Source organism: Cyprinodon tularosa, unplaced genomic scaffold, assembly GCF_016077235.1.
Source record: "Cyprinodon tularosa strain WSP-4 unplaced genomic scaffold, ASM1607723v1 ctg237, whole genome shotgun sequence".
Classification (NCBI taxonomy): domain Eukaryota; kingdom Metazoa; phylum Chordata; class Actinopteri; order Cyprinodontiformes; family Cyprinodontidae; genus Cyprinodon; species Cyprinodon tularosa.
In genome coordinates this window covers 289,314-433,492 of record NW_024038885.1, presented here as the reverse complement: position 1 = coordinate 433,492, position 144,179 = coordinate 289,314, and the positions used below count along the sequence as shown (strand labels likewise).

The window sequence follows — 144,179 nt, the reverse complement described above, 5'->3', positions numbered from 1 at the left end:
CAAAAACTTCTTTTTTACAGACTTAAAAACTTCTAAAGACGAGGGAAAAAATATTGATACATTAAAATATCCCAATATCTTCATATGCTGATATATTGCCATTTAAAAACACCATATCAATCTCTTTTACTAATGAAATATTGATATATGTCATCGTTATGCTACGAAATCCCCAGAAAATTCACAAAATTTCACCATATTTTTATGTTGATATATTGACGTGGTATCGATCTATTGTACTAACAAAATCTCACAAGAATTTGCAAAATATCACGAGAGTTTGTAACAGAACGATGAAATTTCATGAGATTTTGAAAGTAAAATAGATCGATACCGCGTTTTTAAAAATCAATTTGATATCAGCATATGAAAATATATTTGAGTATATTATTTTTCAAAGTGTCAGAAATGGATAACAAAACTGCTATTTTCAATGACTACTTATTTTTGTCCAGCTTTAACATCGGTATCGATATCGGTTATCGGCTACAGTTTTAAAATATTGGCATATCGGATATCGGCCAAAATCCCAATATCGTGCATCCCTACCATTAAACAGTATATAGTGATTAATGAGGTGTGCCAGACTGCAGTTGTTCAGTTGCATATTTCATATATTTTGCCTCAGGTCTCCCAGAAAGATCAAGCCGAGCAGGAGCTGGAGAGGACCATCATGGCAGTCTTCGTCTTCAGAGAGAATTCAAGCCTTCTACAGCAGCCCGAAGACGTTGGGATTGTCATTGATGGTGTGGAAGTCCTCAATGAGCTGCCTTCTGTTGCAGCTGGAGTGGCAATGCTCTTTGGACTTTGCTATGCTCTTAACATGAAGTATCCACAGGGTTTCAGGTTCACCTTTGAGGCCCTTCAGAAGATCCTGATGGAGCTTGGTTCCAACAAGATGACTTCCAAGATTCGCAAACTCAGCGGTGAACTCAAAACTGCACAGTAGTGTATATTTGTGTGTGCTCAATGTGTGCATGTAGTTGCCACTTGCATCTATTTAAGAGGTAGACCACCTCACAGCACTTTGTTATACAGGCTCACGGGGTCACTTTCATGGAGTGCTTTTGTTGAAATTTTAGTTCTTTCATTATGTTTAGAGATGCAACATTCCTTCAAGTTCAGATGTGTTTGAACAGTTCAACAGTGGATGCTTTCTGTCCATTTAATTTTGCTTGATAAGCCATATTGTCTTTATTTCATTGCTCTGATGTAGAGCAACAATGACATGTTTATATTTGTTTGTCTGAACATGCAACTTTTTTTTGGTCCTTTTTTACTTGAGGAATAAATGGCTTAGAAAAAAACTGTTGCTGGAATTAAGTGTGATGTGAGTGATGCAAATTGTTTATGAAACCAAGTTTATGAAATATGAAAAAAAAAAGACTTTCATGGTGCCAATGAATTAACTGGTGTTAATGCCTGAATATTAGTTTGGTGCAAGGTATATATATTTGATGGGTTCAATTTCAATATATTAGTTTGGTTCCAAAACTAAAATGTAAATAATTTAACTTGGATAAAGGTGAAGAATTAATATTGGGTCACGTAAAGTAATATGGTTGGAGTCAATATTAAATAGTCATGTTGTACCAAACCACTTTATTTAGATTCTGTGAAGTCAAATATATTAGATGCAACAAATGGACATCAATTTTTTTAATTTAAGCTGGGCCACACTTTTTCCAGTGTATAGTCGGTCTTGAAGCAAAACAGAAAAAAGCTGAAAAAAGTGGCCCTTAGCATTGAAGGTGGGTACTTTCCCTTCTTTCTATAACCTTCCTCGGAAACCATAGATTATACATATTGAATATACTCATTTTCAAAACTGACTTTTACAGTGTCTATATGTCTAAGTGATGCTGACGTTGGATTTTTACACATTTAGTAGATGATTCTGATGAATTGCTGATGATATTGAGCCTTTCGTTGTTGTAATATTGGACAAATATTAGCTATTTAACCTGGTGTTGCATGCTCCATGATTAGCTCCACTCCTCTGTTCTCTTCTTCTCTCCTCTCGTTTCCCTCAATCTGTCTCTGTGTTCAGTATGCAGTGCTGAGAGGGCATCATTACGGAGCCCGTATTTGAGTCATTTTGATTTAAGCAGCCAGACAATGGCCTGTTGATTGAAGCAACCAGAAGGCAGACAATAGGGTTCTATGCCACATAATGCGGCACCATTTTTTCTGAGCTCCCCGCTTTCAGAAAAGGGCCCCGGCTCTCCATTGTGCTCCTCCTGGAGGGAAAAGAACGGTGCTTGGGGAGGAGGAATATTTTCCCGTGGTATGTCATTATTTTGCAAATTTCTATTATCTCATCATGTTGTCTTCATTGTAATTGCAGCTAATTAGGAGGCTAGTTAGGAGCCTGGGCTTTGAGGCTGGCTCGGCTGCTGAAAGGAGCCCACCGATTATGGCCCCGACAAGAGAGGAAGCAGGAGAAAAGAGGAGATTAATGCTGTTACCCAGGAGACACTGGCTTCCATCTGCGGGGAACAATGCAGTTTTGTTTTCTCCGGGATCCTGCTCAGATCAACAGAATGGGGCAGCTCGGCTTCACTCCGTTTGGCGACAATGCCCAATCCTGTCTTACGGGGCCAAAGCAAACCCCCTCCCTACGTCCTCTGCCCCGCTCACCTACTCCACCCCCACCACTCGTCTCCACCGTCCTCCCTTTACCTTCACTCAGTCCCTCCTCATCACCATCCTTGCCACCTTCCCTCCGTTCAGCGGGCCCCGACTAAAAAGCTTAGCCTTCTCAGCACCAGTGACTGAGAGCTCTCACACACCCCTTGTATCAGATGAAAGCGACGCGATGTGTGGGTAGAGTTCCCAGGTTGTGGGGGGTCGTGCCCTTGTCACACACAGACCTGCAAGGTTTTACTCCCCAATCGCCGCCGAGCTCCAAAGCACTTAATGAAATAATATACTCTGTCGCTTTTACTCTTTCTTCCTCCCCTCGTTCGCTCGCTCACAACACAGACCATTCCCACCCCTGCCAGCTACCTCACAGAGAGAGAGAGACTCCAAGCGGGGGCCCCACGGCCCCTAGACACCTTCTTTGGAAACACACGGGGGGAATACAATGAGAGAGGGAGCCTAGTTCAGTACAGTACAAACATACGGAGAACAAGCAGGCATGGAGAAATGAAAGGCCTTTGTCTGGCTTTGTCAGAGGGGGAAAGGACACTGGGAAAGAGGTAGAACGAGCGCTCAGATCCAGAAAGACACAGAGAAGGAGGGAGGAAAATCGCATGCTGGATCACATAACTGAGAAGCATTGTGATCCTGAATGAGAGAAAGGTTTCGAAGCAGAGCATCTCTCCATCTGGTCAGCACAAAAAAGCGCAGACAGATAGACAAACAGACCGAGAGATGGAAAGATACGGAGAGACGCAGCAAGGGAGCAAACAGACAGAATGAGAGAAAGTATTGAGCAAGTGCCAGTGACATCTGCTCCCGTGGGCACAACAATAAGAATCCCTCTCCATCAGCCTCGCACTATAGACGCTTACACAATGCATCGGCCGCAGAGACACAAATAAATGTATGCGAGCGAGGAAGGATCTGCTAAACATTCACCTACACAAAATTTTAATTAGCACAAAGCCACCTTTGAGCTAAAGCAGTTAGAGCTTCTCCTGCAGAGGAACAGGATGCATTCATTACTCTCATGGTTTTGGTATTAGCTGCACATTTAATGGCCTTAAACTGTTTAAAAAATATAAATAAATAAATAAGGATCCATTTTTTATTTTTACTAATTACTATCAGTGTTGTGTTTCTCTGACTCTAGTGAAATTCATTCTAATAGCAACTTCTCCTCTGGGAATCAGGCATGAAAAACAATAGGACTAAAAATTGAATTCAGTTAAATATTTTGTTTCTTCTTTTTTTTTCATTTAGTTTCTTATCAGCCTAAGAAATTAAATATTGAAGGAAAAAGTTATTCTTTAAAAGTTGGAACTGAATAGTTGGCGAAGTTGCACCTGTTAATCAAACGGCCTGAAAACAAGCCGACAAGGTAATCTGTGTTTTTTGGAGGGACCACTTTATCTTTACCAGGGGAGAAAAATTCTCCTTGCTGCATTTAATGTGTAGTCAAGTGGAGAGGGCGAAACGCTACTCTCTAATTTCGCATGTCATCTCCCTCCAAATGACTTCAAACACAAGACTGCTGCCAAAGGTTTTCTTCCCTTTTTCTTCCTTTTTTTCCCTTCTTTTCTTGTATTCCTTTGCTAGTTTCCCCCACGTTTCTGTTGTCGCCGTCGATCTACGCCAGGAAATCGCAGGCATCTGAACAGCAGCGCTCAATGTTGCAAAAAAAGAAAAAAAAAAAAAACACAGAGCAGAGTTTTACTTTCAGATGTCTCTCCAATAGCACACATCTGCTACGTGCCGTGCATCTGCTAGGCTCTCCCTGTCTCCGAGTGCTGGGTGCTCTGATTGAACTGAAGATAGAAAACATCCTCATTATCGGCGGCAATGAGCGAGCCGGGCTCCCCAGCAGCCCCTTTAATGCTCTCACTCACTTAAATGCAGCCCAGTGACGGGGATATGCACATGCAGAAGCATAAACGCTCACATGTTGAGATCAGTGAACTCTGCACACACGCAGCAACACAAACACACATGGTGCCAAACATCAGTGTCATCGACAATAGTCAGAGGCGATTCTAGAGTCTGTGGGGGCCCCAAGCAAAAAATCCTAGGGGGCCCTACTGACCAGTGTTCATCACCGTTATGTTAGGTTATAAATAATCTGACACCAATGAAAAATGTATTAAATAAAACCTTTTTTTATTCCAAATGTTCTAAACATAAACAACCTTGTTATTTTGGAAAATATAAAAGAATAAAAGTAAAAAATAAACTAATAAATTAAAATAAATGTATAGTAAAATAAAAAAAAACAGTAAATTACTTTAAAAACCCAATATAAACTTTGTACAAAATATAAAGTATAGTAAGTGTAGTGAAATTATTGGGGTCCTATACTGCTTCCAGAATTGCTGCTTACGGGCCTTGGCTTGTGCAAATTCAGACACTGAGGCCGCATCCACACGAAGTCAAACCCTGGCCTAAACGCACAAATTTTTCACCAAACCAGCCTCTCATCCATACGAAGCCGGCGTTTCGGGGGTCTGTAAACGATCTTTTTTTTTATTAAGCCTTCAGAGTAGAAAGATTTTGAAACGCCATTTTCGCGTTTCCATCTTTAAGCTCTAACCGCTTTTTTTTTTTACACGCATGCGTCATAGCATCGCCTCTAAACACGCATGCGCGACACAGTATCACAAGCACAATGGCGCCGTACTGTGTTGAATGGTTGCTGCTAATGCTCACCCTGCTGTCGGGCTTACAACAGAATCTTCTTCTTCTGGAATATCTCCAGGAAGAACAGAGCAATATCGACGACATAGTTCAGCACCTGAATTTGACTGAACCACGAAAATGGACCCGCAGGGCAACCATGTGTAAATATTAGTGCGCATGCCCAACATTTCGTCGCCTATTTTTGCTTTGGAAACACAGCGCCACTTACAGGCCTGGCATACATTTTGCAGCGTTTTCATGCATCCGTGTGGACGATCACATTTATTTTACGTCTCCGTCTTTACGACAAACGTTCTGGAAAATATTAGCGTTTCGTGTTCGTTTTGACTTCGTGTGGACGGGGCCTAAGTCCTCCAGATCCAAAGACCTTCGCACGCTATACTCTATAGAAATAAACGCCAGTCCTGAAAGTCTCTCTTGAGACATGGAAAATTAATAATTTTCCTTCAGCTTAGTTACATAATTGCTTTCCAATTTACTGAACGATAGGCCTACAACGTCACCCATTCGCTAGGCTACGTTCATTTTCATTAAAGGCACACTATGCAACATTTTTCAGTTAATTAATGTGTTCCATAACGTTATGGATGATTAAATGATTCATTTCAGGTTGAACAAAGGTATTCTCGGCCGCCCTGGTGGTCTGTGGGGGAAATACCGCACTTGCAACTGCAGGAGCACCGACCCGCACCCACAGGCTCAGAAGTCTCGTGAGAGTCAGTCTTGCTTTACGGCGAGAACTGCTACATGCCCCCAGTTAAAAGCATTCTCGTTGCTAGCACAGTGAAAATCTTTGTGCAGTTATGCTACGTTCACATCGGACGCAGCAAAATCGGGTCTGCTGCTTCATTTTTGCTGCTTGTACCAGTTAGTTCTGACGCGCGGCTGAAGCAGCTTTGCTGCTCTGGCTGCGCGGTGCAAAAGTGTGTCTGACGCTCGTTGGGCGGAGCTTCACTATCCTTTCTCTGCCTTGCAGCTATATTTGCTGTGATCAGTGGGAATAAAGTAGTTTTAATATGTGTTTAAGTGAGAAAATACACCTGAAAACGTAATCAGTGCCGTCAGTTCATTCAGATTATTATCCTGCCTTTAATATTTTTTCTGTCGGAGCCGCTCAGACCCCCACATACCAGCGGTGCGCCGACAGTAGGGATCCCTTCATCAGCAGCCTCTGGCCTGGTCGCCTCCTCGCGGTTCACCAAGACAGCTGGTAGGTGTTTTTCATCTAAATAATCCAAACTGCATATTCTGCCGGCAGATTTCTGCATTTTAAGTTAATTTAGGCGTCAATAAACTGTTTAAGAGGAGTGATCATCAGCGCTGTGTCTCTCTCCCTGCGTCAGATGCTTAAACGCGCCCGATGCGCTGCTTCAGCTGCTCAGACGTGCTGCGCCTGCTGCTCAAAATGCGCCGCGGGACCTTTTGCTGCGCCTTGACGTTACATTGCATGTAAAGTCGCTGCTTCTGTCGCGCCAGCTGCGGTGTGAACGCAGCATTAGTCATTCGTTGCGTTCGCCTGTCTGCTAAGCTCAAAACAACCGCGCCTGGCTTGACGGAGAAACCAGGAGAACAGCTGTGCATATTTACGACAGTGCACTTTTACTTTCGCCCTCTGGGGGGAGCCTCGCTGGAAAATCAACACCAGTTGCATAGTGTACCTTCAAGGGAAGTCATCCACCTGGGCTGGGCAAGGCTGGATTTTGACTGGGCAAAGCCAACGTCAATCAACGTTCCATCCAATCAGAATTTTTAAATGCAGTTGTGCATCTCCTCAGTCACTATAGCGTTGCCACTTCATGCTCGCCTGTTGCTGTTTATCTACCGGGTGTACAGTAGCTGGCTCTCGGGGGCCCCCCAGCGGCTCGGGGCTCCAAGCAGTTGCTTGGTTTGCCTGTTGACAAGGTGCGCCTCTGACAATAGTGTTAACCCGCTTTTGTGTCTTGTTTTCTGCAGCCAGCGGCATGGATAAGTTATTCTCTCTCCACCAGAAGATTCCCTTTGTTAATATAGATTATATATGACAATCTAATCATTGCATCACATTGTGTGTTTCAACTCAAACTCTTTAGGTATTTGAAAAAGAAAACATGCTCCCTATTGCATAAATCTAGACTGAGCTTTTATGAGGCATTAATTTTTTAAGTAATGCCGAATAAATATATCATTGTTTAAATACAAAAGTTTGCCAAACCTACCATAGATATGAATGTCATTTATTTTAGGACTTTATAAATAAATAGTTCAGAGTGATGCATCTTTAAGAAACAAGAGAAATAGACTTTTTATTAAAGCCCTTAGAATGAATTTGGTGGAAAAGTCTGAATTTATTATATTAGATTAGATCAAAATTACTTATACAGCATTAAAGATTTATCAATTAAATCATACATTATGGAAAAGTTTTTTTTTGTTTTTTTTTACATCAAATTGAATTTTTTATTTTTTTTGCAGTTGTTCACAGTTTTCGTCATTTTATCAAGTGTACAAATTATCCTGTGTTTGGACCTCTTCCACCAATTTTTCGCATTCCTATTTAATTGTAGGAAGGACCAGAATGTGGCTGCTATAAGATAAAATCACTATTTCTGCACATTTTCAACATATTCAAAAATATGTTTAAACTAATGCAATACATTTGAAGAATTTTTTTTTTACGTAAAAAAAAACTACTTTTAGCATTTGAACTGTCGTGAAGTTTTTTTTTTTTATCAACCAAACAAACTTTTTTCACACTCTTACAATAAAACAAACATTAATTTCAATTTTCATTCTCCTCATTCTGCTTCAAAGGAGCGTTTATCGATTACTCAACCTCGATACCTCATCTTTTCCTTCTGTCAAACTTAAAGAGTTTTTTTGTTTTTTTTACAACACATGCAATTCCTAAATGTTGGTAAACATTTGTCCTAATAATAAAGTTTCCTGTCAGGAAAATCAGATAACTCAACTGATAAAGAAAAATGAAACCATCAATAGATCAGTGACTTAATTATTTAACAGCCCATACAAAAGTACCAAGCTTAACGGCTAATTCAATTCAACTCAATTTCATGAGATTTTGTCCTTTTTTGTAAGTTCCTCTGAGGCCACATTTAATTCTTGAACCTCATGACCATAAACAAGTTAGTCCACATTTTCCTTGTCTTGCTTTCATGATTTATACCTCTGATTTTCATTCAATTTGTGTCATACTTGTTGCCATCTATACTTTTTGCCACTTTTTTTAGCCTCTTTTTAATGTGTTTGATCTGTTGTTTAAGAAACTAGGAAAGAAGCAACTCAGATGCCAGTTGAAATGTTTTAACCCCCTTTTTCTCACACTGTCATACACTAAATTGTCAAAAGTATCTCCTCACCCAACCAATTTATTATAATCAAATGTTCCGATCATTCCCATGGCCACAGGTGTATAAAATCTAACATCTGTGCATGCAGACTGTAGTTAGAAACATTTGTTAGAGAACGGGTTGTTCTTAGAGCTCAGTGAATTGCAGTGTGGCCCTGTGATGGGATGCTACCAATTCCAGTGGCTTTCATCCTAAGAACATTGAGGTGTTTAGGAATTACAGCAACTCTGCCATAAAGCTGTAGGCCACGTAAACTGAGGGGGTACAGTAGGGTCAGCTAATTCTGAAGAGCATAGTGTGACTAGGTCACCAGTTTTCTGTTGATTAAATCCCTAAAACTCCAAGCTTTATATGATCTTCAGAGTAGCTCAAGAACAGAGAGCTCCATGGAATTGGTTTCCATGGTCGACTAGCTGCATCAAAGCCAAAGTTTGGTGGAGGGAGGATTATGGTGTGGGGTTGTTTTTCAGGAGCATTTGGACTCTTAGGTCCAAATGCTTCAGCTCACCAAGACATTTTGGACAATTCTTGCTCCCAACTTGAGCACAAGGTCCATAAAGACATGGATGGCCAAGTCAGGTGTGGATGAAATTGACTAGCCTGCACAGAGTCCTGAACTAAACCCAATAGAACCCCTTTAGAGTGAATTAGAGCAGACACTGAGAGCCAGGCATACCTCCAACATCTTTGTGTGACCTCACAAAGGCTCTTCTGGAAGAATGGTGAAACAGTCCCATAAACATACTTCTGACCTGTTGGACAGTCTTCTAAGAAGAGTTGAAGCCGCTCTACCTGCAAAGGGTGGACCAACATCATATTGAACACAATGGATTAGGAATGGGATGACATTTAAAGATAAGATGCAAAGTTAGTTCATAAGAAGAATGCTTTCATTTTTTTCACAGCAAAGACCGGATGGTTAAATTTTACTCAAAATAAAATGCAGATGGGCAATCTGCCCATCTGCATTTTATGTGAAGAAAATTGTATTCTAGCGTGAATAGTAGGATTAGTAGGCCACAGCATATCGCTTTGAATCTGGAAAAGCATACTTTATGGACTATTTCAATTGAAAATGTCCACATAACAAAGTTGCTAAGCACTCATCATCGTTAGCAAGTAAAAGTTAAATTGGCCCAGAGTCCTTTCAAATTCCACCAACTTTTAGGCCCCGTCCACACGAAGTCAAAACGAACACGAAACGCTAATATTTTCCAGAAGGTTTGTCGTAAAGACGGAGACGTAAAATAAATGTGATCGTCCACACGAATGCATGAAAACGCTGCAAAATGTATACAAGGCCTGTAAGTGGCGCTGTCGTGCCAAAGCAAAAATAGGCGACGAAATGTTGGGCATGCGCACTAATATTTATACATGGTTGCCCTGCGGGTCCATTTTCGTGGTTCAGTCAAATTAAGGTGCTGAACTATGTCGTCTATATTGCTCTGTTCTTCCTGGAGATATTCCAGAAGAAGAAGATTCTGTTGTAAGCCCAACAGCAGGGTGAGTAGCATTAGCAGCAACCATTCAACACAGTACGGCACCATTGTTGTTGTGATACTGTGTCGCGCATGTGTGTTTAGAGGCGACGCTATGACGCATGCGTGTAAAAAAAAATGCGGTTAGAGCTTAAAGATGGAAACGCGAAAACGGCGTTTCAAAATCTTCCCACTCTGAAGGCTGAATAAAAAAAAGATTGTTTACAGACCCCCGAAACGCCGGCTTCGTGTTGATGAGAGGATGGTTTGGTGAAAAATTTGTGCGTTTAGGCCAGGGTTCGGCTTCGTGTGGACGGGGCCTTAGTTTCACCTTAGATCCTGCAATGATGATTCACTTCAAATTTGATGGTTAATTTCTCATTTCTTTTAATCTTTGAGCTAATTTGAAAGTGGGATTCAGAATACATGTACATTTGTGTAAAAAATAAGAAAAATCCAACAACATATAATTGGTTTTGAAAGCTTTGATCCAGTTGGCAGTTGGATATGGCCGAACGTAGTCGGCTCTGTATTAAATAGGCATTTTTAAGAGTTTAAAGGCTCCCGTTCTACCCCAGGTCAGCAGGTTGGAAGTTGTCCAGCAGTTTTATAGCTACAGAATGAACTGATGACAAACTAATAGAGTGATGGTGTATAAATGGGCAGGAATTTAACAGAAGAGAAGGGAAAAAGAAAGGACTCTTTGGAAGATGAGAGTAAATGAAACATGAGGCAGAATGGAGAGAACGTAGAGCTGGGTAATGGTTATAGCAGAGTAGAGTAGAGAGTGGTGATGCTAATATTGCAGAGTAAATTGTTTGTTTTTGATGTTTTGTTGGAATTAAAACCAATCAATTAGACAGTGATTTTTGTTGAAAATGTCTCATTGAATCATTAAAAAAAGCCAAACAAAGACACTTTAAAAACTTAAATAACGTCATCACTGCATTTACCTTACCTTTACCATATAGTCTGCTGGGATTCATAGAATTAGGTCATTATTAACAATCAACTCCTACCAAGCATGAAAATCATTTATATCTCCATTGCTGCATCCGTTTTAACTACTTTTTTCATTAGTGTAACCCTGAACTTTATTACAACCATTGTTGGCATAAGGGAGTGTGAAATTAACAGCTAAGAATGTCCATATATATATATATATATATACAGTGATGGGACTAACGGCGTTGAAACTAACGGCGTTACTAACGCCGTTACCTTGTTTTAGTAACGAGTAATCTAACTAATTACCTTGACTGTAACTATAACGCAGTTACCATTGCAGACACCCCGTTACTGCGCGTTACTCAGGTCGCACAATGAACCTTTTTTCATGATAGGACTCGTGCGCAGCTGCGTGAAGCTGACACCCCACCCACGTCAAAAAACTCTGCAAATAGACTGAATGGTAAGTGCAACGTTAGTGCAGATTTGTGCAGAAAAAAATATTGTTTGTGCTACTTTTGTTTAAGAGATATTAAGGATTATTTTTTTAGGTCATCCAGAGGTGCGCGCCTTGTCATGAGAGAGGGGAGGATGAGATTCCGTCTGTCAGTTGAATAGGTGGGTGTTTCTGCTGGTGGGTGTTAATGTACAGCACACACAGAGAGATGGAGAGTGAGGATGACTCCAGCAGCAAAACAGCGTTTTCCACATGGAAATACCGGTGTTACGTAGAGCTGCGTTTCCCCATCACATACCGGTTTCCTCTGCATCTCCACACAGCGCAGGCGGCAAGAGTCACCGCGCAAGCGACAGGAAACGCGCATGCTCGCTAAAGGCGCGCAACAGTCGCTCTGTGCTCGCGCCACAGGAGAACTATGGAGAGCGTGAACGATCAAATGAACCTGACAACAGCCAGAAATGATAGCCTATATGGAGAAAGGGAGAAATCTGGATGGATGGATGGATGGATGGATGGACGGACGGACGGACGGACGGACGGACGGACGGACGGACGGATGGATGGATGGATGGAAGGATGGATACTCTGCCTTCTCAACCTACTGTATTTTTTATTTTAAACATTATTTGATGGCCTTTGTGGCAGGGATGGAGATCCATATTTTATGTCACACACAGAGTATAGATAGATAGATGGATAGATAGATGTTGCAGTATCTATAACAACCCAAACACACAGGATTTCAGAATTAGACATCCCCAGTTATTAATTTCATATACTCACCGGATCTGAATGTCCTGTTATAAAACTTCACATCGCGTTCCCCCTGATGTCATTTACGTTGAGTTGCAATAAATGCTAAACTGTCTGCAGGTTCTTGTCTTTGTCGTCCGCTCTATTCAGCTGGCTTTGGAAACACAGGCGAGAAGGTGGGGGCTGGGTGGTGAGGGTTACCGGGGCGGGAAACGCAAAAGTAACGCAATAGTTACTTTTACTAGTAACTAGTTACTTTTATTGTGGAGTAACTCAGTTAGTAACTCAGTTACTTTTTGGGAGAAGTAACTAGTAACTATAACTAATTACTTTTTCAAAGTAACGTGCCCAACACTGTATATATATATATATATATATATATAAAAGACACTGAATTAACTGCATTTCTAAAAGTCTTTAAGAAAGAAGCCAGCTGAGACTCTTAAAGTTGAGAGGCTTGTTGTAAACAGCAAAATGAAATTGTATTACTATGAAGGACTAGTGGAATTTAAAACTTGGACTAAAGTGTGAATTCTATTGCCATAGAAATATAAAACCTATTGCAGGTCAAGTACTTCAGGCATGACTTAATTACTTTCATTAGTTGGTCATTTTATTGCAGTATAGGAAGCAATTTCAGCATTTGTGGTTGAAATCATTTTCTTTTTGTATCATTAAGGGATTCAATAAAAAGCAATTAAGTAATGTAGTTAATTGTTGTCATAATAATAGATGAACATAGTTTCCTACCTAACATATTACTATAATTATTGATTTTTCAGAATAAGCAACCGTGTCCCTTCATTCAGGAAATTCGATCTATCTTTATGCGATCATTGAGCATCTATAGATGGACAGGATTTTTCTAACCAAAGCAAAACAATGTGCATTTCATTCCATAAATGTTTATTTCAAATAATAGAAGAATAAGATTTCACTTCAAGTAAGAAAAAACTTTATTAATGTATTAAACATCCATCAACCTTTCTATATCAGTGTCTGCAGGATACACCCTGAAAAAGTTTGCCCCTTTAACATTCTCACAGGAGATACAAACACCAAAACTTAAAGGTGGTTTGGATTCAACAAACTGAACTAATTAATGTTTTTAAGCTTTATTTTGGGGGCTAAGGCATGCATGAATAAAGCTGTCTGACAAAGAGAACAATGAGAGGTACGCTTTACTGTAAAGAGACACAAGCTAAGAGAAAATAAGATGTAAAGAGTCCAAGTCAGAGGCGGGAACATGCAGGTTTATTTCTGATTTTTGGTCTTTGTTTTAGTTTCCCTTTGGGTATTAGGAAATAAGAAAAGATGTCCTGAGCTATTTTCAGCAGATTTAGTCACAAATGTTGCATCATCCTCAAGGTTTTTGTACTTGGACTTCTCCATGTGACCTTGTGGTTTCTTTCTGTTTTCTCTGACGTTGCTCATGCAAAAAATTAATCCCGCAATCTAAATGGGTTGTATTTAAGATTAAATGTTAATGAATTGTAGAAGGTGCTAAATAGTGTCATATGTTGTGCAATTGCTTCACCAACTTATGATTGCAAAATTACCAAATGCTAAATTTTACAAAAAAAAAATCTAAAAAACATGTGCATATGTATTCAGACCCCTATTTCTCTTATACCCCATGCTAAAGTTGGGTTAGGCTGGAACAAATGGGTGCTTTCAGAGGTCTCCTAATTACTAAACAGAGTCCATCTATGTGTAATTAGGTGTAAAATGCAGCTGTTCTATGAACATCTAAGTGGTTTAATAGAGAGCATAAAGGAACAAAGGGTTTCTGAACATACCGAGGATACATTATGAGGCAATAATGCAGGCATTAAAGTATACGCAGAGCACTTGATCAGTCTATCATCTAAACATGGAAGGCGTCAAAGTCTTGACAACAATTGAAAACTGCTAAACGCAAATTATCTACGACCAATCCAGATTAGCTGTTTTTAGTATAACCTTCCATTTGTTGATGGTATAGATATCACCAAAAGATTGAAAAATATGCAGCACAGGTTTTAGAGCATCAAGTTTAGACGGAATAGAAACCATTGATAGTTTTACAGTCAAGGAGTTGCAAGTATTTATGTTACAGAATATTTTATGTTAGTTTTACTTTACATGCTTCTCTGTCACTTTTAAAATGTTACTGCATTTAAATGCAGTAAAACTTAAAACTTTTATGTTTGGTAAAGCTCATAGAGTAGCTCAGGTTATCCTGAGCTATCTCTATAGTTATGCTGCTATAGGCTTAGACTACTGGATGACATAGGGACCCCATTTCATCATTCTGCTTCATTCTATCCCTATCTCTCATTCTGTAAAATTTGTTAGTTCAATCTCTAACATTATGTTCTCTCTGCTTTTTCTCTAGTAGCTTTATCCGGTCTGTTCCTGTTTGGCTGTGACGCCATCCCGGAGAAGGGTGTTGGTTGTGGTGCTACCATCAACACCTTTGTTTGTGGATGTTGGAGCTTGGCATGTTTTTCAGTGTAGTCCTGTTTCTCTGACTGTGACTGTGACAATCTATGTTCTTTCTCTCATCCTCTGACATGGGAGCTGGCTCGGAGCTCGTCTGCCTGACTGCATGTTTCCTGGATGGGGCAGCCTGTGGAGCTGGTTGACAGTTGCCTTTTGTATCTCTGCTTCTTTTTCTATGTCTGCTTCTGTCTCCTTGAACCCCAGTCGGCCTCGGCAGATGGCTGCTCACACTGAGCCTGGTTCTGCTGGAGGTTTTCTTCCTGTTAAAAGAGAGTTTTTCCACTCCACTCTCGCTACAAGCCTGCTCGATGTGAGGGATTGCCTTGAAGTCAAGGAGTCGATGCAATCAGCTGGTTTTCCTTAGATAGAAAACATTGAACTGTATGATCTGGTTTGTAAAGTGCCTTGAGATGACATGTGAATTGGCGCTATAAAAATAGACTGAAAAATGTTTGTATGTTTCTCCCTCATTACAGAGTGAGATTGATGTCACAAAAACGTATGCATACAAGACCAACGTGCAACAAGAAATTAGGCTTCACCTTATTGCTTTAAAGAGCAAAGCAGATGTATTATACACCAAGAGAAACTGTTTTAATGATACATTCAAATATTTTATGTAAATATTGTTCTATTTACATCACAAGTGAGAAAGGTCTGTCCCTTGGTAGTCAGTTCATAACGTAAGGTGAAGACGAATGAAATTCTGAACCTCTGGATGGGTTAAATGATGAGACTCCTGCTCAAACACAAACGTGCGTGTATCTGTGTGTGTCCGTGTCCGCGGTCTAATGACTGTGCTGTCTGCAGAGAATGGAACACAGGAGGGAATTAGTCGTCATTGCATATCAAAGGCTCAGCCATTAGAGATACAGGGTTGGGTATTTCTAATGAGAGGGGTACTGGTTGTGCTTACTGATGTGTGTGTGTTATTTCGTTGGGTCACGCACCATAGACTTTGGTAGATATGCACCTTAAAAGCAGCACGCTATATGCATGTATTATTCTTGTAATGCATATATAAGTTGAAGGTACCTGGCACCAATCAGCCAGTAAATGACACTGGCTAATTCATGTTAGGACATGCTTTACAAAATTCATAGAAACACATTATTTTTGTGTATACCTCGAAGACATGTTCAGATGTAGATGAAGTCAAAGGCACATAGAGCCTTGCCAACCCCTCTGGCAGGCCTTGCTGTGCCTCTCAGTGTGGCACGGCGTGGGCAGAGGTGCCAGCGAGATGCCAAGGCTTTGTGTGCCACACGAGATCAACACCAGCCATCGCACGTACATAGCACACATCGCATGAGGGCACGCAAGACCCACACACCCACCCACACCTTCTTCTATCCTTATATATCCATATCCTACCAACCCTTTGTGTTTATCTTTCCCCCTTTATTCCTCCATGTTGATGTGTGCGGGAGTGCTTGTTGGCTTATTGGCGATGCCCTCTGTGCCATCTGCAGCAACCCCCCCACCACCACCACCACACGCACCCTTCCCACTCATCACAAGGGTGGGCTTAACCATCTGTGTGCCAGTGTGTTCCCACAGTGACAAAAGGATGACTCGGGGGGGTTGGGGGTGATTATAGTGGTGAGGTTCCCTCAACAAAAGCAAGTGTAAAGATTTAAAGACAGCACAGTGCCCTCTATGTTGAGATTAGAAGAACCACTGACATATGAGCTCACAGCAACACAAGTTGGTCATGTTGGTAATTTAGTCTGGGAGAAAAGCTGTTGTTGAAAGTTTTGTGCTGACTTAGTAAGCAGGCCAAGACTAACTGACTGTGACAGTCTGCTTCTCGGCAGAGTTTTTGGACTTGATTTAATGGTAAAACCAAACTTTCTTTACAGGGACATGTCAAGTTTTTCTTTTAGACTCACCTTTTTAATGCAAAGCTCTTTTACAAATGTGTCACACTTAGATACAACATAGTGAAGTTTTTTTGCAGAAAATGCATGCCAAATACTCCTATTTTGTGATTTGATTAAATTGATTATTTCAGCTTTTTTGTTGCAAAGGAACATGTCAAGGGCCTATTTTATGCAAGATCGACTTTCTTAAATTCTTAACTATTATAATATTCCATCATCAAAAAATGGACACAAAGTGGCATTTAACCCCCTAGATAGTCCTAATAAATTCTGGTGTTTGTCTATTATTGAGTCTCCACAATGAAACAACAAATGAGATGAAGAAGCAATATAGAAGAAAGCAGTAGAAGATGCAATCTCTGTCAACTAGACTTTATTTGGTGAAACTCCGATTTTTAAATGTAACCCTCTCAATGGATCTTTGATTAATCCCTGATTGAATATTGCCATCAGGTCCCCTGACCAAATATGACATACATGAGCATTAATAGGAGGCATTCCAGAGGCTTATAGTAACTGATGGAGTTGCAGGGATCAAGTGTTTGGGTGGAAGAGTCAATTTATAGTTTTGCTCTTAACAAATTTGGTGTTTTCATCGCAAACGATGGAGACAACACTTGGAATGATGTGTTCTAGTCAGATGAGACCAAAGACCAAACCTTGGGTCATGGATGATGCTCGAAATGCATTGCAATGATTCTTGGAAGAAAACAGATTAGATTTTACAAACGACTTTTGACGTGAAGAGAAAAACCACTACTTTCCATCCAATAAAAAGGCACTGCACACTTTTCAGATTTTATTTGTTTAAAAAAACAAAAAAAAATATGCATAATCTTTTTTCAGCCTCACATTTACAAATTAATTTGAGCTGGCCTCTCACTGTGGTCTACTGTCTCCATTACTGCCATTTTTGGACCCTCCCTGTTCCAACAAACCTTAACAGTTAGCTGAAGTACCTCTTGTCAATATTTTGGGTAGAGATCATGATAAACATATAGTTAAAGTTTAGGTAATGTACATATCTAATGGCGTGCTAATTGGCCGTGTACTTGCACGTTCCTATGGTACATCACTTCTTAACTTAACAGCTGGCCTGTGCTCAGAACCCAATAAATCATTGATAGTGTAACTGATTAAAAGATGAGGAAAAGATCAAAATTCATTTGTGTTTTTCGCATCCTCAACTTTCAAATAAAATTGTAGGTGATGTTATTTATTAAAATCAAACACAGAAAAGCAACAAAGAATTTATAATGCTGTGATTAAAATTTTGTTATGGAACAGAATGCCGCAGTGCAAAAAAAAAAATCACAATTTAATAAGTCATTTTTTGCCTAAAATAAGTGCATTTTATCTCCAATTGAGGAGGTTAGAGAGACTTTTTGCCAATAGAACAAGAAAATGTACATTTAAAATAAGAAAAAAACTATTGCATTGTCTTATTTCAAGTGCATATTATCTAATTATCTTATTTTACCTATTTAAATGAGGGTTAATACATTTAATTTAAGGATTTTCCCCTTATTTCTATATTTTTTTTGCAGTGCATCATTGAAATCTGTTTCTAGATTTAAAAGTTGATTAGATGTGGAATGATAATGATGCTTTTTGGAGAATAAGCTCACAACTGCAGCAGTAATGTCCCAGCTGGTTTAGAAAGTGGCTTTTTTTTGCTTTGTTTTCTCATTTCATATGATTTTGTTCATTTTTGCTATATTTGTTTTTCTGTTTCTATCCAAGTTTAACATATTTGTGCAGCTACTGTCTTATCTAAATCCACTCTACTCCCACCTTTAGATAAACCATCCCTTCAAAAGCACAAATGGTCACCCATTCAACAGTAATACCAGGAAAAAAACAAAACACAGCCTTGCTGTAGAAGCTGTGGTGTATGTTCCCGCACCCTTTCCCTAACTCCCCTTATATAAACCTTGCACACTTTCAAATGTTTGTCTCGTTTCTTACTGTTTTTGTTTCTTTGCATATTGCCTTATCCTGGAAAAAGAGAAACTTATGGAAAGCACCGAGGCTCACGCCCAGTCTGCAATACGATAAGATTAGATTTAGTCCTTCAGATGCGACATATAAATGCAAATGGATTATTTAGTAAGAAAATGACAGAATTAAGTTAAAACTTGTAGGCGTTATTGTTAAGGAAAGAACATTGCAGGGCTTAAAAATATAGGCTCAGCATCACCCTTAGGCAGTGAATACCACAATATCCTCTTCTTTTGTTTTCACCAATGGACTCAAAGAACACACTCTCACATAGAAATAAAGAGCCTTCCAGGACCACAAAGCCTTATGCAGAAAATCATCTCCACTTTAGATTTTTCTCTGCTCTCTCTCCCAGTTCTTCTGTTTTTCTCCGTTGTCCCTCTTCTTCCTTTAAGCAAGTACAGCCTGCCAGGCTGCATCAATCCAGGGTTGAGCTTGTGCCTTGACGTGGAGAAATACAAAGTGCAGAGATTTGGTGCATAAACATGTACTTAAGTAAAAAAAAAAAATGGCTAAAGCGAGTAAAGGGAACAGTGCCAAATCCCCTCATTCAGCCTCAGACCCAAGGAGGCAACATCCTGACAGCTTTGAGGTGGGGGTGGAGGGGTGGCGCTAGATGGGAGATGAAGAGGTAGGGAGTGAACAGCAGCTTCTGGGGATAAAAGCAATGCTCTGGGAGTTAAAAAGTGATAATCTTCAGTATTTTAATATTTAAAAATGTGTTGCCTTTCCACATCTCGAGTGACATAATGAGACCAGGTTTAATCTCTTAGTTTGACCAGTTACATCTGTCGTCCCCTTGAGCAGAGAGATCAAAAGCCTTGTATTTCTCCAACGTCACATTCTACTCTATTCCATAGTGTGAATACCTAATACAATAGTTCAGCTGAAGGTTTTTCTGAAACAAGTTGCCGCGCATATGACCTTCATCTGTAGATGAAGTTGAAACAGAATAGCGGTGGTGCAGATTTTAATTTTGCTTGAGCACTTAAAGCTTATTTTATGAAAGATTTGAGGATCAAAGTCCATTATTAAGATCTGAAATGGACCACAGTCCATGGAGCTCTTATATTTGACTAAATTCAGAGCAATTCAAGTTTAGTTATCCAACTAGATACAATATTCATTTCAGTCTTGTTTGTTTTAGTGAGGGCATATGTTCTGGCCAGATAAAATTGTTTTAAAATTATAAAAAAAAAAACACTTGAGTGGAATGTAAATACCCTGACACCTCCTGAATGCTTTAAATATGCGAGTGCAGTTATGATGGAAGGCTTTTCTTATGGCAAGTGGTTAGAATTGATGGGAGGAGGGGAAGCAAACCTCTTATAGGCTGCAAATAACTTAAAGCTGAGGCAGAGATTCACCTTATATCAGCAACTGTAAACATACAGTCATGGTAGATTAGAATGGCACAGGCCTATAACCCTAAATCCAAAAGAAAATCCCCGGCTAGACTGGAATATTTAGTTCAAAGATGCTTCAACATTTAATCATGCACTGCTTTATTGCAACAAAATGGGAAAAGTTGGACATATTGCAAAAACTCTATTTGAACTGACTGACTGCATTTCTCTGAAATTATGAAAACCATGTATTATATTCCTCTAACTTCACACCTATGCGTTACTTTTTTGCATGTAGATCCCTAATATACTGTATTCACAAAACGTTCAAATAATCAGTTGGTCAATATTCATAACAATACCATTTTACAGTTGTTATTGCAGTAATGCTTTTCATTACACTATTTAAAGCTATAGTCTACATTCTCACTCTCTACTTACAAACAAAATGATTTTTTTAACAACTTTTGTATCATCTGGTCAAAAAAAAATTTCTTTAATCATGATTGAAGGTGAAGTTATTTTAAATAACAGTTCGTTTTGACCATTTTGCTGTCAGGTGGCGGGATAACTGGAGTGTAAAGTCTGCAAGCGTATCCAACCATGTATTTACGCCTTTTTGTGCACTTGTTTGTCTCTTTATGTGTGCATACTTTGAGTGTGTTTCCAAAATGTCTGACTTTTTCTTTCTTCTTTTTTTTTGTAAATCATTCACTTCTTATTTATCTTCCCAGGTTAGTTTTTCATTAACCCCGTTGTGACACGGACTCCCTTTCATTCACCCACTTGCATTGTTTGCTCCAGCCATTCGCTCTCACACGGCACTGAGGATTACTAATAAATAAGTGACACCCGAAGCAGCCTGTTTCCCTCACTCATAATTAACCGACTTGATGTTTTCAAGGAGAGGAGCTAATTAGGAATGAGTTAAGATTCGCACAAAGAGTACAGATGATTAATTAATTTTCCGCACAGCCATTGTTGGTGAGGAAAAATAGCATGTTTACAATACAGCTCTTGCTGTAGTGGTTACAGCTCACTTCTGGGGCACGGCAGGGAAAGGTCTGTCAATATTATATGTGCATTCCACGGCCATGTCAGGAAAGGTGGAGCAAGAAACTGCAATGAAGACTCTTAGAGTCAGACAAAAGAGTGAGTCATTTTTTTGTCCTGTTTTACTCTTTGTAAAGGAAGATATCCAATAGGTTGTTGAGGATACTGATCCATACACATGTTAAAAACACAGAATTATTTATATTTACTCCAAACTTTTAATTTCATAGTTAACCTAAAATTAATTACCTGGAGTACCTGGAACAATTCTGGAAACTGCAACTCAGCCCCTTTTTTTTCATCAGCACTCTATGAAAGTCTTTGGCTTCCAGTTACCCATTAAATGGGTACGTTTCTGCATGTTTGTCTAACCATTGTGTCACTTATTGTTGCTCCTTTCAAAACCTCTTGGATTCTTCTAACAGTTGGAATTCCAGTTTCATCAGGAATCTATTAATCCAACAACACCAAGTAAACATTTCTCAATTAAATGCTGCCTAGGGGGTCCGGCGAGACAAGTAAAAGAAAAAGCATTCAATAACTGCATTATTTGAAGCAGTTAGAAGTTGTCTAATCCATACTCAGAAATTGAGATTTCTTGGTTATGATTTGGTGACTTAAGTGCAACGCTCTCTATAGTCAGATTCCAACTTGAAAAGTAAGGAGAACACTCAAGGTTCAGTATAACTGCTTCCCAGAGAAAGTTTCTGTGAATACTTGTGTGTTTGTTTCATCTGACTGGTTTTCTACCATAAAGCAAGTGGCACGTACAGTACAGTGCTGTCCAGTCTGTTTGGGAACATGTCCCCTATTGGTGTGAAATAGGGCTGCCACTAAGGAGAATTTAGATTAATCAATTAGCAATCGAGTAGCAAAAGGTTCCTTAAAGAAGAACTTTTACAGAATTTAAACCAGGTGAGACAAAAAAATTTCCATTCGAGGGGTTCTGGGGTTTTCATCCTCAACACAAAATGTTCTTATATTTTTTTACAATTTTGGTATAATTGCTGCTCTAAGTGAGTTGCTCTGTCAGCTAAAAAGGCATGTTTTAGAGTCTATACTCCAGTTAATGTATAATCGATTACTAAATTAGCTGAAGATTATTTCTATAGTTGATTCATCACGATGAATCCAAATACTTGTTTCCATGCAATGGGTTTGGGTTTTTACTTTGACTTACACTTAGACAACTTTCCATGACATTTCCATTTCTTAAAGTGCAGCAATGATCAAATGTAAACAGTGTGGGAGGAAAAAAACATGGTGCAAAAAAAACGCATCAATATGCAAGTTCAGAGCATTAAATATATATGCTGCAATTCTGCAGCGTTTTGGTTTGGTGTTTTCAATTTGATGCAGAGTCTGGGACATGATTTAGAGTTTTTTCAACATTCAGCTTTTGGATGGCTGTGGGGAAGAAGCTGTTTCGGAATTTGCTGGACCTGCATCGGATGCTTCCAAGCCTCTTTTCAGAGGGCAGCAGAATAGTCCGTGATGGGGGTTTGAGGGGTCATTGATAATTTTACGGGCTTGGGACATGCATGCTGGGATGAAATGTCTTTTATGGAGGGAAGAGGAGTCCCGATGATCTTCTCTGCTGTTCTCACAACTTAAGAACAGAACCAGCCTGGTCAATGAACTTACCAATCATTATATCCTTCTGGGTTTCTGTAACGGCACACTTAGTTCGTCTGATATCATTGATACCGTCTCCTCTTCAGACACATATTAAACTGACAATATGTAAGTTTTTATTGCAAAATGTTTTTAAAATAGCCATTTTATTTGATCCTTTACCACTAAAGCATTGTTTGATGAGCAGGCTAAAAGCTGATTTATACTCAAAAACTAGGTTGTCTGCATGTCGCAGTTAACGCAGATATGCCCCCGCCCCTTCCGCAGACTCTCTGGTGGACCTCTCTGAAATTGTAGGGGACCGCAGACAGTGCTGCAGAGAGGAGGCCTCTGGTTGGTCAAATCTACATCCGCTCTACAGTATGCGTATTTCCTGTTTGGAACCTTATCGGCGGTCATACACTTTTGTTTGTATGACCGCCATTGTGGAAAACGACTCATGAAGATTGACCAACTGGTTATACTGTGGGAGTATAACCAGCCCTTAATGCCTCAGTAGTTTAGCACTGATGTATCTACAGGTGCTGGTCATAAAATTAGAATATCATGAAAAAGTAGATTGATTTCAGTAATTCCATTTAAAAAGTGAAACTTGTATATTATATTCATACATTACATACAAACTCATATATTTCAGATGTTTATTTTGTTTAATTTTGATGATTACAAATGACAACAAATGAAAATCTCAAATTCATCATATCAGAAAATTAGAATATTACTGAAGACCAATAAAAACAAAGGATTTATAGAAATGTTGGCCAACTGAAAAGTATGAACATGAAAAGTATGAGCATGTACAGCACTCAGTATTTAGTTGGGCCTCCTTTGGCCTGTATTACTGCAGCAATGCGGCGTGGCATGGAGTCGATCAGTCTGTGGCACTGCTCAGGTGTTATGATAGCCCAGGTTGCTCTAATAGTGGCTTTTAGCTCTTCTGAATTGTTGGGTCTGGTGTATTGCATCTTCTTCTTCACAATACCCCATAGATTTTCTATGGGGTTAAGGTCAGGAGAGTTTGCTGGCCAATTAAGAACAGGGATACCATGGTCCTTCAACCAGGTACTGGTAGCTTTGGCACTGTGTGCAGGTGCCAAGTCCTGTTGGAAAATGAAATCTGCATCTCCAAAAAGTTGGTCAGCTGCAGGAAGCATGAAGTGCTCTAAAACTTCCTGGTATGTGGCTGCGTTGACCCTGGACCTCAGAAAACACAATGGACCAACACCAGCAGATGACATGGCACCCCAAACCATCACTGACTGTGGAAACTTTACACTGGACTTCAAGCAACGTGGATGAAGTGCCTCTCTTCTTTTCCTCCAGACTCTGGGACCTTGATTTCCAAAGGAAATGCAAAATTTACTTTCATCAGAGAACATGACTTTGGACCACTCACCAGCAGTCCAGTCCTGTTTCTCTTTAGCCCAGGCAAGACGCTTCTGACGCTGTCTGTGGTTCAAGAGTGGCTTGACACAAGGAATGCGACAGCAGAAACCCATGTCTTTCATACGTCTGTGTGTGGTGGTTCTTGAAGCACTCACTCCAGCTGCAGTCCACTCTTTGTGAATCTCCCCCACATTTTTGAATGGGTTTTGTTTCACAATCCTCTCCAGGGTGCGGTTATCTCTCTTGCTTGTACACTTTTTTCGACCACATCTTTTCCTTCCCTTCGCCTCTCTATTAATGTGCTTGGACACTGAGCTCTGTGAACAGCCAGCCTCTTTAGCGATGACCTTTTGTGTCTTGCCCTCCTTGTGCAAGGTGTCGATGGTCGTCTTTTGGACAACTGTCAAGTCAGCAGTCTTCCCCATGATTGTGTAGCCTATAGAACTAGACTGAAAGACCATTTAAAGGCTTTTGCAGGTGGTTTGAGTTAATTAGCTGATTAGAGTGTGGCACCAGGGGCCATCAATTTTGAACCTTTTCACAATATTCTAATTTTCTGATATGATGAATTTGAGATTTTCATTTGTTGTCATTTGTAATCATCAAAATTAAACAAAATAAACATCTGAAATATATGAGTTTGTATGTAATGTATGAATATAATATATAAGTTTCACTTTTTAAATGGAATTACTGAAATCAATCTACTTTTTCATGATATTCTAATTTTATGACCAGCACCTGTATAAGCCTGTAGTTTTTTTAGCTGATTTGACATTGAGTGCGTCCATGTTAAATGGGTCTGACCTTGCAAACAATCGGAGCCTTATACTCAGACAATGGCAACTCCACACAAGGTGGAAAAAGTACAAATACGACTTTTTAAGTATGAGCACCAGCTACGTTAATGAGCAGAAGTTCTGCAGTTCTGTTATGGCCACAGGTGGCAGTATCATTATCTCTTTATGCCCAAAGCTTGACCTCGAGGTCCACTGTCCTGCAGGTTTTAGATTTTTCACTGCTTCATTACAGCTGATTTCCACTGATAGCTGACAGGCCTTTGCTTAACTGCATCAAAATCAGCTGTGCTGAAGCCAAGAAACATTGGCTGTGTTTAATTTCAAAGGCTTTGTTCACCTAGGACCTCTGAGGTCTGTGAAAATAAGGAGGCCGGAAGAGTTTGGCTATGGATTCTCTGGCTTTCACAGTCCTTTACGCTCTGTTGCCTAACAACTGTTGCAGTTGATACACAAAGCAGGGAAAGAATAGATACCGAACTTCTCTCTAGTGTTCTGTATGCTAATTACATTTTCAAGGAGTTTCAGTGGCATTACCGTCAATGCTAATTTCACGTTTACAGTCACCACTCTGCAGAGATATTAGAATCTGTGCTTAAACCCATTTGCACAGAGACTGATAAAAACCTTTCAGTAAACCAAACATTATCCGCCACGTATATGACTTAATAACCATTTAAGACAACTTTTTTCATTCATTTCAGACGGAACTATTAACATACTTGTATTATAATAAACTGCCCTTACAATATTCACCACTGTTCTGCGCAAAGTACCTTAATCCTCTGAGCACGGAGCAGCCGGCTTGGTTGGACTCGCAATGAATGATGGGATAACCAAGGCTATGTAGGTTACACCAGACCTGTCCTTCAAAACGGGCAAAAAGAAGGCTGCATTTGTTGACCATATAACGAGAAACAGGTTTTGACGCGCCACGCTATGACGTGATTTGGCTGATGAATCTGGCCTTCAAATTACGGAGCTGCTGCATTCAAACTCCGCAATTGAAAACCTGTAAGACAGCAGCCCTCGAGGAGTGAGGGCCGCTGTTATTGTCATAAATGTCATAAATAAGGCTTTGTTGGGCATGGCTGTGACAGTCTGTTTTTCACTACTGTCTTTTTTTGATTATTTAGCAAGAGGACAAATTAAAACCAAAATCCTCAGTTTTATCCCCTGGTATTTTAATTTGTTGAAAGCAACATTTAATCTAAAGTTGTTTTTGACGTGCAGCTAATGGATAATATTTTAATTAAAAGAAATCTATATTTTTTTTCTTTTAATGTAAAGTTACGAGCCTACAACTGATGTAGAGATTGGTAAAGTTACCAAAAATTCAACAGTAACCTTTGACTTTATTTTTACAAAACTGAGGGGTCTGTCCATCTATTACACCATGGCAGTGAGATGTACAATAGAAATTAAGAATAACTTGAATTTAATATTTGTATTTCTCACTTGTAGTCACTGTTACATATAATTCAGCATATTATCATGCATTATGACTGATATTATAATCAATTTAATATAGTAAGCATTAGGATACTAATAACTAGTTTTATGTGGCGTGTCAGCAGAAATGGCTCACCAATTCAAACTGACAATACTTTTCACAGCAGCTCTTTGTGAAACTGAATTAAGGGCAAAGCGTTATCTAATATATTCCTAGAAAATAAAACCTAAAAGTACGATGGTAGAAGATAAGGCTTCTGCTCCTCCCTAAATAATAAATATACTAGGTAAGTTATCATGTTACTAACCTCATATACCTTTCTAAAAGTGGCATAAAGCTATTTGTTTTTCTTGTCTCCACTTATCCACTTCCCTATTTACTTGCTCCGTTTTCAGCCCATGCCGAGATTGATAGGTTATGGGGAATTGCAAAAATAGACATAGAGATAAAGAGACAGGCTTGGTTGTAAGTGTAAATGAACGCACACATGTCCACATCCATGTTGCTTCGTGTCACTTGAAGCACCAAAGAAGAGAAGGTGTGCAAGTGTCTGTGTGTGTGGATGGCATTGGCCTGAGCCCCTGCTTGTATTAAGAGGGCCCTGGCAGCAAGAGATAGCAGCTCTATCTTAATGGTTTCCACCGCCTGCCACTCAGCCTTCAGACGGACTCCTCTGCCTGCACACTTCTCCCCACGATAAAACCACTTCACAGGGGCTTGTGCCTCTCCTCGCTGGCCTCTCCTCTTCTCCTTGGAGAGACGAGACTGAAAGAAAGGAGAAGAAAAGGTTCCCGAAGGTATTGATACATGTGCACAGCCTCAGACTGAGGCAGGCTGCGATAGAGACACGGTGGAGGGGTACAGTTCACACACACCGCATGGCTCATGTCAAGGAAACTGTCCTGTGATGTTTTTTCTTAAAGCATAAAATGAGATGTAGCGGCAGAAAATGCAAAAAGCATTCAGACATGTTAAACCTTTTTAAAATAGAGCCACAAACTTTAATGTATCTAATTTAGATTTAATGTTAATGGATAAAATTGATTAGCACCATTGTAAAGTGGATTACAAATGATTCATGTAATTCACCACTTTTAATGTAAAGAATAAAATGCAGTACACCCAGTTACCGTCAGAAGTCAAATAATGAATAAACAGAGTCCATCTGGGTGTCATTTAATCACAGTATAAATCCAGCTGTTCGGTGAAGGCCTCATTGTAGAGCACATTAGAAAACCAACATCATGACATATGGAAACAGCCGACGGGTCAGGGAGAAAGTTGTAGAGAGGTTGCAAGCAGGTTATCACAGAATCTCCAAAGCACTGAACACCTCGGAGAGGATTATACAATCCACCACTGTAAAACAGAAATAGCCTGGTATGGCAACAGACTCATAGCTATCAGAAAAACGAGAGGCTGAACAGGGGAAGACTTATTAAGAGAAGCAGCCGATAGGACCATGGCAACTAGAGGAGCTACAAAAATCAGGAAGATATGACGGGCCAACACTTCTTTATGCATTCTTCACATTTAGCCACAAGAAGCACAAGAAAAAGTGATTACTGAAAGAATTAAAATGTTTTCAATTTCAAGTTTTTTCATAAGATTTATAAGACACACTTAAAAAATTTGAAAGAAGGTGTTGTGGTCAGACCGGATGTCAAACCCTTTTGTTATGTCCAATTCTGTGTGGTGAAAAACCTTGCACATCCCCATAAACACAACATCCCCACAATGAAACATGGTAGTGGCAGCGTTATGCTGTGGGAATGCTTTACTTCATTAAGAGCTGGTTAAATTTGAATTTAATAGATAATTGATAGAACTACAATATGGGGTTATTCCAATCAATTTTCTTTTCCTGTAAGACGTTAAAATCTCACAGTAAAATAAAGTATTGACATTGGTCTGAAACTTCACCATACACCTAAAAACAAATTTCTTTTCTCACCAAGAACTAAAAAAAACCCTAAAAACATCCATCTGTTGCTGGGTGTTTTTGGTTATATTTTTTTATCATTTTTTTTATTAAAGGTGAAAATGAGTAAAATGAGTGTGTGAATATAACACTAAAAGAGTCAATTTTACGACTGAGCCAGGTTACATATGGTCCTACCCTGTACAGTGTAAAAATTACACTGTCAGAATTTCATGTTTCAGAGTTTCAGAGAATTTCAGGGTTCATTTTACTCTAGTTGGATTCAATATTATCCATCCATCCATTTTCTATCACGCATATCCCAAGTGAGGTCTCGAGGGGTGCTGTCTACCAGCTGTCTACGGGTGAGAGGAGGGGTACATCCTGGACAGGTCGCCAGTCCATCGCAGTGCAACACAGCGACAAACAGGATGAACAACCATTCATGCACACACTCACACCTAAGGACAATTTATAGAAACAAATTAACCTAACAGTCATGTCTTTGGACTGTGGGAGGAAGCCGGAGTACTCGGATGCTCAACATGCAAACTCCATGCAGAAAGAGCCGGGCCGGGAATCAAACCCAACTTCTTGCTGCAAGGCAACAGTGCTACCCACTGCGCCACTCCCAAATCAATATTAGTAATAGAGTAAAATAAAAATTACTCTGACAATTGTTAACTTATTTTAACACCTATTAATTCTGAAATTCTGACACTGAGATCAGTGTAAGTTTTACACTGTACAGTACATGGCAGGATCAAATGTAACCTAGCTCAGCGTTGAAATTGATTCTTGGTGTAAACACTGTGTTGTGTGGGATAATGTAACCAACTAAACATTTAATCAGGAGCTCTAAATGAAAGTGTTTGTCAATTATTTTTTCAGGGTTAACTTAATTATTTCTTTCTACAGTATCTGCGTCCAGTTAGGAATTCATTGAAGTTATAAATTTATCATCTCTCTCCGACAAAGATACTGTGTTTGGGCCCTTAAATATGCTTCTTCTACAGTGTTATTGAACTTTATTATTGTTATAACAATGATACCATGATCAATGTACTGGAATACAAATCTTAATAAACAGTGATGAAGAAGAAAATATTAGATTTTTGAGCTGCTGTGTCTTGGTACAGGAAACCATTGTTTAACTAATTATTGCATCCTCATTTCTCGGCTTTTTCAAATACCAATAACCAATGTTTTGTTTTTTGAGAAGTAATCTTGCACTTTCACAGACAACTGTTCTCATGACTTCATAATCATTTGTCTTTATTTCCAAATATGCATGATGTCTAAATTTGGGTGAAAATGTTCAGGAGTATCTATATTTGAGTATCTTCCAGCTTTAGGACTGTTTACTTCTGTTATATGTTTGTTCTCTCTTAAGGTCAAAACCTAATACAGTACAGCTGTGAGGATCTTGACATAGGATCAATTGATCCTTTGTCAAAAAAGGTTTTGATTGAACCTGCTGTTCTTTCTGTTCTATTCCTTTTTATATTTTACTACTCACATGGTTTATAATATTCTGTTAGTCAACACCTTAAACAAGTAAACTGTGTAAAACCTTTCATCCACCCATCTATTATCTGACAAGCTTCTCCCAATGGGGGTCGCTAGGGGTGCTGGTGCCTATCTCCAGCTGTCAATGGGTGAGAGGCGGGGTACACCCTGGACAGGTCGCCAGTCAATCGCAGTAAAACCTTTCATAATTAGTTAAAGGTGTATTTTCTCAATGTTTATTCTTAATTTGACTTGCTTAGGATCTTGAATATGTGGCATTTTGCCACTTTTAGGATTAAAACAATCTTTTATTTGAACACATTGAGCTATATTGATTTTTGTACATTTGCATTATAGTCTGCATGGTTTTCTGTGTGCCTTAACATCTACTGTCAAGTCAAAATTAATCTTCACTAAGTTCTTGGCAGGTATAATGTTGGAGACGCTATTAGCTTTTTCTATTGTGTGAATGGTAATCTCATAAAGAGCTATTCAAAATATGAACACGAGCCTTGTGCCCATTCTTCCAGCTGTCTTTATATAAGAAGGGAGGGAGCAGGGCGAGGGGTGTGCCCAGGTCAGGCCTGCTCCGTTATGTTGACCGATCGCGGCCGTCTCAGCCGCATAATGGAGAAATTAAGTTTCTGTAATGCACAAATGAGGTTATCATTGGTTTTGCAGCTGTTTACAGGGTCAAGGAGAGATGCTGTGTTCAATCGGGGCTCAATTTAGTCGGGAATGCGATTAGATTTAGTCCTTCCAGTGTATTCTCTCCATTTGGCCATGAATTAGATTAGGTAAATAGAAAACTAATGCCACTGATTGTGGTTGACGCTGTTATGTTCATATTACAGAAAGCATGAGCGTGGAGTTGGTATGGATTTGTCCCTTTCCCATGGGTATGTGAGATTTCTATAGAATCTGTCTGACTATTCTACAAACCAAGTTGTACCTTTATCCTGTTATTAGTGTGACAATAAAGTGCATTCAGACAAAGACATGTTCATTAAGCTCACACTGGTGGAAATTGTCCTTTGATAGAACTTTGGATTGCTCTCTGCTTCTCAGCAATTCTTCACATTTTGTCCAAGTATTTAAACATTTATGACAATAACTTAACTGTGCAATACCAATTTGTTCAATGATTTAACAGGTCAACTAACGTGTTATCCATTAAATGTACTGTAATTTCATTAAGCTGCTATGAAATGTTTTAATTCAAGAAGAGCTGACACAGGAAGCAGCTGGAATATGCATTTGTTTTTTGGTTCTCCTGATATTCCCGTCTTGTCAACAAAGAATGGCTTGATAGGGTTTCATTGAATCTGGCATAAACATTGACTTAGACTCATGGTTGACATGATTAGATTTTGTAGATATGCTATTGTGCCAATACAAGTCAAGAACTTGGGCTTTAATTGGAAAATGGTGATTGAAAAATTATAAAATTAAGACGGTGGATTTGATGATGGATTTCATGCTTTGCTGAGGTTTTGCATAAAGTATCCAAACATAAAGCATAAGAGGAAAAACTTTCTTTTCTGTCAACATGCAATAGCATGTTTTCTTATTATATAGTTTAAAAGCTAATTGTTTTATTGGAGGCAGATTTCAAGGTTTCAACATTAACTGTGAGTCTTTTGGTTTGTGAAGCAGCAGAGCACCCTTTTGGTACCACCACAATGTTTTTCTTTAGGTATGATCACTTTCTAAAATGCTTTTGTTTTGTTTTGCTTTTAACTGTGGATGTGACAAAATATGCATAATTTCAAATGTTTTGCTTAATCTTCATCAGGACAAACAATATTTTCCAAAAATTTTTGGCAGTAATCTTGATGGTTCAGATGTTTACTCATCAGTGCACCTTATGGTTAGCGGTAGTTTTTGCCTTGGAATCCTCCGTTTTATATTAAATTGCTGGGTCACGATAACTGACTCAGCAATTTCATATTTCCGAAGATAAGAAAGGTCTGCAGTGCTTTAGTAGTTTTTGCTGATTATATGTTGATGCATTCTTGGAGGTTTCCTGGCCTCAAAAACCCTATGCGTTTGTAACCCTTACTATATTGCCAGTTATCACCACTTTGTCAATTGTTTTTCAATTTCTTTAGACTGAAATTATGTGTTTGAATCTTTTAAAATTTCACACATAATTCTTTGAAAGCATTTGTAAATCTTATTGAATAATTGGCTAATTCCCGTTATGAATTAAGTAACATTTAATTGCAGGTATATTTACTCCTTAGAGAAGGATATATGATTGTGAGGCTCTGTTTTCTGTATTTTAGAAATGCATAGCTTAAAACAATTACCTCTATAAAGTATCTCGAGATGACATGTGTTGTGAACTGACTCTATATAATAAACTGAATAGAACTGAATTAATAACATTTTCTGAATAAATTAATCATTACTTTTGTTGCAATATACAAGTAAATAGCAAAACTTCTGTTGAAGATGAATTTAAAATCTTTATTTTCAAGTTGCAGCAGATCAGACAATAGTCTACAGTGATATAACTTTGTCGTATTTATTTGATTTCAACACCTGATGAGTTTTATGAATGTCTTCATTTGGGGAAAATAGATAGTAATAGTTTAAATGAACATTTCTATTCTATTTTATTCTATTCTATGAAAGGACTTGGAATTTAATAGTTTATATCTCATACTCAACTCATTGTTTTCCGCTTATCCTGGACCGGGGGCAGCAGTCTCACCCGGGGGGCCCACACTTTCCTCTCTGCAGACACCCTCTCCAGCTCCTCCCAGGGAAGCCTCACCGTTCCAGTGCCGGCCCAGAGACATAGTCCCTCCAGCATATAATTTGCCGGGTCGTCCCCTGGGCCTTCCCCCAGGGATATCTGCCTGGAACACCTCCCCTGAGGGGCATCCAGAGGGCATCCAGAACAATTGTCAAAGCCACCTCAATTGACCCCTCTCAATGTGGTGTAGAAGTAGCTACTCAGAGCTCCTCAGCCAATCTCTAGGGGAACGCCCAGTCACCATGTGCAGAAAGCTCTTTTCAGCCACTTGTGCCCGGGATCTTGTCTTTTAATTCATCATCCAGATTTCATGACCATAGGTGAGGGTAGGAATATAGACTGAGCAGTAAACTGGGAGCTTTGCTTTTGGCTTATTTCTGTGTTCAACAGACTAGTGCAGCGTTTGCATTATGGCGGCAACCTCAGCAATCTATGTATCAATTTCCGGTTCAATTCTCCCCTTACTTGTCAACAAAACCCAAAGAATTTTAATTCCTCCAGTGGAGGCAAGACCACCCCTCCAACCTGAAGAGAACCATATTCTCGGACTTGGAGGAGATGACTCTCAACATGGCCCCCTTTGCATTCAGCTGCAAACCGCTCCACTGCAGGCTGTAGGTCTTTGCAGGAAGGAGCCAGCAGAACCATGTCCATCCATTTTCTTCCGCTTTATCCAAGGTCGGGTTGCAGATGCAGCAGTCTAAGCGGAGATGCCCAGACTTTCCGATTCACACACACCTCCTCCAGCTCCTCTGGGGGGACCTCAAGCTGACACCAGGCCAGCTCAGAGAAGTCCTTTCAGCTTGTCCTGGGCCTTCCGGAAAAGGCCTCTTCTCAATAGGACATACCTGGAACACCACCTGATGGAGGCGACTAGGAGGGATCTTGAATAGATGCCCGAGCCACCTCAGCTGGCTCCTTTGACGCAGAACCATGTGATCCAGAAAAAAAAACCATCCCCCCTCTGTCCCTTGGCTGTGTCTAGAAGTCCTGTCCATAAAAATACAGTATGAACAGGAACGCTGACAGTGGGCAGCCCAACTGAACCCAACATGCCCCAAGAACAGGTCCCACTAAATATAGGCAATGCGGACCAAACTCCTGCTCTGTTTGTACAGAGACCAGATGGCCCCAGCTCTGTACTCCTGGAACACCTCCTACAGTGCACCATGCAGGGTGTAGTCCAAATTCATTCTCCCGGTCCTCTGATTATCGTGGTCAGTAACCTGTTACGGTATGATAGCCTTTTAGTCACATTTTGTTGGATTTTAAAGCTGTCAGAAATCTGATTTCTTCCGTACTGGTGTTGTACCTCAAGTAAAACCTGACAGACTGTATGAGGTTTGAAAGTGGCTCTTTGTTCAAACCAGAAAAGCTCACAAAGGCTTGATCTCCCCAGACCTTCATTTTGGTGTCCCTCCTTGATTTGCTTTATTTGTACTAACATCAGTCCAACTTGCTTTCACTACCATTCCAACGATTGCTGGGCCGCTGCCTGGACCGCACCAGACCCGGTGACGGTATGCTTCCCTCCACCTGACTTACGCAGGGGCCGCCGGTGTCAGGTTGGGTTCGGTCACTCTGTTCCCAGTCCAGCCCCGGTGCTCACAGCTCGGTTCTGCTGCACTGTAGTCGACCAAAATCCCAGACGATTTTGAAATTCCCCCCAGACAATTTTTTAGGTATGAAAAGTAGGACATGTCTGGGTAAAAGAGGACGTCTGGTCATCCTACTGTACGTTATCCAAACTATGTTAAACTGCTAATGGTGCTAAAGCTACATCCACATGAACGCGCACAAGTCAAATTCTGATGCATACACTTGCAATTAAAAACAATCTCAAAGGGACTGCATGAGTAAAATAATCAAAATAGAAATTCTTCAGAAACGGCACGCTCCACATTCAGTGTTATACCTGAAATTTACAAATACGTTTCAGATATCATGAATGTGTAGAGCATCTAGTTCATGCAAACGCATGTTAGGAACAAGACTGATTATCTTCGCTTCATTTGTGTGTGGTACTTTCTGAGTGTGTGTGTCTGTGTTAAAGAACGGCAGAAGTGGCAGCCCGTCAGCTCCGCTTTTCTCTGAGCTCTCCAGAACAATAGCTGGATCGGCCATATGTGTGACACCCAGACCGCACACCCTTAATAGTGACTGACAGCTCTAAGGGCTAGAAGCAGCATGCACTGCTAAGGCAAACACATGCACGTAGCACCCACACCTGAGGACATGAAGGGCGTGGCGGATTGGTCAAGGTTTCAGTCAGGTTGCATATGTGTGCTGTCTGTGTGAGTTTATAGATATCTTCAGCTTAATCCCTGCTGGGAGAGTTCAGCTGAGTCCTGGTAGGTTATACCCTGCAAGTCACAGTGTTCAATTCAAAGGGTTATAAAAAGGAAGATATTGATAAGATATATCTTTTTTAATGAATAGAAGAATCCCCCCCCCCTTCTGTTTGAAAAGACGGTAACAAATATTATAGCTATGCTTAAACACAGCAGTGCAGAAGTGACTGCATAAAGAGATGGAGATTGATTGCTCAAATATGTTGACATTAATGCTGGTGCAGTAATAAAATGACATTTATCTCAAGACTGCCTCAAGAGAACATGAATTCAGGTTCATTACATTTGGTATTTGGCAAGTAGCCATGGTATAAGAGGGGCTTCCCCCCTTCACGTTCACATCAGTGTTAAATCGTAATGACAGGAACCTAATAACACGCAGAGGTCCATTATTAATTCTCTTAAATGCATTAGAAATGCCATTTAGGAGCATCTAAGCATGCACAGTACCGTACAACTAAAACATATAAGGTTGGAGGCAGAGATAAAGCAAACTGTGATCAACATCTTTCATCCCCCCTCTTTTATTTTACAGCTACCATATCCTCTTTTCTTTATTATAACCAACCCTTCAAGCTTAAACTGAAAGAAAATAAAGAAATTATTTTAACAAAGCAACATGACCTTTTTTATATGGCATTGTTAGGAATTCAGCAGCCATTAAAGGTATTCAAAGGCCTCAACCTCAGGATACCTTATATTAATCTTGTTTCAAGGTTTGTTTCACAACCACTGTTCTGCTGCTCTATTCTGTTAGCATAGCCAATCATATGAAAAGCATGATGTGTATCAAAGTTGAGCACAAAACGGCTTTGGTTTGCTAACACTCCGGAACCAAAGGGACAGTGAAAGAGAAAGGAACAACACAAGTTAACCAATTAAGCATGGGTTAGTCTAAGGCATTACATGAGATAACATATACCTTTGAAATGATCCATCCATCCAATTTATGTTTTCATAATGAGATTGTTCTTTTATACATTTTATTCATGAACTACTTTAAGATAATTTTTCACCTGACTGAGGACACTTTCCAACAGCCAGCTAAGAGGCAGTGATGTAAAATAAAAGAAAACAGACTAAAAGGGTTTAAACAGTTCACTCCAGTTGTCTGAGATGTTCAGCCTCATTTGCTATGCTCACTTCATCAACGGTCCGATGTCACACGTGCTGCTGCTCTTTCATCTCTGCTTTGGGCGTATCTGATTTAAGGCACGAGGAACCAAAATGTGAAGAGCTCACTGTCTGAAGCACAATATTGTCAGCATGATAGATTGATGGCGGCATAAAAATGTAAAATATAGCAAAAGCATTCCAAATGATCAACATTATTGCGTTTTTTATGTTCTATATAGAACTTTGCTCAGTGCAAAAAAAATTTCACAGTTTTTGGGTGAAAACATTCAGAGAAATATCTCTATTTTGCATCAGTAGGTGTAAAACGGTTCACAAATGTAAGTTTAATATGTACTGTGCATGTTGGGGAGGCTCTGTTTAGGAGAATAATTTTTCTTACTTCAAATCAACAGTGAAACACGAATTTGTTTTTATTGTTGAACAATAAAACTACTTAAGAATGTTTGAACCATGATGGCACACATATTCAAGAAAACAAAATGTTTCCATCCCTTTTAAAGCTCCTTAAAGGTTGCCGGGATATTCTCCCCTCCTCAAAGGGAAATTGCTGCTGTGAAGCAATTTAGGCTCAATAAATACTACAACACACTGGAAAAAAAATCTAAGTCTACATAAGTAATTTTTCTTAAAATAAATGTATTTGTTCTTGAATTGAGAAGATAAATGAGACACTTTTCCAATCAAACAAGATAATTCACATTTAAAATAAGAAAAAGCAACTGCATTGTCTTATTACAAGTGCATATTATCTTATTTTAAGAGTAAAAATACTCATTCCATTGGAAAATCATCTTATTTACCTACTCGAATTAAGGGGAAATGCACTTAATTAAAGAAATTTTGACTTACTTTTAGATTGTTTTTGCAGTGTAGGCAGCAGGATTTGTACCTAAGGTGATTCTTTTTTTTACTATACCAGTGGTATTACTGAAGTAAAGTTAAAAAAAGATGTTGAAAAAATTATGCTGACAAACCTTTGCTTTAGTTCTTTCTTTCTCTGTTGTCACTGTCACTGGTTAAACCCTAACTTTCCATGAATTGCAGACTGTAAAGCTGTGCAACAGAGCGTACCTCTATACACTTAGTGCTGTACAGAGGTATTCTCAGTGTGTTCAGAACTAAAACAAAGCTGTATTCATTTGGTACACGTGCGTTCCAAAAGGAGAGAGCTGTATGGAACATTTCCAGTAAATATTCCTTTACCATTTCACTCCTACGAGCTACTGATGCCCTTTTCACAATTTATTGAAACGTTTTTGTTTTTTTGCCGGGGTTGATTTGCTTTCCTCGAACAATAAATAAAACTTTCAATCTTTCATTTTTTTATTTTTTTTTTTTTAGCTTTGCTCTCATCTATTAGAAGCAATCGGAGGTTCTGATTCAGCTTTTGCAGAATTCAAGGAAACGCCCTGCACCCGACTATAACTCTTTAAAGTATGTCAATTTATGTCATCTTTAGGATGTGTCTCTAGCAGCATAGGACATAAAAATCATCAGAGTTAATTCAAACACGTTTGGACTGTGAACACAGTTGTGATCCTCATCTTTACCCATGTTACCACTCAACATAGCACATGTTTCATCACAGTCGGATTGTGACTCTAATGCAGAGGTCACGGATTAGCGGACTGGGGACCCAACCTGATTTAAAACATTTATAAAATACCGCATGTTGTCCGGCGGCAGTGTCTAAATTCATTTGCGCCGCTTCTCCTGTTTGTACGGTAAAGCCCTCTATACAGAGGCGTAGCCAGAAAAATTTTATAAGGGTGGCCAGGCAATAACCAATGTACACTGAGGGGTGGCCATTCCTGTTTTGATGGTCGTCTCGTTGTTGCCCCTCTAGTGCACCTGTTGTTAATTTCATTAATACCAAAGCAGCTGAAACTGATTAACAACCCCTTCTGCTACTTACCTGACCAAATCATTATCCCACAAGTTTAATTAACTTGATGCTATACTCTGATTACAAAGTGTTCCTTTAATTTTTTTGAGTAGTGTATACAAAAAATGGTAGGGTGGCCACAGGGGTGGCCAATGATTGGCTAAGGGTGGCCATGGCCACCCCTGGTCCCCCATCTAGCTCCGCCCCTTCCTACATAGCGGCCGGCACCAGGCTACACGTCATACAAATTACTCAATGGGCTGTGTCAGTCGGGGTCGCTGCTGCTGCTGCTTTTAGACACAGCAGGCAAACCTGTGGCAAGCCGGGCGATGGGAAAGACGGAGAAGATGATGAGAAAAATTGAAAGAAAGTGTGGACTGCTGGAAGAACTGCTGTGAATTGGTAACAGACAAGCCAAATGGTGTGCTCTACAATGACCCTGCACATTTTGAATATGTTTGGCTCAACCTGCTGCTGTGAGGCAGGATTCCCCACCATGAACATTATCAAAAATAAACATGGATCCAGGCTCACGAATGAGCACCTTGGTATGCGCTTTGGAATGGCTTTTAAACCCAGGTTTATTAGTCTTGCAGGGCAGCCTAAAACCCACAGCTCTCATTAAGCCATAAAACAAGAAAGCAAAAAAAGAAATAACAATAACAAACAACGGTCAGTTCAGGTGTTTTATAAAAATGTGAATCAGGAAATTGTCATTATACCAAACTGAAAGATTGTTATTCTCTGCTTAAAAAAAAACACTTTAGATTTTAAAATGGAATTTTATATATATATATATATATATATATATATATATATATATATATATATATATATATATATATATATATATATATATATATATATATATATATATATATATATATATATCTTAAAAGTTAATTTATAACATGGATGCATAAACACCTCATTTTATTTCAGTGTTAAGTTTGGTTTAAAGTAACAGATTATAATTAAAAATGTCTCCGGACCTTTACTGGTTGATGATTTTCTTTATTCGGACCCCATTGATTTTTAATTGGTTAACCCTGCTCTAATGTAAAAATGCGTCCCCTTATAAAGATGTACTGCCTCAGAATCCATATTTAAAAAGTGCTAAGTGTTGGTAACCAAACTTGGATTGCTGAGAATATTCCAGCCTTCAGCTCTCTAGCTTTGTAACCTTAAATGGCTTGGGAATAACTTTAGTGACAGAAACACTATTTTTGTTTTCTTGGAATATATTTTTAAGCGTGTTTCCATGGCAAATTCATATTTTTTAGTTTTGTTTCTAAAACAAAAAAGTACGGGTATTGGAAAGAAAACACTCCTCTGGCAAATGTACATCAAAGTGTGAAAAAAAAAAATGTTAGGGAAGAAAAGGGGAATGAAGGATGGAGCTGAGGAAGGGGGCAGCACTGCTGTGCATTTACACTGATGGACCAACAGAACCTCTGGTCAAGTAGACCCTCCCTTCTGCTTTCTCTCTCTCTCTCTCTTTCCTCTGAGCGAGGGAGACTCTGCCTCTGTCGCTTTAAGAGCTGAGCCCAGATCTCACAGCTTACAGCGAGGGAGGGAGAAGAGGAGGGACAGAGGCTGAGAGAGAGACAGAGAGGGAGGGTGTGAGGCTGGAAGTGTGTGAGAAGGGAGAGAGAGAGAGAGAGAGAGAGAGAGAGAGAGAGAGAGAGAGAGAGAGAGAGAAACAGCAGTGTGTGTGAGAGGTTGAAGGATCACTTCAATCCCGTCTTGTTTTGGGGGAGACTAACCTTGTTCATCTGAAGCATTGTCGGACTGTTTTATGTTGTTGTTGTCGAGAGAGACGGACCCTTACTCCAGCATGCTCACTGAGCCTGAGCTACCTCAGGAGTGTAACAGGTACGTGACGCGCCGCGGTGCGCTGCGCTGCGCCTTGCGCTCTATACGCGCGCATGGAGATGACAGGGGAAGCAAAGTGGACACAAGTGGGAGATCGGAGGATAAAAAGAAGCAAATGTGTAAAAGTGTGTGAAGAAAAGACTTGAGTTAGTGTTTTTGTCGTGTGTTTGTGTTGAGTAACTGAGCGGAGTTTGACTCCAACTGTGGCTGAGATGAAATGTTAAGATAGAGTTGATGATTCACTCCTCTCCTTTTAGTTCTGATAACATATGCAAATCTGGGGCAAATCCAGCTCTAAACGTTTTGAGGATGTGTTTGTTGAAGCTATAATAACAGATGGCACCCCCCTGTCCTGACTAAAACTTCCTTCAGATCAATTCTTCCATAGACTAACTACAAACAGCGCGCGCGCACCAGTCTGGAAAGGAGAGGCGAAATGTGTCGGTCAGAATGTGTGATCATCTCCTCTGATCATCTCATCTCCGCTTTTCACCGCAACTTTATTTACTTCTGCTTCCCCGTCAGCTCTTTCTCTAACAGCCTGGTAAATTTAGATGCTCTGTGACGCTTTAGAAGAAAATCCATCTTTATTTTTCTCCAATCAGTATTTATAAAACCTCTTCCAATACATTTCTTTTTTTTCTTCATAATCCAAATTAAACGCATGAAAAAAAATATTAATCCCTATTTCAATCTCTACACTCCTCTTGTTGTTATTCCTTATGCTAATACTAATCTCACTGTGCTCCTCTGTTGTTTGTGCAGGCCTGCCTTCATTTAGAGGTGTGAACCCTCTAACCCTGCACTGTCAACACAAGTGGCTTTCACCCCCTGAAATAATGCCTGTTTGATCCTCATGCCGCATGAGGCAGATTATACTCTAATACATTTAAATTCTAACTCACACATATCATAACGTGGGTTAACACTCCTCTCTCCTCTTACCCACTTGACTTTTATTGCATCAAAGTATCTGTCTTTGCACCAGTGAAACTAATGTTTTGTTCTGAGATAAACTTGGGTCTCCTGAGTTGGATTGTGGGGCCCTTCGTTTTAATGTGTTTTTAATAAACCGTTCAATCCATGCAAAGGGGGTGAGAAAAGAGAGGGGGAGAGAAGGGGGGTGATAACAACAGCTAGAAGGAATTAAACATTTAAGGGATTACATAAAAAAAGCAGAATGTATGGAGATAAATGCAGGGATTACAATGACTTAGGAGGAGAGCGCTTAAAACTCTTGCTTTCCAGTAATGCACTCCATCACCGAGGCTCCGGCCGGGTTTCAGACTTTCTGCATGTTCATATTTGGATGTGTTCACACAAGATTGAAAGAGGGGGGGTATCTTGCACTGTACTCCTGTATGTGTGTGTATGAGTGTGTTTTTCAGCTCCAAAGGTTTGCAATGATGCTCTATAGTAAGTGTCCGCTTGCCTCCTTCACCCATGCCGCCTCTTCATTATACTTCCTCTTCAGACTTTTGGTTCTCTTATTGTTAATTTTCCTGTTAAATCCACAAAATTTTAACTCACCTTGGAAATTATTTTTGGCTTAAAATGAGGAAAAAAATCTAAATAATTTGACTTCATTTTAAGGATTTGCCTTTAAATTATTTTATTTGTTATTTTATTGAGCATTTACTTTTCTTATGGTTCTGCTTTGTTGCAGAACTTTAATGCACGTTTCAATTTAGTCAAATCTGTAAATATGGCCCCGCGTTTTTCCACGTGCGGAAAGAAAAGGAGGAAAAACCAAAGAAACGTGGAGATGATAAATAAAAAAAAAAGTCATTTTTTTAGACTAGCTGAATGAAATGAAATAAAGGAACAATGTGGTCAAACTGATACATTCCTCACCTGCAGACAGAAGCAGGTTTTTACAGAAAAGTGAGAGTCCCAGAGATGAAGCGAAAAGAAGGCGTGGGGGTTTATGAGGAGGAGAGGAAGAGGTCTCTGTCAGGGTGGTGTTAAGGCGGCGGCGGATTTTCACACCCCTCCATTTGTCCCCTCGCTTTATGAGTGTGAGTGTGTGTGTCAGTAGTTGACATGTCAACACTTTGAACAGTTTAAGCAGGAAGCTGTAGGATGCAATCTGACATCAGAGCGCAGTTAGGAGGAATAGTCTGGGTTGCACTGAAACAAAAAACACATTAGTAATTAAAATGTGGATGTGCTCCACAGCTGCAGCTTTATTTGCTTTAAGATTGGGATCCTAACTCAAACGGACAATTAGCACTTCATAAAATGAGGCGCGTTGATGCATATGACTAAATAGCATTAGTTTGATATCGTAGATGATTTAAAAAGGGAAATAAAAAGTTGAAATTCTCACTGATTGCTGTAGAGCCTGAATGTTTTTGTGTAAAACTCCTCATCATTTGACTTTTTTCCGTATCTGAAAGCCGTTTTTGCAGCTGTTGATCAATTGTTTCTAATTTGCACGAGCGCTTCTGCTTCCAGCTTAAGTGTTGCTGTACTTCATGTAAAAGTGTGTGTGTGGGGGTGTGAGATTAAAGCGGTTTGGGGGGAAGACAGAGAATTTGTGAGAGTGGAGTAATTGAGCCGAATGTCCGTGCTCTTCAAACTAATGCGCCGTTCTTCTCTTGTCTTCCCCTGTGGCCCTATTCTCCCCCTCCTCCCCATCCACCCACCACCGCTACCACCACCTTGGGTTGGAGTCCATTGTCTGGGCCATAATGTCTGTCCCCAGAGAGCCTTGATAACCGTGTCTCCATCCGCAGAGCAGTTTTCAGGGGGGCAGAGAGAAGGAAAAAGCAATGGAGAGACAGACAGAAAAATACCAAAGGAGAATGCTAAAGTGCCCCAACTCAGTTTGATCAGCTGACCCTCTGAGGGGGCAGAGGGGGGATTCTGCATAGGCGGCATTTGTTCTTCTCGTTGTGGTTAGATCTGGATGAGAGAGGACAGGATGAAAGAAAGCGAGAGTGATGACAAGAGCTTCAGAGTGTCAGAAGTGACCGCGTAGGAGAAGGAAAGTGTGTGAGCAGACAAAGGTGTCCCCCCCCAACCCTTCCTGGCTAACTAGTGTCGGGTCATATGACACAGGGTCATTGGGTGGAGGTCAGATGTCAGCTGGGTGAATTCCAGTGTCAGCAGAGCAGGGGAAACACCAACAGCTCCCGCTTACCGCCTTCGAGAGATACCCGGTCTGCGAGAGGGATCCTGTATCCAGAGTATCTCTAGCTGTGTAGATCAGCAGGTAATTTATCACTGCCCCTCCCACACCTGTTGCTAAGCCGACTGAAAGTAAGTTACACTTTCATCGCAAATTCAAAGAGGGACAGTTTTTATCTGTTTTTGGAGGTGCGTCTCCTAACAAAAAAACAGATGCGTGCATAAAAAGGTGTATCGCTCCTCGACACGACAGTCAGGTCAAGACTTTTTGCTTTAGTTTGCTAAAGAAAGGATCTATTGAAATCATATTAACAAGCAAAAAATTACATTTTAACAGTCATATTTTATATCCAAATATTTAAACAGCAGATTGTGATATTGTTTGCACTCTGCTTTAGATACATAGGGTTTATAAGTTTTTGTATGAATACCATGAAACTATGGTATTCTTTTTCAAGGCTACCAAATGTTGATAATATTATAAAAGGCCGTTCCTGTTGTGTGCACCTGGATGTGAAAGTAGTGTATTTTAATCTCTGCTCCTCCTTCATCCATCCTCCTTTTAACTCTTGATCCCAGTCATTCCATTCCCTGTCCTTCCACAAACAATAGGAGACGGTGTCCAGGTCTTCAAGCGTTATAAGGGTACTGCTGTCTCCCAAGGTAGTGAGGGAGAAAAGTGCCAGGACGGTTTAGGGTGAGGTGGGACACTTTCAAAGTGTGGGACAATAGGAAGGAGCCAGCTGGGACACTGTGGATGTGTGTGTGTTGTGAGAGCAGGCCAAGTCGCTGACACTGAGACAAATGCTGCGACTCCTTTATGGATTGCTTAACAAACGCGGTAAAAACAGAGGCCCCGCCCGACAATAGTAAAAACTCCATACTCTTGCTCAATGAACATTATCCTTCTGGGGAAAACACCAGGGGCACCCGGTGGTCAGCATCCGCCGGATGCACTTCTCCTCCCCCCCCTTTTCTCCCCCATCATTGTCTTTCTGCTTCTTATTTCTCTTTTTTTTTCTAAAGCAACACTCAAGTTTTTTTTCCCACGAGCTGTTTGGGCTTCAAGAGCCAGACAAGCAGAGTGCAGCAGACTTTTCTTTCCCCCCTCCGCCCCCCATGCTTTCTTTGCCAGAATGCCAGCGACAGTCGTGATGTCCACTGACTCAGTGTTAAAGCATAAATATAAAGAGGAAAGTATGAGGAGCGATGACTAAATCTTTGGGTGGATGAGGAGAGCAGAGAAGGAGAGGATGGTTCTCCCAGAGGCCGCATGAGTTAGCCTCCGACTTGACTTTTTTTTTTTTTTTTCCCTCCATGCATTTGCGTGTGTGTGTGATTAACAGCGGTGACATTAGGGTTGTGTGTTATTGCCTTTTGTGGTTAAGCTGGACAGGAAACACGGTTTGGGCTGCCGGCCGGCGATTTAGGGCACCACACAGAGGCCGCTTTGTGTTTGTTAGGCTGAGTGTGTGTCTGCGCCTCTGTGGGCGTGTCTGTGTTCAACCCGTGAGTGTTCTACTGGCATTTCTTAGCTTTTACTTCATCTCTGGCTAGCAGAAAACCTACACTCAGTGACATAATGTTAGTTTTCTTTACGATTCAGAAAGTCTTGATGTTCAAAAGTGTTAGAAACAAATACGTGCATGTTTTAAAAGTTTGAAATGACTAATTCAAAATTTTTTTCCCTCCACTCTTCCCATTTTTCAATAGGATTACCTATAAATAGATATTAGGCAATATCCTTAAGAGTCTGGAGAGACATTCTTACAACCGGCTGATTGCTTGAAGAGAGATCATTGAGTATGATGGCACCAGAGAGGATGAAGAGGAAAAGACATGATAGCAGAAGTTCAACAAGGTAACGGAGGGATGCAGGATTGAAAGAGATAGGGATTTATGTTTTGGTTTTAAAGCTTAAAGAGAAGCGGAAGTTGAAGAGGAAAAATGACAGCAATAAAGGGAGCGGTATCGCGACACGCGTGGGGGAAACATTTGTTTAAATTCCTGCCTGAGGTGTCATATGGATGTAAATGCTGCGGTTGGCTCCTCGAAGGCAAAAAAGGCACCCAGGGCGCCTTATCTAAAAAGGCACATTCTGCTCAAATATTTTTGATATCCCCTTTCCAATTTCCCTCAGAGAGCAATTTCAAAAGATGGCTCACATTTCCTCGGAGATAGACCCACACCTGACTGACAGTTCTCAGCACACAAAAGATTTTTTCTTTTAAGCCTCCTTGCATCTTTTTTTTTTTATGATTTTTAAGGGCAGGCGATGGATGGGATTGACTTTTTTTTTTTTCTGGCTAAAACAATCAGTTTTAATTTTAAAAGAAGAAAACACACACTCTCTCCACTGTGCAATTCTCCAGAGGAGGCTCCCACGCTCCCTGAAAGCCTGTTCAGAGTAGAGGAGTTAACAAGAGCAGTTAGCGCTATGATTATGTTAGCAGCCAGACACGCTGAGCAAAACACACCATGTGTGTACTGTATGTGTGTGAGACATCTTTACATCGATTGCATTGTCTTTTCTCCCCCCCTCACCCTCAGTGATGCTTAAACAAATCTTTCTCTCCTGCCTGATTCATTGTCTTTGACGTTTTCTCTTACTGCTGTTCTCGACCTCACTTCTTGCCAACAGAAAGTGTGTGCGTTGATCGCTGTGAGTGGTTAACCACAGCCAATGCCGATTACTTGGGCCGTTAATGGACGTCCGTCGCTGTCCGATTACTGACTTAGCGGCGGACGACATATGCGTTATGAGAGAGACTTAGTTGAGGAGCCACTAATCATCAAAAAGCCAAGGGGAAGTGGCGTTTTAATCTCAGCTTAGCGTCTCGCTGTGTGCGCCGTTTCATGTGTGTGCGTGGTGTAAGAGTTTTTTTTTCAGGGGGCATTTATAATGCAGAACAAGACCTAAAATTATGCAAATATGCTGCAATTATAACCTGAACAACTATGTTGATTTATCGGCTTAATAAAGCTGCATCCTTTTTTTTTATTTTAGTAAATCCTCACAGCTTTCTCTACAGGCCTCCATCAGTGTGACAGGCCTGCCAAACTTTAAATGAAGTAGTCGGCGTAACCTGCACACCCGCTGTGCTCAATTGTGTAGTAATTCCACTTCAAAGGAAAAATTAGGAAGGGGGGGGTGCGGTTAGAAAGGAGCTGTGAAAGGCCTCAGCATTTCAGGCTGTACCCCAATGCAGAGGTGGCGATGCTAGGGGAGGGGAAAGAAGATCTGATCTTTGATACTTGATAATCCAACAATTATTCCTTATACTGCTAAGATGTCAGAACTTTTTTTTGCATCTACAGTTAAACATGTATTAAGTAAAAAAACTAAACATATGAACGTTTTTCATGCAGATTATTAACCGTTTTCACTATTCAGCCCTTTTAGGAGTGATGTTTGGACTCTAAGAACCCAGCTTAAGTTCAGTTTACTAGCAATCTGTAGCATCTGATGGTGGGATAGACGATGCAGACGAGAACTTTAGCAATTCTTCCCTTTTTTGCTCTTTATGTGAGAGCCTTACACTGAGTAGATCAGACAAGTTTTAAAACAGCTAGATATATATATATATATATATATATTTTTTTTTTTTTCCTGCTTGAGCTGGATAACCTGCAGTGCACAGCAATAGATCAGGGATGGACATATAGGCTGTAGACTTTAGTGAAAAAAACAGTTAAGTTTAGCATTACAAACGTCTCTTTTTTTATTGCCATGTCTCTTAACAGCTGAATTTATCTTTCTTGTAAACCAAAGCAAAGTTAACGAGAAAGCTAACCGGTTGTGTTAAGCAACAGGTAAGGGAGGGGCTGTGCTGCTTTTCCCTCTTTTCTTAAAAAAAAAAAAAACAATTGAAAACTCAAACCTGTCCTTTATTTTCTCTGGCTTCCCATAAAAAAGTTCTTTAAACCCCTGAAGCAGTAAGACGGGAAATCTTTGCAGTTTTGCAAACCGCAACGTTTTAAACCTTGACACTGGTAGCCAGTTCTTGCCTTCCCTGTATATGCGTGTGTTTTTTTGTGTTAATGTTTAACTTTGGATTTCCAGTTCATTTGGATAAGCCAGGGGAGCTACTGTGGTAAGATGATGGATAGTAAAATTATAAAACCCAAATTAAAAGCCTCCCACCTTTGCGGAGGACATTCTGTAGCAAACATGAGGAACTCTAGGGAAGGTTAGAGGATTCAGAGCTGACCTCAGGTCTGCGTGTCAGCTCATGGCCAGACAGAGGTGTATGCAGGGGCACAAGGGGCTGTGTGTTTGTGTCCCGTACAAAAGGCCTTAGTGTGAGAGAGTGAAAAGAGGTAAAGTAAACAGGTAGCGATGAAGACAGACCAGCAGTGTTCAGGTCTCTGTTCTATGTGAGCTCACACATGTGTGTCTCTCTGTGTGTGTGAGTGCCGCGTGGCTCAAAAGGCAGTTTGTACAGCTGGGTCTGCCGCTTGCATTGGAAACGCCACATAACACCGGCGCCAGCACACGCGCCCTTTACAGCCCAAGTATCATAACTGTTTGTGCAAGTCATTTTCAGTTTTTTATGTCAATCAGATCTAGAGATACGGCTTTGATTGTCATCAAGACAAAGGAAAATCACCAGCGGCCCTTTATGGCTGCGGTTTTCGCTGAGCTAGGCGGAGCGTCCAGAAGAGATAAAGAAATCAGCTGTTCCTGTTGATGTGTTTTCTTGCTACACTTGTTCTTTTTCTGGACATGCTGTCCTTTTATGAGTGCAATCACTCCAAGTCCAGCATCATGTTGTTTAAAGAAGCGGGAATCCAGTCATATAAAGTCATAAAAGAAGGATTTAAATGAAAGGAACATTCTAATTAATGATAAAAAACTGTTTTAATCTTAACAGTTAAAGCTGCTACCCAGACTCTTTCTGTAAAGTCAATCACGCCTCTTCTGATTTAGTTTCTCTTTTATTCTACTGTTTTAATAATTGTTATAAATCATCACTTAACTTAACCTCTAAGCATGCGTGCCTCAGCTGGCCTTATATGATGCATAAAAATCCATCAAACAGGTATATTGAGGCCTGGCAAATTTTTAACAAAAGATTTACCATCAGTTTTTTTTCCTCCCGTTACCTTTTTAAATATGTTGTAAATTTTTAACAATGGAAATTAAGATCCCATTGCCGTACAAAGGCCACTGCAAACATGACAGAAGGTGTCCAGAACTCTTTAAATACAACCTTAATAAACCACTTTGAAACATGACGATGGCAGCATTATGATGGGAGGAGGCTACTATTAAGCAAGAAGAAAACCTGTTAGAGACAGCAAATGATTTAAAACTGCTGTGAATATCTGATATTATCCACAGATTTCATCTGTCATCAGTCAGTTTTGCAGTAAAAGTCTCTTTGGAAACATTGAAAGTTTTTAAACTGCAGCCTTTTATAAAAAAGGAAAAAGTTGTACTTTATTTATTTTGACTAACCTTCCTGAGATGTGATAAAGTTCTGCTTTACATCGACTCTAGTGAGCAGCACTCAATATTGTTTGCGTTTCCACTGTCATAAGGTAAATAAGCAATGAATTAGGGGCTGGGCTGCTCCTAGGAAGAATGCCAGATGTACAGTCCGGAGGAAATCCAATAGAGTCAAGAGTGTAATCAGTTTACCGGAGACAAGCAGGGAGCACGGGAAGAATTTGAGAGAGAAAGGCTGAGGAGGATGACAGAGCCAATTAGAGACCGGCGCAGTATGAATGCAGGGTAGAGACATGCGCAGATGATGGCAAAAAAAGCCTTTTAATTCAAAGGAAATAAAGTTTAGAGAAGTTTGAAGCTTGAGCGCCTGTTGCTTATTACTTGTTTTTAACAACACAATCAGTTTCCCAGAGTTCCTGCATCTCCTGTCATGTGTTGGCTCTATACGGCTGAGCGTTAGCAGCCTGTTACCCAGGGTCATAGTCGCAGTGGCTTCAAGGCTGACAAGTGCATCTGAAAGCACTCAGGCGACGCTGAGAACCACATTAAATTCTATTATTGCCGCATAGTCACTTCATCCCTATTCAGCTGAAGTACAGGGAGGCAAATTTACCTTGCGAGAGAGAGTTCATCTAATAGATGTGGCTTTATATCCTTTCCCTCTTTTCAAGGGAACAAAGCCACAATAACAAATGCAAACAGCGGGGCTGTCATATTGCCAGCTATTTTCCTCCGGTTCCTCCATTGTCCACAGGTTTTCATAAATACATATTATCGTCACTGTACATTCTGCCCTCACTCCTTTTTCTCCCTTTCTTCCTCAACCTGTGTTTCTCTATGAAAAGAGCTATTGTCAAGACGTGGTCATTTCCTCCACAATGCCGGTGCAACATGGCTCCATTTTGCAGTAATGGCCTTGTCCTTTGGAAAAGTGAATGTTGAATGGCCCCCATGGTAAACATACTGTAAGACCTGAGAGCAGGTTTGAAGGTCTGCCAGGCGGTTGGGCGATTTACAAGCTGACTGGAGGGGATTTATTGAAATACCGAAGAGAAGAAGTTAGAGCAGTTTGAGACTATTGAGGGAGCTCGAACCTGAAGACAAAAAGGCTAAAAACGAGTCTTGTTCTGATACCATTGGGGAGTTTAAGAAGACCAGTTGTATCTACAGGGACTACTTCCATGTTACATGTGTCTGCCTCTCATATCGTCTTTCGAATATTGCTCACTCTTCCTCTTGTTTTCCCTCCTCTCCCTTGTCTTTCTATCTCCTACTCTTTTCCAGGATGTCTTCCAAGCGACCAGCCTCTCCATATGGGGGGACAGATGGAGAGGTAACCATGGCAACCAGCAGACAGCGAGTGGAGGACGAGGAGAGCGAGGGACTGGGCGGTGTCATCCACCTCCCTCTGGCCTCCTACTGCGGAAAGGTGTCTCCTCGCTCGCCCCCCAGCCGCCACTTGGACAGCCCCCCCAGCACGGTAAGGGCACCAGTGGAGTTTTCGTTTGGGTTTTGGGAGGTTAAGTGTGCACCCATGGGAGACGCCGGCATCAAAAGGTGACTAGAGCCGATGTTGCTTTTCCAAAAGGCCACGGTCCTGATTATCAGCTCATCTCCGTCTCTAAAAGTTTGGGTTTAACCTGGACCTGAGGCGACACACCTCGGTTCAGACCACTAAGATGTGGTGCCTTCTGTTTCATTAAGCACCTCCTCTGCGAGGTTAAAAGAGGGAAAAAAAAAGAAATAAGGGCAAATAAACTTGGATGGAAATTTTTTTTCATTTGTGGCTCTATTCAGCTAGAAATCTACCTCCCTGACCTTGCATGTTTGTCATAGTTTAAAGGGATTTTATTGAAAAGAGATGAAGTTTTGGGGAATTTCATATTCATTTATTTGCATATCATGGAGGGTTGTGGATTTCAGAAGCTAGTTTTACTTTCAGGATGTTGTTTAGGATGTCCAACACATATTTACTACTCAAACACCAACATGGGACACAACAAGAAAAACACCCAGCAAATTATTACTTTATGCTTCACATAGGGACTCAAAAAGGAAGAAAATTACTCTTTTTTTTACAAACAGCAATTTGTAGATTGGAGTTGATTACAGTCAAGATTTATTTATTTATTGATGTTTGTATACCATTCCTTTAAGTCCATTTGATGTACAATAGGGTGGCAGTAGGTATCAATCTATCTGTCAAGGTTTTAATCAAATCAAACTCTTGATAGCAATACAATCATCTAACAAACTATTCTCATGGCTTAAAGAATTTTATTAAGATGCCAAAGTTGGTGTCAGTTTGTAGCACTCCCCTCGCCCAACTGCTTTATTTCTAGTTATCAAACTGACCAAGAATATATATATATAGGTTAAAGGTTAGGTATTGATAATACTATGATACAATAACTTAGTCTTACGAATCACAAATCAATGCCTGAACAGAAGTATATCAAGCTCATATTAGCTGGTTAATTGCTCAGATAGCTGGTAGGGAAGCTAGCCTGCGGTCTGCTGCTTTACACATTTTCATTTTAAAGCAGTACAGTAGTAAAAGTGGTTTAGATTGTCATGATATTCTAAACATCTTGACACAGCAAATTTTGGCATTAGAATTCAACTTTTATATAATTCAATTGTGGTTCATGTCATTTATGACACCTTTGGCTAAACCGTGTGTATTTTTAGAACACTGAGCATGGAAGAAATCCAACCATTTTTATGAAATCAATTGTGAGCCAACTTTACCTCCCTTGGCCAAATGCACACCTTGTCACACACACTCAGATAAGGGTTGTCAACCTTTCCCCCCTATCCGGACAATAAACACTTACGTGCTATAAAACAATAAACAGTGTTTAGGAGTTGTAATGGAAAGCTAATTCTTTAATTAACCCTCTGATTAGATGGGCCCCTCCCAGGCTCCATGGACTCTGCCTGTGTGGCAGGTGCTGACTGTAAACCAAAGTCCTGGCCTGGGGAGGAACTCTGCACACACACTGGGTTATCTGTTGTTGTTGAAGCCAATGGTTAGATTAGTCCAGGTTCATTTAGACTGAGTTTATATATGTTTGATCTTGGATTGGAAAGAGGAGATTTCAGAGGGATCCACGACTGTGTCATTTTTGGATGGTAGGGGACCGGCTTCTGATTTAGCGAGTTGGTTACTGTTTTTTATGAAGTTAACAGTGCCAATCCCATGTTTTCTGTCAGTGGATGGGAGTGAGAAGGAAATGAAAGTGAAGAGATTTCCAATTGCTGATTGGGGGGGGGCAGTACCCTGAGGGATGAGAATGGGAGTCTCTTGCTCTCTAAAGCAGTTGTGAGTGATTGAAGGGGGGGTAAACGGTTCATCTGCCGCTGGTTGACTTGAAAGTGAGGCAGCAGTGGGACAGTAAGAGGGGTGTGGGAAGGGGAGGGGGGTGAGATCACAGCTTTATCTTGTCATAGTGAATTAGCGCGGTGGTAGAGATGCGCTCAGCTACACACTGACCTCTTCATTCTGCCTGCCTGTTGGCCTTTAGCTCCGCTGCTTTACCTGTATACCACTATTTAAAGAAAAATTGGGTTTCTACCGCTGTGGTTCTCCTAATGAATATAAGAAGAATGGACTTTACGATTTTACGAAAACAATTAAATATAACATCAAACTGACTGTTTCCTGTTAGCTGGTGTAGGTACATTTAAAAAATACACAAAAATCCTAGTTGCCAAAATAGAAAAAAGACAAATAGGACCAAGAGATTTGCTATACCTGTATGAAGTTATACAATTGTTCAAATGGTATAAAGTTCATTCTGTAGATTAAGCTGCATAAGTTAGCCCCTCCCCCACCTGTTGTGCTAAAAGGCATACATACACTTGGATACTTATCTCTTGGTTAAAAGTTAGACAAATGTAGCTTTTTGAAAATGTTTCCTATCCTAAAAGTCTTGGATAGTCTTGATGTGAAAGCTGAAACCAAAAAATGTTTTAAATAAAAGCAGTCCTGCCCTATGTATGCTTTTCTAAAAACATTTATGTACATACCATAAAATCATGGAATTTTGGCTTAAAGTTATCTTAAAAGTGGAATCCCTTACTGGTCATTGCTTGTGGCGCAGTTAAGAGCTAAAAAGGGAGCTTATTGATCACTTTACCAGCTCAGGTAGGTAAGCAATTTAGCCCAGATAGAACACAACTGTACTGATGAAGACAAAAGAGCTGCATTTGAAAGAAACCGATAATTATTGTTCCCTAGTCACTCCTGGGTGCAGCTTTTTGGAGGTTTTGACATCTTGCTCCATTCCTTTTATGTTTATGTTTGCAAATCTTTGCAAAAAAATTGTTGTCACATCAGGCAGAGGCGAGCATCTTCTTTCATAAACGTGCTAATGGACGAGCGCAAATTATTTCATTAACAGCCGAGACGCCTGCTTACACGGCGGAGAACTATGACGATCTTTCATCGAGCGTTATTTTTTATTCAAACGCTCCTTTTCCTCTCTTTTTTTTTTCTTCCCTCCTATCGTTTCGATGTGTGATTACATGTGTGTGTTCATGCGAGTACGACAGATTTTACACAGCCATTGAGCAGTCGTGAGACACAGTGGTCACACTTAATTTCTCATGCCAGTGATGCACTAATGAATCAACACACGCTTGCCTGTCAACAGCGAGGGGTCGTGGTAAAATATACTGGCGTAGATTTTTAGTCCAACTGCTATTTAAAACAGCTGTTGGATGAAAGCAGGCGGTAGAATCGTTATTATCTTTATTTAAAAGTAAGTGAATAGAGATAACTTTTTTTCCAATATATGTTTTTTGGTTGTGATAATGCTTCAAAACCATAAGTAAAGTGCTGTAATGCCTGTTTACTCAGTTGTACCAGCCGGAGGGTCCCCAAAGTCAAACCTAACAGTGTCTGTGTTTAGCCATGGCATGTAAAAGGATTTTCTGCGTGTGCGTATGTGTGTGTTAGCAGCATTTTTGGAAAAGGTTAAGTAGTCTATCGTGGAGATTGGCAGGCCTGGCGCAGACCTGAGTCTCACCCCCCTGCAGGGAGCGATCAGTGACATGCTCAGTGTGAGCGTGTGTGTGTGTTTTAGACGAGCAGCTGTTTCCAGCTCTTCCTACTTGCCACATTGTCCATGCCTTGATCCGCAGCGACGCGCCAAGCATTAAATGGTTTTTCACGCGTACACCTTTCACAGCCCGAGACATGTCAGGCTGTGGTTCCAAAAAAAAAAAAAATAGAAGTCGGGCAACAGAAAAAGAGGAAGGGTAACAAACTGAGGGAGTTTTAAAGAATAAATAACAGCATATGTGCTAGCTGCTGGAAAAAATAGCATTTAAATTATTTTTTTTTTGCTTCCCTTTTTTTTTGGCAAGAGCAAAGTGTTTTTAAACCATCCTCCCCTCTCAGATGAGCTTAAGAAGACAAAAGTTGTTTAATTCGGTTCCATTGCAGAGGCAGTAAAAGGATAAAGAGAGTGAGGCGCAATTTTTACTTTGTTCCAGTCATTTGGAAGAGAATTGACATCTGCAAACTAAAGGCAGAACCGCCCACACTGCCAGCCTGCCTCTTCCAGTGCATATAAATACATATATGCACACACACACACCTACAGGCTATGTGCACTGCCGGTGTCACACATATAGCAAGAGGAATGGCAAAAAAAGGCTGCTCGCACACATGCACTGAGCAGAGGGCATGAACACTTACAGTTCTCCAAATTTCTGTTTGTACTCATGCATAAATGCATGTTGATGAGAAAAGTTTTTGCAACCTGCAGGAGTGGAGCTCACCCCATCTGAATTACACCCCTTTACATCAGAAACCTCTCTTTCTGTCTGTTTTTATATTTGATGGCTCTGTTTAGTCTATGCGAGGTGCATAGATTATATGCAGAGAAGCATAAGCATGTTAGGATGCCTCCAGGATCAGGCTGTCTGTCAGAGTTCGGGCCCTGACGCACCGAGTCTTTGAAGGAGCCACGGCTCCCCTGCTAATTCCGCTTGATTGGGAAATGACCTTTATTGTTGGACGCTGCCTGATGACTTCTCCCTGGCAGCTTTTACAGCAGAGCAAAGAGATCCGACAACCCTTCAACCCCCAGCTTTCCATCTCCCCTCCATATTCTTGTTCTGTTTGTTTTGTTTTGCGAAACATCTTTCTCGAAAGAAAGAGTGCGGCTCTTTTAAGCAGGCACTGGATTAGATAAATGGGATGTGACAGGTGTGACCGTTGCCTTCAAGACGCCTGCTTCCCGTCTGCCTGTATCTCTCTCCCTCACTCTCTTTCAACTTGCACCTCTCTCCTTTCCTCTAATAACACCGCGTTTCTCTCTCTCTTTCCTTCTTGTTTTTGGATGTTTCTCTTTCTCTGACTTTTACACGCTTCTTCCTTCTGTTTTGTTCGATTTGCATGTCGAGCCGCTGCTGATGCAACTCTTAATCCCAAAGAAATCCGCTTTTTTAAGTCAGATTCCTCTTCTAATCTGGTACATATAGAAGAAACGACAGCAAAGAAGAGAGTCTAGAGCAGCCACCTGGTCAGGTGGTTAGAGAGAAAGTATAAAATCGTTTAGGCTTTAAAATCACAAGACTGCTGCAGTGTTTATGGCCTTAACAGCCTTGTGTTTCTATTATATTCAGATACAAACTTGTTTTCCGCTTGGTAGAGCTGTTAAAAACCTTAGGAAATGTACAGAGTAAAAAGGGATTTACCTGCTGATAGATTCTGATTAGAGGTTTTGCTTAAGGGTCATTTAACAAAAGAAGTGATGAAATAATGGTATTAAAGATGGATGTTACCCGAACCAACCTGGACACTTGTGTGAAAAGTAACCCTTCTAAAACCTAATAACAGCTATGATAAAGTCACATGGGGGAGATTTTGGCCCACTTTTTTTTGCAGAAATTTGTAAATTCGACACACATGGAAGAATAGAATTCAACTTTATTGTCATTACACTGTCACAAGTACAAAGCAATGAAATTCACTCTCTGCATTTGACCCATCCCTTCAGGGAGCAGTGGGCTGCCAATGTGCGCCGCCCGCGGGATGCAGTGTGGGGGTCAAGCGTCTGGCTCAGGGACCCAGAGTGGCAGTCGTTGGGAGTGGGGCTTGAACTCAGAACCTCTGGGATCCAAGTGCAATGCTCTAATTATTGAGCCACCACTCCCATATCAACAGCCTCTTGTTATCTCAGAAGATTTGGACTTTAACTAGGACAGCCCAAAGCTCTAATATCAATGTGTTTTTAAGCATTTGGAGGCAGTTCTAAACATGAATGTTGAGGATTGAAATGAACCGATGGAAGAGACCTCCAGTGCTTTAGTTGACCTCGGGTCATCCGTAGAGTCATTCCTAGTTAAAAACAGAAACAATAGTTTTTTGGGTTTTTTTGTCTCCGGAAATATTAGCATAACTACTGGTAATACTCCTACCAATCACTTCTTCTAAATAGCTTAGGGTTTAGTCTCCTACTGTATAACATTTCACATGATTTAAACATACAGAAAAAGCGATCTCTGACTTTTCCTCTAAAGCATGGATCATTCAGTCTCTTTGTTTCCTCTGTTTACTTAGATCTACTGGTTTTCTTGAAGACTGAGGCATTATTTGGATGTAAAATATGCTTTGTTTTATGTTTACAAGCCATGTCAATGTTTAAGATCAAGAGTTCATTATAATAACTCTTATAAAATTCTCATGGCAGTTGGATTACAGCTTTACATATCCTCAAAACCTGCTTAATCAAAGGCATGAGATGCCTGTTCTTTGCTTTAAGCTGAAGTCATTTTGCTCTATTTCAACCTCAGTCTGTGCATTTAGTTTAATTAATCTCTACATGTTTATATTTGAGATTGTAGAACAGAAAGGTCCCTTTACTTGCACCATCTCCAAAAATTGGATAATGTCTATTGGTTGCTGTTTAGACTTGATGACCCCTGGGTGCAACTTTTTTTGCTCCTGTCCTGCAACAGCAAAGTTATTTTCAAACCTTTTATCATCTGTTTTATCGTTCATAGGAAAACCAGATACAGCCAGTTTGGAGCCATGTGGCCTAAAGTAGTGGGGTTCTGTTTTTTGTCGTAGCTGCAGACGATTAAGAGCAATAGTGAAAGATAATTTTACATTAATATATCAGAAAGCAGGTAATAATATTTTTTTGTGACATTAATGATTGTGCCACTTGTGATTTTGTTAAACAATGTATTCCTTTATTGTGAATTTCTTACCACTGAATAAATGCATTGAAATTATAGAACCATTTGCATTTAAGCTTTTGCACATTCTTAGCAGGGGTGCCAACAAGTTCTCTGCAGATCGTACATAACTCCTGCATCCTTATAGCTGCAGTCACAATCTGTCCATCTGGGACGATGCATGTGCAAGAACGTCAAGGGGAGGATGGAGGAATTATTGAACGTGCTGACTTATTCAGAGTGTGGAAACACAACAAACTAAAGTGAGAGAGTCAGTGAGGTGTGGAAAATGCCAAGTGATAATGCTCTTCTGGACCTCTCTTATGGAGCCCTGCCATAGACAATGAAAGCATTGTCATTGTTGAAAGCCAGTGAGAAAAGAAATACTTATTCCCTTCTTTAAATATATATATATTTTCTTATATAAGAAGTAGAATAATTCATTGTAAAGATGCAGGCTGGATGACCTCATATTTGACTGTGATCCACCTGCACTTTTAGTCAATAATTAGTTTATCCGTCAAATTATATTTCATACACCTGGAATGCCAGTGCAGAAAATCCAACCAAGGCATTAAACAGAGTCTCTGTGCTGCTGTCTCAGATGGCATGCCCTATACTGTAGCAAGATTAGCCAAAGATTAACCCTGTGGACCATTGACCCTCGTGATCACAAAGAGCTGAGCTGACAGACTGGCTGTCTGATTGACTTACTGACTCATTTGTAGTTGGAATTCCAGCGCACACCTTCACGTGTCAGAGTTCAAGAGTGAGGGCGCTCTGTGTGTTTAGTACCCATTTACACCAGAAAACTGCATTGTTCTAGTTGCGTGTGTTCAGCAGTGTCCTCCCTCTTGGTGTCGCCCTTAATTGGCCTGAGCAGGCCTTAAGCCCATAATGCCGGCTGTAGAAACAAACACAGGTTTTACCAGGCCGAAGATTAACCTGCTAATAGTTACTTACTGTTGCCTTCACCTGCTGTTGATTGGTTCAAGCTTCAAAGTTCGTAGCGACTTCAGGCAAACACATTGTGACTGAAAGATCCAACCCGAGCCTCTTGGGGGCCCTAAGCAGAATTTGATTTGGTTTTGAATTTGATTCCCTCTCCCACCATGCAGAATCACCTATACTAGAACATTACTGACACAAATGTCACACTCTAATGTTATAGTGAATATTATAAATGAATTCACTATGGTAATGTATTAATACAAAATAAATAAATAAACAGTACTTACAATACTTTCTTTTTTTAAACCTTTTTAATACAAACCTATTAAATAGATTATTTGCAAATGTGCATTAAATGTCTAATATTTTAAATAAAACCAAAATAGACAAACATTAATATAATTAAAAATAAATAGTTAGAAAAACGGATACTTAAATAAGGAAAGCAAACATAACAACAGCAAGGGTTCAACAATGAATGTACAACAATGCCTCAAAATTGACAGCTGCAAAAGTTCTATGTAATGTTTGTGAGGATGTATTGCAACACGGCAGAAGGAAGTTTTACCTAATTGTGAAGAGCAGGCAAATAAAGCACCAGTTTCATGGCTGCAATGTTAAAGCTCCATCCTTTACATTGATTCTGCCCAGCGTCTCTGTAACTGCTGAAAAAAAAAAGGATCCACACAACATGATGCTTCCGACACCGTGTTTCAATGTAGGGTTTTTGTCGGCCAGAGTTAGATTATCTTTTTCTCACATATGTTCTCCATATGTTTGTTTTAAATTCTTTCATGGCTTATGGTCTGTGGATCATTGCTTCTCTCTGATCTGTCTCCTAAAATGTATTTCTTGGTGCTCTTAATGGTCAGTTCTTGGTTTTTAAACTGAGGTTAAATTTTATCACACGGAAATAGTTTTTTTTTTTCTATGGGTATCAGAATAAATGATGCTCAATACCAATGCAGCATAAAATCAAAATTTAGCTGTAATGTAAATTGATCAACTGCATAAAGTCACCAAATGTTGATTGAAGTTTGTTGAATTGCAAAAATCAAATAAACATGCTAATGATCTAACTTTGTCCAAGTTTTTGTTTTAAAAGGAAACAAAGTTCTTGTTATATATTAAGTCATTATAATAGAATATCTGGCTACAAACTGCACAGATGCTCAGTTAGAAAATGTTCTTGAAATTCAAGAGGTCATTGTACTTCAAATGTGAAAGAAACAACACTGACGGATAATTAGTCCTGGTGAAAACTTGGAAAAAGGCAAAGAGCTTTACTTTAGCCCGCACTGTGTACATGAAAGTTTTTTTTTTAATGGAAATCATTTGACACCTCTCCAGAGTTTTGTTCTTTCAAAAGGAAACCGTTGTTTGCCGTTCTCTCTGTTTGCTGGGGATGCAGCCTCAGCATTCGCTATGATGAGTCTTAGTGACGAAAAGTTGGGCTCGCGATGTGGAAGCTGCGTGCCTCTGGACGTCCCTCAAACGGCGCGATGGAAAGCTTTGTGATTAAGAGTTAGCGTTGACAGTTTAGAGCACAATCAGTGTCTCGCTGTTGTTTCATGTGCCCGTTCTGTCAACTACCTCCAAATCAGTCAAATGCAGATTCCAGAGGAGGCGAGAGAGACAGTAAAAATGTGCCCTAACTTGAGATAACTGGCAGGAGATGAAAGTTGCTACATTGGGATATAAGAACAGGAGATGGGAGGAATAAAGAGATGGAAAGAAGGGTGGAGATAATGAGTTTGTCTGCTCTAGCTCCTCCCCAATCTCATCATCATGTTCTTTATCTACAGTTGCTTTACATCTTCAAGTTTGGGGTATTTCTAAACTGATTAAATGTCTTCATTTTTGATCCTCTCTTTCCTGCAGGAGCATGAGGGCATGAAGGGGAGCTCCCTGAGCCCTTACCCACAGCATAATGCTACCTCACCAGGCAAAGAGGAGAGCGGAGGTGGGGGGCGCCCCTGCAGCGATGGGGGCACGGCGACCGGTACCCTGGGGACCCCTGAGAGACGCAAGGGCAGCCTGGCAGATGTTGTGGACACACTGAAACAGCGCAAGATGGAAGAACTGATCAAAAACGAGCCAGAAGGTCAGTGATGAAAGCCCAGATGTTTCAGCTTCTCTGGCCCGGCGCCACGCTTTTTATCACCCTCTGCTGTTCCTTCCCTCTTCTTCTATCTTCTCTGTGCTTCCTCATCATATACTCTGCACTGAACCCACTCGTGTTCAGAAAAGAGTAGAGCCTTTGTTTATCCGGAATACGAAATGACAGCTTCAGCTGCTTGGGTCTATTGTCCGCTATGCTTTGCATATTTATCAAAACCTGACAAGTAAGATGTGCACTCGCATGCATGTGTTCATGTGCGAACGCTGGCCACTTGAAAAATACTTGGATGTGTTAACAACTCTCCAAATGCTTCCTGCTTTTACAACAACAGACATTCATAAATGAGTTTGTCTGATTGACTCATCTTGCAGAAATAAAAGCATCTCACCTCAAGCCCCCTCCCATTCCCCAACATTGGTGATGATTGATTTAAAGCACTTAGATAAAGATTTCTTGGAAAGTGGAACCAGAATTCTGGCAGGGGCCCACAGAGCTTTGCTCCCGTAGCCTCCGCAATTTATTCCCAAGCAGAGCCTCAGGCTACTAGTTGGAGTCATGCAAAGAGATAAATTTAGCCCATGGCTAATGCTCATTTATAACGAGTGGATAAATGGTGTTAAAATCCCTGGAATGCATCTTACAATCGGAATGTGATATAAATCTCGGCAATGGGTGTCTTTCTCTTTTAGGAAGACCGCTTTATGACACCATGCTACCTCTTGGGACATATTCTAAGAAAATATCAGCTTTTCAACTATCCTCTGGCAGTGTTTGAATCCAGTTTTTCTTTTAAGTCACAGAGCATAACAGAGGCTGCAAAAGTAAAAAAAAAAAAAAAAAACTAGAATATAAAGCAAAAATATATTAAAATTGTTCAATTTATACTAGGGCTTAAACATTTAATTGTGATTAATTGATTATTGAAATAATCAATATAGTAATTGATTAATCAACTGTAGTATAGACACTTTAAATCATGACTTTAGCTGACAGAGTAAACCATTTAGATTAGTAATTATGTCAAAAATGTAAAAAAAATATATATATTTTGATATTTAAGATAAACTTTTTCATCGCTCAATATGCTCTATTCATAACTCTCCAAGTGGAAAAGTTTAAGTTTCACCTGATTTCATTTCGTAAAAACTTTCTTTAAGGATAATTTTTCTATCCGATTATTAATTGAAAAAATAATTGACAGATTAATCGATCTGCTAAATAATTGTTAGTTACAGCCCCAATTTAGAGCATATATATGTGTTTAAAGGTCAAATCTAATATAGTTTATATAACAAGGTTGGAAAATAATTTTTATGATTGCAATATTATATAGCGATATTTTATGCACAACTTTCTGTTGATCTGTAACCCCATACAATTAATATAATACAGGGAGATTTGTGATTTCAACTGCTAAAAAGTTCAAAAGGCCATAAATCCTACTAAAACTTGACAGTTAAATCCATGCTATAGAGCCTGGAGACCCAAGGGAACCAGCTTATGAATAAACTAAACAGCTCCTGCAACAGCAAAGACAAGGTACAAGCTCGGCTACTACGGCTACAGCTTCATCTAAGAATCTAGTTTACTAAAAAGGAAGCAGACCTACAAAGACCTAATAAAAAAACAAACAAAAAAAACGATTTAAAAATTGATTTTCCTTCTTATACTCTAAGCAGCCAGACTTTCCCTTTACTTTCAAAGCCACTGTTGTGCTGCGCTCAAGCATCCTCTAACACACAGCTTCAAGCTCAAATGACATCAAGCCCAAAAGGTGAAAGAACAGCACTGCAGTGCAGTGAGGGTAGGTGCATTTTATACGTGTTATGCACCCCACTACATCAACAGGCTTTTATTTCAAGCTGTGATGTCGTAACATTGTTTTGCTCTGTTTTTGTAAGGCTCTCAAAGCAGCTGGTGAGCTTTTGCCGTCTGGTTGTTTTTATTCCAGCCGATAAAGAACCCTGTTGTGGCACATTTTACAAAAAAAGAAAATAAAATTAAAAAAATGGTCTGTTTGTTGAGCTGAACTGTAATTGAGGTGTGTTTTGGGTTGTTCGCTGCTTCGCTGGACCTCGTGAACTGGCTGCAAAGGGAAAAAACAACAATAATGGATCTTTATGACTCAGCCAGGGCAGTGCGAGGGGAAAGAAAAAGAGTGAGAAGGAGAGGAAAGCGATGGAGAGAAAGAGCAGTGTCTTCACAGACCCCATTAGCACAGTGCCACAGCAGTGTGGCATCAAAACCAAGCCAGAGCATTATCAGCCGCACGATTAAATGAAACGCGCTAATAAAAGATCCTCCAGACCCAACACGCAGGCAGAAAAATAAAACAAAAAAAAAATATATATATATAAACCCAGGCCAAGCAAGAGAGAAAAGGGAAGCAAGAGAAAAGAAGACGAGTGGCAAAGGGGAAATGGACGGGTTGGAGGGGAGAGAAATGATGAGGGGGCCGGTATTGAACCCCTGATAGAAATCCCTTTTCTTTGCCCGGCTAGCTATTGTTTGGCTGTATGGCTCACAAAGGCCATTAGCTGCAAACAGCAGGTTGGGATGAAAATTTAATGAAGGCTTTAATCATTATGAAAGGCCTGGAATATTACTGCTCATACACACAGACACACTGCTTCCAGCTGGATCAATGACACACACACATTCATAGCGTCGGAACATTAACACCAGGAGGGATGTGAAAGAGAGGACAAAGGCACAAAATGGGTCAGAAAACCATAAACATCTTGAAACAGAAAGAGGGGCTCAGCCTATCGTAGGCAGGCCTTGAGCTAGACATCACACGCACAGAAAGTCACCCGCACTAAGTTTGAAAGATTTAGTCTGTGGCTAGTGTTGCTCTACTTAGGCTAGATGAATGGCGAGTGGTAGATACTAGGTCAGTGTGTGTGTTTGTGCTGTTAAAGCCTTTGGGAGCGTGAAGACGTGTGTATGTGTGTACGTCTATGTGACAGAAAGTGTGCGGATGAGTGTGCTTGTTGGCGGGAAAAAATTGCATTTGCTTGCATTTATGGAAGGTAAGGTGTGTGTTTGGCCTCTAATAAATGACTTGGCATCCTGTCCCCCATGGCCTGGCCCAACCAGGCTTCACTGCTCTTCTGCTCCCTCCATTCATCTTCTTGTCTCGCTTCACTGGCCACCTGCTACCCGAGAGATGCACACACATTCGCACGACATCGCTTACTTTCTTTATTAAATTCTTCAGAAGCAACAGGGAGACGATAAGGATGCCTTGACGCCGGCTGCCAGCGATTTTCTGGAGTCGGAGGTCGCTTGGCGGCTGAGAGGCTCATGCACGAGTGTGTCTCTGTGTGGTTATGTGTCGTAATGGGCAAGTACAGGGCGTTGAAGAAAGGTGTGGGGTCGATTGCAGGGTGAGCATTTTAAACCCAAGGGATATGACTGCAGAAGGCAACACCTGGTCAGGATCCTTGAACTCACCGTTTAGCCTGTTGAGACCTCTGTGGCATAGGGCAACGCCCTTTAACAGCCTGTAAGGAGCGCTAGGGATGGATGAATGGATGAATGGATGGATGAATGGATGGATGAATGGATGGATGAATGGATGGATAGATGGATAGATAGATGGATAGATAGAGTCAAATGGGGTATTAAATGGATAGAACATCATAAAATGCTAAATGGGGCACAGATGTTCCTCTCGGCCCCTGGAGTGGTGCCTCCACTGCCCTGGACTTTTACCAGACTCTCAGCCTCATTCCTCCTCTCGTCTCTCCTCCTCTCGCTATATGGCGGTATCAACTGTAAGTGGCTCACACGCACTAAGTGCCAGCTGAGCTCCATCTCTGGACCCGTCTGTTGACCCTCTGCTACCCAGCTACAGCTACCCGTCACTGGGGTTTCACAGCCTCTGGGGCTCGTTCAGCTCTTCTTCTTTTTACTGTAGCCTCAGCTGGAAGAAAGGATGAACAAAGATAAGTTTGTGTATTTTAGACTTGCTTTTTTGTTCTTGTTTATTTAGATAAGCCTACAAACATTGCCAGCAGTAGATACAGAAATACTAGCAGTTTTTTTCTTTAAAACACCTTGCAACAGGCATTCGTTGAGCCTGTTGAAGTGGACAAAATATAATACTTGCATTTAAAATATTTTACAAATGAAAATGATGAGACCGGCATTTGTATTAACCTTACATTATTTTCTTTTGGTAGGACCATCTTTCAGTACATTTACCACAGCAAGTTATTTTGGGTTTTATCTACCCCTACTCAAGAACTCCATGTAGCTTGCATGATTCATTTTATTGCCATGTTTTTTTTATTTTGTTATTTCATTTAGGCCATTTTTGTGTCATCTTACCCAAACACACGTCTGCCTTGCCTTGGACAAACCTTGTGACTAACTCCAAATATTACATCTGGCTTTCTTTCAATAGTGGCTGGTTTTCTTTTTCCATATCTCTAGGGTAGACAACTGATATTTGTCAAATTGATAGATTTTCCTACATTTGCTCTGGATCTCTGCCCTTTTCTCTACTACTGTAACTAATGTTGTCCCTGCCCAGCCTGCCAGTTAATATGGCTCGCCATGTCTACATTTTCTATTGGCATGATCTTCCATCTCCAGGTGTTGGATGAAACATTGCAACATGCTTTAGATCTTAACCCTTCTTTAAAATAGGGGCTCTAAATAGCTAAATACTTGTATTGGAAAAACTGAGGTGAGTTTTTTGGTTGTCTGAGATGTCTGGTTATGGCATTGCTGTCCATTTAGTCCTCTCAAGAGAAGTTTTACGGTTGGCAACAACCATAAGGTCCGTCAAAATGGGGTTTTAGATCGTATGGAGCCTGATACTTCCATACGCTTCCAAAAGACAAGATTCCTCAATGAAGTTGTTGACCAGCCACACACTCACGGACACGCACTCGTACACGTATGCCATGCCACTGCGTCTATTCTTAAGGAATGGAGGTATCTCTCGGCTTGCTTTTAGTGAGCATTGAGGCATTTTATAGGACAGCACTTAGGAGAAGCCATTGTTGCCACACAAGCACGCAGTGGCTGGAGCTCCCTCACGCCTCCATACACTCCAATGGGTGACAATGGTAAGGGCGGACAAGTACTGCCAAGAAAGAGAAGAGAGAAAAAGAAAGAGCCCTAGAAGTGAAGGGATCAGGGCAGTCTCTCGTTCATCCATCCATCAGTCCAGGCAACACCCCCCTCCCCTCTTCACTTTGCTTAATCCTTCTCCTCTGCTATCTGGGGGGTTATGTCAAACACTCACAACATGCTCACACTCTATGAACATCCACAATGGCATATACACTTCTTTTGAGTCAGTGCCTAGTATTTTTATGCACATATTCTCGAGGGAAAACTTGGCAGTTACAGGAACACAAATACACACACAGCAGGTTGAGAGACCTAGCGTGGGAGCAGGAGGATGTCTTTATGGGATTTTTACCCTTTGTTGGTAATTAGTTAGTTGTATTAATTAACATTAAGTGGGGAAGGACTCTCCTTGCCGTTGTTTCCAGAGAGTCATCTGGCGCTGGGAAAATGATGGTGAGTGAGATTATTCACAAGGGGGTCTAAAAAACAGACTTTTGTCGTATAACAATTAAACAAAAAGAATGAAAGAGAGGACTTTTGACTGAATAAAATAGTTCTTATTATATAAAGAGCTTTTAAATTCACTGCTGACATTTCCTAAACAGACGTTTGACTTTAGCTTGGTGAGCCTAAGCTCTCCCTTGACCTCTTTTCTGATAGAATTTGAACTCCATGATTTGATTTGTCTGCCTAACCACGAACCTTCTGACCCAGTGCAGAAACTAAAACAGTAGACACTTAAAAGATCTCTCTTAAAGACGAAAAAAAAAAAAAAAATGGCATCCTCATGAAAGGGGAAAGCTTGAAAGAAGCTCTTGCTTCAAGTTGCTTATTCACATAAAACAATTCGTCCTTTTTTTATTTATCGCTCTTCCTCGTTATCCGGTTGTCATTGTGTCAGTTAACTTCACAGGATTCGTTGTAGATGGAGGGGGGATCATCACCGACATGGCTCACAATTCAATACGAGTTAATTCGGGGCTTTTTTCTTCTTCTCTTCCTTTGTGGCATGAGAAACAGGCAACGTCATGGGGCGAACCTGAGGCCTATTGTGGGGCTTGCCATTGTTGGGTTGATGAAAGGCGCATTCAAGTCACTTTTTTCCGTATTGAATTGTTTTGCGTCTGCTTTTCAACGTCCCATTCTCTCCCCAGTCTTGCAGGAGACAATCGGTGGGGATGAAACTCCTTTCTGCCATTCTTCCCAGTTCAGATGAGCGATATTAAGGAGATGAATAGTATGCAAGTGTGTGTATCTGCATTCATGTGTGTGTGTGTGTGTGTGTTTTCTGGGGGAAAACAGTGCCCGAGCTTTTGTCCGATTTGTGTACATAAAGGGGCTTAGACAGAGGAGAGAAGGTCCTGTGGTTCTGCTAAAGGTGTAGTTGTGTGTGTGTGTGTGTGTGTGTGTGTGTTTGTGTATTATCAAAAGCTAGAGTTCCTGATTTACTCAGGGTTTCCATAGATTATTAGCTACAACCTTCTCCTGCTCCAACTTTCCTACAGTATTTGTGCATATTAGATGATCAAGCAGTATTTGTCAGCTCTCCTTAGAACTGTTTATTTGCTTCTTTTAGTTTCTAGGCGCCCAAATATTTGACTGATTGCACCGTTTTCAACTCATTCAGCATCATATTCAGTCACTAAATCTGTGGAATCCATAACCTATCTATGTAACTCTCTGTTAAACCCCACTCTGTTGCTGCTTTTCCTCTGTTTCTGTTCTTTCCCTTTCTCTGTCCTTTCTTCCATTCCCATGGAGAGTCGAAGGAATGTTTTTATACACTAAAATGCCTGCAAGATTAATGAGTTTTGAGCAGAGTGCGCTGACTTTCATTTGTCCCTCAATTACTGTATCAAAAAAAGGACGTGAAATGCTTGGAAAAGAAAAAAAAAAATCTCAAAACTTCAAACGAGACACTTAAGCAACAAAAACACTCCAAGGAACATATTGAAAGAAATTGCCGTTTGAAATCGTAGCTGTTTTTTTTTTTTTTTAAGGCCAAATGACTGCAGCCGAAACACTTTTATTCACTGCAAAAAATTATCAAGTCAGCCGACAACCATCTTCCATTAGGAGCAGAAAACCAGCACTTATTCTGGTGGTAGGTGAAAGTTTTATTTTGAAATAATAAATAAAAAAAAGGTTTGGCTTTGATTTTGACACCGTGCCATGGCAAACTAATAAAAAGCTTTGCTGCAAGGCTTCCAGACATCTCCGTTACATGCTTATTTTATTTAACGCGCGTGAGCAGGAGTGGGTTTATAAGCTAACTCTAAACGATATGCGGATTAGTCTGATGCTGCAACACCCAACATGATGTATGTAAACTGTGTCAAACTTTGTGTGCAATTTAGATTCAGCTTTTGAAATATAGTTTAAAACGGGTGTTTTTTTGTTGTTTTTTTTTTTATATTTACTAATAATATTCCTGTAGTGCATCTATATAATATATATATACTTCCACTCAGTGTGTTAAAAGCATATTTATTTTTCATATAGCAGTGCATTACTGTGAACCATTTTCTCTGCACTAAAGTAAAATGGTCATATATTTGTACTTGGAAGTCCTTAATCTGAAACCCTTGAATAAAATCCAGCATGACCCTCTAGTCCATTTTATGTCATTTAAAATCGGTAACAATTGCGCCGTTTTGCAAACTTCATTGATTTTTTTGAAAACATTGCAACTGAAAAATGCACAACATGAAAAAGCAAACTTAACCGATCATTAAATGATGTATTTGGAAGAGCTAAATAAAAGGCGCACATTTTCTTTCACGATTTTATAGCCGGTTTTGGTTCATCATATAATACCAATGAAATTTGAAATCCGTGGTTGTAAGATGGCAAAATACAGAGGAATCTAAGGCCAAGGATGTCTTTTAAAAGGTACTTAGGAATTATTATTTCCTTTCCTTTTAATATTTGTCTAAAATAAAATCAACAGTCCAATTACAGTCCAATTTATCTGATCTGCTCGTAATTTTTACGTTTTAGCTTAAACACAAAAAAACATGTAAGCATGCACTTCTTATATTTTAAACATCAAACTGTTTAGAATAGCATTTGGAAAACACAGTGTGCATATAGTGGCACTATTTAGAGCACTGCCAGGGAGCAACAAGTCATTCAGTCTCTCAGTCATTAAGCATCAAGAAGGAACCACCCCACTGGTGAGATATCCTTTCAGCCAGCCAGCGAGCTGGTCCCTCATCTGCTCCATCAGCCAGTCAGTGTGTCAGTCTTTGAAGCCACACGGTCTTTATTAATTAACCCCTGGCTGGCTGGTCAGAGGGCGGCTGCGGTAGATGAAGTGGCGCTGTCTATGTTGTCAGCCTCAGGGGTCACGAGCAGAGCCCACAGCATGACCCTGGCTTATTTGAGCCAGATGTTGGGAGACAAGCATCTCAAGAGCTTCCCTCCCCGCCCCGCCACCCCATCCTCTCCATTGGCCACATTCTTTTCCTTCACCATTGCTCGGCCAGCAGTACAGGCATCCTTTTGCTTATCACAGTATGTCCCATACTTCCTTACTTTTATTTTTTTACCTTTTTCTCCTCCTTTCTCATTTGGCCCACTGCCGCTTTCCGCTTCGCTCCAGGGAAAAAGAAGCGTGTGTGCCGCCTGGCATCCTGCCCACTCTCATCCTTTTTTCTCCATTCATTTCATCCCCTTCTTACCATCAATGATCTACATTTCTCTCTTCTTTTACCTTCCCTCCATCTTCCCCCCTCTGCCTTCCTTTGTCTCCATCACTCTCTCCACCTGCTCCTAATCACTCCCCCTCCATCTCTTGCGCTCATTCAAACGCCCCCCTCCCCTCCCCTCCCTCCCGTCTCCTCCTCAGCTGGGCTCAGGAGCAGTGAACAGGTGTTGTCTCCTTTTGATTTGGGTGCGTTTGGATTAATGCTGTCAGCTCAGCTGTTAAAACAACTGCCATCGCCAGATGCCAGTCAGTTTGGGCTGGAGTTGTCACCTACACATAAACTCGCACAAACACACGCACATGTTCAAACACCCAAATAGACTTGGATGTAACCGTACGTACACCTGACCTAGGGGTTTGTGGGGAAGAAGAAGAAACTCAGCTGCCGCGTGTCAGACTAGTCAGTAATCAAGTCAATTGTGGTCTTTTTGAAAAAATAAAATTAGTAAATTCTTTTTTGGCTTTTAAATGTATGTCATGCATGAATTGTCGACAAATATCTGCCACTCAGGCAGTCGACCCATAGTGTTTGCCTAAGCTGACATGATAGGACGGATCATATGTGGATTTTTGCAGGGTTTATGAACACCTACATTTGATAAAAGAAAGTCTATGGCATAAACTTTAAGCCAAAAGGTAGGCGTTTGGCCAAAAGCAAACTTGGTAAAAGCAAGTGTTGCCTAACTTTGTGAAATCTATTTACACTCTCTGACTTGATTGCCAGAATTCCTTTGCTTTAATAACATTTGTAACACTTGAAGTGAATGGACCCAAAGGCATTTAGCTGTTTTTTTTTATGAACAAGTCTTATAAGAGCAGGACAGATAGATTTTTATTTTATTTTTTTGCATACTTTCCCAAATTTGGTATTTGTTAAATGGTATGAGAAACTTTATGACCCCAAACCAAACTTTAAAATATGAGATGCTACAAATCTTCCAGATCTTCCATATTTCTATTAGTTTATATTGGCTATAAAATAGGTGAACCCTTTTCATAATGATTTTGGGGTTTACCGTTTTAGTTGAGATGTCAGGAATCTGAGGAAAATTTTTGCTTTCATTCCTTAAACTTTCATGCAATATGAAGTTTAAGGAAAAGAAAGAAAGACTTGAAGTTTTACCATAAACTTGTGCCAGTACATGTTAGTTTAATGTGTTTAATGTGTGCCTGCGTCACCGTTTCTCTTGGCAGTACCCCCTTTCCCCCCTCCTACACTCGCATGCCTGTTCGGCCAGTCAGAGGTTTAAATTTAGAAAGTGGATCTTTGTTGTAAATATGATTCGAGTAATGATGATTAACTATGATTATAAATGCTCGTTGGCGTATAAGTGGTTTTCAGCAGTGCTATTTATGTCTCCTTCAGATGTGGATAGAGTCTACAGGCTCCCGCCTGTCAGATGGTAGGTAGCGGGCTACTGAGTGGTCATGCTGGTGGCGCAACCAAATTTATACTCGCACATGACAGACAAATGCAAATTACAAAGAACATTTACAAACTGGATATTGTTTCATGGATTTTATTCAAACTTGACTTATTTAATCATAGCTGTTCACAAACCCCTGCATCCTCATGAACACATTGAGTAGGAACACCACAATATCAGTGGAATTAATGTAGCCAAAGTAGTTTACTTTTATTTTAAAACCAAAATGTAACAGGTATTTCACTAAAACTAACTTTTGGATAGTAATTTGCACTTGTTTATAACAAACAACAAACAGGCTTAATGACATATTGAAGTTCTGCACGTTTGTGTCATTCTGCTCTCTAAAGAGTTATGGGTTTATTAATATGGTATTATCTGATAAATTACTCAAGCTATCTGCTGGCTTGTTTTATTTTTCATGAAACCTGCTCTTCCAGAATCCAGCTTTGATTTGTATTCTTTTGCTGGAGGTGTTTGAAATGGTGCTATATAAATAAAACTGAACCAAATTATCTTAATTAGAGTGATTGGATAGGCTCCTTTAGTAAAATATTTCCAAATGGACTGCAGAGGGTAGGGGTTCATGGCTCCCTTGTCATGGAGTAAATCTAACTCTTCTGTTGGTTTCTAACCATGACCATTCATGTTTTTCCCTACCAAAATATTTTCAGATAGCTGTAATGAGATCAAAGTATATAGAGGGCAGTAACGTTGCGTTAAAAGCTGGATTGTCGTGAGTTTTCTCTCTCTCAAATTCATCTTGAAAGACTCCCGCAAATTCGTCCGTCTTGTAACAACCAGTGAGTTGGACCAATGACATGCCAGCAGTGGTTTTTGGGGTGGGACATGTAGGATTGACTGTCCACCTGTCATTCCTGGAGCACGTCTGAAGCGTCACAATTCGCGGCTATGATTGGCTGAAAGCGTATTATGGAAGGCGGGTACTAGCTGGCACATCACGGACAGACTGAGTGAGAGCTTTCCCAGATTTTTATCGTAGAACTCAACTCAGTTCTAGGCATATCAATCTGGCTACTGCAAGGTTAGGGGGAAGGGCCTTCTTATTCTATAAACCAAAACATTTTTTACCACTCTGGCAAAAGCAGGGATATTAGTCCTCCTTTATCTCATCTACTGAATAATTTTTTTATCCCAGTTTGTTGTGAATCCTGCCTTCCTTGTCCAGTTTGTTGGTTTGTTCAATTACAGTAACTAAGTTATTTCTGAGATTATCAAACTGCACTGTGGGCTTCACTCTCCAATGAGACAAATTGTGTTAGACCATTAGCCCACTCAAAGAGTCGTGGGTGTCTCGTGAGAGGAATGATGGAGTGAGGAGGAGGAAGTGTCAAATCTAGTCAACTATGTAAAGGAGGAAAAGAAGTAAACAATTAAGGCATAAAACTGAAATTGAAAAAATGGAAATTATTAGAAAAATTATCTGTAAATGGACCAAATGCAAAAGTACCATAAAGTTTAGTGTTTTTTTTTTTATTTCAAATTTAAGTTTTCTCCAACATGCTGTCTCCACTTGACAGACATTGCGATATTTTTAATTTCTTCAGAACTTCTAAGCCTCTTTCGAAATAGCATTTCCATTTTATAGTAGAGTAAAACATGTCAACCTGCCGAAGGTTCCATCTGTCTTTCAAATAAGCTCTGATCTTTCATCCAGTCGAGTTCCATGTTCAAGTCGAGCCAACTGAACGTCTACAGCAATTCACTTGCATTCTGTTTTTCCTGTTTGTCTTTCTGTCTTCTGTTCTCTGTCAAATTAAGGAAATTATGCCAAAAAGAGCGGGAAAAAAAAGTTATTTTACCAAGTCGGATATTGTCATTTAATTTTGTCTGAGTTCCCTTCCAATTTGTTAGCCACAGATGGCTAAGTGATCCGAATGTGACCTAACCAGCAGCATCACCCGATATCGACGAGGCAGATCTCCTCAACCAATCAAACTTTTTTTTCTCCTTCTTTCTCTTTTCGCCTAAAAGCGGTGAGATCTTTGCCAGGAAAACTTGGGAGTAGGAAAAGACTTACAAGAAGAGACATTGACGTGAGTGAATAATTGGAGCACAGTGACTCGTAATGCTCCAACCGTTCGCAAACACAAACACACACATGTTAGTCAGAGGAGCATTCCAGCACTCTTTGGGCCGTTGTTGCCATCGGTCTAATGGCTCTCACATGTCCCGTCCTCCTGTCTTTAAGGCAGCACATGGGACAATGTTGGCTATTCTTAAGACTTTACAACGCGCTCTGTCTCACTCCGATCAATAGCACAGATGGAACAAACATTCGCACAGAGAGAAGAAAAGAAGAAAAAGGAGACAGAGTGGGATATCAAGGCAGATAAACAGAGGGAGAAGTGTGTGCATGCGTGTCTGTGTGCGCTTGACAACGACGTTTGCATGAACTGAAATAGGCGGGCCACGCCTCCGCCGTCCACCAAGGCAAAGCCACTCTAAAGCCAAGCCAACTGTCAATCAAACTGCAAAGACGAGGCCAAAACTATGATAGCATCAGAAATAACAGTCTTCATCCATCAGCCTTGCATGAACAAACACACACGCACACACACTCACAATACACATGGAGGTTAAAGTCCCAGCTCAGCAGTTTGAAAAGACTTCCAACATGCAAAGTAGCATTAGTGTGTCAGGAGTGCCTTGCTGTTGTGCCTGTCTCTCTGTCATTGATTTGACAGGCAGACGAAAAATGTCATGTCTCGCGAGTGAAAACACTGCGATGTGTGTGTGCGCGCATGACACTAGTGTGGTTAATGCGTGGGTCCATTCCCTGTCTCTACACAGTAGGCCCAATACACAATATGTTCTTTTGTTGTCACGTTAAAATGATGCAATAAAGCTGTTCTGTGACAAGGACGGCCCGAGGGCTACGGCAGTGACAGAACCATTCAGGGTGGGTGCACGTGCACGTCTGTGTGTGCTGAGTGGAGACAAGAGCGCTGAAGAGGGGTTATTGCCACGAGACAGATTGCAAGTGTCATTTTCCATTACAGCAGCATGAGCCCACTGTGGACGACACACACTTTACACACCGGTGTACACTCTCTGGCCGACTTTAACGGGATGCTTTTGACAGGGAGAGATGTGCAGGGATTAAAAACATAGCATAGCCCCCCTGACTTGTTAACCCTCTCCTTACCCTGACCCCTTCTTGACAAATTTCATTTTTTTATGGCTTATCTGATCGGCTGCACATGTACATCTCAGTGATATAAATCAAGGTTTTCTTCTTCCATTAAATTTAAGTATTGAGTAAACAGCAAATCATGTTTTGCTTTGCAAACAAGTCAATAATTACCTCAAATTTAATTTTAGAGATTTTCATGGATTTGTTGAATGATACCATAGTGATTCTGTGTTTGACCTCCTGCGGTGCTTTGTAGAGTATTCTTACCTCTTTCATGTTTTCGTATTGTGTCGCACTACAACTGAAAATGGATTTAGCTAGTTTTTACCTAGTTTTTTTATATATATACCTAAATAAAGTGCAAAAAAATTGCTTTCAAAAGTCACCTAAACTATCAAACAGCAAAGCAGTTGGGGAGTTTTAAGCAGACCACCTGTCTATCCTATTCTCTTAGGAAGGAAGGAAAATGCCCCAACTGCAAACTTACAGTATGAATATATAGCTATCCACAGTTCTGTTCAACATACTAAAGCATGGTGATGGCAACATCATGCTTTGTTGGACGTTGGAGTATACTGGTAAATTAATGGACTAAAGTAAAAAGAAAAAAAGCTGTTGATGAAGCAATACAACAAAAAGATTCACACCTAAAAAGTTACCTACCTCAAAATAAAATGCTTAAGTTTTCTATATACTTGTTAGAGCAGCTCTTTAAACTGTGCTTTATGAATCCTTTTAAGAAACAGCATGTCCCATTGTGGCATGGGAGTCTCTATTATCTATTCAAAAGTCTCTCATGAGGCCCTGTTTGTTAACTGGGCAATTAGTAGACCGTGTTCTGTGGCTAACAGTACCAGAGCTCACACCTCAGCCTGTGAAGTATGAGGCAGTAAAATGGAAATGGCTTCTGCTTCTGCTCCCATAACTTGTCCCTAATAAGGTGCTGTGGCAGCGGCTATCAAGGCCCGAGCAGAATTAGTCCACAGCGGATTCAAATGTCTAGATGCTATCAAACACCATTTAATGATAATGGAGGTCATAGAGGCAATTGGGAAAATGGTGCGCTTGCATGTGTGAAAGGAACATTTCTCTGTCTCCTGCAAAAAATAAAAACATTAAGATAGCATCGCTAATTTCACCAGCCCTACAGAAAAAAAAGAAAAAGAGAAACATGCAAAAGGAGGGAGACAGAAAACAAACAACCAGAGTGAAACAACGGGGAAAGTTTTACTGCGACTTTCTCAAATGTCGCTCCAGATTTTGCCCTTCATCGTTCTTTCACAATGTCGCGCCCTCTCCGCTGCTATTTCTGACTGCCAGTGTGTGGATCTGGCTCGCTGAGATTTCATGCCAGTGTAAAAATTGGCTGAGGGTTTGGTTCAAATCAAATTGGACATAAGCACCCACAACACCATCTGTTAGGGAAAAGGCAGCGGAGTGAAGGGCAGAACTCTGCATTCACATAAATGGATTTTCAATTTATTAAATTGTTGACTGACACCCTTGTAAATTTTCGCTTTATGTGTTGCGGCCTATTCTTAGAGCGCCGGATTTCATACAAGCATGTTGCTATACATCCATACAATCCCTAATATTAGGGTGTAAAAAAATATCCCGCTACATCTGTTGTTTTGTGATAGCTAAATGACATTATTTTTAAAATACATTTTTACACCACAGTCGCCTCGTATTAGCATGATTGGGATTTAGCATGGAGAGGTTGGGGAGGGTGGTTCGTTTTTAAATTAACTCAAATAAAACCTTCCTCCCAGACACTTCAGGTGTTTTGGCAAGTGAATTTTATGTGTGAACGCTTGCAGTTTTCCGCTAACAGGTGTTCCGCCCCTAAATGTGTTTGTAAAACGTACTTCCTGGGTGAACCATATGTCCCCCGTCGCTTCGCCCAAAAAGGTGATCAAATCTCAGAAGTTGGTGTCATGTCATGCTGTATGCTTGAGCCAGATTCTTTCATTCTGTGTGTGGTCGGGGGGGTTATTAATAACTGAAGCGGGAGCTGCTTCTGAATGAAAAAGTCACAGTGGACAGAGAGCCACACATGTGTTCCGCCTCTTCTCCTCCCTTTCTTGCTCCAGTCCCCCGCTTCAGGGAGCACCATGAAGGGGTTACAGAGTAAGGAGAAGGATTTTAATGTTTACACCGAAGCCACCGTTGCCAAGCGCTGTTCTCCCCATCAACAAGCCAGTAATTGGTACTTTTAGCTGCTAACCTTGTGGAGGTGGTGGTGTGAGGGTGGGCTTGGACAAAAAGCTTTTTGATACATCTCTCTATTTGCTCTCAAACCTCCGAAACGACTTCTTTTTTTTAATGTCTTTTTGCATTATAATTTATTTATTTTTATGTTCTCTTACCAAAGAACGCCCATAATCTTGGCAGGGCCCGGCGCCTCCTTGGAAAAAATTGGACGGTCTTTAGAGGGAATCGCTGAAAAATGTGTCCAGACACATGGCCCAGCTCAACCAGACATGAATTGATCATCAAAATATCAACATCATCATTTCATAATGGAGCGCACTGGCGTCGTTGCTAGGGGGGGAACAGCCAGCCTGAGGTTGTCAATAAATGAGAAGCTTTTAATTTGCTATAAAAATCAAAAACACCTTTTATTATACATCTAGTCTTTTATTATTACCTCGTTTTCAAACATATTTTCTCCCTTTTTTTACTTTTTAAAATGTTAAAAAATCCAATTAGCTTTTTAGGCTGGCGTTTGAGACAGTTAACATGTGACGTAGTAAATATTAGTCTGTTTCCTGCCAATAAACTACACTTATTATTTTTGATTTTCTGATGTTTGTTTGAATTATCTTAATTTGATTTTTTATGACCAATAGTGAGTTTTGAGTCAGTTTTTTCTCCATATCTCCTGTTACTGAGATGAGCAGTTCCACCAGTGTTCGTATAGCTGCTTATTGAAGGCTGACCCTTGCTGGGTTTGTTAGGGAGGAGCGTGATGAGGGAAGGTGGAGTAGCTGGAGCGTCTTTCCATCTCTGCCAAAGCTCGAGTCAATGTGGAGACTGTTTTCGGGGATCTCAAACAGGGGCCCTTTCCTGTCGACCCTCCTCCTCCTCCCTTTTGCTTCTTTCTCCTCCTCTACCCTCCACCCTCTCCTTAGCCTGGCTGGACCTGGCTCTCGTACAGAGGTCCCTTTGTTGCGAGCTTTCTGTCTGTCTTACTTTCCCTCTCCACCTCCTTTTCCTACTCTGTTCCCTCCCTTTTTCCTCTAAAAGTCTCCAGTCTTCACAAATATGAGATAATAGGAAAAATGGAGCTGGCATCTTGTGGTGACTCGGGGCAGAACGCCTGAGGGAGAAATAGAAAGTGAGTGAGAAAAGCCAGGGGGAGGATATTGTTTGGGAGATGGACAGAGGTTGCGTCCCCTCTCCAGCAGCTTCCAAACCAAAAGCCCACCACGGATCCAAAAGCTGGGTTGGTGGAGCTCTCCGTTGCATATACGCACAGTTTCGCTCTCTCTGCAGGTGGACAAGGTTGTTTTGGCTCAGCTGCAGGGCGGCAGCTTGACTCCGTTTGAGCCAATGAGCCAAAATAATAGAAGACGACTCCAGAGTTATTGTCAGCTTTTTTTCCTCCTGTATGCTTTTCCTAGAACCCCCCTCAGCTAAGTGGGATCCCGTTCATCACCGGCTATGAAAAACTAAACAAAACAATTATAAGAAAGACGGCAAATATGAATTTCTAAGAAAAAGCAATCTAAACATCTACGGTTGCAATATTTTATTCAGTGTAAACATCATTAAACTTTCAGGCGGTTGAAACAAACAGATTCTGCACAAACACAGAGAAACTCAATAGCGAGGTTGTTCTTTAATAAATTAGCGTGAACTTGATTGCATTGGCATTAGTATTGTTTTGGGGGTGGGTGGGTGTCCGTCTCCGCCCTCAGCTCGAAGGACCCCACCCTGCAAAATATGCAGCTCACGCCCCTGCGTGGGTACCAGGCTCTGCACACTTACCTCACCTCGCTGCCAAAATACACCCATCCGTCACACACACTAACAGGCAGCAAGAAGATCAGGGAGTAGCTAGTGAATTCCATGGAAAGACTTGTGCAGTCTTTATTTCACATAACGACACAAAGTAGTGGTCTGCCTTTATGAGCTTTTTATTTGACTCAACTGCATTTATGAAAATAACTAGTGAAGATTCCTCTATTTAGTAATTCATGACTTCTTGTTCCGTCTGTAGGATGTATATGACATCATGTGGCATTTATAGATGTGCATCAAAGAGGGAAAGACAAGAAAACACTATTTTAATGTTATTTTTTTTTATTATAAGCAATAAAATCACAATATTAAGAAGTATGTGCCTCAACCTTCATATCCAAACCATCAAATAGCTATTAAAAGGTTAAAAAAAGGACCAACACTATCATGGTATAGTGATACAGTAAGCACAGCGTAGGGTTAGTCATGCTGCAGGGTTGACCTTTCTCTCAAGGTCAATTAGTGTGCAGAGAGTCAAAAGTTTTTAGCTGAAATTTGGAGAAACCTTCCTGAAGATAAAAAACAAAAAAACAAAAAAAACCTTAAATTGGATCTTTAAACAAGGAAGTGACCCAAAATATATTCCCGAATCAACACGGCCTTTATTTACACATCTTTAACAGGGATATTGAAAGTTGTAAGAGTTATTTTTATCAGGCGTCTTGAGCGAATGCTTGCTCTCTTGCCCAGCTCCAACAAAGGGTAAAGTAAATTAAGTGTTTTCTATCTACTTAGTAGAAAAGTAGTAAATCTTTGAATGTGGCCGAAGTAAAAAGGCGGCTTTCTAGAAGGGATGTGTGCCAGACATGATGTTATTGTTGTGCTGGGAAGTCTGGAAGCAGCTATGGAAGTGCTCTGAGAGGTTGACAGGATTCTAATGTGCCAAAACGGCGGTGATGAGAAACTAATAGAGGGGAGTCAGGGTGACATTTATAAGGTGACAGGTCCAACCTATTCAGCAGTTTGTGTTTGTGTTTGTAGGGCAGTTTTGGGTGACAGTGGAGGCTCCCCACAGCATTCAGCATCTCACTAAAAGATTCAGCACGCCTGCACCTCTTTTCTCTGGTCTTCCTCCCAGCTCCTCCTGCCCATTTCGTTCCTTTTCACCATCCGCCACACAATGAAAGAGCCTCTTGGCTTTTATTAATAGTTAAAGTGGCCCCGGCCTGTCACTGGGGACAATGGCTGCAGCCCTGTTAATAAATAAAAATAATAACTAGGAGATGGAGACGGAGAGCGAGGGAGATGGAGAGAGAACTGGCGACACTGCCATTTGTTGTTCCCTCTCACTTGTCAAAGCTCTTTGGCTTAAAAGCCTCTGTCATTGTTGAGGGAAGGAGGGATGGTGGGGGGGATGGAGTCAGAGACAGAGAGAGAGAAGGAGGCTAATAGCACCTGTTGGGTTGATGCTAAGACAGCTGTCATGGGGAGAACTGCAGGAGTCTGTTCCTTCTTCTGCTCATGTAGTCGTTCACCGTTTCCCATTTTAGCTGAACATTCTCCATCTCTCCCCGCCATTCTCCTCCTCCTTCATACCTTCAGCTTTCTGCCAGTCGACCCCCCTGAGATAGAGTTTGAGACAAAAAGCACAGAGGGCGCGTCAGGGACCGAATCTCTGCCAGCGCAGCAAACACAAGGACAGGTCAGGACAAGGACGAAGGCGAGATGAACAGGAAAAGTCAGAGTTTGAACTTCAGCATTGATCTTTGACTCTGTGGGGGCGTGGGGGGGTGTTTTGGGTGAGCGCGGCCGCGGTAATCAGCAGGGCGTGAATGCACTTTTCTCAAAGCCAAAGGATGGGACCATGCTGAACCCTCAGGGGAAGCTGGAGGCACACAGTTGAGGTACAGTGTGTGGATGTGGACTTGTGTTTCGTTTGACAACTTTTACCGTCTTCAATCCCTTGTGTTTTTGTGCAGTTGTGATTGAAGGAATTATTGAATCTTGGAAATCTTCGGTTTTCTGCCATCCTTGTCTGTTTACGCTATTTTCACTGCAGCGTGAAAAAAGTTTAAGAGCTTTTAGAGCACCATATGAAAAAAATGTTTTATTCAGTATTGTTTAGCTCATTGCATTAGATACTGTATACCTGGACTTATTTTTGCCTTTCATCTCAGAATGTGCACATCTGCACAGGGGTGGTTCTTCGATAAATAGCATCCTGGGCAAGTCCACCTCTCTAGCCCCCTTTTACCCCATTAGTGTTTTTTTTTCACTTTTTTGTGCGTATTCACATATATAAAATTAAAATGTATACATTTCAGGCTTGATTTTAAAGATATTCTTTTATATTGCGGAAAAAAATGCAACTTCATCAATTTTATTATTTAGCTGAATATTTCCAGGATGATTGGCGATAGAAACCTGCCTGCAGTGACACTAAAGGATGCCCCCGCCAATAGATTTAACCCTGGACAGTTTGCCATATCTGCTGAACGATAAAACACCTCTTGATCTGCATATCAAACCAGTTCAAACTGATCTTGTTAAGAACAAGCTTGGTTAAGAGTGAGTGTAGAAGGTATACTTTTTTTTTTTTTTTATTCATAAGTGCCGCTGAATCCATCGGTGATTCACATAAATAACAACCATCAAGGTGTTTTGTAAGAATCAGTTAGATGAGTAAACATAGGAACAAACTTAGAGTTGAAGTAAATCAAGCATTTTGTTTCCGTAATTCCCATTAGGTGATGAATACTTTATGTGTCAGCATGTAAATAGGGTGTTTTCTGCTCAGGCTGCTGGGTGTGGTGCTTTCCAAAGTTAAAAAACATGGTTGATTTAAACACTTTGCTTTTAGTTTAAAACTGTGTATTTCTCTCTAAGTTATTTAGAAATACAATACGTTGCATTAAAACCTAATCCCCACCGCTGCGTGTAACTTTTTGATGTGTGTGTGCGGTCCGTGTGCACACATTAAGGACTGTCTCTCTCCATGCGTATGCTCTCCTGTGTGACATTTCCACTCCTCCCGCTGTGTGCGAGTGTGTACATCTGTGCACAAATGTGACCACAGTGAGAATCGTAATTAGGGATTCTGCAAGTGTGTGTGCTCGTGCAGTGCTTTTTTTTTTTTTTGTCAGCATGTGTGTAAGAGACTGTGTGAAGTGTGTGTTGAAAACAAAGCGCTAGCTGATAATGTGTCCATTGTGGCGGGTGCATTAAGGCCCTCTTTGTCTCAGGGCCCACAGGGCTAATGATTCTCTAGCAGCAGGTGAGAGGGGAAAAAAGCCTCTCTCTGTCCTCCACTCATCTCTCTCTTCCTCTTGCGTTGCCTCTCTCACTCGTTCCCTTTTGCTTGCTTGTTTTTGTTTTTCAGATTTGCTCTCTTTTCGATTATCAGCTTCTCTCCTTCCGCTCCTCTCTCTCTCCCTCTCTCTCCTGCTGATGCGGCCATTAGGCTGAGCCGCCGCTGCCTTTATTACAGCAAATGGACTTTAAATGAGCTTTATTGTCATGTTGGCCAGCCAACTGAATCCCTCTCTCTCTCCCTCCCTCTCCTCTGAACCCCCACCCACCCCAAACCCTCCCTCCTCCCCTAAACAGAGCCCCCCAGCATTGAGAGGCTGTTGTCAAAGGACTGGAAGGATAAACTTTTGGCCATGGGCTCAGGGCACATCGGAGAAATTAAAGGTACGGCAAAAGGAAAGAGCAACAGCACTAAACGACTCTGATACTGTATAACAGGAATAAGTGCTAAAAACTGAATCAATAATCGAAAAAAAACAAAGTCTGGCTCTTAAATTGGTGCCTGATCCCCAAAAAAAAATCCAGAATGATCTTAGCTTTTTTTTTTTTACACAAATTAACCACAGTGATTGTAGTGAAAGTAGTCACAGCCAAAAATCTTATACCAATATCATTAATACTGTTAGCAGTCGTAGTAGCAGTACTGTTTTTTTCTATTATTTTACTCAGTAACATATTGAACCTCACCTACACACAGACTGTCTTCTAAACTATATGTTTTCTCCTCAGAGTGAGATGCAGTTAAACAATAAATATATTTATAAAAGCAATAGCATAACTAACAGATTTGCCAGACTGGTCTCCATTAGTTGTTTGAAGACGTGGATGAGAACTCCAGTTATCTAGAGTTAGACCATCTACCAGGTAGAACTGTGCAATGCTTTACTTTTCTAAATAGTGTGTATTATTAAGCAGGTATGTAGGCACCTAGTTTCCAACTTCAGAGCTTCCCTTATGATGCATTAAAAGCATGGCGATCAAATTCAGTTGCGATTATCCCAAGCGGGGTTGCGAGGGGTGCTGGTGCCTATCTCCAGCTGTCTACGGGCGAGAGGTGGCGTACACCTGGGACAAGTCGCCTGTCCATCGCAATTATGACACAGACAAATATCAGTCTGCAGCCTTGACATGCAATAAGCCAGCAATTATAAATTAGACTTTTAATTTGATGTGAAGTAGGCTACATTTTTTTAATAAATATTTGTATACGTTATTCAGCCTGCCAGTATACATGTGCTAGGCTCTTATTTTGAAGGTTTGGAGGAATTTCTGTCTCAGTTTACCTGTGGTATTGACATGTTGTCAAAATATCTCTTCTAATATCAAAAGTCTTTGGTTTAATTGACTCAAATTGAAGCCTAAAAGTTTGAGGACCAGATTTTTATGGGAACTGTATTATAATTTAGTGAGTTATATATTTCAAAATACTTTATTTGCTGCTTCTATTTTTTTTATTCTTTTTTATTTGACTAACGTGGTTTCGGAGCTTTCTTTGTCCACAATCTCTGAATGATGATATCTGAATGATAGAGCGGTTCTTATCATGTAATAAAACTGCAAATCCCATGATGCATGAGGAAATACTGCCTGACTTTATTCCCCAGACAATTAGGTTCCTCAATCTGAAACTTTAGGTTAGTGCCTTTGAAATTACTTATTGTATGTTTAGGTTTTTATAGTCAAGTTCACCAACTCCTCTTACACAATAGAAAGTGAATAGTCAATGTAGCTGTATAAAATCAGTGGTGAATATCTGTTTTGAAGCTTAAAATATGCTTTGGAATCTATATAACGTAGATATACTGATAGATTGGCGACCTGTCCAGGGTGTACCCCGCTTATTGGCCACTTGAAAGCTGGAGATGGGCACCAGCAACCCTCGTGACCCCAACTGGGATAAGCATGATGGAAAATGAATGGATGGATAAACTAGATGTAATAACATCAGTTGGAGTAAAGAATGTTCTAGGTCATGTCATTTAAGCTTAAGGATCTGAGTTCATGGTCATTTATGTCTTTGAATAAAGATTTTGGCTGGCCTGTGAACAGACCAAACAGCCTGACCTAAAGGCTTCAAAGTCTTTGGTGGTTCTTCTATCTCTTCTTTTCTTCCTCAGCCTTTTGCAGCAAACTATTTGAGATACTCTTATTAACAGAGTTTTTAATAGTCCTGTAACTGAGTATAGTTTTGATGTAAATTTCACCTTTAAAGGGTATTAATTTTGAAGTTCTATGGCAATTATTGGAATCAATTACCTTAGGACAATTGCAAAAAAGAATAACGTTTTGTTCATTTGCTCTTCAATTACTGACTTTTTGTGTAAAAATACAATTCAACATCGCTTTCCGTTGTCAAAACATGAACTACAGTTCTATGAGGCTATGTGTTTATAGAATTCACCTCTACTTAACGTCCAAGAAAGATTTATGTAAGAATTTTTGACTGAGAAAGGCAGTTTAAAGAGGCAGGGGAGAGCAGTTTGGATTCACTGTAACTTTAAGGCAAAGCTGTCATTCTCCTCCAGTAATTGAACTTCATTAGGAAGCCAAGCAATATAAAATCAAAGAGCTTCACTGAGCAGCGTGGCCATCGAGAGCAGAGCTCCATTGATCAAACCCCTTTTTTCCAGCTCCCTGTCGCGTTGACATTTCCGTGTAGGGCCATCCCGCTTGGCGCGCTGCACACCAGCAGCTGGGGAGCAATATATGCATGCCTCTAAGTTCTTATATCTGTTGAAGCCATAAGTGTGTCTTAGTACCTAAATAACGTGTGGAAAACAAAAAGGGTTTGTGCTGTTCTCCCACTTTCTGTGCATCCTTTACCATTTTTTTCCCGCCACGTCGAATTTCCTCGAAAAGTGTTTTGCCCAGGAACAAAGTACTTCTGAGCCGCCACCCCCCGCTTTAGAGGCGTTGTTAAAAGGCCCCATGCGGTTCACATAGATAAGTATATATACTCACCTTTATGGAAGCCCAGAGATAGAATAAAAGCTCCCATAGTGGAGCCTCATTAACATCAAACGTGTCTCAGTGGATGAAGAAGAGTCAAAAACGAGGTGTCTGTCCTGGCTTTGATTTACCTGACCTATAACCACGCTGCTCAAGTTTTACTTTTCAACCTGATGAGAAGAAACTGAAGGCCTCCTGGTGTTTGAGATGGTTAGGTTAAAAACAGCTGCTTTAACTGGAACATTTACGAACATATATGAACCACCTAATGCAAACAGATGGCCGTTGTTTCTTTGCTTTGGATGATGAGGCAAGGTCAGTTTAAACAGTAGTTGATGTTTTCAACATTTTAAAACCAAACACCATCATAAAAACCAACATTTGAAGGATGGAAAAATCAATTTATTGTGTTTTGTTTTTAAATAACAGAACCAATAGTTAGCCTAAAGCTGTTATTAGTAAGAGATTACTATACATATGTAGGACGCCTGACCACTGTCCTCCTAATCTCACTTTAAAATGCTCTCCTCTTGTCACACATTAAATAAAATATAATCATAAATGATTGTTAAGCTAAGAGGAATTAGAATATTTATTTTTTGATGAATGAAATGATGATGCAATCCAATATTCCTCTTTTCTATTCAGCAAGCTGCACAAACTAAAAACATGTTTTATTTCCAATGAAGGCCATTTTAGTTTTTAAGAAAGTCTATAAAATAATTATGGAATTAGTTATTTCATTAAAGACAATAAGTTAAAATAGTATTGGCGCAAAACTGCATTTGATTTTTTATTATTATTTCTACAAACTTTACGTTTTGTTTGCCTTATAGTGGCAATGAGAAGCTAAAGAACTTGTTGGTGAATGGCCCTTTTAATAAAGATGCACCAATAAATCAGTCAGGTACTGAAAATGTCTGATTAATGAGATTCAGAGGAAAATTTTTCACAAATTAAATGTATAGAAAAATGAACAATTCCCACAGGAATCTAGATTTTGAGTTGAATGTAAACTTTGCTTTGAAGCCTATATATAGTTAATTTTGTCATTCCTCTCTATTATATCAATACATCTGTAAGTTATCTTTTTGATAATAGTCCTTACAATTATTATTTGGATAAGTCAAAGTAGAATTTGCAAGATCATAGTTAATAGAAAATGGATACTGGACAGAAAAAAGCCTGTTCACTGAATCTCCACTTCTTTCCTTCCTCTCCTCCATTGCTTTGTGACTTTTTGCCATCACTGTCTCCTCCATCTATTGCCTGCTCCTCTTCCTTTCATTCGTCTCGCCCGCAAGGAGTTTTCAACGCAGCCGGAGTCATTAATTAGCCGTAGGAGCGCGGTGACAAGCACTACATTGTTAGAAATTGGTTAATTACCCTATACATGAGCGAGGCTGTGAGTGTGAGAACGAGGAGAAAGAGAGAAAGTTCGTCTTGGTTCTGATAATCACAGGATGGAGTAATCTGCCTAAGGAAGAATGTGCGTTAACCCGTGGAGGAAACCAGTTATCGATCGCCCTGGCTGCCTGCCTGCCTCGGAGCAGTGAGGGAAACAAGGCGATGCAGGCTGATTTATGGGCCGACTAAAGGAGCTCTGGATCTCAGAAGAAAAGGGAACAAGAAGCAAGAGATGTAGCTCCGAAAATCTGGTCTCACTCCTCACTTAATACTCCAAACATTAGTTTATCTAAAGATAAATGGTAAAAGAAGAGATCAGATCTTAAAAACTATACATGTTTTTTGTTTCAGAACCCACAGAAGCCTTAAAGCTTTCACAGCGTGTGTGTTTCGTGTCTGTGTTAGAAGGGCGGTTAACCCCTACAAAAAAGCCTCCTTTGATCCATCCTTTCACCTTAGTGACTCCCCCCTTCGCCCCACCGGCCTTTTCCTCCAAACCCCTTCACCCCGCGTTTGAACAGCCTAACGTTTTTAACACAAGGCTCTTTCTTGTCTCGTCAGCTTTGGCTCAACACACACACACAAGCAGGCCCCCCCCTCCACAGATACACACAAGAACACACACTCCTGCTCTGGCTCTACAAAGGTGGGTCTGTGAGTTAGGACAGCGGCGTGTTTATTTTTCCAGCGGCCAGTGCTCCCGACAGTTGCCTTTATTGTTCATTGTTGGCGGATGGATGGAGTGTAGGGGGGGAAGTCAGGGAGGAGGAGGAGGAGGCGCAGGGTTGGCCGGTGGGCAGCAGAGGAGGTTACAAGCTGAGTGGACAAATGGACGACTCCCACCTTCCCGAGTGGTCAAAGGGCGGTTCAGCTGCCACGTCTCCATCCCTCATGCCCGCTACGTCGTCTTTCTTCCCCCTTTTTCTTCCTCATCTGGTTTGGCTGGCGCAGGAATGCGGTCCTGTTAAAGGTAGCAGCTGAGGAACAATGAGGGATTGTGCTGCTCCACACGTGCACACGCAAAGGCTGAACAAAGGCATGTAGGCAAACATGAGTACATATGACCAGACAAGAACTCACACACTTGTGCTGATTGGGCCTCAGTGTGCCTCCCTATAACTACATCCTGTTGAATGATTTAGGCCTTGTGTGGAGGTGTGTGTGTGTGTGTGTGTGTGTGTGTGTGTGTGTGTGTGTGTGTGTGTGTGTGTGTGTGTGTGTGTGTGTGTGTGTGTGTGTGTGTGTGTAATGGAGCTGGTATGTCAGGATCCAAGGAGTCAAAGGTCAGGCCATGCTAAATGTGAGAAGGAGGTTGGCTGACTGCAGAGTAAACACAGACCAGACACACTCTCTTTTTGCTGGTTTCTCCCTCTTCTTTCTCTCTCCTAAAGCTTGATCACACAGAAATACAGCTTAGTCGCTGCAGATCAGTCTCCAAATGTCCTCGTAATTCTCTGGAAAACCAAATACGTTTCCGTTTGGCTCCCAGTTTTTTTTAAGCGAGAAATTTAAATTTCCAAACCTTGCCGAGGATTGGTTTTTGTTTGTGAAACGTATGAATCTGGCTCAGATATTACATTTGCTTTTTTTTTTTTTTTTCCTCCTGCTCCTGCTCCCCACCACATTTCGCCTGTTTACAAATATTTCCCCAGCCAGATTTATTTTTCCTTCTTTCAATAAGGCACTAAAGCTGATGGTGATGATGATAATGATGATGGATAGGACTTGATTAATTGATGCCTGCCTCTCCCTCCCAGGGAAACCAGTTAACATCTGGCTATGCGACACTGGTGCTCTTTAACAAAGCAAATCTACTACACTGCTCCCCTCCTGCAGTTAAAACCTTCATACCACTCATATATAACACTAACCAACAAAGGTTTTGTTTGTTTCTTAATGCTATAAATGTCCATGTTGCAAAAGTAGTCCTAATTATTAGACTTTTTCCACAAACCTCATCATATTTTATTTTGATTTTATGAGATAGACCAACATAAATGGATGATTAATGAGCAAGAAGAAGGAGAAAGAAACTCTGGGTTTCTACTTTCTCTGTCTTTTTATTCTTAACTGTATGAGGAAACAGCATTGTAAGGTCTAGAGAGGTCAGGGATAAAGCTTTGGCGCATCTGAAAACAGATTCATCCCAAGCTTTGATCTTCTTTCTGGTCCAGCGTACTAACTGTAAGGTTGGAGGTACTAACCATCATGCTGTGGGGAAGTTTTCTTCATAAAGAGGGAATGACCTTTGTCGTATTTTTCTGCAGAGCTTTGAGTTTCTCTATCCCGTCAACTACCAATAAATCACATAGATGTTTGAAGTTGCGTCAAAATGTGTGAAAGTTTATGAGGTATTGCTATTTTTCAAAGGCAATATCAGTTTACGGATGCACCACATGCTTGTCGGCGGATCCATTGTATGGATGACTTTCTAACTACACAAAGGCGACTTGTTGGTTTAATTTATATTCTCCATTTAAACAGGAAAAGGTAACCTTAGCTGGGTCTTTTACTCCTCTTCAAAGTGCTAACATTTCACCTTTGACCTGCCCCCCTCCTCCCTTTTTTTTTTTTCTCTGCCCTTTAGGTACCCCAGACAGCCTGGCGGAGAAGGAGCGCCAGCTCATGGGCATGATTGGCCAGTTGAGCAGCCTGAGGGAGCAGCTTCTGGCGGCGCACGAGGAGCAGAAGAAGCTGGCCGCCTCACAAATGGAGAAGCAGAGGCAGCAGATGGAGCTGGCCAAGCAGCAGCAGGACCAGGTAGAGGAGCCCACTGCATGTGAAGGATCTGTGTGTAATATTCCACAGCAGCTGAAAACTCTCAGAGCTTCAATTCAGTCTAAAATCATTTTTAAGCTAAAACAATAAAAGAGCAAAAGCACAAAATAGTGCACCTTTTATTTAGTTCAAATCAATTTAAATGCAGACAAACAGAAATAAATGAACTAGAAACTCTGAGTAGCACATAGCATTCCTAGAGAAAAAGCACACTAGTTTATTTAAGACGTGTTTATTTTCCTGGCTTAAATTAAAATCTCTTGAATTTTCATGAAAACTCTAATTTTAACATTTTCTTTTTCCAAGTCTGCATAAAAATTCAATGTGGAAACAGATTTAATTTAACTGCTGCACCTGGATGTGTAAACAATATTTTTTTCATTTTTCTGCCACTACTTTAAAATTTCATTAAAAACTGACTAAATCCAACCTTTTTTTAATGCACCTATTTTCAAATCATACAGAACATTGATGCAACCAGAGAAACATGCTGAGGGCATTTAGTACTGCAGCAGAAGTAACAAAGGCACACACTTTTTTTCCCTCTTTCTCTCACACACATACACAGTTGAGGCTTCTAGGCAAGGCTCTGCCAGGTATTTGCATATTGAAGGGTTTCCCTATTTTGTTTTTGCTTTTTTTTTCCCTTCTGGAAAACTTTGGCTTATCCAAACCCACACATAGACGCACAGCTGTAAGGACAAATCACCTGTGACTGACACAATGCATTACAAAGCCCTGGGCTGCATCTCACAGCAGGTCCTAACTGGACTCTTTAGCACATCCTTGTTACTGCACGGTATGTTTTCACTACACTGAGCTTTTAATATTTTGCCAGGACTATCTTAGAGAAAACACACTATGAAAGCTGAGAAATTTAGTATAATCTTAAAAAAAACAGTTCTCTGTACATGCAGTAAAGTTAGCATTGCTTTTGAGTCTGTCCATAACTGTTTGTTTACTGCTGAGTCCAGATCAGACGAGCTTTAATATTTCATGAAAGGGCATCGACCCTCTGTCGTGCAACCAGGGCCTCAGAGACCCGCAGATGTGCTGCCTCTCCCACAAGCTCGGCCGCACGCGCATACACGCATGTGCATGTACCCTCTAAAACACCGCTGTGTGCTCTGTTCCCAGATTGCCCGGCAACAGCAGCAGCTCCTGCAGCAGCAACACAAAATCAACCTCCTGCAGCAACAAATCCAGGTGAGGCCCAGTCGTGTCGGGCAGTGCGAGTGAGTGTGTGTTTTGTGTGAATGTGGCTTTCAGTTGTGTGTCAGAGTGGCCCACAAAGGCAGTTTTGTGATTGTAATCGTTGCAGCTTTGCTCTGTCATCAGCACTCAGGGGCCTGAATCAACATTTGCTTTTATAGCAGCTCCTCAACACGCTCACAGATGTACACAACTCATGCAATCACCTAAAACTGGCCTGTGTTCTGTGATGGATTACAGCTAATGTTTTAGCAAGTATAAAGCTTTGCATTTTAAGTCACAGGAACAGAAATCTCACCAGAGCTGCATACCAGTTCATCATAGCAGGCCACTTGTACTTTTAATTTCTGTGTAGGAAAAACCTAATTATGTCTAAGAATAGTTTGGGCTGTGTTTCCCAAAAAAAAAAAAAAAGACTGAAAAAGCAAGTTTCCACTATGCAGCTGCTCTAAGGAGGCAAGGGAGGAAAATGGAGTGGTTTGTGCTGCTGACACCTTTAGTGGAAAAAAAGTAGAAAATACCGCCAGATATTTAGGACATATAACATTTAATTGGTATTTTTTAAATAAAAGGATGAGTTTTGCAGATTAAATAAATAAACATTCAGTGTCTTTTCTTAGCAGAAGAACAGGAGAAGTAGAAGAGTATTAGGTGTATTAGTAATGAGTTTTGTATGGAGCCTACAGTAGCCTATACATATGATTTTTAAACATTTTTGGCAAAAAAAAAACACTTGAACTTGAGTCTTATGTCTTTAATTTACCTTATTCCGATTTCCATGAATAAAGTCCTTAAGTATGTCCTCAACACACCATTAAAAATGTTTCCAACTGATTTTGTATGCCCATTTTGGAATCTGCATAAGCAGAGCTTAATGTAAAAAGACTCAAATCAACTTAATAAAGTTTACAAAAAGGTCTATACGCTCTCTTAAGTTGTTTTTTTTAAGGTTATTTATTTTTTTGCAAAAGAGTAAATGGTTACTGACTTATTTCTCATGTAGTTAACAATTAGATCCCATGACAGATCAGTTGTTTCCGCTGCCGCTGTCTTGAATGCGGCCTTTGACATGCACTTCTCTCTCTCTACGTCTGCATCTGGCATGTACCATCGCTGCTGCTAGCTGAGATGATACAGTTTGTATAACTTGCCTGATTGCAACTCATTAATCATAAACCTGGTCCATTATGCTCTATGGTCTGCATTAACTTGCTACCTCTACTTCCTGTTGATCGCAGCCAGGTGTAACCTAAATGTATGAAGACATTGCGCCTTGCATCACTTGATTCATTTTACTCTATTGAATGGAATAAAAGATTTAATCTGCATTTTCTTTTTCTGACACTGTAAAATTTCCCTCCAAATTTCCATTTTAATTCAATGAAAGCACGGCTAACATGTACAAACAGGGTGGTGGCAGAATCATGCTGCGGTAGTCCTTTTCTGCAATCGGCAGATGGAAACTGATCAGGGTTGAAGATGTAAAAATAATACTTAATTTCGTAAAATCAAATTCAGATACTTTGCTGTATATGGCTGCCATGATACCATATAGTAATATTATTTGAAAGTGTTAGATTTTTTGGCCTTGGCTGCATTGTGTGAGATCCTTTCTTTCACATTTTTCACTATTATAGTAACACATCCAGGTGGAACTCCTTTAATCCTAAACACAGACTGCAAACTCAATTTCCATTTTCTTTCCACATATTTGCAATGTCCAAATCTAATTAGGGAGAATATAATGACAAACTTTAAATAGACTGGCAAAGTTATTCAATTTAAGACGTCCTTTTCAATGGGAATCTTTGTCTCCAGCTTTAGAAAGGGTTGGGTATCTCTCTAACACTTAAAAATAGAAGTATTGTACTTTAGGATGCTACACTGGAGCCTCTATTTTGGTCCAGGTGGCTTGGAACGAAGAGCCCAGGCCTTTGTAAAGGCAGATGACACTGAATTTTAAGCTGAGAAAGCGGGGCTTTGTACCATAAAGAGACACTCTGTCCTAGAAGGAGCGCACACACACATTCTCCTTTCCCCAAGAGTGTAGCCACACACAGTTTGTGTGATAAGAGACCTTGTGATTGCATGTGCGTTGGACATTTGTCTGTCTGTCCATGATTCTTTGCGAAGCAGTTTATTTGCTTTGTTTGACTTAAAGTCGGCATTGTTCACGTTTTGTCTCCCTTGACAAGAAAAAGAAAGAAGAGAACACATGTTTGTTTCTTAGGGTTCCTCTGTGCCGTCTTGATGCTTTCATTTCTTCATGTGTGTGTGTGTGTGTGTGTGCGTTTGCTGCAGCTGTGTGTGTGTTAAGCTATAAACACGTCCGCTCATGATTCACTCCCTCACGACCCCGCCGAGACAAAGCTCTCTTTTCCCATGACTTTGCAACCTTTTCCCAAACAAGCGTCTCTCCATTGAACGCGCCCAACAATAGTTTCTCACAAGCAGGGGCAGCTGTAGGCAGCCTCGTTAAGGGAGGGAAACAATCAACAGGGGCTCATCGCAGGAGCTCCAAAATCTCACTTTTTTTTGCATGGATCTCAGACACACACACACAAAAATAATAAAATGGGACAAAAAAAACGTAAAATACTCGCCATCGTTTGCTGGCGCAAACATAGTCAGGGAGAGCTGACGATCAAACACGCACTCATCATCAAAGACTTGGTCGAGAAACACACTGCTTAATCATTCATGAAGAGATTGTCCGCACAATCCCACAATACAATGGCCTGCCAGGGCCAGAGCACAAGGTTCAGTGTGCTGCGGTGTATGTGTGTGTGTTTGTGCCCGTATGATAAGCCCCTTGTGATTGCGTTTCCCCCTAACGAGGCTGAGTTCAGCTGTCCCTCCGTTTGCGCGCCTTGGTCCGTGTGCATCTCGTCCTTGGCTTTGTTAGACTCGAACCCCCAAAGGCCTGCAAAGAATGCTTTCAACCGTCCACTTGGAAGAGGTGATGAAATGAAACGAATTCTAAAGCTCATAAAAAAGAGAAGAGTTTGACACACATCCCTCATGCAAAAAGAAAACAAATTATTTATTGTCCTTGTGTTGGGTTTTCTATTTTATTTCTCACCCTGAAACCCCATGTCAAGCTTTCAGTTTTAGCTCTTATTTAGGCCAAAGGCAGAGTTTGCACACAGAGGCGGTTATAATAACAGCACAAGTTGGTGATGTTCAGCTAAACCTGCTTATATCACTCTGTAGGGTTCAGAAGCCAGTAAATTCTATCCTTTTATTAGAAATGTAGCATTTACTCTGATTTTTTTAGATTCTGTTAACTTTAAACTTGGTTTTAGGTGGTGGCAGCATTATGCTGTGGGATGATTTGAATTTTCTTTGCTTGACTGGAGAGAGGGAAGCTGCTTGGAATCGTTTGGGTGACGAATGAAGTAAAAGGCAATGTGATTTTGCAGAAAATTGCGAAAAACACCCTCAAACTGCCATAAACATTCAACCAGAGCTACTGTATAAGGAAAGTTTTAGATCACCGCATTTGTGTGCGTTAGAAAGTCCACCTTTTTAACCAACATCTTAGCTCCACCTTAACTCCTGCCTTAAGATGAATGAGTCTTCAAAACACATGGGACAAGTTATTTTTAGGCTTTGCAGGGCAAGCAAAACTGACCTTCGTTTTTGTCAAATCCTAGGGAACTTTTTGTTAAGCCAAGAATTCCCAATCACAACATGCAAAAACACAAAAGAACACACACATGCACTTTCCCTAACACACTACCCCCCTGCTGGGGGCCATCTTGTTAAACTGGAAGAGGTGAGCACATTTACCTCCAGCTCCCTTTACTTTCCGTCTCATTCTAATTAAACGTCTTGTCCGCGAGGCCCCCCCCAGAGCCGCCGGGGGACGACTGCTGCAGCCGCGCAGGGAAGCGCGACGGGGATGAAAGGAGCTCACCTGCCGAGCGGCTCAGGGCTTACCTTGAGAGTGAGCGCTCGCATGTTCAGAGAACAGCAGCGCAAACAGACAATGCAGTCTGAAACAGAGGGATGAGCGAATGCGAGCGTGTTTTTTAGGCTAATGAATCAAACGCTAGTCAACCGAAACACACTTGCACGGTCAAGCCCACTCTGTGTGTCATCTTTCATCTCATCAAGACTCCCTGGCACTATAGGTTCCCAATCAAAAAAATGAGATGAAATTCAGAGCAAAGTGAAACCACTTGATGCTTTCAAAAGGTTTACAACCACAGAGGACAGTCGCTAACAAGCTTGTTATCAACTTTGGTGGCAACTCTTCAGCTCATGATGTCAGATGGAGAGAACAACAGAGAAAACACCTTTTGTAGCGCTCAAAACCCCAGCAGCACCTCTGTATCCTTTGCATAGCTGCACCTAGCCCAATTGCCTGTGTAATTGTTTAATCACCACCATTACACAGCAGCCTGAGTAATTTGTGCTTTCCGTTCACACTGTACGCCTGTGTGTCCGTGCATGGGCACACACACTCACACACACCCCTTTACCACTGAGACTCACCCAGCCTATCAGAGCCTTTAACACACACTAACACACTCTGGTCTGTGCATCCAAGCCATCAGGGAGTTATTTCCTCCTTAACCATGGCCCTGCATTCACAGGAGACTGGCCTAATAGCGCCGTCCATAGAAAGTTAATGGACTAATATTAAAAAGCAGCCGTATCTCTGCTTCTCTTTCTCTCTCTGCCCAAATTAATTATTGGTTCTATGCTCGTACGTCACCTCTCCTGCAATAGGTCATCCAGGTCTTGCATTAATTGCCATAACATATGGTCGCCAACAGATTTTAGCTGTGGGACTCGCACTTTAGTGGGGGCTATTTTTTCGCGCGCTCAGAGGCGAGCCATATTGTGCGGCGCTGGCAGCTATTGTTCGGCGCATTAACTTCATAGAGCTAATTACTCCCCAATAATAACTTTACCTTGGAGTTTTTCAGCACGCCGCGTGCCAACCAACCTGTTTCGCACCCCATATGTTAATTAGCGGCCACATCTTCATTATGCCGCAGCGGCGCTTTAAGTTCAAGCTGTGCCGCCTGGCGCGTGGTGAACGCAGCCTCATCTCGCTGCCAATTATCCAACTCCTGCTCCCCTCTCTGAGTTTTCCTCGCGCTCCTTCTGCCGATCTTTCTGTTGTTTCTATCTACTACTATTTTTTTTTTTGAACATTTTCCTCAGAATTTGTTTCGCCAAAGTAATTTTTCTCTTTCCGTCCACTTTGGCCCTGTGAAACTTCTCAAGATAAAGTCTCACACTGGTTTGTCATGTATTTGTGATTCCCCCCTTTACTAAGAGTGTTCTTTGTTTTCTCTTTGGGTTATCACTGATTAGAGGAATTTTGCAGACGAGTTACAGTCGCGTTTGCTTCAGGTTTCTCCTTCAGACATGGAGGAGGGTGCAGAGCTTCTTGTTCTCCACATCAGCAGACTACAGAAGCAGCAGTGTGGTCTTTTGTCTGTGTGTTTTGTAGGTTTTCATGTTCGCTTTAGGCCTGATGAGAAAGAAAAGCTGAGGAATGCATTATTCTCCATAGTGCCAACTGTTTCAGATCTCCCTCTTCCTTTATGTGAAATCTGCAGATTGTCTCAAAGACCTGGCCTGCCTCTCTCTTTGTTCCTCTCAATATCATTTTTTCTTTACTCAGAGTCCCTTTTTCTCTGATTACTGTACTCTCCTCTGTTTTAGAAAACCCTTTCTGTTGTTTTTTTCTCACTTGCAAAGTTGTCATATGATGAGGCTGAACTTCCAGCTCATTTTAAGGTATTAAATAAAGTACTGATTAAGGCAAGACAAAAGATTGAGACAAAATTAAAATCCCATATCAGGGCAAATACATTAAAGCACTTATTGCACCATTGCAACAAACACAAGCTCAAAAGTATAATATTTAAAGTTAATATATTGCATAGCCTTAAGTATATAACTATATATCTATTAAATTTAATTTCTTGAAGAGTAAACAGTCCCTCATTAGATGCACGTTAGAGAACAATAGTGAGAAAACAAGTCCGGGACAAAGGTTTTGGAGAGGTTTTAAAAAGGATGAAGGAAGAATAATGACTGTAAAACATACAAACCTGCCACATTAATCGGAAGAGCAGCAGAAATGGTAAAGGTAACTTTGGAGGAGCTGCAGAGATCTGAACAGGTCAGATATTAGTAGTGCGTTCCCTAAATCAAGTCTTTGTGGGGCTGTGGCAGGAGGAAAGTCAAAGTTCATAGAAAGCTAAAGTCATACAGGGGACACAGCAAACGTGGGAGAATGTGTTCTGATCAGATGAGACAGATTTAATGTTTTGCCTTTATGCAAAGCACTGTAATCATCCTATAAAAGTTTAAAACACATTCCACATCACAGAAGTTGCAGCATAAGGATGTGGGAATAATTTTCTGAGCAGAAACGCATAAAACTATGTTTCTAAATCAGGAGCATATATTCTCTTTAATACATGGGAGTCTAGCCTCTTCCATAGCCAAGATGCATTTATTCTAGACAGCATCCAAGGCTGGTGTTGCTGCTCATAAGCGGAAACATCTGCAACATCAACATATGGAAATGAGTTTTTTACTAGAAACCTTTCCTAATGTTGATCTGTATCTTCTTTTCGGCTTTTGTGTCTTTTTCTTGTCCTTTTGTTGTGTTTTTTTTCAGACCTGAATATGTTATGCAACAGTCCTGTAGGCTGATTAATGTCTTTCCATTGTGTGCAGGCTTTTTGTTATGAGATCAAAAGAGAAGAAAAGATAAGAGAAGGGAGAAGCCTTGGATGCTTTGAAGGGGTTTCTGTGATAATTTCAATTGCAGAAAGAAAGAAGCATAGCCTTGTGCACACGCTGACGTCACACAGTGCATCTATGCTCTGAGCGCACGTGTTTTGGCCGTCTCGAACTTATCGTCCTTCTTTTCTCTCCTCCCTTTGGTACATTTCAGTTTTGCTAGCCAGCTCTACTCCAGCATATGTCCAATTAGGCCTGAAAGGCAAAGCAGAACAGTTCTGTCTGTTATTCGTCCCTGCGGGGGTCCCGTCCGCTGCCTGATCGCACGGCGCGCAGGCAGCCCGGCGGTTTATGGTTAACCAAAAACGGTAGAGTAATTACTGTTTTTGGTGTAAGGGGGGGAAAAAAAGGCGGGGTAGAGAAGTTGCTTGAAGAGAGCGGCACTATTCCCTCTGCGCTGTGATAGTTTGATTACAGTGCTGCTGGCAGTCGCATGCCAATACGTAGGAGCTGCAGGAAAGGATCGGGAGGGGAGGGTTTACAGCACGCTGTAAAAGCGCTGTTAGCACTGAGCGACACCGTCTCAAACACTAACCACTTCAAGTGCTGAGATATTACCTGATTGTACCGAGGCACCACCAGCACCACCTTCCTTATGATTGTGCAGCCGTTTCAATCATTCCAGATCAATTTTCCACATCAGTCAGCTTTTATCTGCCTATTATCCTATTCAGCCATTACCTCTCTGGCCTCCTGGCAAAATAAAAGCGACAGAATGGAGAGAGAGGAGAGGAGATGAGCTGCAAAGAGGGAAGAGTGCTTTTGTAGCCACACATACAGGTCAAAGGCTTCAAGACTTTAAAGGATTGAATTTAAAGGGGCCTTTTTACAAGTTTTTCACTCTAATCCTTGCAGACTTGTCTGGTTTAATCCCAGGTGCAGGGAGAAAAGGTACAGGCGTAATGTGTTGGATAAGTGGTCATGTTGAAGGGCCTGCTTCTTCTCATTTTTTTCAGAGTGTTGTAGGCGTGCATTGTAATGTTGGCATTCCGAAATGTTCAAAAGCAAAACAGTTTGCCAATGACAGCACTGCATTATATCTTAAAAAAGATTTATTTATTATAAAACCACGATGTACTTTACTTTAACGCGACTTTGAGGCCTCTGACTGTCTGGCTCATCCCAGCTCCCATCGAGATAAGATCTGTTTCAATGCACCTTTTCCCCCACTTTCCTCCTCATCCTAGCTGTCACTCAGTCCATCACATGCAAGCTTTTGTGTGTTGTTCTTGGCAGAACGCTGTTTAGTGCAACCATCTGTCTCCTCCTCTCTCTCTCTCTCCTGTCGTCTTTGCCAAAGTCACCCAACGGAGGAGACTTTTTTTCTTTCTGTCTTTCTGTTCCTGAATCTTCTTTTAAAATCTTGGAAACCTTATGAAGTCGTATGGCTTCCTGCCGACAGGCACGCAGAGAGGGTGGCGTCTGCGAGTTTGCAGGCTTTTAGGTTTGGTGCGGAGAGAAGACAGAGAACATCATCGTCCAAATAAGAGTAAAAAGCCCAGCTGTTGTTACAGTTTAGTGAACTGTCCTTGTGGCTTGAAATGACTGGGTGACAGGGTTTATTTTCTTTTATTTTTTTCTACTTCCATTTTGTACCTCACAATATTTCAAAAGTTTCAGCTTTTATTTCAACATAAAAATACTTTATTTATAACAATGTTCTTTTGATTCAAGCATTTCAGCCTTGAAGTTAGTTCATGTAGACTTGTTGACCTGTACAATGTTTCTAAATGTTTTCTTTCCATCCTCTCTTCTTCTATCTCCCATATTTCTTTTCCATTTTTACCCCTCCCCCCCCGTTTTCTCCCTCCTTCCTCAGCAGGTCCAGGGCCAACTCCCTCCACTGATGATTCCAGTGTTTCCTCCTGACCAGCGGACTCTGGCCGCCGCCGCAGCCCAGCAGGGCTTTTTGATGCCCCCCGGGTTCAACTACAAGCCTGGCTGCAGTGAGTGCATGAAACTGATGTTTATTTTGATATGTTGGTTTCCTAGCAGGGCTGCTCAGTGGCGCATGGGGTAGCACTGCTGCCTTGCAGCAAGAAGGTTCCGGGTTTGAGTCTCTCCATGCAGAATGACCAGGATCTTTCTGCATGGAGTTTGCATGTTCTCCCTGAGCATGCATGTGTTCTTTCTGGGTACTCCAGCTTCCTCCCACAGTCCAAAATATGACTGTTAGGTTAATTGGCTTCTCTAAATTCTCTTTCGGTGCGAATGTGTGCATGAATGGTTGTTGGTCTCTGCGTTGCCCTGCGATATACTAGTGACCTGTCGAGGGTGTACCCCACCTCTCGCCCGTAGACAGCTGGAGAAAGGCACCAGCACCCCTCGCGACCCCTTTTGGGATAAGCGTGAAGGAAAATGGATGGTTTCCTAGCATGGAGGTGGATTCAGGCCATTCAGGAAAAGGAAGTTAGAATAGCCCATCGTTAGAAAATCCTAGAAAATCAGCATCCCTTTTAATAGTGAAGTGAGTTAGATCACTGTGGACTTAGAGGTTGTCAACCAAGAACCAATAACCTTCCGGTTTCGCTAATTGGACTAAATCGTCTAAAGTATATTTAGTAAAGTTAGGGTGGGACTTTAAACTGAGGAACTTTGGTTCAACCTTAAGCAGTGGGTCTGTTTTACTGCCTGGGGTGTTGTCAAAGCAAAATGAAGAGGTACCTTTTGTTTCACCTTAAATCAACAGCTATGTGCTTAAAAGTTGGGTGTTAATCATCAAAACTGCTGTTTGAATAAATGAAGCAGCTAGCAGTTGGAAAAGCTTAACCCTTCAACCCATTTTAAGGAAATTTCCTGCCTGGTGCCAGGAGACCAATGGGTTTAAACAAACACCTCCATATCTGATGACAAGAATTTTGATGAAATTGTCCGTTGAATGATCAATGCCATGCTGGAAAGAGGAGGTGTTCAGGAATCTTGGGTAAATATGACATGCAGGCTCAAGATGGGGCGTATAAACTGTGTTTGTGTTTAGGAGGAGAGGTATCTTTCAGGAAAATAACTTTCATGTGGAATGCTTCATATGTTATCCACTAAGAAAGGTAGAGGCTGAGCGTTCTCCCACATGACGAATCTGGTTGCTTCCCAAAAGGCGAGCTCGGCCTTACAACAACATCTCCCTCTTAATAGAAAAAGCAGTCCAAATACAGCCTTCCTGTTTACACTCTCAGTATCTCTCCCGCTTTCACTCAGTCCTTTTGGCTCCTTCCTTTTGTCTTGTCTATTTTTTTGACATATAAAAGCAACAAAATGAAGGCGTTTTTCAGGACTTTTTTTTTTCCTTTCCTTGGCTATTACACTCCGGCTGTGTGGCAATGTGTTGTTTACCATGATAGCAAGAGAGAGAGAGAGAGGGAGAGAGGGACGTACTGTAGGAAAAAGGGACTGTAAGCTTGCCAGGGGATGCTGGGAATAAATGCACAGTGGGGGGGTTAGCAGAAGGGGGGTGGGGGGAATTGGTGGTAATGTGACCTGCCCCAGGTTCTCCTCACATTAACACAGAACGCAGCCAAAACGCTTTTCCAACAAAGCCCACTTGCACTACCACACACACCCACACACACGCACTCACGTCTAGACCCGACTCCAGCAAATGAAATGTTCTAAAAAAACTTCAATGATAACGCACAAAAAAAAAAAACACACACCGCATCCCCACCCCAAACCCCACCCGGCTCAGAGTTTCACAGCTTCCCAAACAAGTCCACTCCATTTTAAGTAGTGCCATCTTCACCCACACCCACGGCCCACGTAAATACCCTAACAAGTAGTGGGCCTGTCTTTTCGCTGCCTCAGCCAACTCCAACCGGACTGGCACACTGTTGCAGGCCAAGCCGCCCCTGAGAAAACTCTCTGGCAACTTTCGAAGTTGTTGTGAAGCGATGGGGTTTGGTGCCGCAGCTCTAAATAGGACACGTGTAGCATTGTGCTCTGACATATTCTCATGGCATTTTGTCTAAGATATGAATAGATTTTCTTTCATTTTGCACGCAGGATGGATTTCTAAGCATCCATGTTTGCACAGCATCAGCAGGATCCTCTGTGATTACAAGCCTTAATATTAAGACTAAAGATGCAAAAATAAACACAAGAAAACTGGTTTTATTCTCATCGTGAGACATTTCAACACCTTGAGAGCAATTATGAATTTTTTAAAGTCAAATGTATTGATTCTTCTACTAAAGATGCTTAAGGTTGTTTCTTTTATAAGAGTTTAAAATGATCACATTCAAAAAATATAACCTTGGAATTTAATACATTATTATAAAGAGTGAGACACTGAAGGTTTGTCTGAGGTGACTGAGGTTTGTCTGAGGTCCCCCTGTGGCATCGCTGCCACAGGGGGACACAGATCACTTCTTTTATGTTTTTTTGTTCCTAAGTGGGATGAGAATCCATATTTGTCAAGTAAACCAAATGTGGGAGATTATGTTACCCTTCTTGCCCCCAGGGATGGTAAGGTTAATATTAATCAATTAATTAAGCTTTCTGTTGGAGATCTACAGCAAAATGTAATTCACAGTGTTACCATAACAACCTTTAAACGCTATTTACAAGTCGTATGACTAGTCAGGATGCCTGTAGCCTTAAAAAGATCTCTCCTACCATCACAAATGTAACTATGAAAAGTTAAATTAACTCTATTGGTATTTAAAATGCTCAGGTTTAGATTAAAGAAAGATTTCTGGCAAACATTTGAAGTATGTTTGGTACCCACCGTTATGTTTGGAGGAGGATCTGTGAGGCTGTGGGCAAATTTATTTTCCAAAGATCTTGGGAAGATTGCTAAACCGTGTGCGAAAGACAGAACCTGGGACTCTGAAGGTTCTAGTAAGGTTGTGCAAAGAGGAGTGCATCTTTTAGATGTTTTTGGGTGGAAGTCCTCCTCTTAAAGGTGGCAATTATAATGTTATAATTCAAGCGTTTAACTTTAAAAGCTTTATTAGTTTAGATGAAATGAAATTCTGGTGTTATCAAAACTTTCCTAGAGTGTTTAACAATCAAACCGGACTTGGTAACATGTACCTTAAAGATTTGACTGAATCCTAAACAGTGAAACATGACACCAGGTCAGAGCAGCTAATCTCTGGTGTATTTCTTGCTCGTTCCTCCATTCGAATTCGTCTTTCGTCTCTTTGTTGGTGAGAAATCTCAGACTGGTTCGCCTCTGTCCCAGAGCCAAGAGCAACATGTTTGCTTTTCCCTGTCCCTCTCCCTTTTGTTACAGCGACCCCCAGGAGGAGCATAAATATCCACTGGACTCATGTTTGCTTAAGAAGCCAGTAGAAAAGACCAATCTCCTAGAATACACAGTCCTGAAATAATTCGTTAATCCCTCCTGCCCTCTCCCCACTGGAAAAAAGAATGTCTCTACTTCGCTTTTTGTTGTTTTTTGTTTTTTTTCCTCCAAAGAGCCAAGTTAGATGGGAAAATATGTTGCAAGGAAAGTCTGGCTTATGCCACGCTAGGGTGCATGCTTACACACAAATTTGCATAGGCACATACACACAATGGGAGCTTCTGATGGAGCCAAGAGGCTGACCCCTGTGCAGAAGGTTTAGGTCAAAGATACAAGTTCAAGCCCAGAGAACATTCTCAAGTTTCCTCCATGAGGAGTAAAGTTTCCTGGATGCAATAACGGCTGACCTCTTCCAAAAGGTGCAACCGTGGTTAGTGGGCATGTCCAAGTGCAAATCAGGGCTGTCAAACACTATGTTTATACAACATGATGATAATTAAACACAATATCCTCTCTCAGTGTGTCTCGCTGTCTTCCATATCCTCTTTCCCCCTCATCTCTGGCCTCTTTTACCCCCTGTCTCTTCTTACTAATCACCCACTCATCTCTTTTTCCTCTGTTTTCTTTAATTCACTCTTCCTGAACTTTTATGTCCTTCCCCTGTCTAGTCCATCTATTTCTCATTTTTTTTATCCCTGCAAGAGGGCATGGATGTAGATTAAAGAAAGTAGGAGTAAAGAAGAAGCGACCAACTTAAGAAAAGTGAAAGTTAAAGAGACAAAGTGATCTAGGAATATGAGACTTGATAAGAAACATCTAAAGGTACAGTAGACAGAAATAACAGGAGGGGCATCCAAAATTGGTGTTCACAGCTCTTAATTATGGAGCTGGGGATGGCTTTATCAGAATCCCCTCACCTCACTGCTCTTTGTCAGGGGGTATTAAGGAGGAGGACACACAATCAGGCTTTTCATTAGGGCCCAACCGGCAGAGCACACAAAGGAGGGCTTTAACAGCTGCAGAAAGGGACTCAGGTGGTAGTGGAGGAAGGGAAGAGGGGATTCATGACGAGCGAGGAATGAAGGTGGTATGGATACAATCAAAAGATGCATAGAAACAGTGGGGGGCATTGTAATGAAGTAAGAATCATTTGAAATAAAGAGGATTCGCTGACCTTACAGAGATATGGTCGAGACTAAGGAGCAACTGGTGTGTTAATTCCCCTGATGGAATGTTTTAAAAGATGTTTACATTTAAGGCAGCAAAATGTCTAAAAGCAAACCTCCTCTGCCCTCCTTAGGTGACCCTTACCCTCTCCAGCTCATCCCCACAACAATGGCTGCCGCTGCCGCCGCCACGCCGGGCCTGGGTCCCCTGCAGCTCCAAGTAAGTCTCCATCATCTATTAAACAACACGTTCAAGAAAACACCTTTCCAGATTCTCTCTTCCTTCGTGAACGCTATCATTGTGAACAAATCTCTAAAGCCCTGCAGCTTTCACACAACACATGCCGCCCGCTGCTCCGCGCTCAGTCCCGGGCAGGAGGGGCAGCGCAGCTGTCACTTTCAGCCGAAGTGTGGACATCAGAAAGATACAGCGAGAACGTGAACTGTATGATCAGAGCTCAAAAATCACATGGATTTATCCAATGCAACCTTAGGCGATTGATGTTCTCCTGCAGAGGTGCTGACAGTGGGTGTCAGCACAGAATAGGAGAGACCTATTCTGATAAATCATAATGATTAATCATGGATTTTGGGTCTCTGTTCAAAGAAAAAAAAAGAACTACAAATGCTAATTTTCATAAATAAGGAGCTATCGTTTGATATTTTACCTTTTTTTCTTCTTCTGAGTCATCCTAGATTTAAGCTTGTACAGCATTTTTCCCAATGCAGGCCCAGACATTATCATGTTTATAATGACTGTAGAATGAGATTCCTATGATGGTATTCTAAAAAACATATTTCTAATATATATGCGCTTTAACACCAGAAGTGGAGAGAAATGGAGGGCAAAAACATGAGACGACAACTTTGTGTTTTGTCCATTTTCAGGCAGAACATCAGACTCTTCCACTAGAAATCACATGGGCATCCTGGCCCTGACTGTTAGAGGTTACGAGCCCATACGGGCGTCCCATCAGCTGCCTTTCTGAAAGGCATTAATCTCCAGTATTGGGCTCGCCACCTCTGTCTCCTGGATGTGAATAATTATTAAGTGTAACACACACACAAACATGCACAGATGTCTAGATGGAGCAGCTGCTTTGACACACGCAGCTTGTCACGTACATTAACGTGTTTTTTGCTGACCGCTAACACAAACGAAGGGAACAACGGGGGTAAGAAACGGGTTAAGGGGTTTGCCACAGTGCGCGAGTAATACATTTGCACCTGTCAGCGAAACGTGACGCCCCATATGCTAGACACAACAGGGAGAATGAAACAGAACTGTAACTCGACCACGGAGGACGGACCCCGCTGTCCACTCTGATTTCATTATTATGTGTGTGTGTTTAGGCCGAGAATAATGTTCTCTGTCTTATATCGCCGCTTAAATCTAGTCGTCCATATGTTTGCTTGTGTTCACTTAAAACCTCCAGCTTGAGCAGCTTTGTCCACCTTAGATTAGTTTTTGTTTTGTTTTTAGCCAGAATTGAGGAGTTAAAAAAAGACCCATAAGAAGCAGAAAAAAACAAATCATCTCAGTAACAGATTTTGTCCTCACACTGACGGAGTTGGCTGATGAGATTAAGGCTTTGTCAGAGAGGAACAGATTTGCCCAGGCTAACACGAGTGCAGATGTCTCAGTGTGGAAGGATTTCCTCCGGGGCTGTCATGGCGCCCTCATTTGATAAGGAGGTGTTTCTCTTGCTGAGACGAGACTCTGAGATAACCTTCACTAAATTATGGCTCTGCAAAAAAACTAAAATGTAGCTACAGTCTGCTTTAGCATGCAAAGACATGTGAAAGTATTATTAATGCTACATTGCTTTAGGTACTTCCACTAAGGGAGCATGAAACGGGCGTAATATCACTACTGAAGGGAATTCTAGACCCCTACTGACACAATATAAGATCTGAAGCTGTTGAAAGCACCCTGCTGCTGAGAACAAAGGGCTACCAACTGTTTAAATTTTCACTAATTCGTAATTAACCTTTATGTAAGGCATTGAAAAGTAGATAAAAAGCAAATAAGTGCCACTAAGCAAGCAGTGTTAACCTTTTAAAACCGAGATGTTAGAAATTACAATCTTCATTAAGATCATTGGCACACTAAGACTTCTCCTTCTCAACCTTTTGATGTCTTTTCAGCAAAAGCTGTTAATGATCTTTATTAGGATAAGTCAGGAGTTCATAAGGTGAAGATCAAATGGAGCTTGAATGTCCTTGGTAGCTATGAAGATGTACTGTTTTTTTCAGAAGCTACAGTAACATTAAAGGACCAAATCTCAAAGTAAGACATGGCTGCAGGTATAATCAGGAACCAGCTTAGTTTATTCTATGAATTTTCACTGAAAATGTGCATCTGTGTTTGCATTTTACTCTTGCAAATGTCCACGGACAGTAAGAAGAGACAGAATTCAACTCTATTGCCATTACATTTTTACAATTAAAAAGGCAATTAAATTCACTTTCTGCATTTAACCCATCCCCTTGTGGAGCAATGGGCTGCCATTGTGCGGCACCCGGGGAGCAGTGTGGGGTTAAGGGTCTTGCTCAGGGAACCAGAGTGGCAGTCAGTAGAAGAGGGAGTTGAACTTGAAACCTCTGGGATCCAAGAACAATGTCTTAAACTTTAGGCCACCACTTCTTCAATGTTTTCTAGGCCAAGGACCCCCTAACTGTTGGAGAAATGGAGCAGGGACCCCCTAATTATACATATTGTATGAAATTGCGTTATATCAAACTGGTCCTATAGTCACTCTATTACATATGGAGTAATGTAACTAAAGTAATTTCTCCCTGGGATTATTAAAGTATTTCTGATTCTGATTCCTCATTGATGGGACAGGTGTTGTGAATGAAAAGGTGTCCAGCTTGAAAGCGTTCCTGTGTATCCTGAATGTGTGCATTGACTACAGTGTGTTGAATTCATGTTAATTTGTATTTAAAGACGTTTCAATTAGTGGAAAAAATTGCATTGGGGAATATAAAAAAAGTCCAATCAACCAAAACTTTTGCAACCCCCATGCAGTACCTCCGTGGACTCCTGTTGTAGACATCCGCCCTAAAGAGTATGTGTTAACATGTTTGAAAGGTGAATTTGACTGAAAACATATAAGAAGAAGCAAAACCAGTACAACTGTATATTCTTACAATAACTTTGATCACTCATTTAATGCAAAAATGACACGTCAGAGACACGTTCACATGGGTGGTGAATCCTAATTACTTTATACAATTAAATAATAAATCATTCATTTGGCTATACTGTAGCTGAAATGAGCTGGATTGGTTTTATAAATCTATCTATATTGGTCGTAAAACCAGTTAGTTTGCATAATGCCAGAAACAAAAGTTATAATACATCATCTATAGGGAAATAAGTAGCAAACCTCGTTCCTTCTTTTGAGATGAAATCATCAGCTTCTCAGATGTAGAAAACAAGCAAATATAATCTTTCTCTTGAAACATTTTTATATATATTAAGGGTGAACATTATAGTTATTCTTATGCACCTTATGTTTGGGACTGATCAAATTCTGACACTCGATTAACTTTTAAGTGTACGTAGTTGTACTGCTCTCAGGATCTTCTCAGAACCATTTGTTGATTATCATAGGTTAATGCTGACTATTATACGCTACCCTGATGGTATCACATATTGTATTTTCCCATAGCGTTGTGCGCACTTGGAAAATATTCTCCTCTTCAACTGATGCATACTTTAGATAAGAGGCAAGAAATCATGCTTAGAAACCATAGCTTTTGACCTGCTGACACGCCATAACAAGTGAATTCGCGGGATAAAAGACGACTAAGAGCAGATCTCTCAAAAGCTCTGCGGTAAGTGCATTTCTTTGAAAAAAATGTTTAATCTCAATGATTTAAAGCTTTCTCCGTCATCTTCTTTTCTAACATCTTCCATAGAAATGTGCAGAGTAGCTCTTCCAGTCAATGGTGGCTTAACAGAGGGTTTTTTATGGCAGTAGCGGCTTTGGAGGGTGCTAGGTTGGCATTTAGCGTGTTAATCTGGGGGATGAGTGGGACATTGTGCATTAGAGCATATTAATCTGACTCCCTATTGACCCTTCATACCATTGATACGGCATTATTCACATCAAACAAATGGAAAACGAGACTAGGAAATGTTGATAATGCTGGATAGGAACCAAAGGATCAGTTAAAAGGAGGAACACACTAAACAGAGGGGAAGGTGGTAGGTGGATGTGTGAGAAGAAAATGCATGCGTGCGTTTAAAAGAGGGTCAACAGCGTGGGTCAGGCATCATATGGAGAGGCAGATGTTGGAACATATTGCCCTGGATTATCGCACTGTACTCCGGAGACATAGATGGACGAACAACGGGCAGGCGGATAGAGGCAGGAGAGAGAGAGGGAGGGGGGGGGAGGAAGGAACAGATGAGAAAAGGTAGAAGAGAAATCAATGGAGTGACTTGTTTCTGCACGAAAAACCCCCTTATCAGGCAAGCAGAGGAATAACAGCAAAGCAGTTTTCCAGGACATGGGAATTCTGTCTGTGTTGGTATCTCTCCTACTAGAGGCGATAATTGATTCCTAGAAATTTATGTGATAAGCAGGAACAAATGGGAAATCAATCAAGGCTGTAGAGATAGCTGGGAAATGTTAGGGAAATTCTTGCCCCTGTATTTGCTTTGTTGCCAGGTTTTTATGTTTCCTATTAAAGCCTTGATAACAAATCAAACAATCTTAGTGATTGTTCGTTTAAGTCACAAATAACAGCAATAGCTTTATGTGACTTGTAGACAATTAGTGAACAACCATTTGACAAGTCAAGGATTAAGCTATAGGGGTCATTTGATGCATCCGAGGGAAAAGCTGGTTACTCTGGAGGAGCTGCAGAGATACACCGCTCAGGTAAGGACAGGACGGTATGATAAAAGTCAACAATAAGATGGACGTAAGAAAGTGGCCGATAGCTCTTTCTACAACATGCTACATCAGGTCTTATTTCTTAGTGAATGTTTCTATTAGCAACAAAATCAAGTTCAGGATCTTTTGGAAGACTCAAAAATTGCTGTTTAAAGCTCTGCTCAGATCGGAAAGAGTTAGAGCTTTTGGCAAAGAAAAAGAGGCAACATTTTGGCGCTCTGTAAGGTTCTCTGTAACATGAGGGCTACCAAGACAAGAAAAAGTTGAAAGGTTTTAAAATTGATGCGAATCAGAAGAAAACTATTAAAAGGTTTTCGTCACATGGCTGCATCAGGCTCTAAATGCTTTTTTCCCGTTTCCTAAAGTACTAGAACACCTAATCATTGGGTCACAAAAACATGATGGAGGACAATCCTTTCAGATCAATACGCTTCTCCTTTTGTCCATGTAAACAATAGCACTCGCATTGCCCTGAACCTCTGCTAACGTGGACCGCAGGGATAAAGCCGGCCTGTAATCTGTCTAAAGCTGCGGATATTGACAATGACTCAAAAACAGAAACAGATCCCCCTTACAAACACCTTATTGTTTTCAGCGCCGTGTCAATAGCTTTGAGCCCAAACAATCGCCGTATGTCTTGAGTCTGGGATCTGCAATAGTCTCACATTGTCCATCAATAGAGCTCTGGCAGCACAGGCTCACACAAACACACACACACACACTAAAAGATTGACGGCTGCGTGTCAGCGAGAGCAAGAAGCACTCACTGACCACTAACCGCGTTAACATGAGCTTACACAAACATGCAGATGTTTCTGGTCTCACATTAGGGGATTAAGGACAGGAGGAGTGAGAAGCAGGTCTTAATGGAAGCCCACACACACAAAACGCAGCAGTAGCCTGACCAAAGAGTGACATTTTAAATTCCTTGGTCTCATCCAGCAACTTCAATTGAATTTTCAGACCCCCCTTCCACTCATTGTTTATGTGTAAGTCTGTGTGTGTATGTTTGTGTGTATGTTTGTGCCAGTGTGCGTTCACTCCTCCAGTCACCCCAGGGGGCTTTGCGCTGTCACTTCCTGTTTGTTGACATGCATGTCGTTGTGGCTACGCTCTGGGCACGCTCCACAGTGCCGCTGCCCTCTGCGCCATGTGCGTGCGTGTGTCCATGTGTGCACAGGAGCGGGTGCGTGCGCGTCATTTCTCGCCGGCCCATTGAGCAGCCTTTGAGTGACGCGGGCTGGCCTTGTAATGGAACTCGATTCAGTCCGCAAATAAAGAGGCTTTTGAACCAGTGGTCCGAATATGGCAGGACTCAAACACACGCACACATACACAAAATGAAGGATACAGAAATGTGTGCACACTGCCTGTGGTGCACAGGCTGGGGGAGTTTAGCTAGTGGTGAGAGGGGGGGGGGTTCACACTTGGCTGCGCTTCCCTCCACCTCTTTTCCAGGAGCTACAGTGCAGCTAATTGAAGAGAAATGAGCAAGCAGGAGCTGATCTGATTTTAGCTAGCTGGTCAACACTTTCAATGACTCATGACTGATCTCCTGGTGAAATACCAAAAAAAGCAACTGCAGCACCACACCCAGTCCACACATGTGCACATAAGTCCACACATGTGCACATATTGAAATAAATTCATCTTTTATTTCAATGGTGTACTGAAATACATACTGAAAAAAATAACAGAAATTAAACCTTTTATTTGAATGCTTTTTAGCTAGTAATAAATAATACCCACAAAGAAATAGAAGTTTAAAAATAAAGCCTAAATTTATTGTGTAATAGGTCTGTTTTCTTTTGGTGTGATATGTTGTCATGTCACGTTACTCAAAGATCCATCATATCATATTTGGAAATCTGGAAATTCAGAGTTAATTAGCAGACAATGTTTCTAGCATACCATCCTCCACCATGCTTTACAGGAGGAGCTTTTATTTAAAGCTCTAAAGACCAATTATACTTCTGGCGCATAGCCTCTGCAACCATCAAATCTGTGTCTGTGCACCTCAAAAAAATCCTGACTACGCGTCGGACGGTCGCAAACCTGCACAGACCTCAAGAGACAAAAAGCAGCTGTGATTGGTCCTTAGTATGCCTTTCCAGCTGTCTGTGGGGTCGTCCTTCTCGATTCGGTGCCGGGGTTCACCATTTTTAATAACCGAGGATAATAACAATGGATAACCTCGACGAAAGGTTGGTCGAGGAGGTTCGGAAGTACAACCACTTGTAGGATGCCTCAGACATGTTGTTTTGGAAAATAAACACTCCCGCCGGCGCTGCCCAAGAAGTTCTTGTTACCATCCCCCGAAGTTCTCAAATAGGCTCCCCCTTGTTCTTTGGCGGGAAACTGCTCTGCATCCGTAGAAATTCCAGACCAACGTTGCAGAAGCACACCAGCAAAACTGGTTTGCAAACCAGACGCAAGCGACATTTGATGAGTGCGGATGCAGAAGTATAATCTGCCCTGCTTAGAGTAAAGCACCAGCAGCATAAATGTTAAAAAGCTGGAATGATGTTCAACTTTGTTTCGCCTCTTTTTTGTTTCGTTTTATTTGGCTTGAATTTGTGAAATGTAACTCTTAAAAAAAGTCTTTTATGAGCTTTATAATCGTTCTACTTAGCTTGTTAGCATCCTAACCATAAGTTAATATTTATATATTTAGGACCTCTCCAAATTTCTAATACAATTATTTATATACTTTATCATATTTTTAGTAAATGTGATACTTCTGTTCTCCACCATTCCTGATGTTCTGTGGATGTATAACTTTTGAAAAATGACCATGTTGCTTGACTGTACTACAGTCATAATAGACAGACACTTGGACTGGTAATCTGTGATACTGGGCATTTGTCCAGTGGGCCGGTCCTAATTGCATGGGAGGGCCGGCCCTCCTTAAATCATAAAGGCCCCAAAACTTACTCTCCGGCCGAAGCACCTACCTGTGACAGTGAATAACTGAAGGAGCTCCAAAAGTAATACAATGTTAACTACCGAAATGATGCATTTGCAGTATATATAGCCCTTCCTTGTCATGCACATCATTGTGACGGCATATGGTGCAATTTTCTTTTTTTTCAAACTGTAAAATCCTTGCAACAAACTAAATTATAATAAAATCAAAGTCCTTTTTTTAAACCAAACTACGATATTCCTCCTATATTTGGCGAATTTATGTTTGAATATTTTGCAAAAATATGTTGCGGTGCATGATGAGGTTTTGCATCTAAAGGCTAACCTGTCCCGTCTTACGTGCATTGTTGCCAGGTTGGGATGTTTCCCAATTTGGCAGTTTAGGATGGCCGTGTGTGGGTAAAAAAAATTTTTCTATTGATTTATGGTCTAAGAGATCAATAGATTTTGGTCTAAATTGAGCGAGATTTCGTATATACAGGCAGTTTATTAAAAATTTTCGGGCTGGAAAACGTGAGTCAGTGAAATCTGGCAGCCCTGCTGGACGTTACGCAGCAGCAGACACTGTCTCGTCTGTGTTAATAACCAAAGCCAGTAAAACCGCATCATAGAAGTCTTGGTGATGCTTGAAGATAGATTGGTTAATCTACAATTTGTATTCGTATATTCGTTTTACATTTGGGAATTTTTTTTTTTTGGAGTGGCGTTCATAAGTGGGCCGGTGTAGATGGAAAAATGCCAGGGCCAAAAATCGTTCCCATTCAAAGCCTGCATACCTGTGTGTCGCTACATATTTATACGTCCTATTTCTTCTGGATTACTATTTAAAGTTTCCTAGAGATTCTGTTTTCCTTGGGAAAATAAATAAATGAACTATTTTGCCTCACTGATGGTAATATGATATAGAAATGATATAATGGTATAAATAATTGCAGGTTTCTTGTTTAGTTATGCTTTCCTTGTAAAAAAAAAAAAAAAAAACATTACCCACTCAGGTCCACAAGATCACTTAGAAAAAAAAAAGGTTGTACAACACAGAAACATTAAAAAAACGTTTTCTTCCGGCATAAACTCAGTTTCACAGTTCTGTCTTCTTCAAGTGCAAAGTCTCAAGGTGTTTATCTGAGCTAGCCAAAGTATGTTACTTATTTTGATTCTTCCTTGAGAAAATAATTCACTTTCCTGGAATGGCTAGTGTCTTTTATTAAGAAGTTACAGCAGGAATCCAACAAAAGCTATTGAAAAGAGAGAAAAGCAAAGTTTTTCTTTTATGCAGCAGTTGTGTTAATAGAGTGTTTGTTGTCGCTGCCTTATGACTGACAGTCAGAGGTAGATTCCTCCCCAGAAATATGTCTTTGTGTTTCTTCCTAGAGATTAATCTCTTTATTTAAGATAGCAAAGGAGAGCAGGAGGCAGCGTGGCTGTCAGGAGAGACAGAAAGAGGTGCACGCAGAAAGAAAGCATGATGAAGAGAAGAAATAGCGGTGACAGCATCTCTTCCTTGTCCATTTGCATAAAGCAGCATTTGTTTGACGCCGGTGGCCAGCAGCCAAGCGCCAACACAAGGACGGAAGTTAAAGTAAAAAAAATAAAAGAGAAAAGACGATGATTTTCATCCAGAAAATGATTCCACAAGAAATAAATAACAATTATAACTATTCAAAAAAAGAAACAACACATGAGTGACTTCTCTCTAAACTAAGCATTCTGTTGCTCCTCTGAGGGAGGAATAACAATTCGCGAGAAGACAGCGTCTGGGAGATTTGTATTAGAGCACATGAAAGCAGCTGAGCTTTGCAGAATGAGTTTGATTGAGACAGAAAGGAGGGTTGTGGGAATACTGAAGCCTCTTCCAAGATGTAATAATTCTAGTGTGTCTGTTGACTTGGAAAAACTTGATTTACCAACAGAACCATAATGCCTTAAATTCATTAGAAACTAATGGAACACAAAATTAAGATGAAGAAAGCAGGGTTTTGTTTCCCATAAAAGTTTATTGAATTGATAAATCTTTATCGAACAATATTACAATTGTCGTTAGTACAATAACAGACCCAGTTTCCTTGTATTATCTTTTTTTTTTTCCACCTTATGCCAGAGCCGGGCTCTCCAGCATGACCTCGATAGCCAGAATGTTTGCCTTTCTCCCACGATGCACCTGGAGGGGATATGCCCATCTCTGGGCCTGTCAGAGAGGCTGTTAGCGTTTCTCCCATGGGGTGAGGGAGGGGGAGTGACAGTAGAAATGTCCCTCTCTATCTCCCTCTGTCACACAAACAGAGACCGGGCCACTAATGGCCTCCTCTTCTAGAGCTTTTTAGTTGCCTTCTTCCTTTTTTTTGTGTGTGCTCTTAAGTATTCATTTATTCATGTCATCCTTTTTCTTTCCTCCCCTCCCCTCTTTTCACCTCGATCGTCTTCCTTCTTACTGTCCACCCCTCACCCCTGTGTCTCTGACCTTGCAGCAGTTGTATGCAGCTCAGCTGGCGGCCATGCAGGTTTCCCCGGGAGCGAAGCAGCACAGTGGCAGCCTCGCGCCACAATCCAACCTGGGCGCACACTCCCCACCCACAAACTCGCATCCACAGGGGGACAAGAACCGCAATTCGCCATCCTCACACAAGAACAAGGTAAGAAGAGGAAAATCATAAAAAGGCCTTGTGTTTGCGCTTGTGAATGTGCATGTTTCTGTCCTCAAATACCGAACACAAATCCATCTTTAATCATATATGGGAGGGGGTGTGGCCTAACAGGTACAGTAGTCAATCAGAAGGGTGTGTTTTGGTATATATTAATCAAAACACATCCTCTTCATAGTAAAACACAGTGGAGATGGCAGCATTATGCTGTGTTGATGGGAGCTGTATACAATTGTGATAACTAAAATAAAATCTGGTAAATTGTGCATAAAACCAACTTTAAGTATAAATTAAACATTTATATCAGTGTTCCTAAGCACTTATTACCACCATCATTTTTAGAAAAAAAATGTTTCTATTCCAGAAATGAATAAAAGTTTGAATCTATGATCCATTACTAAAAGGATTTTTTAACTAAAATAGTTTCATGGTGTCTCATGACTATGAATGATTAGTAAACACATAAGTTCCAGTCTCCCAGTCCACTTTCTCCTCAAATCCAAGAGTTTACTTTCTGCAAAAATATTTGCCTCGGATAAACTTGCTCCCCGACAATTCTCAGCCACTTGGTGTCTGAAAATCAAACAGAGTAACTTTATCACCGATTCCCAGCTGGTCTCTCATTGCGCCTCCATTTGGGGATCTGTTGGAGTTTGTGTCGTTTTCTTGGCTGGCTGCCTCATAGGTGTGATGAGAGTGAAGCTTCGTGTCCATCCAGCTGGAATTCTATGAATATCTGGTCGTCCTTCTGCACAATCACACAACCTCACTCCCCAGTGTTCACATGACCTCTGGTCAATCAGGCAAACAGACACAAGGACACACATAGAAGAAATAAAACATTTCACATTGCCTTCACTTTTTATCCTATCCATCTGGTTTGCAGATTCCTGATCACTCCCATTGTCTTGTTTCTTAATAACAGCTCATAGTTCCTGATTTTGTTCCCTACAACCTTGACTGTACACTCCTCTATATCTCCATCACACACAGCACCATCATACCCTGCTGTCCCACACACTTATTACCATATATATAGAGTCAGGCTGACAGCAAGAGTCCTGGCCTGTGGTGTAGGAGGACGGGGGGAGTCGTAATGGTCTCCCCTGTCCAGCAGGAGTGGCTGACTGTTGAGTTGACCAGTATGGACTTTGACAGTTTCCACAAAACTAAAATTTGCTAACAGACCATAAAGTCTATTTACGAGACATTCTGATTTGTTTTTTTCCCCCCCACTCATTTTAACCCCCTCACTGCTTCCTCAAGAAACTTTTTCTCTTTGTCATTCTCTCTTTAGTCAAGTGACATGTATATTTCATTGGTGTCCTCCCCATGTGGGCTCTATGTCAGGTCTCCAGTCATTTAGAAACTCAGTGCCTTGCTATGCTCACAGCTGTTTGGACTCAGGCACACACCGCTTAAGTGCTTTACCCTCGGGTGAGACACAGACACATACGCACACTAAAAAATGCACTGGTCCAGGTGTGGACTACGACACCAGCGCATGCACACCCTCGGTGCTCCAATCACTGCAGGCTGCATAGCGCTTTCTTATCCTCGAGAGGATCTCGAGATGCAGGCATGCACGCTCACACAATAGTTTACCATATGCAGCCCTTCATGAACATGAAACAGATTCACACAGTGAGCCAAAGCACACGTCAAGTGTTGTAGTTGATCAGTTTAGTCTTTGAATGGACAGCTGCTGGTTTTTTCAACTTAATGCAAACTTTTTTGTATTATCATCCTCAAATTAGAGGAAACCCCAAAACGGAAGACAGACACAGTAGCCCCATTTACACTACCCTTTTGAAACCGTGCCGATAACGGTCAGAGCACGGTAACCGAGTTAACTGTTGAGTGTAAATGGAACTGAACTGGACCGTGCCAGACACAACGATCCGCGCTAAATCTAGTAGTTCAACAGCAGGGCTGAGCATGGTTCGGTTGTGGCTCAGTTCTCTGATAACAAAGAGCGCATGAGCAGGCGTCATCTCCTATTTACAGTCAGCTGACTCATTCTGCTGGTTTTCCGTTGTCTCCAGCTTTGTAAATGACTTATTAATAATAAATGGCATTAAAAGAGCGTGGTGCGACCTGAGATTACGCCAAGACTGACACTCTCATTGAAATTTGGGTGGAGGACGATAACCAGGTACATAGGTTCTAAATGTTATGGGCACCTTAAGAGCTGTAGTATTGTGGATCACCCATAGGAGGCGACGAAACGTGCTAGCGTGATGCGTAAATGGTCATAAGGAACCATGGTTGGCACGGTTAACTCATCCAAGCTCAGTCCGAACTTGCCACGGATTGGTGTAGTGTAAATGGTGCTGGCTTTCCTCCAGCTTGGCTTTATCTATTTTTCCATTAACTCTGACCAGCTTTCCTCCTCTCTCTGCTTGAGAAAAGCATCCCCACAGCATGGTGCTGCCACCACCGTGCTTCCTGCAATTTAAAGTGCCAGTTTTATGCCATACTTTTGCGATATCTATTAGTAAACATTTTAAAAAGCATGTTTTCTTATTCATAACATCACAAAATAACCAAAGATTGTACTTTAAGGTGCTGTAGATGTTGGAGGCTGTTGTAATGCCGTCTTTCTTCACCGTCCACCTAACATACCAAGGCTGTTCACCCTCATTCACATTACCATATTATTTAATCAAGCTTGACACTGTGCTGTTCTAAGAAAAACGATTCTCCCGTATACAAATTAAATGAGCATGCATTAAGCACTGCATATCCAATTTAGATTCATGTCTTTTTGTGTCTTCAACTTTGCTTTCTAATAAAGTTTTGATATGACAGTATAATTAATATGAATAGACACTTATTGCTGCGAGGAATAGGAAAGCGGAGGAAAGAAGCGGATGACGAAGAAGTTGGATTTAAGGGTCTTGACACGGCCAATGTAGCACACCTCGGCACGAACACTCTGCTTTAGACCTGACAGGGATAAACGGTGGTGGCACAGCACATGTCGTTTTAATTGAACCGTCAGCACCGGCAATAAGATGCAGAACACTGATGTCACTCGCACATGCCGGCATCCGCAGAAGCAGCCCACACACACAAACGCACGCACATAGATTATCTCTCCCCTTCTGCTTCCTCTCCATCTCCGTGTCCCTCTGGCTCTCTCTGTCACTCTGCATGTTTTCTGTCGCAAAGCTGGAGACTGTTCCATCAGCCAAGAGAGACACAAAAGCAATTGTATTAATTGAAGATTCAGAGCCTTTAGAGTCCAACCACACACACAAACACACACTTTTATGAGGTTTAGAGCTTGTTGAACAATGTCTGTCTCACTCTCTTACACACACAGAAACACACACACACATCAAGTCTGTCCAAGCGTCTCAGCTCCACTCTATAAACTAATTCCTCCACACTGGCATAATGCAGGTTGGCCACCTTCCCACTACAGGATTTGGCTTGGCGCAAAGAGGAAACTCCCCCCATCCACTGTACATGAAGAGGCATTATCTATTTGTAATAAATATTCAAATGCCTTCGCAGCCAAAGCCCGCCATAATATGGGTCAGGATTGAGAAGATCCCGCTCAGTTTTCTCTTTTCTCTCCTCTTCTTCTTCGGCCCATTGTCTCGCTGAAGGCATCTTTGGGGGTCCTCCGTCTATTTAGAAAGACCTCCCTAATGAAGGACAATCCGGTTAGGACTCATTGCACGCACACACACACACAATTAGGATGCCTCACAACTACTAGCGTACATGTGCACACACACATTGCAAGGGCTTAATTGGAAGGGCTTAATTGAGTTGTGAGGGGCTCATAAGGCTTAGTGTGACTCAAGGAGAGGGAATCAGGGAAAGTCGCCCTTAATGAGTGAATATACAACACACACACAATACTTTCTCTTTTTGTTGAATCCTACTATATCCTTATTTCTATACTGCCTAAGCTGCAATTAGACTAATGACCAGAAAATACAAATAATGTCGTTTCCACATCAGGTTAAAGCCCACAATAGAACCACACCTGCAATTCTGAAAGTTATCTCTAATTATGTTAAATAACAGATACCCTTTAAATACACCCTGACTATATTTCTGAGCCATTATTTGTACACTCTGCCAGTTTGTCCTTTACTGCCCCCATCGTCATCATTGTCCTATTTTTGCATCAGGGTTTTTAATTGAGGTGTTTTAATCAAACAGAGTGGTTTTTGTACATCTGCTCTGTCTCTGATCTAATTCCCCGCTTCCTGTCATGTGACGCTCCTAGGTTGCCCCTGATTGGATTAGGTCATCAGCAGGGGTCATGTTGCTATGACGGTTTACCAGATACCATGTGGTGGTCCACATGTCGATGCACCTGAAGGCTGCAGAGATTTAGACCTGGATGCATCTTTTCATGTCCTGTCAAATTTTCCACGTTTTATTTTGTAACTAAAAAAAAAATTAAACTGTCTTATAAGAGAGCACATTATTGTAAACCGTAAAGAAATGTATAAATTTTTCAGTCTTTTAACTAATAATCGACCAGCTTTTTTCTTCTTCTTTCATTTTTAACATCAGCTTTCTTTTGGACAGCCCAGATCTGTGAAAAAGATCTTGCTAAGACATTCTTTCGCTTAAATTGCAGCTCCTCCAGAGTTACCACAACAATTTTGGCTGCTTATCTGATATATGCTTTGATTCCCTGGCCTGTTGTGTCCTATATTGTGAGATAAACAGAAAGTGTTTTGAAGCTAACTTTTATTTAAACTTCCCCTCACCTTCATAATTGTTCAATAATGTTCTCAATCAAATCTTTAAGTTATTCCCAGAACAAATGAAATAACATCCACAGTGACTTATTATCAAGATGACTACTAAAGAAAGCAAAGCGAGCTAATCACTGATGCACACCACAGTTTGTTATATTTTTGGATCAAAATAGTTTTGTGCTACTTTGTCTTTTCCATTAAATCCCAAATGAAATACTGCTTTTTTGTAAAAAATGTGGAAAAGTTGAACAGGTGTGAAAACTTTTGCAGGGCATCAATGTCAGTGTGCTGTTTGACATATAAATAAAAACTGCTGCAACACAATCCACAATAATTGCTTGCAGCAGTCGCACGTGTGCGTTAGAGTTTGTGGTATGAACTTTTGTTTTTTTTGGACCTTTTGGAGGTTTGCGTTTGTGATGAACCAGGAGTGATTTGAAGTGACAGACTGTCCTCTGCATTGCTGGCTGTTTGATGCATTGAGACGGAGCCGTATCTTTGCACTCTCACACCTTTAAAGGATGTGTTATTCTTTGTGAAAGACAGGAGGCGTTAACTATATTTGTTCATGGTATCAAGGTGTTCCTCTCCCTTGAGTATGTGTTGCTGCTTGCCATATGATTTCTGTATGAGGCAGCATTGAAATGCATGCTTTTTTGCAGCCTGGATGTGGGTTGTGCACGTGCATGTATTGTGTTCTCCCTGTTTTGGGGAGTGGCTGTGCTGTTAGAAGTGGTTGGCCGTTTTGCATGTAAATGTCAGTGGTTTGCACCCAGAGGTTTTTGTATGTTATTCTTTGCTTATCATGTGTTAAATAAAGACGGGCAGTGGCATGCACCCAGTCACCTTCTCATCCCGCCAGCTATTCCTCAGATTGCTGTGCATGGGCTTCAGTTGAATTAGCACGTGGTCTGGATCAGGGAGACGCGAGGGCATCCCCCTCGACCTCCCGCCTCCAAATTTCTACGCTGGACACAGCAGGCGAATCTGTGCTGTTTTGGTTTTTGCAGGACAGTGAGGGTGCACAGCCACTGAACCTGTCGGCCAAGCCTAAGGCATCCGAGAGCAAGTCACCCAACTCCCCCCCAACTTCCCCACAGGTTCCCGCTGCTGCTGCCGCCACCACCAAGCTGGGTCCCGCTGGCTCCCTGAAGCACAGTGCAGTGCCCTCCAGCATCGGAGCGCCGCCGACCAGAGTCAGCTCAATAGGTAAGCAGATTTTATGCACTTTACAGTAGCGGAGCAAAGAAGATGTATGAAATGAAATATGAAATACTTCAACAAAGATTGCACTTAATTCCAAGTAAAGGAATTAAATAAAAAGCACAACATAATAGATAGTGTATAAACTTAGAACAGCAGTAAGGATTAGTTAAAAATAGTTAACCAAGCCACACACTCAACATCTTTTCTCAGGGTAGATTTAGATTAGACCTATAAACTATGCTAAAAATAAATTTTTTAGGTAACATGATATTACAACTGATTCTTATTATTATTTTATTATTATTCATGTTAGTCAAAATGAACAGTTAAAGAAATACAGTGGCTCAATTATAGCTCATACAAGCTTACTGTACCTAAACGTACACCCTAACCCCTAAATCCCTCAATCACTATAGACAGTGGTGACTATATAGTGAACTTTATAGTGAACTCAGTTAACTTACTGTTCGGACAGACGATCACTGCTTTTTGCTCCCCGTTGGACACATAACTCCTCCTCAACCTCACGGTGCCTGGGCCATCTTTGTTATTAGTCGCCGCTGTCGATTAGCGACAGCCTATGGCGACAGTAGGGCGTCGTGAGAGCAAATCCCATAATGCTTTGCGAGGATAGCTCTCCGCAAAGAATTCTGCCTATATCTCCCTCTTCTGAAGCATTTCTTTTCTTCTCATACACTTCATAGAAACTTTTTCTCTTACGACCCTCATCCATTTTCAAAGCACCACAGTGAGAGAAATAGGCTTCCATGACTGTCTGAAGACTTAGATCACCACATATATACGCCTAAAAGTGCGCATGTGCAGAAAAAGATAGCTTACGGGACGAGCACGTAGGACGGCCTTACGTAAACATGTCACCAGAATGATTGACAATTGGGAGGACCACTTATTTAGATGATCCACCCAGAAAAAGAACATCCTTCACTATACCTTTAAGTATGTCGATCCTTAGTCACTGAAAGTTTGAAAAGCGAAAACAGATCATCTTTCTTTTGCACCAAATTAACCTTTCTGTTATCTGATGTTTTATTTATTTTTATTTTTTTACTTTTTTGTTTTTATAGCTTTTTGCTTCAATTGGTTGCAGTTTTTCCACTAAATAGTTGCAGTTTTTGTATATTTCATGTGATAAACATTTTTTTTTTTCACTTATCTCTGGACAGGCTTGGAAATAGAGCAGTTCCAGTCACAAGTGAATTTCTCCGTCTTTCTAAACAAAAAGCCAACATTTCTACTGCAGAAAAATAATTTCATCTAAAAAAATGTTTCTCTTTAAAACTTTAACCTCTTTAAATACAAGTGTCTGCAGCATGCGGCGTTTATCTCACCGTACTATGCTGCCCTTAACGTAATCTTCCCCAGCCATATGCACGCATAAAGAAAATATGACATAAATGAATCACTATTTTCTACTCTTAATCCATTTTTCATGCAACACTGATAGTTCAAATATTACACATATGTAAGAGGCTATAATTAGTGTTTGTGTTTTTTTCTCCATGCTGCTGTTTCCCTGCAGGCGGCTTCATTGTTATGTGTTTATTAGTGACTAAAACAGACAGAGAGAGACAGAGGACTGAGGAGAAGGAGGGAATTGGGGAGAGAGAGATGAGGATTAGTGTTTCCTTTTTTTTCCAGAGCAATGAAGTGGGGGGGAATAATAAAGAGAGGAGTGCATGACAGACAGAAGGTATCACCAATGAGATTAGACAAGCCTCTTACATGAGCCAGGACAGCGCAAACACCCAGCATTAACCATACAATACCAGCACACACACTCAGTGCTTACTCAAACTCACACAAAAGCTCACGCTCAAACACACACACACACTCCAACCTCCTCCTCATACGCAATAGGCAGGCAGTTTTTTTTTTTGTCTTTTTTTTTCCCCTGACTTTCTGGCTAATCTCACTGTTTTTCAACAAATCGGCGGATTTAATATCAGATTAGTGGATTTTCAGTCCCAGATGTTTTTTGTTGGGAAAAATGGATTACAGTATTTTAAGTTTGTGTGTGATCCATGCTGAATGTATTTGCGCTGGGCAGGCTAGATCCCTGATACGCTGGATCTCATTGTTCCATCTGTTACCACTGAGTTTTAGCCTGGCCACAAGCTCCTACTGTATTAGGAGTCATAGTGGACGGCGGGGGCAGACCAACTGAAAAGGGGTCCAGTGGTGGTCGTTTTGATTTGCATTCTGTTTGTGGAAGAGGGGAGGGTTGGATGCAGATTATGAGGCTCTTTTCGGGTTATTTATATTTAAACCGCAATCACAACAACATTGGAAGAATAATAAATCATTAAACCCTTCTCATTGCAGAACGCAGATATTATTCCTACCTCTTTAGTTTTTTTCCAGACATCATATATGTAGAAAATAAGATTAAATACCTATTTAATTTTAACTCTAGGGATGTAGAATCATCATTTTCAATCCGATCCAATCTCAAATTTAGTTTAGAAAAGCAACATGTTGATATTTATGTCATAATAACATCCAACAGTAAATTATTGCAAAGTAATTATAATAAAAGGTAACTTTAAATGAGTTGTTGTTTTTTGTTATTTGAATATATCTATAAGAGTTTAGTTTTTTACTAAATCATAATTCAGTAGTTTATTTTGAACAAAAAACAACTTATCTCTACAACTAAAAAGATAATAAATACTGTCTATACCATATAATTTTCTTTTCAATATTAGAAAAAACTATTAAGGTTTTTTTATTTTTGTTCTAGTCTTGACAGGATGTTAAAAAATATATATTTTCTTGCTAATTATTGATGTCATCTGCTGCTGTGACTTCTTTATTGTAATAAAATGAAAAAGTCCATCCATCCATCCAGCTGCAGTCCTCTGCCTCCACCCCCAGTGTCACCGTTTCACTCTAGATGTGCAGCATCTGCAGAGAAAAGAAGATGTTTTACTACAGCATAAGATGAATAGACATACTTTACCCTCCAACCTTTCCCTCCTTTTATCTGGGTCACATTCGCTCGTCTGGATGGTTGTCATCTCTGTCAGTTTAAGCAATCACACAACCATGTGTGTGCAGGAATTTCCATCAGCCCCCCTCCTTTTTACAGCAGATTAAAATTGACTGCCACCCAATTCTGTCACCCCCCCTTCACCTCCTCCTCTCCGTTCTCACCCCTCTGTCCTGTCTCTCATACCACGCTCTTTTTTTCTGCTTTTTTTTTTTTTGGGCTCCGCTCACATCCAGATTTTCGGGTTCTGACTTCTGAAAGAGTTCACGGCTCTGTCATTACCAATCTGAAGCTGATAATCTGGTCCGAGATGGCATTAGCGGTGTGGATTAGCGCAGATAAAGGACTCATAAAGCAGCAGTGGCTCTTTGTTAAGAACTACCCCAACTGACAGTGAGCTGAGATAGCGGCACCCAAACCGAGATGCAGAAAATAATCTAACAGTAATAGATGTGTTTCAGTTGTAATACAGATTTATCTTTGATGGGCAGCAGGTAAAGGGGGGGCTGTGGATGAGCTCGCTTGAGGCTCACTGACTCACGCCCCACTCCACAGCTAAGTGGTTAGTCGTTCTTTTAGTTGGAGATACAAAAAAAAAAATCCCTCCACTAATCAACTGCATGTTAATGCCTTTACCTTATGGTTCAGAAGATTTGTTCCAGATGAAAACCTCTAAACTGAACACTTTCTTTTGTTTATCCATTAATAAAAAAAAAATGTATTTCTTAATGTCATCATCCTGGATTATTCATGCAAAAAAAAAATAAAAAAAAAAATGAAACAGTATGACTAACAGATCTCCTCCCCACCTCCATGTCTGTGTCTCAGCAGACTTGCTGTCTTCGCTGTCCTCAACAGCCTACCTGAACGACCACGAGGCGGTAAGCAAGGCCTTCGCCGAGGCCCGGCAGATGAAGGAGCAGCTGAAGGGGGAGCAGCAGGCCCTCGACGCCAAGCTGGCCTCCGTCAGCAACCTCAGCCTCAACAACGGACGCTCAGACAAGGTGAGGCCCTTTTTCTCTCCTACCGCCGACGAGTGTTTAAAATAACACCTTTCCTCTCACATGCAGTCAGCGGGGGATTGAATGTTGTAATTCTTTTCACTTGTGGCAGAATGTCTTGCTTCCAGTGTACATAATTTATTTACTAATATAATGGATTGCCATACATATCTTAATATATTTATATGGTCAGATCAATTCTCAATCTAAAGTGTGTATTTCCTAGAATTGAAAAAAAGTGTCCTGAAATACATGCATCCAGTGTTTATAAATACATCAGAAAGATGTTTTCTGCCGTAGGTAAAACAGTAATTGTGGTAGGATTTTTTTATGACATATGATTTGAGCTCAATCATCCAGAGCTCTGTAAAAAAAAACAAATATCTTTTTCTGTGACCTAAACGCATAAATCCAGTTGAGTCCTCTGAAGTCATCACAGGCTGTAGCGTCTCATTGTCAGCGTGCAATAATTTGTCTTGCCATATGCCGTCCCAGCCGCACCATGTAGGAGGTAAATCGGCACACAATGGCCTCGCTAAAATGTGTCGAAGCTAAAGAGGGCCAGATAAGGTAAAAAGCAGAGGCATCTTGGAGGTAATGAGTGCGTCTGTGAGGCACACTGCGGGGCGATGTGTGTGTGCGTGTGTGTGGCACAGCGGAGCGTCAGGGAGATGCTAATGTGAAACGACGGCGTCGGCTCCTCAGCAGCACAGCTGAACTGTGATTATTTGTTCAACCTATTTGGGATCAAAGCAACAATTATTCCTCCTGCCGCCCTATATCTAAATCTATGTATTTATAGGGTGTGAAATGCTAATTAATATAGAAACTGTTTACTAAATCTAAACTCATTTGATCTTTTTTATTCTATATTTTCTAAAACGTAAAAAAAATGTAAAGAAAACAATATTGTTTTTATATACTTATTGCAAATGTTGCTTCCCTTTCTGCCTCTTATTGGACAACACCACTCTAAAATTAGTGAAATTAGATGGATGTAGTGTTACAACAGGGTAAACTTAATAATAAGTTAAAAGTTGATTATTATTATCATTATTATTATAAATATTATCTTTTAGTTAGCCAACTTTTCAGGGAGGATTGATATGAACATGTGAGGGAGAAAAACAAAGTCTCTTCTGGACACTTTTAAGTACAGCAGATGATGAATGGGATCGTTGAAAATTTAAATATTTCAAAATTTTAAAAAGTTGAGCTTTTCCATTTAAATACAGATGCAAACTAAACGCTTTATATGCATCATGTGTCATATAAAAATGACATGTGAAACAGCTTCGGAGTTTGATCAGAGAGGAAATACCATTATTTACATTTATCACTACAAAAGCGATCTAAAAATAGGCAAACATTTCTTAAATTAAGTGTTTTTAAACTTAATTTGAGTAGATAAGATCATTTATCAATGGAATTAATATTATACTGCTAAAATAAGATAATTAAATAAAATGCACTGGAAATAAGACAATGCAATTATTTTTTACATGTTAATTGTCTTATTCCATTGGCAAAGTGTCTCATTTACTTAAGAAAAATGAACTTTTTTTTAAAAAGGGCTTATTTTTGCAGTATTCACTTTAAATAAAGATACAAAAATACTTTTTGCTGCTAAAGTTTATTATAAAATGTTAAAAAAAAAAATATTCCCAATGCTTAAAAAAAAAATTTCTATCAGATTTTTCCAAGATATTATTAAACGAAGTGGTAGATTTTAGATGTCTTTATAATTTCTCTTATTTCCTCTGCCCCCTTTTGGCTCTGTGCGCTCGGATACAACAGCGTCGTGTCTGACACACCCGGAGGATTAGTTTTGTCACTACTTTGTGTCTCAGCTCCCGTGTCAGCCGTTCAATCCACTTTTCCCATGTACTGTACCGGGGCTTAATGTCAGACTAGGCTGTCATCCACTCTGTCTCCCCGTTCATCCCTCCTCACACACACATGCTGCATAAAGCCATCTGAGAGCGCATATTTAATCTTAAAATCTGAACGTGTGAAGGACACTTTGTGCTCCCTGTTTCTGAAACGAGGACTGAATGAGGCATTCATTAGTGCAAAATGAGGGAAAACTCCGAAAATATTTCTGATTTACATACAAAATGACTGAGTAGCTCCGAACCACTGAAGGTTATTATGCATTTATAAAAGCGGAGGAAATTAAAAATAACATACTTTTGAAATGGCTTGCAAAGGAAACATTTAGAGCTGCATGCCACCAGCTTTTATTCTTTCTCTTCCCTTGCTCTATATTTATTCCAATCTGGAGGGAAAATTATCTCTAACAATTAAACTGTATTGGACTAAAAACAGACAAAATGCATTTCATTATCATTCTGCCCTCCCTCCATGCAGCCATCCGGCTCGCCAGGGTCACATGTAAATGGAGGAGGACACTCTCCGGAACGTCGTTTTAGAAGACGGCCGTGTTTTGGGTAGAGCTCCTAATCGTGTAATTAAACCGTAAAACGTTGGCGCTGGTGCCGTGCGGTGTGTGCGTGTCAGCCCAGCTCCAGCGCAGTGTGTGCCGGCTGCTTGCATTAGGCATGTAAATGCTCAGTAAATCAGCCTTTTATTGGTTGTAATAAATACCCAGGGGGCCGCACGGCGTGGCCCCGCTCTCGTCCGCGGCGCACTCTCTCGTGCTCTCTCTCCCTCTAATGCGTCGACCCTCGGGGGCATCTGCAAGAGAGGCAAGCCGCCGCTCTCCACTCTCGCAGGTGGCTGCCAGGAGCTGCTACACACACACACACACCCACGTTTAACCAACGGTGCACACACTTAACGTTTAATATCTGAATCAGAGTAAAACCCACATTCTTTCACAGGGAAGCGCACTCAGACACAGATGTGTGTTCAAGCCTGCAACATTTTTACATGTCAAGAAGCCATTTTTTTAAAGTTGAAATAGGAATTCTGTATATTTTTCATGATTTAACATTCATTAATTGAGTTTCTAAAGACCTTAAAAGCATATACATATGTTTTTCATATGGAAACCACTTGTCAGAAGTGCAGGTTTCGTGTCTCCTTCATTCATTCATGTATTTCCAACTCCAACATATGACTCAGCCACTGACCGACTGCAACTGTTTGTGCCGTTTAGGAGAAAGCTGCCTTGGAGAGTTTGAGTCAGCAGCTGAAGCAGCAGGCCGACGACAAGTTTAGCCACGCCATGCTGGACTTCACCATGAGTGGAGACTCTGACGGTACAGCCTCACACACACTCAGAAAAAAAAAACAAGGATGGATGCTCTCATTCACAATGCCTCTGAGCATTGAATGGAACAGAAAATTTCATTGAACATTGAATTTAATTAAAAATATCTGTTAAACTAAAATTGAGAAAATCCAAATTTTTTTAAACTTAATATTCTTGATCAGTTTCTATGAGCTTTTTACATGGAAATTGCTGCCTTTCTTTTTTCTTGAGGCACAAAAAGGTCTGATATCTTGTTGCCATTCTTTAATTAGAAAAGAGAGAACATTAGTTATGTACATTAAAAAAAACCTGATCAGTCAAGTTTTAATCAATCCCAACTTGGGTAATCCCCATCAGACGTTAATCCAGGTAATCGCGTAGCATGATGCGGCGAGGATGAAATCTGAAACACTTCCTGTTTGAGAACTGCAGCAAATAATTGTGTTCAATTTTCATGTTAACATGTTAATTGAGGGCGATCCCAAATAAAACCCCTTTTTTTTTTTGTCCTGCCATCACAAACAGAAACCTCTAAATTGAGATAGACGTACTGGCCCCTTTGAGGACTCTGTGTGGGTTTTGTATCAAATTCGGGATACATTTGTGGAAAGGCATTTGCTCTCTGTTAAGTATGGAGGGAGATCTATCATGCTGTGGGACTGCTTACATTTTAGAGGCATTGGGGATGTTATGAGTTAGCATGACATTGTGAAGGTTTAAACTTTTAAATAGCCAGTACCAGAAAAAAGAAAAGTTTATCTGGTGGTCCGAAATAGACCACCAGACAGAAATTCAACCTTCTACAGTATGGTTATCTTAGTTTTCAGACTTTTAGAGAACCTGTGAGGTGAACTAGATAGGTTTAGTAGGCTCTATGGAATGCAACAAGGAATGGTCTCTATATTTCAACACTTTATTTTTTAATTTAGAAATGATGCTACTGCAATTAAAGGTCATAACTTTAGACACAATCTTTTGATTTTCACTGGTCTCATCTGCATTTCTTATAGAACTGCATTTTCTCTTCTTGATCTGTTTCTTTCTCCCTCCTGATCCTCCTCAGGGTCCCCCAGCGTGTCAGACTCCAGAATATTTCGGGAAACCCGCGGCCGGAACAACAACGAGCCGCACATCAAGCGGCCGATGAACGCCTTCATGGTTTGGGCCAAAGACGAGAGGCGGAAGATCCTCCAGGCGTTCCCAGACATGCACAACTCCAACATCAGCAAGATTCTCGGTAAACCCACGCACTTCTACAACTCCAGGCCCTCACCATGTCTTTGTCATACAAGCCTCCTGTCCGTCTCAGAAAAGGCGCATTACAAACTAATGCCGATTTCTTACTACGGCGGAGTTTATGTAAGCGGGTGTTAATGAAAGGCTGGGGGAAGCACAACCACGACAAATGATGATATAATTCATTATGCATTAAACAAGCAGCGCGAGGCCGCCTGACATTTCCCCCAGACCGCTGGGATCGGCCCTGACATTTTAAAGAGCTCCTAAGCGTTTTATAACACAGGGAAATCTGGTTTTAATAAGCCTCCGCGCTCTCGATTGCTAACAGATCGCAGAACACAGAGAGAGAGAGAAAAAAAGAGAGAGAGGGGGAGAGAGCAGCCTAGCACTGACAGCTTTTACCCATTAAACATACAGTAGTCGAGTGCAAATTCAGACCAGATATGAAGCGCACACACAGCGGAAAGACATGCACAAGATTTTCCCCGACATACACATATGACGGTACAGATCTGTGAGCAGGAACCGAGCTGAGAGATGACAGCAGGTTAAGTGAAGTCCTCATTAGTTGAGATGAGTACCTGTCGTCCCAGCGGTGCTCCTCATTAACCCTCTTTTGCTCTCTATTGCTTTTTCTTTCCGGGTGCCACTTCCAGCATCGTGTGTGTGTGTGTTAAGCGCAGCCTCGCGTGTTTCACTTTAGATGGTTTGCTGAGCGTCCGACGCAGCGCATCATTCAGTGTGGCTGATCTGCACGCAGATGCTCATGTTGTTTTTCAAAGAAATGTGTCAGAAGTGGTAATCAGTAATTAGATCTAGAGCTATGAAAGAAAAGCCCTTTGTTGGGTTTTTTTTTTTTTCCAAGAGAAGCGGTTCATAACCACTGGTTCCAATGTGTGTCCAGGCTCGAGGTGGAAAGCCATGACCAACCTGGAGAAGCAGCCGTACTACGAGGAGCAGGCTCGCCTCAGCAAACAACATCTGGAGAAATACCCGGACTACAAGTATAAACCTCGGCCCAAACGCACCTGCCTGGTGGACGGCAAGAAGCTGCGCATCGGCGAGTACAAGGCCATCATGAGGTCCCGCAGGCAGGAGATGAGACAATACTTCAGCGTAGGGTGAGGGACTGGGTAGTTTTAGGTTGAGGAGGATTTTGTTTGTCTTTTAAATAAATAAATGAGGAAAAAAAAATAAAAAATATATATATATATATATAAAACTTTTTGCATCATTCTATTTCTGCTCTAAAAGCAGAGACTGAATGTTTTTAATCAGCATTTTTCTCAAAAATTACTTTTTTCCTTTCCTCACTGATGCACTTTAATAATTGGCTGGTAACTAATAAGAGGTTTTTAAACTTAACCAGCCTGTGGGACCTTTTTAAGATCAGTGAACGTAACAATACCTAACCGTTACCACCACCAACACTCTTCAGTGAGGAAGGTGTAAGAAGGGAGCAAGCTTTCTTAGCTATTTTTCAGTGAGGTGTTAAAAAAAGGAAGTTAGATCGAGAACAAAATGTGCTTCAAGGTAAAACATGTAGAAGAAAAACATTTTGAATGCAGTCGGAGACAATGTGTAATTAACTGATGTTAATTTTAGTGGATCAAAGCTTTAAAACAGATGGTGAGGTCCTTTTAAATTTCAACTGAAACAAACCGGCTGAGATCTGCTAAGCAAATTGTCCAAATAGGTCCAAATAATTTTTGAATATAATGACAAATTCCAACATTACAAAACAATATAATCATTGTTCTTTATTGTAGAAACATATCTACCTCTTAAAACCATAAAATAGACATTATTTATGGTTTCTAGACATTATAAAAAATGGTTATATAAATGTCTTTTAAATACAAAATACATCCGTACAGCTTTTAATTGAAAAGACTGACAAAGGGTCAATGATCCCTTAATGCAGATGCTACATTTAGCATTGTTAGCGGCTAACGGCTAGTCTAGATATTCTAACTTTGCTTTAAAGTCATTCATATCTTGTTAATATTTAAAAGCAAATACATTTTATGTTTTATTCCATGAATGTAAATGCGGAAAACTCTCAATATTTCTCTTTTGTAAGTAATATAAAGATTTAATAGTCTCTTATCGGAGCTATAATGATGGTAACTGGTCAAAGCTTGGTAGAAATAATAATGTGAAGAGTTATTATTAAACAGGACTGGGGTTTAATGCTGCTATAAACGTTTAGGTAGCAATTAACCCTTAAAATAAGAGTCTGGGACTGATGATGCTCGTTTATGTTTACTCCCCCAAACTGAATCACGTGCTGAAACAATCTAGATACCGCTTTATTGGACAGGTTTTACTGTAAAGAGAAATATTTAAGCATTTAAATATTGAAACGTGTAGTAATCCTCCTAACTGGACTCTGTGTTTCTGCATACAGGCAGCAGGGCCAGCTGCCCTTATCCTCAGCAGGCATGGTCTACCCAGGTGCCCTTTCCATGGCAGGGATGCCCTCCCCCCAGATGCCCTCAGAGCACTCGAGCATGTCCAGCAGCCCCGAGCCCAACGCCAACCACCAGAACCCCCACATGCCTGAAGGACTGAAGGGGGATGAGCCACGGATCAAGGAGGAAGAACTGCGGCTAGACGACAGCAACGGTGATGTGTACGACGATTTCGACTACGAGGACGAAGAGGCCGACTACACCAGCGATAACGAGAACCACATCACCCATTAAGGGGGCGCCAGTGACTGCTGGTAAATCTTTAAGGATTCTAAACTCATCAGTCAGGAAGAGGAGTTTGTATTTTGCCAATCACCTCAAGTTTAAAAAATAAAAACACCTCCCACCCTCTCTTCTCCTGGCTAACATGGACTCTCTGACCAGAGCCAAACCCCCTCTCCTCCCACTGGAGTCCTGATACCAGCATCGGATCAATTAATGGAAGCACAGGACCTGTCACTCACACTGACTGTTACACATGCTGGAGTATGGGAGGAAGCCAGTTTAAAGCTCACTGAGGAATATTCAAGTACTACTGCAAGAGTGTAATGCCACAAGTGAGGAGACATTTATAAAAATCAACCCTTTTCGCTCCTATTTGGAGAAAAGGAGACATTTTAAACTGAAACACTAAACAGCGGACCTGTCAAAAGGCTAACAGAAGACACTTTAGGATGGCGGACCTGTTTATTATCAAGAGACACTTTTAAGAAACAGCTTTTTTTGTTCTTTGGTTCTATAATATTCTCACTCAGGTACACGGTGCCAATAAGTGGCTTGTGAATGTGATTTGTTGTTTTTGTGCTACAAGTTTGGATAATAATAGAAAAAAGAGACTTCTTTTTTCCCCTTTTGTTGTAAAGCACCTAAAACACATCAGACCTTTATTTTTAACTGAATCTCCAGCCTTGCAGCGTGCTGTCGGCGCCTCCACCTGCCACCCGAACAGGGGCGCCCCCCGGAGCGAAATCGAAAGCACTGTGTTTGTGAGACAATCCACGAGTTTTCTTCTCGCTCCATCTCTCCTGTCTGCGTCTCCATATCATCTATTTTTTAAAAAGCTGAAATATCCGACAGGTGTGGGTCAGTGTGTGTCGTTTACAGCACTTTTTTTTTTCTTTTTTTATTTTAGAGCAAATAAAAGGAGCTAAAACAAAATCTTGAAGAATAAGAAACTTGTTCTGCTGCTGTTAATGCGCTGTAACACACACACCGTCTTGCTCACACACACACAAAAAAGCTATTGTTGCGTCTTTTAAGTGTTTCCCTGCTCCCTCCAATCAACGTCGTCCTGCTGTAACCCAGTGGGTGGAGCCGGAGAGCAGTCAGCCAGTCAGTGTTTCTGTATTTTATTATTATTTTTCTTTAAAACTGCCTCTAGTCTAATAATATTATTAACCATAATTAAGAGGATGGTCAGCGTTTCCTGAGTTTAGTAAGTTATGTACAGTATAATTTATTTTTTTCTCCTTTATCAGGTTTTTGTGGCCGTGCGAAACGACCGCTGAAACATTATTCTATTTAGCGGGTATGTATTTAGATTTAAGCAGAAGTTGTTCTTTTACCCTGCTTTGTTTTTGTTATGTTTGTCTTTTTTTTTTCCTCCTCCCCCTTAATCTGTTCGATTTGTATTAACCCTTCGGATGGATGTGCGACGGAGTTAGGACCGCAAACTTCTCCTTTTTAACGTCCATGCCCATTTCTAAGAAGCACTCAGACTCTCTGCAGTCAGAGAAAAAGAAGAACATTAATATTTTTTATTATCGTTATAATTTTATTTGCATTTTCCCCATGTACAATGTGAAGGTTTCCTCTTTTCATTTGATTCTCTTGTGCTTTGAAAATGATTTGAAGGATTTCTGTGAACACAGAGAGCCGTCCCTGTTTACTAGCTCAGCCGCCTCATGGAAACGCAGTGAAGCAACATCTGCTTGGATCCTTGCACATACAGCCCCAATCAGTCGTTAAAATGCTCTTCATCAGCATGAATGTCATGTCAGTTTTCAGCTTTTGATCACACATTTGGATAATTTTTTTCATTTGATTGAATTAAAAAAAAAAAATAGCTTTTAAAACACCTATTTATTGAAGGTTTTCCTCCGTTTAAAAGGGTGGAAATGTGCCTCACCTCCTAAATGTTCTTTAGTTGGTTGAAGCTTAACCATAAGAATGTTTAATCCCTGTTCCTCTGGGAGACAGCATTTAAAATACTTAGTTTGCCACCATAAAGACGGCACTAAGGTTTGGTCCCAATATTTTAATTTAAATAAAGTTGAATTCATCCTGCAAATCTAACTTTAGTCTGTTTTTTTTTTCTGTCTGGGATCTTTCTGTAACCAAGAAGCAGTTGATTTGAGATAAATGAAAGTCTCTGTGGGTATTTCTAAAGTTTTAGGACATCGATTGTGGCTTCAAACCCTCCAAGTTCATGTGGATATATAATCTATCCCACTCCATCTCTTGAACCTTAACTTGAACGTGACCAATTTTCATCTCATCCTAGTTCACCAGGAAAATGATCCCAGACTTTCATCAGAACTAGTTTTATCCTAAAACTATGTACCGCTATCTTCCCTTTTTATCTGTATTAAAGATATGAGGACTATCCCTGAAACCCACATGTATGTATTTTTTCTTAAATCTGCACAAATTCCAAACTTCTTTAGCTAGTTCTTCTTTTTTTTTAAGTTAATTATGTTATTTTCAAACACGAATCCCCTGAAAAAAAAAAAAACATGCATCTTAATGCATCCAATCAGACATTCATATTGATTATACTAAAACTTAAAATTGTTGCAACTAAACAAATCATATGCTGTTGTTTTAAATACATAAAAAGCTTTTTTTTCTTTAGTAATAGAAGTGTTTTTCTGTCATGGTGATAGAAGAGCAGTGTTTCACTCAGTTTGGGTGTGAGGCGGCTCTGCAGTATGTTTAACATTTCTCATCAGGAGCCCTTTGCTTTGTTTGAGCTCCACACGACGCTACAGGAGCCATGACTACTCTTCAGGTGTGACATCACTTAGTGATCCCCAATCTTTTTTATCGCTATATAAATGTTCCACATAAAAAGCGCCTGGGTCTTAATTGTGCTGTAAAGTCAACCCTTTTTTTTTATTTTTTTATCGCCACATTGATGCTGGAGAGAGGAATCGGGAGAGCATGTGGGGCATTAAAGACATCAATCATCCCTGCTGGCAAGGTCTGTCCCTATATCAAGACAATGAAAATGATATTATTTAAGACAATCAGTCACGAGTGGAGCTCAAAACAAAGTAATTATTACAAACAAAAACTATCTTACCATCTCAACTTGAAAAATCAAGAAAGATAATTATGTAAATATAACATAGAGTTATAGATTTATATTTTGTTCATAACACAGTGTAATATAAGTTGTATATTTCTTTTTTTTTTCTCTCTCTCTCTCCCTATTGTCTCTTTTATTGATGTTTATCCATGCCACAGAAAAGCAAGAGTCACAGCACTCTCACACAAAAAAAATGACGAAAAAATATCAAAGAAATAAAGAAAAACAGGAAAAAAAATCCGTGGGCTGCCACCACCATCTGTTCTAAGTTCACTTTTTTTCAGTATTATTGCCAGACAAGGCTCTAATAAAGACAGCAATGTGTTGAGTAAACTTGTGCTTGTCCTGCTCATTTATCCCCCCCCCCATACTAATAATAATAATCAGATTTTTTTTTTCATGCAGGTTTACATACATGCGTAATTTCTACATTTCAAAGCACATGAAAATATATTTCCACATGACATTTAATTTGGGTTGTTCAGTATTTCTCTCCTGTAAAACAATGCGGGCCATCACACAGGGGGCTGAGTAATTCAATCATCTCCATAACAACATGTTAATTATGCTAAGTCCACCTTCTTGCACCTCCAATCAGAGGGCCAGCTGCAAGGCGCAGAGAAGAATCATGGATCGTTAGCAACCCGGTAACCTAATTAAGCACAATGAGGGAAGAGAAAGGAGTAAAAGAAGGGGGGGGTGGGAGAGGGGAGGGGGAAGGTGAAATTTTTAGAGTCAAGACAAACTTTATTGTCATTTTGTATACACAGAGTGTATATAACACAAAATGACGTTGCTTACAGCTTCCAACAGTGAAATAAACATTACCATTTAAAGTGCAGCAGGGATCATCATGTAAACACTATAGGAGAAAAGGAAAACCAGTTAAAAAAATAATGGTGCAAAAAGGGCGTTCACACTGCAAAAAATGTAAATCTATAGTAAGTTTTTCTTAAAATAAGTGCATTTTTTCGTGAATTGAGGAGGTAAATGAGACACTTTGCCAAAGGAACAAGACAATTTACATTTAAAATACGAAAAAGCAATTGCAATGTCTTATTTCAAGTGCATATTATCTAATTATCTTATTTTAAGTGTAAAAATACTCATTCCATTGGCAAACTCTTATTTACCTGCTCAAACTAAGGGTAAATACACTTGATTTAAGAAATTTTGGTGAAAGGTTTGGTGCAGTGCAAAATAAATAGGGTGCAAAGTGCAGTATGACATTGAGTTGTGTTGTATTTAAAAGGATTATAAAAGTTTCAGACATGTTGGTGGTGCAAAATAATAATTCAAGTGTGATGTATAGTCCAGTTTAACAGTTAAACATGCAGCGGGTGAAAAGCTATTGCAGAACCTGATGGGCCTGCAGCGAATGCTGATAAAACCCCTAAAAAAAGAAAAAAAAAAGATTTACTTCCCACTAAACTAGTGTCACCTGTTTAAAAAAAAAACATATGTATAATAGATGCATGCTTATGGACATTGAGGATGTTCCTGCCTCCATTTTCAGGGGTTAGAAACACCAAACCCCACTCAGTGTGCCCATTAAAATGCTGTCCCCCATCTGTGTCCATATGTTCCGCAATCAACCCCCACAGCCCTGCCTGACGCGCGGCGCATAAAAACAAGCTAAATGCACTCCAAGGACAAGATTTTATGTGCTTTGTTAATTACCATAACTTCACAGACGTGCACACTCAAAAAAAAACAACCTTTTGATGCAATAAAGAGGCAAGATGGGGGCAGATTAAAAAAACTCACAGAATAATACAGCAAGCGAAGGACTCTGTTAGTCTGGGTTATGTTAATATTTTACAGGCGGCCCAAAGGGGAAAACCTGAGAAAAAAGGTTTGTGTGGGAATAGCTGAGGAGTAAAAAAAGGAGTATGGATTTTATTTTATTCTTTATTGTCAGCAGTATGGGAACGCTGAAGGAAGCAAACAGTGGTTAGACCCTGATTTAAATCACACACACCCTAAGGTGGCCAGTTGGACCTAGCTCAGCTAAAAACATTTTTTCAGGCTTTTTTTTTTATCATGTTACACACCAAAAACTGAAAACTACCACAAGGGGTGTTTTTATTCTACATTAGAACATTTAAGCTGAACTTTTTTTCTGCAAATGTAACCAGCACAGAAGAGTTAAACACTCATTCCCACTCTCAACAGCATGCTCTGAGAGCAGCCAACTCTGCCTGCATCGGCTCGGTGAAATATGTCGAGGGTTGTTTTTTTGTACTTTCATCCGGGGGTGTTTGGAAATTGAGTGAAAACGATGTCACATTAATGATTTAAAGTCGGTAATAGGATGTGCTGTGACGCTGAGCCGCCAGCTAAACTAAGTTAAGGCTGCAGCGTTAATGTATTCATGAGGAGGAGGATTATACAGAGACAAGAGCAGCTAGAGCTGAGTGCAGCACAGGGGCCAAGGCCAAAAGGCCTTCTAGATCATTATGTATATATATATATATATATATATATATATATAGATAGATATATCTATATATCTATCTATATATATATATATAGATAGATATAGATATAGATATATATAGATATAGATATAGATATGTATGCATGTTTTAAAATTTACTTCTAAATGGATCAAGATCATAACAGTTGGGACTCAACTTACACAAAATACAGAGGGGATAATAAAAGAATAATAAGGAATTTATACATTAATTTATTCTTTTTAAAAATAACCAAGAATCAGATCTTGAGAAGCAGTAAAAATATTTATGCTGAATTGTAAAAAAAAAAATCTGATTTTCTTTATATTTATTGTGATTATGATTTTTTGTGTAAACATTGCATTCTCTGGATGACTCTAGTTGCAAACGGTTCCGAAAACATTTCAAAGAAACTAATTCTTGCCTCTAACTGGGATATTAGTACGAATGTGTGTTTTTCTCCAAGCAGTTCTCTCTTTTTCTTTCATCTTTGATTCTGGCAGCTCTGCTAATCCCTGGACCGCCGTACGATCGCATACACAAACTGCAGCATCACTAGAACCTAAAATCAGTGTTAAAGCAAAGGGAAAGATTCTAGCAATTATGAAAGACTTTTTTTTTTTCTGTTATATTTCATCACTTATTTGTTTTTATTATGTTAAAATTGGAGCAAGGAGTTTTAGGGTTTTTTCTTATGCATTAAAATTTTGGAGAATTAAATCTAAATTTTAAGTTATTTTAAAATACTTTTGCAGCTTGTTGTTTTATTTTGTTTTCTTTTTTTATAGTGTGTTTTTAATAGAGGCCATTTAATGTAAAGATTTGGTTTCCTCCTGGAATAAAATCGCAGTTGTTCTTGGAGCATAGAAACGTTTGGTCTATTTTAATATATAGACAGAGCCGGTCCAAAACTATACAGGGCCCTGTGCATTTTTATGCATTTTAGTTGGGGGGGGCATTTCATCTACCTTCAGTCCCTAAATCTCTACTAATACTTTCGCTTCACTATCCATGTTAAATGTTTATGTATCTAATATAAACTTGTTTATGATGGACAAATAGAAAGGATTGCCAAATGCACAGCATTACTTATATTCAACTCAGTGTATGTAAAAACAGAAAAGCAATGTTAGTTATTCCTATTACTGCTAAAATCACAGTGTTATACAAAATAATATTAGTTTGATTTTTATACCTATATTTATGAAACTGGAATACATTTAGTAAGTCTGTAGTAGTTAAATTATAGTTATAGTTAAATTATAAATTCTGCTCTTTCATAAGGAAAACATACCAACCAGAGTTTGCTTATTCATTAGTCAGTCTATCTGCAGCTGTTTCTTTAACAGCTGTTTGGGTTTTTACCTTAATGAGACTGATGGGTGTCCCTCTTTTAGTTTCTACACATTTTTTTTTTAAAAGTTTAATTTGCCTTTTTCTAACATAGCCCAGCTTAAAGTCAGTGTGCAGCAACAGGTTTGGGAGGGGCTCTGTGGTTGCGATATTGAGCATACACAGTTAGTCCCTCTGGCTTCCAATAGGAAGGATTTTAAGTTTTTTATATAAAAAATGTGTCCTTATATAAGTTACATTTTTAGACCAGGCCTATGCAAATTTTCTTATTACTTTTTTCTTCCACCAAATTTGTGGTACTTAGAACACTTTCACATCATATTTGTTTACAAAGTTTTCGTAATATATATTAACTTTTGATTCTGTGTGCACTTCAAGAGCTTTGGAAAAAATTCTGGAAGAAAAGAGCTTTCCAATTACAAACCACACCAAACATCAGGAAAACTATAAAGTAACGCTCAGAAAAGGCTCTAGATTTTATTGCTATTCTATGCTTCCTCTAAACTAAAAAACCTGAACAACAGAGAACACGCTTTTGGAATTAAAACGTACAAATTACACTACAATCATAATTAGGAAATATTTTATATATTTTAGTTAAGCATATATATTTTTTTGTGTTGCATCTTTTTTTGTACAGCAACTCTAGTTTCCTTTGGAGACCCCTTTTGGTTTGGAGGATTAAAAACAATGGCGTTTAGCTTTACGTTAAGCTGGCTGTAGATGCCGCTCAGGTTTTGGTGAGTGAAACAGACGCCAAACCAGCAGCAGCGTTTGAGTAGCGGCCCTAATGTGACAGATCTGGGAGCGGCAGCTTATGAGGGACAGGCGTGGCACACCGGGGGAACAGCGAGGCCTGCAGGCTGATCCCTGATTGGCGCAGGGAAACTGGCTCCATGCCCCAGACACGTCGTCTCGCCCTCAGGTCTTTCTTAGCAGGCTGCATCAGCAGCAGCAGCTGGCCTGGTTTCACCCATCTTTTGCTGTCTGGTTTCATCAAAATATATGAACTTTATTACTGTTTGTCAATCTGAAGCTCCCTGCTGGGATTATGTTTTGTTCTCTCCATCAAAGTACCTTAATTTCTGCTTTGGATGTTTCACTGTGATCCAAGTAATCTGGAATGAAAATATTTCTATATGTTTATAGACATGTCTATAACCATTTATATATGATGACGGAATCACTTTGCCTCATACTTTAGATGACTAGGAAGATGTGTAAGTATTGGCATTTATAAAAAAAAAAACAAACACAAAATAAACATGATCAAAACCTAAATTAACACAGTTGAAGTGATTTGATTCGATCATCAGATGTTGGCGTGTAGGTGGGCTGCAGAACTTTTCACAGTTAACTTGAAGCGGAGCTCGCAGAGCAGCAAATCAAACGGGATGAAACAGCCTGTGGGCGCTTTAACGTCATTTCATGAAATATAGATTTTTTTTTTTTTTTTTTTGAGAAATTTAAAAACCAGAACCCTGTAAAAGTGTTATTTTCTCTCCCCATCAACACCCTAATGCACACATGCAAATATTATGCTAATGCTATGTTAATTGATGGAGTAGCTGCAAAGCAGCCCTGCTGTTCAAATGACTGGTGAGAAAATAGGTGGGGTCAGTTGCAAGCTGTAAAAGCAGCTCGAACACAAATAAACAAAACCCTCGGGGATTAACAGAACAAGGGCCAGTGATAAACGGATAAGAAGAGAGACGGGAATACAACAGGCTCCGAGTGAGGGGAAGAGGGAATATGGAAATACCACCGAGCAGAGGGTCCAGGGTGGGGGGAACCATGCTTTACAAAGGGGAGAAGAAAGCACAAAGATTAAAGAGTGAAAACGTAATGGTAACGCTTTCTTTTACAGTACATCAATAACTACTGTATGCAATAACATGGTAATACCTTAGCAAATAACATTATATTACTAGATAACGAGAAATTTTATGGAGAATTTTGGTAAGTGCTGTGCTTCAAATTTCAGGCCGACAATCTAAAGTCAGACTTCTTAGATGTCAAACCGTTATTACCAGTAACTCAGTCATTTCACCCACAGCCAATTTTCTTAACTAAACTCTTATTCATATGTAACTTGAGTTCAGTTATATAATGATTTTATTAACCTGATCACAAGTTACAATTTACTTTGTAAAGTGTTGGTAGGAGGTGGCCAATAATAAAAACTGTTATGTTGTCACCTAATGGTAATTAGGTGACAACATAACCTTTATCAAGTCTTTATCAATGGAGACCAAAAGTCTCCATTGTTATATAGTAACATACAATTGTAATAATATGCAGGTAATTACCTGCATATATACCTTAATTTTGGGGTTATTACCAAATAAAGTTATTCTTGTTACCAAGTAATTTAGTGTGACTTGCTATCTTAATACCATGTTATTACATGGTTATTGGTGTTCTTTAAAAGAAAGCGTTACCAACGTAATAATATTAAAGGACTGAGGGCAGGAAATTTTTAGGTTTTTTCTTTAATTTAAAGAAAATTAAAGAATAAAGTTAAGGTGTGTTGAAGACTTCTATTTGTTGGTTTGGGGCTGAAAAATTACAATAAAATTAAGTTTCAACAGTTATTTGAAAAGAAAACAAACTCCAGCATCAGTCAAACACTGTAAAAAAAAAAAAAAAAAAGAAAGCTTGGTAGAATTTAAAATTAAAATGTTAACACAAGAAACTTAAGCAAATTTAGTAATAGTCTAAGTTTTAAAACTTAATATTTGCCGAAAGAAGCAAACCTTGCTAACTGCTCGGTCACCCTATGGCGGTTCCTATCTCTGATTAATGGGAACTTAACTATATAATTTAATTTTGATTGACAGCATATTTTTAGCAGCAATTTTCATTTAAAAATGAATATTATTGAGCCTCTAGCTAAAGAAGGCCCACTCCAACAGTTGTTTTTCCCACATTTCATATTTTCAATACAAAAAAAGAACCAAATTTAGCTGAGCTTGCAACTTTTGAAATAACCGATAACTAAAAAAGTAAGTACTGGCAACTCACTTGATAAAGATAAAGATTAGAACTACCTTGGTTTTCTGAACTGATTTAAATTATTGTCTTTCTCTGTAACACTCAATTATTCAGGTTTACATAACTGAGAACTAGCTTTTCAGCGAAAAAAAGAAAATTGAGAGAGAGCATCTGTGAGCATCAACTGTCATAGTGTTGAAGATCAAGGATTTTAACTAGGACTTTATGGACTAAATCAAAACAAGTGTTTTGACCTTAACGATTTCAAAGTTGTTAGAGATAAGTTACAGTTGTGTACCAAGACCAATCCCAAATTCATGAATATAGATCTTCAACAACTGATGACACAGTTATACTCCTTACCACCTGGTGGCAGTAATGAATTGAAAGTTGTTCAACCAACAGGCCACATCGAAATCAACAAAAAAATGGCAGAAAAAGCATAACTTAAATCAGCTGCTGTTCTTTAACCCAAATAAAATCGTTGAAGGGCTTACAGAAGACTTGTTTTGGCAGCTTCCAAATTTCCAAATTCTATTCTGTTAATAGCATAATATTTAAAATCCAAGCCCCATCTTATACGTATAATAAAATCATATCTTTTATACAAGAAATATGATTTTAGTCCCTGAAGCAGGGCTGGGCGATAAGACCTCAAACCAACATCATGATAAATTGGGCAGTTTTATCTCAATAACGATTAATGCACAATAATAATTCCTTTATCTTGAATTAATGGCATTTGCAGGAAATGCAACTGATCTATTTTTCAGTTATTTATTGACCAAATCACAGTACATATTACTGTCAAACAAATATGAAAGTCTTGTAACCATTCAAGTTTAAACATTCAGCAATGTCTAATTGAACAGGAGAAAAATGTTGCCTCTCTCGTAAATATTTTTGTGCAAAAGTAATGGAGCCTTTTGCAAATCTCCACAACAGTTCTCAGACAGACTTTGCATTTCATGTTCTTTTGCTCAACATCTATGGCGTAATATTGGTGCCACCGATGAACCATGTGAATCATTTAAACTCTCACACCCGCGATAAAAACCTGGCTGCCGCGTTTCTGACATCTTTGCACGCTCACCTTGATCTCTGCACGCTCTCTGCTTCATCTATACGCTCACATGTCTCCACAGCATTAACTGATGTCATTTTGTTTATGGCTTCTTCACTGGGCTCATCCACCATTCTGTTTATGGTGACATCACATGAAAATTGTGACCAGTTATCGTAGTGAGTGACGGTAAAGGTACATATCTAGTTTATTGCCAAGGCCTACCCTGAGGAAAACACCCAGTCTACTTTTAAGGCTAGGCTTAGAATTCTCCTTTTCGATAAAGTAAAAAAAAAATTAACCCAAGTTAAGAAAAGTTAAGTTAAAAAAAGAATATCGCTGGGTGAGTAGAGAGGTAGGTGGAGGTAGAGGCTTTCAGTCCGGACAGATTGCTCATTGGCTCTACCTTGCCCTATTGTGGCTGTACCTTTCTTATACCTCATCCACAATATTTAGGTCATCCTAGTAGGGCGACAGTGGCGTTGTGAAATCGAAGGATTGACGGTTCCAGCCCCGGCTCCGACTTTCAGTGTCGTTGTGTCCTTGGGCAAGACACTTCAACTGCATTGTCTACTGATGGTGGTCAGAGGGCCCGGTGGCGCCAGTGTACGGCAGCCCCGCTTCTGTCAGTGAGCCCCAGGGCAGCTGTGGCTACAATGTAGCTTGCCACCATCAATGTGTGAGTGAATGGATGTAGTGTAAAGCGCTTTGGTCAAGCCTCCTGACTTTAGGAAAGGCGCTATATAAGTACATGCCATTTACCATCCTGAGCTATTTTCTGTAATTGTGCTGCTTTATGTTTGTGCTGCTGGATCACATACTGTAGAAACCACTTTTCCTCATTCTTTTTTCCCACTATGCAGTATTTGTCAAGTTCCATTCCTGACTTTATGTCCTTTTCCTTGTCAAAGTAGCTTCATCTGGTCTGTTCCATTTGGCTGTGACTCCCTCCTGCATTGAAATATCAGCTGTGCTGCTGCCATCTCCATCTCTGTTTATACCGTACATATTTGAACTTGGCTTGTTTTCAGTGCAGTCCTGTTTCCTTTACTGCGACTAGCAGAATCTCTCCTGCATGGGGGCACCTGTGGAGCTATTTAAAAGTTACCTTTTATATCTCTGCTTCTTTCTGTATGTTTGCTTCTATATTCTTCAACCCCAGATGGCAAATCACATTGAGTCTGGTTCTGCTGAAGGTTCTTCACTATGTACAGTGGTGTGAAAAAGTGTTTCCCCCTTCCTCATTTCCTGTTTTTTTGAACGTTTGTCACACTTAAGGGTTTCGGAACATCAAACCAATTTAAACAATAGTCAAGGACAACACAAGTAAACACAAAATGCAATTTGTAAATGAAGGTGTTTATTATTAAAGGAGGAAAAAAATCCAAACCATCATGGCCCTGTGTGAAAAAAGATTGCCCTCCTCGTTAAAATATACTATAACTGTGGTTTTTAACACCTGAGTTAAATTTCTCTAGCCACACCCAGGTCTGATTATTGCCACACCTGTTTTCAATCAAGACATCTCTTAAATAGGAGCTGCCTGACACAGTAAAGTCCACCAAAAGATCCTTAAAAGCTACCCATCATGCCGAGATCCAAAGAATTCAGGAACAATTGAGAAAGTAATTAAGATCTATCAGTCTGGAAAGGGTTATAAAGCCATGAGGCTTTATAACAGAAAATGAGGAAGGGGGAAACACATTTTCACACCACTGTAGTCCCCTATATAGTGATTAGGGCGGACAGTCGGACACAGCCAACAGTTCTCTTCTTCTCTTCCTATTGTTTATTTGCAGTTGCCAACACCTGGTAAGTTTTTTAACAGTTCCGTCAAGTGTTGTAGTACTCATTTGTGAAACGTACTTGTATTGTTAAAGCCTAAAAATGTATTTTAACAGATAAAACATGATGGCATACGTATCTTTCAGTTGAATACAACAAATACAAATCTTAAATATGATTACGTTATGACTTACCTCTACAACTTAAGACTTTGCATACATTTTTATTGATATTTATCTTGCCCTATACATTTTTAGACTTAGACTTAGACAGATTTTATTTGTAATTTTGTTTAAACATGTTAAACAAAAAGAAATTTCGTTTGGAACAGCTCTGTAGACAATTTCATCTTTTAAAAAAAAAAAAACGATTAAAAACAAAAATGTTCTCTCGCTCTTTTCTCATCCTCTTGAAAGGTGTACCTCATTACAAATTTTATATATTCTATACATAATTAAACAGTTTAAAAACCATGTCTTCTTCCTTAGACTTGATAATTATTTACCAATTTGGGATGATTGATCAAACAATGAAAGTATACTGAAGTAAACAAACACTGAAAAGGTTGAAAGGGTGTGAATACTTTTGGAAGAAACTGTAATTTCAATAAATCTTCTTGCTGAAAGGGGTGAAGAATTGAACCTGGAGCTGGTTCAGTGTTTTTATACAATGCAGTGGTAAAGTGGGAGTGACTGTCAGTACGCAGCAAACATACATTATGTGTTCAGCTGGTGACATTGCCCCCACAGGTGCGCTTCATTGAGTGTAATGCGCTTGACCCGACTGAAACCATCGTAAAATGCTTCATCGTTTAACTTATGGCTTCATTATGTAAATGCTTCCACTTACGCCAAGCTTTATGGTGCTCTGATTCTCACACACTCCCACTAACGCAGAAACACACACATTAAAAGCAAGAGAACCTCCTCTTGTGTTTTCCATACGTGTCTGGAAATATCAGGCAATTAGATCATCTAGAGAGTGAGCAGACATTTTATAAATGATATCTACCCTACTTATTTCTTCTTGACAGCTTTTTTTAGCTCTGGTTTTTACTGTCTTATGATCCACTGGCATAAAAATTGCTGAGCAATCTTAGTTTCCAGGTGCACACAGGTGTAGTTCATGTGCCGTCAGCACACCTGTCCGCACTAAGCAAACCCACTCAGCAGAATAATAAACACACTCACAGATTTCTAAACCAATTAACATATCTTTTCTTTTTCCAGCGTTTTGTTGTCATTACACTGTCACAAGTACAGAGCAACTAAATTCATTCTCTGCATTTAACCCATCCCCTTGGGGAGCAGTGGGCTGCCATTGTGTGGCACCGGGGAGCAGCGTGGGGGTTAAGGGTCTTGCTCAGGGACCCAGAGCAGGGGCAGAGCTAGATGGGGGGCCATGGCCACCCTTTGCCAATCACTGGCCACCCCTACCATTTCTTTCCCCTCTTACACATACGGTGGCAGCAGTAATACTCTCAACAGGAATATTCAAAACATTTTAATTTTTCATATATTAACAATTAATTGACAACAAAAACACTGCGGTTAATTATGCACTTGAATATAGTAACATTAAAGGTGATAAGTATAGAATTAATGCTTTTTTAGAACTAGAATTTGTGTTTTATGGGATAAAGAGAAAATTATGTGTCTCTGCAAGTCATCTAAGTGTCTTCAGTGAAATCATAGATAAAACCCTATTTTAATAAAAACTTATTGAATAATCAATTTATGTAGATATTAGTACTTGTAAATAGCAATTTTATGCAGAATGATTATTGATAAAAGAAGGTAAGTAATGACAAGGGAAAGGATGTTTGCCCTAGAACTCAAACCTCAAAGAATTTTATCCACTATACCTTTTTATCTAGAAAACACAGATGTTTCAATATATGTGTCTATATGTTGGCAAAGGCTGTAGGAAAGGATAGTTTGTTTAGAAAATATGGATTAATATAAATTATTATTATTATTAGAATAAAAATATGAATGCTCATTAATTTTCCTGTT

General features: G+C 40.4%; 1 protein-coding gene across 9 annotated transcripts; it reads left to right on the top strand.

The window, feature by feature from the left end:
- The first annotated feature begins 39,449 nt into the window (after positions 1–39,449).
- sox5 (SRY-box transcription factor 5) lies at positions 39,450–130,137 on the top strand. 9 transcript variants are annotated; one of them, XM_038287186.1, is made up of 16 exons: positions 39,450–39,577; positions 39,620–39,806; positions 49,675–49,870; positions 59,419–59,641; positions 80,613–80,699; positions 87,259–87,431; positions 88,587–88,655; positions 97,261–97,384; positions 101,981–102,066; positions 112,147–112,311; positions 118,064–118,262; positions 122,098–122,273; positions 125,392–125,494; positions 126,551–126,724; positions 127,631–127,847; positions 129,137–130,137. In XM_038287186.1, the coding sequence occupies exons 2-16, from the start codon at positions 39,730–39,732 to the stop codon at positions 129,432–129,434; spliced, it is 2,367 nt and encodes a 788-aa protein (XP_038143114.1). In that variant the 5' UTR covers positions 39,450–39,577; positions 39,620–39,729; the 3' UTR covers positions 129,435–130,137. The 9 variants fall into 9 exon arrangements, with proteins under 9 accessions (XP_038143114.1, XP_038143115.1, XP_038143119.1 ...); XM_038287187.1 differs by having other exon boundaries at positions 97,258–97,384; positions 112,150–112,311; XM_038287191.1 differs by having other exon boundaries at positions 97,258–97,384; positions 118,154–118,262; positions 122,101–122,273.
- The last annotated feature ends 14,042 nt before the right edge of the window (positions 130,138–144,179 follow it).

What these genes read in the sequence shown, in the direction of transcription:
- sox5 (XM_038287184.1), top strand. Translation starts at nt 39,730, where the DNA reads ATGTTGTTGTTGTCGAGAGAGACGGACCCTTACTCCAGCATGCTCACT. An exon ending in TGGACAGCCCCCCCAGCACG is followed by an intron (nt 49,871 to 59,418) that starts GTAAGGGCACCA and finishes TCTTTCCTGCAG; the next exon opens with GAGCATGAGGGCATGAAGGG. An exon ending in GATCAAAAACGAGCCAGAAG is followed by an intron (nt 59,642 to 80,612) that starts GTCAGTGATGAA and finishes TCCCCTAAACAG; the next exon opens with AGCCCCCCAGCATTGAGAGG.